Below are 144,179 nucleotides of genomic sequence, written 5' to 3'. Positions count from 1 at the left end.
AGGAACCTGAGATCATGACCTGAGCCGAAGGCAGAGGCTTTAACCCACTGAGCTACCCAGGTGCCCCCCAATCCTTTTTTTCTGCCTTTGGATATCATCACAGCAAAGCATGAACTGTGGTAGCAATTTTACCACGTGGAGAAGACGGCCAAGAGATTCACAGAAAAATTTGACCCAGATACCTGGACATTTTTGAGCTGCTGAATTAACCCTGAATGGCAGTGACATGAGAGGATAAAATCTTAAGAGACTTTTTACTGGATGTATTAGTGTCATAGGGCTGCTGTAACAAATGACCACAAGTTTGGTGGTTTAAAACAAAACAAAACATTTATTCTCTTACAATTCTAGAGGCCAGAATTATAAAATCAATGTTACCAGACCAAAATAAAGGTATAGGTAAGGTCATACTTCTTCCAGATGCTGTTGGGGAGAATCAGTTTCTTTTTCTATACATTTTTTTTTCATTCCTTGGCTTTTACCCCCTCCCTCCATCTTTAAAGCCAGCAGTGTAGCATCTCAAATTTCTCTGTTTCCTCACATTGCCTTCTGTCTTTGAGGCTGCATCTCCCTCTGTCTCCCACTTATAAGAACACTTGATAATTATAGTTAAAGTCCACTTGCAAAATCCAGAATAATCTTCTATGTCAAGATCCTAAACTCGATCATATCTGCAAGGTCCCTTTTCCCATGCCAGGTAACATTCACAGGTTCTAGGGATTAGGACCTGAATATCACTGGGTGCCATTATTCAGCCTACCGTATTAAGTATTCATTATCTCCGTTGCATCTGAAAGCTTTCTGATAGATATCCCCTTTAATATAGAACCATACATGTGGGGATACCAGCAATTTTCTGGGCTCCATGTTGATTACTTTGGACTCCTTCCATTATGGAAGGAAATAATTTATCTTTCCTGACTGACACTCACATCTTAGATTTGGATTTTCTATCTTGTCCGCCATGCTATAAGTACCTTCAGCCCTTAAATACTGATCTGAAAACTTCATCATAGCACCAAATATAACATTGCTTCTGACCAAAAAACTCAGAAGAAGGAAAAGAAGGAGAAGAAGAAAGGAGGAAGGAGGAAGGAGGGAGGAGGAAGAAAGCGGAAGAAGACAGAAGGAAGAGAAGGAAGAGTTGGGGGTAGATGGGGAGGAGAGAGAGGAGGAGGGAAGGGGATGGTCAAGACTCATTATATTCACTAGTCTTCTCAGGTCCTTTGACAGTTAGAAGCTTCCAGTCTTCCAGAACAAAGGAAAGGATTATTGTGACCTAGTTATAACCGAGCTGAGATACTATTTTTGTAAGATGCAGTATGAACTGGAAGCTAATATATATTGTTCATTCTCCCATTGCCAGAATATATCAATTCTGAGAATAGTGTGTAGAAGTAAAGGTGGCAATTCTCATATTTATATAAGCATACAAGAAGTTGTTTCTGTCCCCCGACTTGGGAATATATTAGTTTGGAGATTGTAAAGCCTAAGGAATAACTGCCCTCATCATGAGACACAATAGTTTCTTCATATTGAGACTGGCCACATCAGGCTTTTCAGCCACTGGAAAAAAAAAAAATATATATATATATACATATATATATGTATATATATATATATATATATTTAAAAGAAAGAAAGAAAGAAAGTAAAGAAAAAAAGAAAGGGTGGTACTTTCTGAGATGATTTATCCTATCAATGGGAAATGGGATATGCAGCTATATTTATTTACTTGTTATGTAATAAGTATTTGTATCTTGTTTTATGCACACCATCCCAACATTTGTGATTGTCATGCAGTTTAAGCCATACATTGAAGAGTATCAAAAGAAAATTGTTCCTAAACTAGGTAAAAATTGTAGTGTCTCAAGTATCCTGCAGATGATTAGGCTTGGGGAAATGATAACACTGACCCACAGATTCTATGGAAGTTACAGTTTTGGCTGATAAATTCAAGGGGCAAATTTGCAGCAAAGCATTAAGAGGGGCTATTAGGCCAGAGAATGCTCAGTGATCATGGCCCCCTTGGACCTACCCGGAGATGTGGTGAGGAAACAGGTCATCATTAAACATAAATATGACATTTAACCAGTAATAATTTCTGCATAATCACATTGTTTAGTGGATATATTTGAAAATGCTTTATAAATTAGAAGTTCCACAATCACTCAAATACATTTGTCAGAAGTCATATCCTATCCAAGTTATGTATTTACCCCAAAGATACAGATGTAGTGAAAAGAAGGGCCATCTGTGCCCCAGTGTTTATAGTAGCAATGACCACAGTCGCCAAACTGTGGAAAGAACCAGGATGCCCTTCAATGGACCAATGGATAAGGAAGATGTGGTCCATATACACTATGGAGCATTATGCCTCCATCAGAAAAGATGAATACCCAACTTTTGTATCAACATGGATGGGACTGGAAGAGATTATGCTGAGTGAAATCAGTCAAGCAGAGAGAGTCAATTATCATATGGTTTCACTTATTTGTGGAGCATAACAAATAACATGGAGGATAAGGGGAGATGGAGAGGAGAAGGGAGTTGAGGGAAATTGGAAGGGGTGGTGAACCATGAGAGACTATGGACTCTGAAAAACAATCTGAGGGGTTTGAAGGGGTTGGGGGTTGGGAGGTTGGGGAAACCAGGTGGTGGGTATTGGAGAGGGCATGGATTGCATGGAGCACTGGATGTGGTGCAAAAACAATGAATATTGTTACGCTGAAAATAAATAAAAAATATTTAAAAAGTCATATATTTATTTTACACATCTATTTCATCTTCAATGTTTATTATATAATAATGTTCATTATATAATACCTAGTATATACTCTCCCTTACACTTTGGAAATGACAACATGAAGGGAAAGAGGAAGTACACATGAATCCTAAAGAAATAGAGCAGAATAGTAATTACAGACACACCATAGATGGATATCTACTAGTAGATGTAAGAAAAAGTGGGTTGGTTGGGAAAAGTTTTTGAAAAGATATTAAGACTTGCATCACTTTTTTAAAGGAACAGAGGGATGCAAGTTGGCAGGCAGAATGGAAATACTGTTTCAGGTAGTCTGGGGTTTAGAGGAAGGCTAAGGTGGATACAGAGAAGAGTGTGTGTGCAGAACACCCACAACAGGTTAGGCTGGCGATGAAGGTGTTTTTGGGTTAGAAAAATGATAGACACCAGAACAGACAGATAAGGTGAGAAATATTGGCAGAGATAAATGCAATAATAAGTCTCTGATACAAAAGAAGTTCCTATTTGATTCAATGATTTATTTATTTATTTATTTACTTATTTTTAAAGATTTTATTTATTTGTCAGAGACAGAGGGAGAGAGAGCGAGCGAGCACAGGCAGGCAGAGAGGCAGGCAGAGGCAGAGAGAGAAGCAGGCTCCCGAGCAAGGAGCCTGATGTGGGACTCAATCCCAGGACCCTGGGATCATGACCTGAGCCGAAGGCAGCTGCTTAACCAACTGAGCCACCCAGGCGTCCCGTCTCAATGATTTAAACATTAAGAAATTGTCTAGAGGGTTTTAAATAGCAAATATTACTGTAAAAGAAAAATTTGAATTATTATGCTAACAGACTATTCTCGAACCATATATTGATAAAATTATACTGCAATGATATAAGCAATAGGCAGACTACATTTATTCAATGTATACATGGTAAGCCTGGTGGTGAGTATTAAGGAGGAGGACACGTACTGCATGGAGCACTGGGTGTGGTGCATAAACAATGAATGTTGGAACACTGAAAAAATAAAAGAAAATGAAAAAATAAAATAAAACCTCTTAAAAACATAAATAACATTTTATTTCTTTTGATCCTTTCATATAATAAGAAGTTTTGCCATGTGTAACTATTCTATATTCAAATGAAGATAACATCAAAGTGAGATGTTGATGTTTAACATATTTTTACAATCTTTAAACTGGTTTGTCTTAGAAGCTTGCTTGACTTTACTGGCTTTGTATCTATTTAGAATTTTTAGTTATTTGTCAATTTTTCTGTGCTTCTTTAGAGTTGGCAATTTTGGGGTACCTGAGTGGCACAGCTGGTTAAATGTCCAACTCCTGATTTTGGCTCAGGTTATGACCTTAGGATCATGAGAGTGAGCCCCACCTTGGGGTCTGCCCTGGGCATGGAGCATGCATAGGATTCTCTCTTCTTCTACCCCTCCCCCTGCTCTCTCACCCTCTTCCTGCCCCTCAAATAAAAGAGTTTGTGAATTCTTCACACTAACTTTTCCCTTTATTCCATTTTTCCATTATTCCAATATTCGTTGAGGAAAGGACATTTTACACTTCTCAGAAAATGCAAATCCTAATCTAAAAAGCTGTATTTTATGTCTTGAAACTCTATAACTGGCATTGTACATTTCAATAAAATGGACAAAAGTGACTTTTTATTGCTACTACATACTTCCTTTCTAATAGCATTAGTTCCATTATTTTCAAGCAAATAACAAAAGAAAAATGTATCAGTGGGTCTGTTAAGGTCTATACTATCTATATACTTGAGTATCATACTTTCTTCTGCACTTTTGTAATTTTAATTGATGCTACAAATCTTTTATATACAAAACAAGTGCTTTTTTAATCACATGAAATATTTTCATCAGCATCACTCTGGCTTGCCTGATGTATAGACAGATTGATTTAAAAACATCAGAAAACTCACCTAATTACATATTTAGTCAATGGACCATGAGAGCTCCAACTCATTCTAGTTTATTGAGTAAATAGGCGCTTATTCATGATGGAATTATTCTACTCTCTTGGGTAAAAGTCTATTTTAGAATTTGTCCAAAAAATGCACTTATATAATTGTAATACAATTATAATCTTAAAAGGAAGTTTAGCATTAAAACAGAAAAAAAAAAGATTAGAGATTCAATGCTTGAATACCAGGACAAGATCATTTTTTTTTTTTTTTTAAAGATTTTATTTATTTATTTGTCAGGCATAGAGGGAGAGCGAGCGAGTGAGCACAGGCAGACAGAGAGGCAGGCAGAGGCAGAGGGAGAAGCAGGCTCCCTGCCGAGCAAGGAGCCCGATGCGGGACTCGATCCCAGGACGCCAGGATCATGACCTGAGCCGAAGGCAGCCGCTCAACTAACTGAGCCACCCAGGCGTCCCTGATCATTTTAAATTAATATGGAATTTTACTTTTTCTAGGAATAATCTGTTGAATAACGTAGTTTGTAAAGAATTATTACCAGTTGTTCCCTACATTTCTTCTTCCGCCATTATCTTTCATGAAGAAAAAAGAACATATTTTAAAGGCAACAATACCTCAGGCCCCTGGGTGGCTCAGTCGGTTGGGCATCAGACTCTTGATTTCTGCTCAGGTCATGATCTCAGGGTGGTGAAATGGAGCCTCCAGATGGAGTCCTGTGTGAGGCTCCTTGCTGGTACAGGAAGCCTGCATGAGATTCTCTTTCTCCTTCTCCCTCTGTCTTCCCTCCTCCCACTTGCCCTCTGTCTCTCTCTCACTCTCTCTCTCTCTCTCTCTCTCTCTCTCAAAAAAGCAACCATACCTCAAGGGATAATATAAATGCATTTTTATTAATGAGGAATTATTAAAACTATAATCATCCTCCTTCTAAAATTAATCCTCAAAGAAAGTGAAAAAGCAAAAAGAGTCCAAATGTTTCCCTAAGCTCTTTGGTCACACGAGTTGGATTTTATTTGACTTTTAGAGGAACTCCTTTGTTGGATTTACCAGTCATGTTTAAATAATGAGCTCCCAAGTTTTCAGGGTGAGGGTCAAGTAATATGTTTCTAATTTCAGGAGTAGTTCCCCTCAGATTTATCCCAATCCACCAACACTATATATTTTTATAATAAACTTAGCTAAGAGTATTATTCCACTTAAATATGGAGCCATCTTTGATGTCCATAAAGCTCCTTTTGAATGCTATCAGACCTGTGTGAGGGTAGAGGATGAATGGGATATGGGGGGAAAAATGATAATTTGACCCTCGGGTTTTCTATTAAAAAATAAAATAAAATGCAGCATTTCTGTGCTTTGTGAAAATGATGTTGCTATGGAGACCACCTTTATGAATCCTAATGAAATTGATGTGAGCAACATTCATGTGATTTTGACTGCCCATGAATTAAGGCTGCTTCTCACTCTCTAAACCTTTTTATTCTTTGTTGAATATGTATCTCTAGGGCAGGAGAGCAAGGCATGTAAATCTATGGGACAGTTGTCTTTTTCTATAACAAAATAGGAAATATGGAGATAAGATACTGGTATTTTCAAGGAAAGGATGCATTTACACATCGTAATTGAAAATACACGTAAAAATAGCTTTTTGTACTTGCTCTGCACATGGGGTAAAAGGAGAAAAAGCTAAGAGTTAGAAAATTATTTTTCTGTGTTTTTTTTACAACTTTTTAATGTGGAAATACTGCATAAATAATAGCATGCTAATTTTATCTGTTGATTTACAAGAAATATAGCATACACGGAATTGAGCTTTCTTAATAACTTTTTTCTTTAAATTTTATAATAATAACAGATGTCCTGTTATTTGCTTCCATAAACAAACACCAATTTCTTTTTCTAAATGTTATTGCAACCCAGGTTGCAATATTTAGGAAGATGAGAACAAAACCCAACGTGGAATCTCCCCAAACCAAACCAAAATGAAAACCTGTTTCTTCAATGTCAAGACACTTATGACCAAGCTGAGGAAGAGAAAACCATGGTTTCCATGGTTAGGAGTTTAATATAGTTTTCTACTTTAATTTATGCAGTGTTCATTTTTAAATATATGGTCCCTTATAAAGGTGGCAATTTAATTAATATAAAAATAGCACTTTGAGCATTTTCTCCTCTAAGCTCAGAAAGCATCTTGTATCTGTCTTAGAAGGCTGGCCCATGACGGTAGTGATTTGCTCTTTTGCCTCTGTCGAGTCTGTGGACTGTAGGATGTCCGATGCGATGCTGGACCTGTGCCCCTCTTATCTTTCTTTCCCAGCATGTTGCATAGTGTTTGGAAGCTGGGAGGCACTCGATCTTGATTGAACAAACACAAATCCGATCCCTGCCAAATACTTGGCGAATTCTTCTCAAGTCCTATTTGAAAGGTCTCTTTAAAATGTTTGCTTCTGGTATTTGGTGGAATATAAATCTTGAACATGGAGGTTCTTTCCTTACTCAGAGAAAGGATTTACTGGTGAGACTGCATCCATTTCCTACAAAATTGGATAGGTATTAGGAGAACATCTCATTTAAGTTTTGCTTCAGTAGGAGATGTATAAGGAAGAAAAAAAAAATCAAAACAAGCAAAAACCCATGTTGGGGGTACAGAAAATTTCTCTGACTTTTATATAACTGCACATGCTCTGGGACATATGCGTTCAAGTATATGTACCGCTTATCCTCAGATACATTAAAATGACCAGAAAATCTTTCTGAAAAAGTGGGGAAGGATGTAAATTGTTTTCAAGTAGAGTTTCATTCAATATAAGATTGCTAATGTCTTCAAGTTCTTCTTGCTAGGGATTTATAAGAAGACTTACCCTCTCTTTCAGCATTTTCTTAGGGCATTTTTTAAAAGATTTTATTTATTTATTTATTTGAGAGAGAGAGAGAGAGAAAGAGTGGAAGAGGGAGGGCATGAAAGGGAAGAAGGTTAGAGGGAGAAGCAGACTCCCCATGGAGCTGGAAGCCCTATGTGGGATTTGATTCCGGGACTCCGGGTTCATGACCTGAGCGGAAGGTGGTTGCCTAACCAACGGAGCCATCCAGGTGCCCTCTTAATGCATTTCTATACTCTATTTCTTCCAGCACAGACTCCCTAGAGTTTGGCTCAAATCCATTACCCCATCACCCTGAATTCTCTGCCTCCATTTTTCTGTTTTTGCTTTTTTTTTTTCTTTTTACTCACACATGCTGATATCCTCAGGATCTGCCATCCTGATTGTTTCAAAGCTCCTCAAACTTAGTTCATCATCTTCTTTGCCCCAAATCTCTCCCTCTCTCCCTCTTTTCTCTGCACTCCAGATATGCAGCTCTCTATCCAACCAGCCACTTGAGTATGAAATCCAAGAATCATGTTAACCTTAGCATTTTCCCTTAACTCCTCCAAGTCCTCCCAACTTAACTTCCTAAATATTCCTACGGTCTTGCTCTAAATCACCATCTTGTTGAGACTCTCATTGTCTCTCTCACCTGAACTTTTATAATAATTCCTTAATTGGTCTCCCATTTTTCAGGCTTGACCTTTTTGAAATCCATCCACCAACCAGAAAACGCTATCCCAAATAAATCTGACCTTTTAAAAAATCCATCTAGAGATGCTCTTTCTCTGTCCCTATCATATGAAGTCCCCATGACCTGGCCCTCGCCCATCTCAGGAGCTTCATTGCCTTAATTTGTGCCTGACATTTAATTCCTTGAACTTGTTACCCAACTTGAGGATTTATATTTCTTAAGCATATATGCTTAGCCTGTTCCCTCCGCCTGAAACATCTTTCTCCGTTCAAAAAATTCTGGCTTATTATTTATCCTTCGATACTTAACTAAGGTGTTGCTTTCTTTATGAGACCTTCTATTTATCACTTTGTTGGATTGTTTCCCTGCCCTGGGGAATCCTTATATCTTATCTTTTATTTATTCATTCATAGGTCTTATTTATTAGATTATATTGCAATTATATTTTACTTGTGTCTTCCTTACTAGATATTTGGATTTCTTGCCCCAGACTATTCCTTATTTAATTATCACAATGCCTAACACAGAGCAGGAGTTAAACAAATGTTAAACTGAACAGGGTTTAAAGAAGGAAAAAAAAAAGTTTGGTTAATACTTATCATTGTCTAGGGTTTTGTGCAACACCTAACAAAAAAGTCCACTATTTTGAAATGTGTATATTACTGCTTGCAATTCTCCTAGATGTTACATTAAAAGTGTTAATTAAGCTTTTATCCCCACCACAAAGCTGGGAGGGATACTCATTGCTACCATTTTGGAGCTGAGGGGGAAAAAGTATAGTATCACACACTTAATAAGAGGCAACTTTGAAATGTATACAGAGATAAATTCTCATGAATATGATCTCAAGTGGGGAAATAGGATCTTGTGCTCAAACTTTAAGCTGAGGTAGGCATGCATTTTCCAGGAGGTGTGTGTGTGTGTGTGTGTGTGTGTGTACGTGGCTTGGGCTCACTGTGCTGGTTCCCTTATATTTTTACCTAACAGGGTTTGAAAATTAAAATTTCCCCTCCTCCAAAGGTAAGCTTTCTGAGTATTGCTATAATGTGTAGAAAAGTGGTCAACAGGGATCATGCAAAACACCAAACTGAATTGGCATGTGCTTCTGTGGTCATTTAAATAACTTCTACATGACTGATTATTCTCCCTTGGAAGTTTGCTATGATAACCTTGGATTAATGACCTTTTATGCTCGTTAAAGCCCTAGGCAAAAAATGTCTGGCAATTTTAGAACCTGGAAACCTCTAGAAAGAAGAGGATATTGTGCCAATTATCCTGCTCTTTCTATCTTTAATAGAATAAATATTTTAATTTTTCATGGCCTCTCTATAGCATAATGCATAATAGAAAAGGTTAATCATTATTTTATATGCTACACTTGCAAAATGTGTATTTTCATTCTGAAAAATAATCGTAGTCCTGTCTATTGGAAATAACGGACTTTTTCTATAGTGCATTTTTCTTATCAATTTTGTATTTATATTCTAAGCAATTGTACTACTGCATAGAAAATGATGCAGAAATCATTAGAGAAGCAAACAGAATGCTAATGACATGGAAGTAATTCAGATCATCTCCTGTTAAAATTTTATCAGTAAGCATTCAACTGCATACCAAATTTTGGTAATGCTCTATGTTTGAGGACTTTGATTTTTTTAAGACTTCAAAATAAATTTGAGAAGTGCAATGTCTATATGTGAAAATTTCCTTTCTGCCTCAGTCTTAGAGGGAATTCACCAGTCCAATAAATTTATTCAGTGGTTGCTCATGTGGTTATGCTGTCCTGAAGTGGTAAGATAAAATCAGAAGGTTTTATCTCATAAAATACTAATCTTGCAATGATAATTACAAAACTTTAGGACAGTCCAATTATAGTATGACAAATATCCGTATGGAAATGTATATAGCTCTAGTTCATGTTATTTATTTATTTACTTAATTAATTTTTTAAAAGATTTTATTTATTTGTCAGAGAGAGAGAGAGGAAGAGAAAGAGCACAAGCAGGGTGAGTGGCAGAGGAAAAAGGAGAAGCAGGCTCCCTGCTGAGCAAGGAACCCCATGGAGGGCTCCAACCCAAGACCCTGGGATCTTGACCTGAGTCTAAGGCAGAGGCTTAACGGACTGAGCCAACCAGGTTTTTCCCTTCTAGTTCATTTTTTTAAAAAGTAATTTGTTTATTTATTTGACAGAGAGAGAGAGAGATCACAAGAAGTCAGAGAGAGAAAACAGGCTCCCTGCTGAGCAGACAGCCTGATTTGGGTCTCGATCCTAGGACCCTGAGACCATGATCAGAGCCAAAGGCAGAGGCTGAACCCACTGAGCCACCCAGGCACCCCTAGTTCATGTTTTTAACTGTTGTTTTCCATTACTTCTTTTTTAAAAAAAATTTTACTTATTTTTAAAATTTCTTTTTAGTGTTCCAGAATTCATTGTTTATGAATATGGTCCATGTGCTCCATGCAATACGTGCCCTCCACAATACCCACCACCAGGCTCACCCAACCGCCCACCCGCCCCCACAACCCTTAGTTAGTTCCTCAGAGTCCACAGTCTCTCAACTTCTTTATCCCTTTATGTGCCAGTGAACTGTTCAGGTTATTAAATTTTGTTTTGTTTTCTCTGCTAGAAACAATGAGGCAATGAACAATCTCATCATAATTCTTGCACATAAATGTCATAGCTCCTCTAGGTCCCACACCTTAAAGTAGAATTGCTAGGTCAAAGGGTAGGGCATATGTACATTCACATATGACCAGATACTGCCAAATGGCTTCTCAAGTTGCCTGAGCCTATTTGTATTACCATCAATGGTGTAGGAGGGTTTCAGTTACTCCACAGTCTTGTCTACTTGTGATGGTTAGGTTTTTTGTTTTGTTTTGTTTTGTTTTTTAATTTTGGTTACCTGACTAGGTTAAATGTTACCTCAGAGTTGCTCAGTTTTGTCTTTCTCAACTTTATAAAATAGGGCATATTTTCACACACACACAAATTAGAATTTTTTTTCATATCCATGAGCTATGTTTCTGTTGGGTTCTTCTTTTTTTTTTTTTAATTTTTAAATTTATTTTCAGCATAACAGTATTCATTGTTTTTTCACAACACCCAGTGCTCCATGCAATCCGTGCCCTCTCCAATACCCACCACCTGGTTTCCCCAACCTCCCAACCCCCGCCGCTTCAAACCCCTCAGATTGTTTTTCAGAGTCCATAGTCTCTCATGGTTCACCTCCCCTTCCAATTTCCCTCAACTCCCTTCTCCTCTCTAACTCCCCTTGTCCTCCATGCTATTTGTTATGCTCCACAAATAAGTGAAACCATATGATAATTGACTTTCTCTGCTTCACTTATTTCACTCAGTATAATATCTTCCAGTCCTGTCCATGTTGCTACAAAAGTTGGGTATTCATCCTCTCTGATGGAGGCATCATACTCCATAGTTTATATGGACCACATCTTCCTTATTTATTCGTCTGTTGAAGGGCATCTTGGTTCTTTCCATGTTTGGCGACCATGGCCATTGCTGCTATAAACATTGGGGTACAGATGGCCCTTATTTTCACTACATCTGTATCTTTGGGGTAAATACCCAGTAGTGTAATTGCAGGGTCATAGGGAAGCTCTATTTTTAATTTCTTGAGGAATCTCCACACTGTTCTCCAAAGTGGCTGCACTAACTTGCATTCCCACCAACAGTGTAAGAGGGTTCCCCTTTCTCCACATCGCCTCCAACACATGTTGTTTCCTGTCTTAATTTTGGCCATTCTAACTGGTGTAAGGTGATATCTCAATGTGGGTTTAATTTGAATCTCCCTGATGGCTAGTGATGATGAACATTTTTTCATGTGTCTGATAGCCATTTTTATGTCTTGATTGGAGAAGTGTCTGTTCATATCTTCTGCCCCTTTTTAAAAAATATTTTATTTATTCATTTGACAGACAGAGATCACAAGTAGGCAGAGAGGCAGGCAGAGAGAGAGGGGGAAGCAGTCTCCCTGTTGAGCAGAAAGCCCGGTGCGGGACTCGATCCCAGGACCGTGAGATCATGACCTGAACTGAGCCACCCAGGCGCCCCACTTCTGCCCATTTTTTTTATATGAATGTCTGTTTTGTGTGTGTTGAGTTTGAGGAGTTCTTTATAGATCCTGGATATCAACCTTTTGTCTGTGCTGTCATTTGCAAATATCTTCTCCCATTCCGTGGGTTGCCTCTTTGTTTTGTTGACTGTTTCCTTTGCTGTGCAGCAGCTTTTGATTTTTATGAAGTCCCAAAAGTTCATTTTTGCTTTTGTTTCCTTTGCCTTTGGAGACATATCTTTGAAAGAAGTTGCTGTGGCTGATATTGAATAGGTTACTGCCTATTTTCTCCTCTAAGATTCTGATGGATCCTGTCTCACATTGAGGTCTTTTATCAATTTTGAGTTTATCTTTTATATGGTGTAAGAGAATGGTCAAGTTTCATTCTTCTACATATAGCTGCCCAGTTTTCCCAGCACCATTTATTGAAGAGACTGTCTTTTTTCCACTGTATATTTTTTCCTGTTTTGTCAAAGATTATTTGACCATAGAGTTGAGGGTCCATATCTGGGCTCTCTACTCTGTTCCACTGGTCTATGTGTTTGGGTTCTTCGTGATTTTCTAATTGATTTATCTGTCTTCAATTTTCTTTTTTTTTTTTTTATCTTCAAATGTTGAATCATGAACACTAAAGAGATGATTTTCATGCCAGGGGCTTGCAGTTTTTCTTTTTCTTTTTTTTCCTTTCTTCCTTTTTTTTTTTTTTTTTTTTTGAGAGAGGGAAAGAGTTGGGGGGAGGGGCAGGGGGAAAGAATTCCAAGCAGGCTCCAGGATCAGCATGGAGCCTGAAACAAGGCTTGATTCCACCATCCTGAGATAATGACCTGCGCCTAAAACAAGAGTAGGACATTTAACTGACTGAGCCACCCAGGTGCAACCTGTAGTTTTGCTTTTTACATGGTGTCTTCTTACAGATTTTAATGTAGTCTAATTTATTCATTTATTGTCCTTTTTTGTCATTATTTGTCTTTCCTTTTTTTAATAGAAAAATTTACCATAGCTTGGCTTCAAATACATATAGTCTTTCATATTTTCTTTTAGATTTTTCATAAATTATTGCTTTTTCACTTTAAGTCTTAACCATCTGGAAGTGTATGTGTGTGTATGTGTGTGCATGTGTGTGTATACAAAGGCATACATTTGTGTTACAGGGATTTATTGTGTTCCATCTGAGTGATCAGTTGTCCTACCACCATTTATTGAATCCCATTACTTCTTCCTCATTTGTAATTTTAATGCTATCTCTGCTTTGCACCAAATTATAATATTTATGCCAGCCTGTTTTTTTTCCCCCCTAGGATCTCTATTTTGTGCAATTGGTCTGTTTGTTTATTCCTACATCAAAACTGTATTGTCTTTATTAGTTTAGTTTTATAATGAGCGTTGATATTCATAGGGAAACATGCTCTGCACCAAACAAAATTAAAGTATTTCTTCAAAATTATCTTGGATATATTTGACTCTTTGTTCTTCTGAGTATATTTTTAAATAAGCTTCTTAAATTCATCTAAAATCATGTTCGAATTCTTATTGTAATTACATTCAATTTACCCATAATTTAATGATTTGGCATCTTTATGTTCTTACACCTTCTTATCCATGACTATATGTTCCCTTTGAATTTGCAAGGTTTTAAAAATGTTTTTTTAATGAAGTTTTATATTATTCTCATATAATTTTACTACAGACTTTGGTAGTTTTTAATAAAGTTTTATATTATTTTCCATATAGTTTTATTACAGATTTTGGTACACATTTATAGAAAATATTATTTGTTGCAATTGTGAAACAGCTTTACATATTTTATTGATTAGTAATTAATAAGGAGATGAGTAATTTTTATGTTAGATTCTTATGTTCAGCAAACTCACTGATTCTTATCACTTCTAATAGTGTTTTTATCTATGTGCGTAGTGATATCATTTGTGAGATTGATTTCTTCTCATTTAATTCATATTTCTTTATCTTGTCTTACTACTCAAGCTGACATTGGTAAAATATAACTTACAAGCAGTAGTATGTTATAAGTGCTCAGTCAGATTTGAAAAGTTTTATTTCTCCAAGAAAATTTTCAATTCATTTGAAATTGCAAATTTATTAGTGTATGATTTTGTCAGAGTGTATTTCTACTCCTGTTACTGTTTGTGACTTTGGTCTTATTCTCTTAATAAGTTTTTTTAGATGTTTATCTATGTAGGAGTCTTTTCAAATAAATAAGTTTTGGATTTGTATACTGAGTTCATTTTTATATTTTTCTCCTTTATTTAAAAAATTTATGCTATTATTCTTAGGTAGAGTTTCTTTGTTCTGTTTGTAATTTCTTCAGTTATACTTTTGTTGATGATGATCTGTGTTTCCTTTTTGTATGAAATAATTTATTGCTATGAATTTCTAAGAACTGAGTTACTAAAATTCTAAAAACTTTTATGTGACTATTGTCATCATTTTCAGTGTGAAGTGTGTTATAATGGCCACAATGATTATTCACTTCTAATATTAAATACGTATTGGGGCAACTGGGTGGCTCAGTTGGTTAAGCATCTGACTTTTGATTTCTGCTCAGGTCATGATCTCAGGATCCTGGAATAGAGCCCTATGTTGGCCTTCCCACTCAGCAAGAAGTCTGTTTGAAATTCTCTCCCTACCCCTCTCTCTCTTCCTTTTGCCCAGCCCTATCTCTCTTTCAAATAAATAAATCTTTAAAAAGATTTAAAGTTACATAGTTAAATTTATTTAAAGATAACATACATAAAGTTACATATGTATGTGTTTTGTAATTTCAAATGTTTGCATTTTCTCAGATTATCCTTTTATGTTATTAATTTTAATTTAATCTCATATTCTATGTGATGGCAATATTCTTCCTTTTTTAAAAACAAGTTTTGAGCTCTAAAATGTAGTCAGTTTCAGAATGCCACATGTATTCTGTAATTATAATATGGAACTATCTATATATGACCAATCGATAAAGTTTGTTAGTTATGTTGTTTAAATATTCTTTGTCTTTAATAGTATCTTGTCTGCTTGACTTATTGATTGCTGGAATATTGTGCAAAACTGTCATTATGTGAATTGTCATTTTCTTGCTGATTCTGTAAAAATTTGTTAGCTGCATTTTAAAGGCCACTTCAGTATGTGTATGTAAGTTTATAGTTGCTATTTGTTCTTGGATATGTTCTTTTTATTGTTGTGAAGTAACTTTTTTACTCTATTGATTTATAGTTGTTACATATTTTAGCTTGTCTGATGGTATAGGTGAACTATGATTCTTTTTAACTTTTCTGTGTAATTAAATTTTATTTATTTATTTATGTATATATTTATTTATTATGTTATGTTAGTCACCATACAGTAGTACATCATTAGCTTTTGATGTAGTGTTCCATGATTCATTGTATAGAATACCCAGTGCCCCATGCAATAGGTGCCCTCCTTAATACCCATCACTGGACTAACTCATCCCCTCTAACCCTCAGCTTGTTTCTTGGAGTCCATAGTCTCTCATGGTTCATCTCCCACTTGGATCCCCCCCTCATTTTTCCTTTCCTTCTCCTAATATGCTCCATGCTATTCATTACGTTCTACAAATAAGAGAAACTATATGATAATTAACTTTCTCTGTTTGGCTTATTTCACTCAGCTTAATCTCCAGTCCCCTCCATGTTGATGATAAAAGTTGGGTATTCTTCCTTTCTGATGGCTGAGTAATATTCCATTGTATATATGGATCACATCTTCTTTATTCATTTGTCCGTTCAAGGGCATCTCAGCTCTTTCCACAGTTTGGCTATTGTGCTGTGTTGTTAAATTTTAAATGTGGACTTCATAAATAGTACACAGTTGAGTTTTTGAATCATGTTTATAAATATTTACCTTTTTTTTTAAAATTTTTTATTTTTTATAGACATATAAATATTTACCTTTTAAAAGCTATTTAGCCCATTTATAGTCTATTTACATTATATTATAATTGTATAATACATAACTGTAATTTATATTACATTATATTATAATGTTTCATGTTTTTGGATTTCTTTCTACCATCTGATTGTTCTTTCTATATGCCTTGATTTTCTATTCTTTTGTTATTTTTTCTACCCTTCCATTGAATTAGTAAAATTTCTTTATCCCTTGCTTTTCTTAATTTATCATGTGAATCTTATATGTATTTCTCAATTTTAGGAGTAAATCTTAAATTTTTAACTTTTGTATCTGGCTTAAAATAACAAAGTTTGTTACAATCTGTACTTCTTTAATGAATAATTTAAGTACCTTAGATTGCTTTCATTTTGAGAAATCTCTCCTTTTGTGAGGCCATTTTCATTTCTGTAATATAGGTCTAATTTCATCTCTAACTTTGGGACTTTCTCTTATATGTGTGGAGAAATGATATAGTGGTACCATGTTCCCACTATGTTCAGATTAAACATGAGAAAAATAAAATTACATACACATAGACACACTTATAAAAGATAAAAAAATTAATTTACACAAGTCTTTGAAAATAAATTTAAAACTCATATGAAATACATGCTTTTAAAGAAAAATTCAAGTTACCAATATTGAGAACAGAATGGAGAAAAAAATAACTAAGGAAATAAAAGAAGATCAGATACTTATCAAGGAGCTAATACACACTTTAAGAAAAGAATAAGACCAGCTAGTTTCAAAAGACTATTGTTTCTTAGCATTAAAGAAAAGATCCTTCTAAATCTAGTAAAACTATTCAAGAGCATAAACAAAGAAGGAAAACTTCTCAACTCTTTCATTTAATCAACATGTTGGTTTCTTTTCCTGGAGTCTACATTTATGATAGTCATTTTATGTTTTTTTTTATGCACATTAATTTGAGAACCACTTCTATGAACTGTAGATTGATATGTTTGATCGTACAAAAATCATTTTTTATGGCAAAAATGGGCAAAAAAATCATTTAAGAGTGTAAATGTGAGCAATGAAATAGGGAAATTATTTGTATCTAACATGATAGAGAAACAGTGAAATTGATTAGCTCACAAGGAGCTCACAGAAATCAATATGAAAAAGACCAGCAACTCCATAAATTCCAGCACAGAATAAATAAACAGTTCAAAACAAAGACATATGAGACCTATTGACACTAGCAAAGATGTTCAAATTCACTAATGATTTTTTAAAATGGAAAGTTTAAAAGGACATACCATTCTTTACCTGTTAAAGTGGAGAGATTAAAGTGCTTTTTATTACCTACTCTTGTCAAGAAGGAAGGTGGGAAATGGCCATACAATACTGCAGGCTTTTTAGAAAAATATTAGGTAATATTTTTCCAAAATAAATATGAACATGGCTTTTGATTCAATTATTTCACTTTGAGAAAATTACAACTTTTGCACAAGTGCATCTAAGGTGTAGATACAAAGATATTCAATTAAATATTTTATAAAAGTGTTAAAAATGGAAGAAGCCCAAGTATCCATTAATAGGGATCAATTAAATAAATTATGGTATATCTCATTAATAGAATAAAGACAACCATAAGAAGAATAAATCATCCACAACTTTGAGGGTGTCTGGGTGGCTCAGTTGGTTAAGCGACTGCCTGCAGCTCAGGTCATGATCCTGGAGTCCCAGGATCAAGTCCTGCATCGGGCTTCCTGCTTGGCAGGGAGTCTGCTTCTCCCGCTGACCTCTCTCCTCTCATGCTCTCTCTCTTTCATTCTCTCTCTCTCTCAAATAAATAAATAAATAAATCTTAAAAATAATCTTTAAAAAAATTAAAAAATCATCCATGACTTTGAAAAAATATTCATATCTAAAAATTACATGGAACAAGGGTAAGTCCTCAAGTGTAATTCTGCTTTCACTTTTCTGTGTCTTTACAGTATGCAGGTATATTTGTTAATGGGAGGAAGAACACACTGAAATATTAAAAGCAGTTACTAGTTTATGTTTTTAATTTTTTATTATTTTTATTTTTATTATTTTTGAAGATTTTATTTATTTATTTGGGAGAGAGGAATAGAGAGTGAGAGAGAGCATGAGCAGGGGAGAGGGGCAGAGGAAGAAGTAGACTCCTCGCTGAGCAAGGAGCCCAACCCGGGGCTCAATCCTAGGACCCTGCCATCATTACCTGATCCGAAGATAGATGCTTAAGGGACTAAGTCACCCAGGTGCCCCAATAGCAATTACTAGGTTAGAAATGGGGTGAGAGAGTTGGTAAAAACAGTCACTTATCCACTTTTTTAAAGGCTTATTATTTTTTAAGACTTTTTTTTGGTAATCTCCACAGGGGTTTAAACTTACAGTCATAAGATCAAGAGTCACAGGCAGCTGAGCCATCTGAGCCAGCCAGGCACCCTACCATCTTTTGTTTTATATAGCTCTACAGTTTGATTTTTTTTTTTTAATGGCCAGATTATATTACTTTCTAATTACAAGTTTTAAAAGTATGGGTGTAAGGAGGATTAAGGCAGAGAAAAATTGGTTGGGTGGGTTTAGGCCAGTTGTTGTGCAGCTCCTTCACAAGACCAGGTGAAGACTGTTGAGCAGTAGGAGAACAGCTGAAGTTTTCTGAGTCAGAAAGTAGTGTGCTCAATGCTGTTGTGTTGGTGTGCTATAGACTGAATGTTTGTGTCCCTCCAAAATTCATGTGTTGAAATCTAATCCCTGCTGTGATGGGGCCTTCCAGAGGGAGCAGAGCCCTAATGAATGGGGTTAATGCCCTTATAAAAGAGTTCCTACAGAGATCCCTCACCCCTTTTGCTATATAAAATCGCAGCAAAAAGATGGTCATCTCTGAACCAGGACGTGGGCCCTCACCGGAGAAGGAATCTGCTAGAGCCTTGATCTTGGACTTCCGGCCTTCAGAACTGTAAGTAGACTTCTGTTGTTTTGAAGCCCCCCCCTCCCCAGTCTGTGTTATTTTGTCATCTCTGGCCCCCTTGACTAAGACATAGTGTTTAGCAAGATTAATACTGCAGCTCTAGGAGCATTAGAGGTGTGGAATACAGATAGAAGGTTTTTCAAAGTAATCCAAGGAAAATAAAAACTGTACTTGAAGTAGGGGACCACCTTGGGAAAGGACAGAAGGGAATGAAATCAAAAGCATGGAGCACTGGGTATGGTGCAAAAATAATGAATACTGTTATGCTGAAAATAAAAAATAAATTAAAAAAAAATAAATAAAATGAATTTCTTATTTAAAAAAAAAAGTGTGGTTATAGGAAATAACAGTTTACTGAATGTTGGGAGAGGAACAGAGAGGAATACCATATAGATACTTCAGAAATGGACCTATCAAGGCTGAAAGAAGGTCAGAATGGAATTTATTTTACTGTTTTGTTAGATTTTTTTTAATGTGATTTTCATTGACATATTTTTCTTTAAATGTAAAAACTCAATAAGCATGACTCATGGCCTTTCTTTTCATAATTTTTTCTTTTGATATCTACTTTCATAAGATGGGTCTCTTGCAAGTCTTGTTAACAGAGCAGTATCAGGCGTGGGCAAAGCTTTTAATATCCTAAATCAAGAGCAAGGAATGAGGAAAATTCACCTCCCTCATTTATTTTGAGCTTGATAGGGTTGAAATGATTACCTTACTCTTTTTTCTTTTTTACATAAAGTCACCATATAAATGGTTCTCTTAGAATACCAAAAAAAAAAAAAAAAAAGAATAACAAGATAAAATAGAAGCTTTTTTTTTTCCTTCCAAGTTTAATAAGCATTCAGTTCAAAGAAAGTCACTGAAGCAGTTAAATTAACAATTCTTATCTTGTGATTTTAATCTAGCCCAACGGAAGCAGCTTCATTTTGGATGGGTGCAGCCAACAGAAAAGCTAGTTTTGTTCATGTTTGGTAATGTCCCTGTAGTGTGTTTTAGCTGAGATCAAAGGATAAAAGAATTGCTTTTGGGAAAACAAAGGGAAAAAGAAAGTCCCTCATCATACAGTAGATCCAGAATCAACCCTTTGGTTCAAAATACTTATAGAATAAAATAAATAGCAGAAATCAGTCCCATAAAAATAAAGATATGGAAATAATTAATTAATTAATTAATTAATAATTAAGTCAATTTAATTAATTAAGCCAATTTTAAAGTAAGCACACAGGAAAATGTATATTATACACTACTCATTTTACAATATAAAAGGGTGCCACGGATTTGTAAAGTAATGAAAGGTATATAATTGAGTCATGGTAGGCAGATAATACATATTTTTCTAATTGGGACAACATTTACATATTGTGAAATGCACAGATATTAGGGATTAAATTCAGTCAATTGTCACAAATGAATATATCTATTTAACAACACAACTTCACATATTAACATCATCTCTGCAAAATTCTCTTATACCCTTTTTGGGTGATTCTTCACGCACATCAGTGTTCTGATTTCCATCACCATAGGTTCATCTTGCCTATTCTTATGCCTCATAAAAAAGGATATTTGCATAAAGGTTCATTCTTTGGTGTATCCTTTTTGTAAGAGTAAGTTTTTACTTTTATTTATGTTGCTGCATTTTGGTATTTATGCTTTTTTTTTTATCAACAAGCATGACTTTATTGGATGCATAGAGTATCATTTGAATTTTTTGTTTTGTTTTGTTTTTGCTTTTGCTGTCAATAAGAAATTTACTTGTTTTGGGGTGCTTGGGTGGCTCAGTCACTTAATCTACCAAATCTTGATTTTGGCTCAGGTCATGATCTCAGGGAGCTGGGATCCTGTCCTGCATCAAGCTATGTGTCTAACATGGAGTCTGCTTGTCCCTTTCCCTCTGCTCCTCCCCTCTCTCTCTCTCTTTTTCAGTTAAATAAATAAATCCTTAAAAGAACTTACTTGTTCTAAAAAAATCCAAGTGCTGGCATTGTCCAGAAAAATTTAACAGGTTAATTTATAATTGTTATAAAGTTGAACTGCTGAGCCCTGTTCACCGCAATATTTTGACTTGCATTAATTTTTATGTCTTTGCATTTATATTAAAAACTCATACACAAATGGAAATGGAAAAATTGTCAATACCTGACTTCTGTCCCCTATTTACCACTGACAATCATATACTGAGGTACCTTTTGACCCTACGGAAAAAATATCTAATATTCAGAACTACCAATAAAGAGAAAGAAAAAAATTTTAAAGAATGAAATACTTTGCATCACAGTGGATTCTATTTTTTTTTTAAGATTTTATTTATTTATTTGACAGATAGAGATCACAAGTAGGCAGAGAGAGAGAGAGAAGAGGAAGCAGGGTCCTTGCTGAGCAGAAAGCCCAATGCGGGTCTCGATTCCAGGATTCTGGGATCATGACCTGAGCCTAAGGCAGAGGCTTAACCAACTGAGCCACCCAGGTGCCCCAATCACAGTGGATTCTTAAGCATGTTCTCCATGTAGCCAGCGTGCAAGCTGGACATCTTTTGGCCTAACTGTAACAGGTGGGGCAAGTATAGTAGCACACAAGTTGGTGTCTACAACCCCCACCCCCCCAGAAAGTCCTCACTTGTCTCCTGCAAAGCACCAATAGCTGCACTCTGGAAGCGCAGATCTGTTTTGAAGTCGTGGGCCATTTCTCCCCCAGATGCTGGAAAGGAAGTTTGCAAATCAGAAGTTCCTCAGACTTCTGATCACCTCTAACTTCACAGAGCATGGAGAGGCCCGGCCTATAAGGATGAGTTTTCTTCCCCCTCCAACAGAGGGCGAAATCTTGCCCTTGGCTTCTAGAACCCATTCCTTGGATTCACAAGTAGTCTGCTCTGTAGGAGACCTGGTGCAGAGATCTCCTGACTTACCCCCTTCTCCTTTAGCTGGAGCTTGGGAGCTAGAGGTGTTGCTGGCGTTAGTGGGCAACAGTGGTTCCTACACAATTTGAACACCATTTGTTTATCCATTCTTTTTTCTTGAGCATTTTCGGTTGTTCCCTGTTTAGGAGTACTTTGAATATACTGCTTTGAAAATAGTGCTCTATTTGGTGTAAGTCCTTTGTGGACATGCATTAATGTAAGTTTATCTGACCAGTTCTGTGAGTCTAACCTGAAGGAAGTAGAGAGGAAGCTGGAAGCCTAGGCAGTGAGGGCATCTGGCCGGACACCAGGGAACCTTCCTCCTATACTCTGTCTTCTCCTTTTCTGGGGCAACCAGAGGGGACCCTTGCTCTGTCAGGTGAGGTCCTGCTGCAGGGGTGGCAGCCCCAGTGCCACTGACTCCATCACTCTCATGGCATCCTCTTCAACTGCTTTGACCCACACACAACATGGTGGAGCTCCTGGCAGTATTGTCTTCCACTAAATTGTCAGCCACCTTCTTCTCCGGCCCTTTCTCCATGTTTGGGACATGGCTACTGTTCTGCCAGAATTTCCTCTCGGCATTTTCTCCCTCCCTTGTTTTCTTGGGAAAGAGAGTTATGAGAAGACTCTTAGGCAAATCTTTTATTCTAGCCCCAACTTGCTTATTTAGGTCAGAAATAACACTAATTTTACAGCGTGTCATTGGGACACTTCTGCCATCTTGGATGCTGTTGTAGATTTTCTCTTGTTTTTACATTCTTTTACATTTTCACATTTTTTCTTCCAGGTTCTGGGAGGAAAGCATTGGATGGCAATCTTACCCACATGTGCCCCTTACTTAGAGTTGTTGTTGTTGTTTCCCTTAATATTTCCTTAGAATTTTAGAATTTAGGCATCAGTATTTCCAAGTTCACAAAAGAATGAAGGCAGAAGAGCCAAGACGTTCATTAGATTTTATGTGTTTTAAATCTTGGAATAATAGCCTTGTTCCAAAATACCACGATGTTAGATTTTTGCCAATGTGGTTTCTGACTCTGGTTGAATCTGAGCATACACTTGAGAAGGGATTACACAGTCCCTTCCTTTGCTATGTCATGCTTTGCCTGTGGCATTTGATACTGTTTTGTGTCATTAGGCTTTAAGAAGTTGACCAGAATTTTAATAAAGAAAGACCTAAAAAGCCTCAGCTTAAGAATTCCACTTTATTATGTGTAATATGTAAGGGAACGATGAGTCATAACCTTCATTAAGATAATTAGAAAATAGGTTAAATTTAGATAACAGGAAGAAATCTATCAAATCAAGTCAAGCATTTTCAGTAGTAATATAATCTATACTTTTTAATCTCAGCCTTAGAATTCAATGAGGTTGAATTTATGTGAATAATGTGGACTTCTTTCCAATTTTCCACAATTAAGGAATCCCCAAATTTTCTCTGACCCTCCAGCCTCCTCCACCTACTTCTGAGAGACTCTAGAGTTACCTTCCTCAGATATTTTCTTTCAACAATTTTTCTTATTCAAATATAACCATGTGGGCTTGATATACTCAAGTCTTCTCAGTCCCTATAAAATTGCATGTGCCTCTTACAGTCTGTCAAACAACACAAGAGCTTCACCCATGACTCAGGAGCCGATTGTTCAGTCACTTTCAGTGGCTGCTATTGTCTCCAGTAGCGGCTGAAGCTGTGGTCATCCTCCAAGGTCACCAGAGATATGAAACTATAGCAGTGTCCAGCATTGGCTGGGCGCTGTCCCCTTCAGCACTAATAATGGGCCATCAGCACTGTTCCCAGGGGCTGCTTCCTTCTGACTTCATCTAACAATGGAGCAGTGCATCCATGCCTCTGTTCCAAAGCCAGAGGAACTTTTTCCCATCAAATTATGGAGTCGGGCTACTCCTGAAAGAGGGCTCTGTTATACTTTGTGCTCATGCCTGAATGCTGGTTTAGTTTCTGCTTCTATTGCATTTCTCTTAGGACAAAACTAGGTGTTTGAGAGGTGGGAGACACTAGGCCAGAAGAAATGGATTTGAATTATCTGTGGTATTTTTGCTAATGGTCTTGTTAGTCAGATTGTTATTCCCAGAGGGGAGGGGCGGTTCTTTGGGCCCTTGGATGTCCCCCACCCCCAGTATACCAGGCTGACCAAGATAGAATTAAATTGCAGTAGTAACCATAATTTAGATGCAAGCTGTGAATTACACTATCCCATTACATACATATTGTTTTTAAAATTAAAATTCTGTCGCTTCTTCCAGAGATGCAGAGTGCAAAACTTATTTTCAAGCCATTGAAATTTAAATAGTTCAGTTTCTTGTGCCAATTTCAACTTTTATTTCAGATGCCAGAGATTGCTAGATCAAATCACACCTGCAATATTTTTTGCATAAAAGCACATAGATTTTATAACAGAGAACCTCATTGTATTGTTATATGTATTTAGAGCTAACCTAACAGAAATGTTTTTTAATATTGATTATCTAGCTGATAGACCTGTGCGTGAAAAAATTGGATGAAAAAGATATTATTGTTTTTAAACACTTTAAAAATGTGAAATATAACACACACACAATGAAAAATTCCAAAAATTTTTATCTAAAACTATTATTAATATTCTTTTTTACTGAAATAGATGGGGAAATTTCACAAATCATAAAAAAACACTAATGTAAACATGATTCAAGTTCTGAAACAGTGTTAACACTACCAGCATCCTGGATGCCTCCTTCAGACCTGTCCTTGAACACTGCACAACTCCTTGCCCAAAGGTAATTGTTATTCTGATTATAATACCTTGATTTGGGGTGTTTAAAAATGTTTTAAATGAACTTTCATTGACTTAAGACATGTGTTTGGAAAAGTGCACAAATCGAAAACTTTCATAAAGGGACTACCTCTATGGGAAAAGCATCCTAGATGCTACCTCATGCCTCCTTCCAGAAATTCTTCCCCCAGCCAGAGGATGCCTACTATCCTTACTTCTCATACCGCAATTTAATGTTGCTTGTTTTATAATTGTGTAAAAGTGAACTCATATTCTGTTTCATTTTGTGCTTGGCTTCTTTTATTCTACATTATGTTTGTGAGTTTCTCCTTTGTTGACGAATGTTGCAGTCATTCATTTATTTTTTCATTAGTGGATGGCATTCCTTTTCATGAATATACCAAAAATCATAGACATTTGGATTGATGAACATTTGCCTTGTTTTGAATTTGGCAAATTGTTTGCAGCAAATAGTGCTGCAAAAATCTGTGGGAATGAAAATGGGAGCTTTGTCAGTGCTATGATGAACGTTCTTGCACAGGTCTATCTGTAAGTGGTTGGTTGGTTATATACTGAGCTGTATAACTGCTGGTCATAAGGCCCATTTGTTTAACGTTAGTAGCTACTACCAGCTTTCCAAAGTGGTTATATAAATTTTCATTTTCCTTAGCAGGATATGATGACTGCCATCACTTTACATTCTAGCCAACTCTATATTGCTAGTCTTTTTAATTGTGGTGAGCAAGCATGTACTTAATATTCATTTCCTCATTATTTACAAGGCCAAGAAACTTTTTGTATGTCGCTAGATCATTTGAAAAGACTCTTTTCTAATCTTTTGCTCATTTATTTTCTATTGTATTCTCCATCTTTCTCTCATTGATTTTTAAAGTTTTAAAGAAATTATCCCAGACACAAGCCCTTTGTTAGTTATAGACATTAGAAATGACTTTTTGCCTTTCTGCCATTTGTACGTTCACTCTATTAATGATGTCTTTTGGTTACCATATGTCCCTCTTTTACTGTAGTCCATTTTAATTAAACTGTAATGGTTCATGCTAACTTGAAAAGAAATCTTTGCTAGCCCAAGGTCAAGAAAAAAATTCTTCTATGTTTTAATCTGAAACTTTATTTTTTCACCTTTTTTACTTGAATCTATAATCCACCTGGTATTAGTTTTTACATGCAGTGTGGTAGAAAGGATTATTTCTTTCCATGAAGATGCACTATTGATCTAACACAATTCATTGAAAAGAGAGTATTTTTCCCCAGAGCTCTTTAATGCTGTGTTTGTCATATCCAAGTGTCCATGTATGTGTGGGTCTGTTTCTAGATCTTTTATTCTGATTTACTAGTTAATTTATATCTCATTGTGGCAATATCTCATGTGTCATTACTAGAGATTTAAAAAAAAATTTTAACTGGGAGAATAAATGTCTCCAGATTTGGTGTTTTTTAGTTGTTGTTGTTCTTTCAAGATTTACTTGGATAGTTTTAGTCCTTTTCAGTTCCATACACCTTTTAAAATTACCTTGTCATTTTCCAAAAATTTATCTGTTATGATTTTGATTGGGATTTTTTTTAATGATAAGCCATTTGGTTATAACTGCATTTTAAAAATATTTAGTCTTTCATTCCATGAATGTGGTATGTCCCTCTGTTTGCTTAGATCCCCTTTGATTTTGTTATAATGCTTCATAGCTTTTGTAGAGTTCTTACACACTTTAAAAAGAATTATTCCTGCATAATTGTAGTTTTGATGCTATCATTAGTAATATATTTTAAGAGTTCCTTTTTCTAATTGCTTGTTGCTGATAGATAAGAGTATAGATACTTTTTTGTATACTGACATTATATACAATGATCTCACTATTCCTTTATTAATTCTGACATATTAGCTGCATATTATATTGGATTTTTTGTATATGCAATATTACTCCGTCATAAAAAGCAGGCAAAGTCCCTTACCTTCATTTTTTTTTTTTTAAAGATTTTATTTATTTGACAGAGAGAAATCACAAGTAGACAGAGAGGCAGCCAGAGAGAGAGAGAGAGGGAAGCAAGCTCCCTGCCGAGCAGAGAGCCCGATGCGGGACCTGATCCCAGGACCCTGAGATCATGACCTGAGCCGAAGGCAGCGGCTTAATCCACTGAGCCACCCAGGCGCCCCCCTTACCTTCATTTTTAAAGAATATTTCTCTTATGATTCTGATTCTGCTTTTTCTTTTCTGAAATATTTTGTCTCCTTGTAAACCTAGTTACTTTTGATTGATTCCAGATATAGTATGTATAGTATATATAAACAATGTAAACATAATTTGTGTCTCTGAATGATTGTCTTCCTCTAGAGTAGATTTAATTTTGCTATTGGTAGGCTCTTGAGCTATTGGCTGATTACTGTCATCAATTTAATTAGGGGTTGAATGGTTAGAATCTGGGCTTCCATCCTTGTAAGTGCTAGTCTGTTTCTGGTATCCATATTCTTGGGCTATAGTCCTTTGGTGTTTTAGCTGAAACCGTTGGAGGTTTACCAGGATTCTTCTTCATTAGGCTCATGGGGCAAAGGCACACTGAATATTAGGCTCACTCCTCCTGACCTACTCTGAACCCCACAAATCTTTAGTGGGTTAGTAGCTTTCTAATGTCTTCAAGTATATTTGTTTATATCTAAGTCTCCTTTAGTTTTTCTAATTGTTGTCAGTGGAAATATTGACTGGAAACAAGTTAGTCTTGTATTGTCTAAAGAGAACATGAATATTTTTGTCTTGTTACATTCAAGGACTTTGCTACCATCTAGATATCTGTTAAAAGCTAAACATAAGTTAAACTTGAAAAAAATATGTGACAATATACTATGTTTTAGATGAAAAAAATATCAGCCACTCACTAAATAACAATTCAGAAATATTAAAAATTAAGTGCCCTTCATATACCCTATCCAAAACTGCAGTACAATGAGAAAGCAAAGGAGATCAAATTAAGAAGCTACAGTATATTGTGTCAATGATAAATATTTTATAAATCATATTACAAATATCGTAATGCTACAAAGATTATTATTGGCACTAGCCGTGAAGATAATTTTCTATTTTTTTGTGTGTATATGCAGATTACTATCTGTGCTATGGAAATTATTTAAAAGAAAGGTAAAAATAATAAATAAGAACAATGAAATCATATTTTTTCCAATAAAGCAGGCATCTAGAAGAATAATGTATTCTATCCAGTGACCTCAATTTCTGCATCTACAGGTTACCACAAAGGTTGGGGTTACTGAGTAATAATGTTAACATTATATTTTGTATAATGGCTTAAAAAGCCAGAGAAATACATGATCATTTCTGTTTTTTATTTTTGTTTTTTATTTTGAGTCTTTATTTAAATTCTAGTTAGTTAACATATACGGTAGAGTTGGTTTCAGGTGTAGAATTCAGTGATTCATTTCTTCTATTAACACATAGTTCTCATCACAACAAGTGCCCTTTTTTAATACCCATCACCCAGTTAGCTCATCCCCTGCGCACCTCCTTCCATCAACCCTAAGTTTGCTCTCTATAGATAAGAGTCTGGTTTACATCCCTCCCCTCTCTTTTTTCTCTTTTCTCTATGCCCATCTGCTTTGTTTCTTAAATCCCATATATGAGTGAAATAGTATAGTATTTGTCTTTCTCTCACTGACTTATTTCACTTAGCACAACATACTCTAGCTCTAGCCACATCGTCACAAATGACAAGATTTCATTCTTTTTTTATGGTTGAGTAATATTCCATTTCTATACAAATCACCTCTTGTTTATCCATTCATTTGTCAGTGGACATTTGGGCTTTTTCCATAATTTGGCTATTGTTGACAATGCTGCTATAAACATCGGGGTGCATGTGCCCCTTCAAATTAGTGTTTTTGTATCCTTTGGATAAATATCTATTAATACAATTGCTGGGTGATAAGGTGGTTCCATTTTTAAAGTTTTGAGGAATCTCCACACTATTTTCCAGAGTGGCGGCACCAGTTTGCATCCCCACTGATAGTGTAAGAGTGTTTCCCTTTCTCCACATCCTCGCCAATACCTGCTGTTTGCTGTGTTGTTAATTTTAGCCATTCTGATAAGTGTGAGTTGGAATCTCACTGTGGTTTTGATTCATATTTCCCTGATGATGAATGATGTTGAATATCTTTTCATGTGTCTGTTAGCTCGCTGTATGTCTTCTTTGGGAAAATGTCTCTTCATGTCTTCAGCCCATTTCTTAACAGGATTATTTATTTTTTGGGCATTGAGTTTGAGAAATACATTATCACTTTTAAAAGGTATCAAAGAAAAATTCATTTCAAAAAGGGTGATATCCCAATCATTTGGATAATTAACTTGTCTAGAATAATGCATTCTTATAGAGAACTGGATATTTGTGGTTTAATCAATACTCTCAATAAATATTTTGCCATTTGGTGGCAAGTATTTGTATGTGGTATTGAAGTATTATGGAATATCTGGAAAGAAAATTTTTATGTTAATTAATTTTATTGTAAACAATAATGACTAACAATCAGGAGATGTATTGCCACAAAATTTAATATGTCACTTATGACCAAAAGACATACGCTGGGAATTGGAAACCGAACTAACCTTGCATATGGAAATGATATCTACTCTTTTTTTCTGGTTTGTCCATTATCTCTGAGACATTATATGCACTGAGACATTAGATGGTATTAAGAACCCATAGGGTACACACTGGATTTGAAACACTTCAGCAATAATTTTTCCAATCAGAATCCTGCCCAAATGAAAGAAGTTGGTGATATCCAGGACCCTGTACTCATTGCTGGCTTCTGTAAAAACTGTGGCCTGCAGATGGGCAGCTGGCTACTGTGATTTGGCGCCACATTCTTCAAACATATAGTGGGAATCAGATTGACTCACTCAAGCGCTTGCCTACTCATTAGTAACCTGCTTTCGCAACTGTCACCATCATTGATTAGATGACACTTAGGTTCACTGCATCTTATGCCTGTCCCTTTTGTACTGGCAAATTCTAATGCTTAATAGGGTAACAAAGTATTGTGGGGAAAATAGCCAGGGATTATAATTCCAAGATCTCCAGGAGAACTGGAAAAATTGCTTTTGGTGGATTACTTGACAGCTGAAGTGTACAAAGGATGCCAGAGGCTATGGTGAAATAGTGTGTTATACTTGTGGCAGACATACTCAGAATAAAAACACACTAATTCTGTATTCTTAAGAAGGCAGTTTTGGAAATAAGACAAAAGTTAAATGAGGTATCTCTTTTGTCCTTTTATTATACAATCAGTATAAAGAATTGCTTCACAGGGAAGGGAAAGTTCTTTTTAAAGGGGTTTTAGAGACTTTATTGAGGATTTTTAAAGATTATATGTGGGGAGGTTGTATTTGTGTCTAAATACAATGAAATACATTATTACAAGATTTATTTTTTCTTATTATAAAAGAAAACCCTAAAAAAGGAAGATATTAAAAATCAAAATGAGAAAATTTCTATCACATCAGAAATAATTTAACATAGCCCTTCTCCATCACTATATATGAGATACCTGTTTATTATTTGTACATATATTATTTTTAATGAGAATATACTGTAGCAGGACCTGCTTTTTTTATTATTCATTTAACAATGAATGTTTTAAAAAAATTTTAATTATGTTATATTAGTCACCATACAGTACATCATTAGTTTTTGATATACTGTTCCATGATTGATTATTTGTGTATAATACCCAGTGCTCCATGCAATATGTGCCCTCCTTAATACCCATCACTGGGCTAACCCATCCCCCAAAAAACCCCTCAGTTTGTTTCTCATAGTCCATAGTTTCTCATGGCTTGTTTCCCCCTCTGATTACTCTCACCCTTCACTTTTCCCTTCCTTCTCCTAATGCCCTCCATACTATTCCTTATGTTCCACAAATAAGTGAAACCATATGATAATTGACTTTCTCTGCTTGACTTAGTTCATTTAGCATAATCTCCTACAGTTCTATCCACGTTGATGCAAAATTTGGGTATTCATTATTTTTTTTAAGACTAATTACAAATTATTTATTTATTTATTGTATTCATTCTTTCTGATGGCTGAGTAATATTCCATTGTATATATGGACCACATCTTCTTTATCCATTCGTCTGTTGAAGGGCATCTCAGCTCTTTCACAGTTTGGTTATTCTGGACATCGCTGCTATAAACATTGGAGTGCATATAGCCCTTCTTTTCACTACATCTGTGTCTTTGGGTTAAATTTCTAGTGGTGTAGTTGCTAGGTCATAGGGTAGCTCTGTTTTTAATTTTCTGAGGAGCCTCCACACTGTTTTCCAAAGTGGCTGTATCAACTTGCATTCCCAAAAACAGTGTAAAAGGGGTCCCTGTTCTCTCTCTCCAAAATTTGTTGTTTCTTGCCTTTCAATTTTGGCCATGATAACTAAGTAGTATCTTAATGTGGTTTTGATTTGAATTTTCCTGAAGGCTAATGATGATGAACATTTTTTCATGTGTCTGTTAGCTATTTGTATGTCTTCTCTAGAGAAGTGTCTGTTCATGCCTTCTGGCCATTTTTTGACTTGATTATTTGTTTTTGGATGTTGAGTTTGAGAAATTCTTTATAGATCTTGGATATCAACCCTTTATCTGCAGTGTCATTGCAAATATCTTCTTGCATTCTGTGGGTTGCCTCTTTGTTTTGTTACTGTTTCAGTTGTTGTACAGAAGCTCTTTATCTTGAAGTACCAAAATTCATTTATGCTTTTGTTTCCCTTGCCTTTGGAGACCTGCCTTGAAAGAAGTTGTTGTGGCTGATGTTGAAGAGGTTACTGCCCAGAGCAATCTATACTTTCAATGTCATCCTGATCTAAATACCAATGGCAGAAGAATCAAGATCAAAAGCTTTTGCACAGCAAAGGCAGCAGTCAACAAAACAAAGAGGCAACTCATGGAATGGGAGAAGATATTCACAAATGACACTACAGACAAAGGGCTGATACCCAAGATCTATAAAGAACTCCTCAAACTCAACACACACAAACAGATAATCACATCAAAAATTGGGCAGAAAAAATGAACAGACACTTCTCCAAAGAAGACATACAAATGGCTAACAGACATGTGAAAAAATGTTCATCATCACTAGCCATCAGGGAGATTCAAATCAAAACCACATTGAGATACCACCTTATACCAGTTAAAATGACCAAAATTAACATGACAGTAAACAACATGTGTTGAAGAGGATATGGAAAAAGGGGAACTTTCTTACACTGTTGGTGGGAATGCAAGTTGGTGCAAAGCCACTTGCAGTGTGGAGATTCCTTAAGAAATGAAAAATAGAGCTTCCTTATGACCCTGCAATTGCACTACTGGCTATTTATCCCAAAGATACAGATGTAGTGAAAAGAAGGGCCACCTGTACCCCAGTGTTCTAGCAGCAATGACCACAGTTGCCAAACTGTGAAAAGAACCAAGATGCCCTTCAACAGATGAATGGATAAAGAAGATATGGTCCTTATATACAATGGAGTATGATGCCTCCATCAGAAAGGATGAATACCCAACTTTTGTATCAACATGGATGGGACTGGAAGAGATTATGCTGAGTAAAAGTAAGTCAAGCAGAGAGAGTCAATCATCACATGGTTTCATTTACTTGTGGAGCATAAGGACTAATATGGAGGACATTGGGGGATGGAGAGGGGAAGCAATTTGAAGGAAATCAGAGGGTGAGGGAAACTATGAGAGACTGTGGACTCTGAGAAACAAACTGAGGGTTTTGGAGGGGAGGGGGGTGGGGAGTTGGGTAAGCCTGGTGGTCGGTATTATGGAAGGCACGTATTGTATGGAGCACTGGATGTGGTGCATAAACAATGAATTCTGGAACACTGAAAAGACATTTTTAAAAAATTTAAATAAAAAAATAAATACCAATGGCATTTTTCAAAGTGCTGGAACAAACAATCTTAAAACATGTATGGAATTACAAAAGAAAACCCTGAATCCCAAGGACACGTTGAAAAAGAAAAACAAAGCTGGGGGCATCACAGTGCTTGATTTTAAGCTATGTTACAAAACTGTGATCATCAAGACAGAATGGTACTGGCACAAAATGACACATAGATCAATGTAACAGAATAGAGAGCCCAGGTATGACCATCAACTCTATGGTCAACTAATCTTCAACAAAGCAGGAAAGCATATTTAATGGAAAAAAGACAGTCTCTTCAAAAAATGGTACTGGGAAAATTAGACATCTATACACAGAAGAATGACACTCAACCATTCTCTTACACTGTAAACAAAGATAGACTCAAAATGGATGAAAGACCTCAATGTGAGACAGTAATCCATCAAAATCCTAGAGAAGAACTTAGGCAGTAACAAAGTATGGTTAATATCAGTGTTACTTAAAATATTTTATAATAGTCATTTGAATGGTTTCTGAGAATTATTTTGTTCTACCAATGGATCCTAATTATGTAATTATTTCTTTGGTGATAAGCATTGGAGTATTTTTTTTTCCCATAACAACCTTTCTTACTTATTTTTTGTGTGAACCATGTTATGATGAAAATCTTAACAGCTATATATGTGATTCGTACATGATTATCCCTTATGTGAAGTAACTAAAAATATGAATAATGAATCAGTGGTGAATGCCACGGTTTGGAGATCAGCTGGACTCAATAGGACACCAACAAACAGCATCTTTTTTTTTTTTTTTTTTTTTTAAATTTCCCCAGGGGTACAGGTCTGTGAATCACCAGGTTTACACACTTCACAGCACTCACCAAAGCACATACCCTCCCCAATGTCCATAATCCCACCCCCTTCTCCCAAACTCTCTCCCCCCAGCAACCCTCAGTTTGTTTTGTGAGATTAAGAGTCACTTATGCAAACAGCATCTTTATTCTTCCCACCACTATCCTTTAAACTTGCATTGTGAACTGATTCTCTTGTTCTACAACTAGATGAAATCTTAAGCAGTGTCATAGTTTGTCATAACCCTCTTAGTTGAACAGATCCTTTGCTTACATTAAAAAGAGCTGTCCAAAACCTACAGGACTTTTATTGTCTAATGTGATTAGGTGTTCCTTCGGAAACAATTCTAGCAATTCTGTGATAGACGTTGATAAACCTAAGAAGCCCTCCTAAAATTCTAACACTGTACAACCTTAGGTAGACCTACTGCCATTAAACCAGTCTCAGAGAGTCTACAATGTTTAACTAGATATTAAACTGTTGAACCCTATCTAAGACTATTTTACACTATCTAAGACTATTATACCTCCATTTTCCTCCATAAGATGTCTCTCTGGGAGGAATTATCTCAACTGTCATGTTCATAGCTCCTTCCTTTGTGGGCAAATTTCAGGAAAAACTCCAACATGTATTCATAATCAATTTGCCTGAGAAGACACTTTAAGAGATATTAGATAGTTCTATCTACCAGGCTGAGTGAGGTTTATTCCAGGGAGATAAATATAGATTTTAAAAAATCAACACAATTTGCTACACTATTGAATAAAAAGTAAAGGTCATATGATTATATTAGTAGATAGAGAAAAAAAATTTGGTTAAATTCAATACTTCTTTATGATTATAAAACAAACAAAAAAAACAAATTTTTTTTTTTTTTTTTACAAATTAGAAGTAGGAATTTTCTTTATGCAATAAAGAATATCAGTAAATAACCTCTAGGAAAAATTATACACTAAGATGAAAATATCCCCTCAAGATTAAGAACAAGATGCCCCTCTTTTAGTCAATATTTTAATTAGGCCCCTAGTCAATAAAATAAAACAAGGAAAAAAAAAGTGTAAGGACAGTTAAGGGGGAAATAAAGATGTCATTACTTGTAAAATCAGATGATCATGTGCATAGATGTTCTAAAATAATTTAAAAACTATTAAATTAATAGTGAATTGAGCAATGTCACTATATTGATGATTAAAACAAAAAAATTGTATGTTTATGTACCAGCAACAAATTAATAATAACAGTTGCAAGAAAGATATTACTTATAATAATAACAAAACCAATTGGATATATGGAAATAAATCTAAATAGTGATGAGCAGAATCTCTTTACTGAATTCTAAGAACTAATTGACAGAAATTGAATGAGACTTATATAAATGGAAAGGTGTTTCATAAGGTTTCAGAAGACTCACTATGGTAAAATTTTAAATTATTCTCATACTAACCTTGGATCCAATATGATTGAATGAAAAATGACATCAAAATTTGTGTATCTATGCATGTATGTATTAATTTACTTAAGAAATGACCAAGTTAAATTTATTAATTTTTATTTATTTTAAAGAGAGAGAGGAGATGCAGAGAGAGAGGGAAAGAGAATCCCAAGCAGTCTCCACACCCAGCACTGAGCCGACCTCATGACTCTGAGATTATGACTTGAGCCAAAATCCAGAGTCAGACACATTTAACCAAATGAACCATCCAGGTGCTCCTCACCAAGGGGCATTAGGAAATTCAAAGAGCCAAGGATGGCCAAGGCAATCTTGTAAAAACAAAGCTTAACGACTTAATCTAAGATGGATAGACTTAATCTATCCATCTAGATTATATATCTATCTATATCTATCCATCTAGCTATAGCAGTCAAGAGTGTGGTGGTGATGCAAAAATAGACAACCGGGGCACCTGGGTGGCTCAATGGGTTAAGCTACTGCCTTCTGCTTGGGTCATGATCTCAGGGTCCTGGGATCGAGCCCCACATCGGGCTCTCCACTTGGCAGGGAGCCTGCTTCCCCCTCTCTCTTTGCCTGATTCTCTGCCTACTTGTGATATCTATCTCTGCCCAAAAAAAAAATCTTAAAAAAAAAAAAATAGACAAATAGATCAGTGGAACTGAATCAAGTACCAAAATAGGCCCACATATATATTGTTACACTATTTGTAAAAGCAAACATAGCAGTTCATTAATAAAACTTGAATGCTTTTTAATAAATAGGCTAGGCTATTTGGATATTGAAATGTGGGGAAAAAAAAAAAACAATTTTGACCCTAACTCACCGTATAGAAAAAAACATTTTTTCAGATGAATTGCAGATCCAATTGCTACAAGTTAAGCAATAAAGATATTAGAGGAAAACTTAAGGGGCTATCTTCATGATTTTGATTAAATAGTACAAAAAGCCCCACTAATTTATTAAAGAATAAATTCTATTAAAGAAATTATTTATCAAATTGCATACTAAGGGGGCGCCTGGGTGGCTCAGTGGGTTAAGCCGCTGCCTTCGGCTCAGGTCATGATCTCAGGGTCCTGGGATCAAGTCCCACATCGGGCTCTCTGCTCAGCAGGGAGCCTGCTTCCCTCTCTCTCTCTCTCTCTCTCTGCCAGCCTCTCTACCTACCTGTGATCTCTCTCTGTCAAATAAATAAATAAAATCTTTAAAAAAAAATTGCATACTAAGTCTTCTGCTATGCTCATGGAAGAGTAACTGGATTCTGCCATAAACAACTGGACTACTGGATGACATTTGTGGTGGTTTTTAGGTATTAGAAAAACACAACACAGAACCGTGATCCATGAGACAAGGGAACCAGAGGAAGGGAGTGGAGGAACACTCTGGTAATCTGTGTGGAAGCTCTTTCTGGATCATGAAGCAGGGAGTGGAATCATAAGGAGAGCTTGGTGGTCTCCTGGATTTGAGGGGATGGAGTCCAGTTTCAAAAAAATGAGGTATCTGCAAGTTCCAAGGAAGAGTACCAGGGAAGAGAGGACTGTGTGGAAAAAGCTCTAGAAATCTATGTAGGGATGCCATTGATTGAGTTGATGATTATTAATCCTGTGTATAGGGTGAAATGTCATGAGACTGGGAAAAGAACAATCAGGCAGACATACTCAGAATAGTACTCAGAACTCACCAAGAGCTGGAAGACACTGTGTTTCAACTAGAAAGAGAGGGTGTCACCATTCAATACCTGGGGGGCCCAAGGTTGACCGTACTGCCATTCCTTTGTAGTATGGCTAAGCCCTAGAATAATGGCTACTCTGGACTCATGGTAACAAAGTTGAAAACCAAGCTCTGAACGAACCAAGCTGCTATGCAATTAACTTAAATACTTGATAGAACAAATTTTAACACTTTTGGAAAGAAGATTACAAAATTTAGTTGTCATTAACATAAACTCACCATATTTTAAGTTATTGGACATGCAAAGATATGTAAAGAAGGAGGAAAATGTAACCGACTAACAGGAGGAAATATTAGGCAATAAAAAAAGATGTAGATGGGACACGTGATGGAATCAGTAGACAGGACACTAAATGAGCTCATGTAATTGTGCTCAATGTGTTCAAGCATTTAAAGGAAAATGAACATAATGAGAATAGAAACAGAAGATAACACAAAGAATATATAGAACAAAGAACATGCAGAACAAAGAACAAGAGATAACTCATTAAATGAGCTTTAAAGCAGAATAGACAGTGAAGTCTAGAAGTTCATTAGAAAACTTGAAAGGGAAGTAATTGAAACTCTAGGAACTTAAGCACATACAGAGAAAGACTGAAATTAATGACCCTACATGATGTCATATGATGAATTGTGTGCTGTCGCTCCCTCCCGCCCCACCCTCAGAGTACTAACCTCCAGGATCTAAGAATGTGACATTCTTTGGAAATAGGGTCTTTGTAGATGTAATTAGTTAAGATTAGGTCATACTAGAGTTAGAGAGCCCCCTCTACTGATGTCTTTCTAAAAAATGACAAGTTTGGACACAGACACACATGGACGACACCACGTGTGGATGAAGGCAAAGATGATGATGATGGCTCTACAAACCAAGGGACGGCAGGCTGGCAGCAGACCACCAGACGTCCAGAGAGAGGAAGGATGCAGATTTTTCCTCACAGCCTTCAGAAGGATCATTCTGCAGACACCTCAATCGATCGAGGACTGCCAGCCTCCAGAATTTATTGTGAGACAATAAATTTCTATTGTTTAAGTTGTCCAGTTTGGGGTACTTTGTTATGCCAGCCCCAGGAGATTAATACACATGCAAAAAGCAATGAAAACGAGAAAGAAAAAAAAAAGGATACACGAAAAAGTGGTCAAACACAAATAGATTCACTCACAGAGTATACCAACATTATTATGTCATAACCCAGGTAGAACAAAAGTGTACACTACAGGAGATGTTGCCCAAAAGGCTGAAGTGGATGCACAGGGAAAACACCTTAGTTTTAAAACCTGGTGTCATAATTATATCATAAGACCAGTTTAAATCACCTTTGCTTGGTATGTTTCTTTAAATGAAGAAAGCTTTTAAAATACAATGCTAAGCTCGGAATGACACTCACTAGGAGCAGAGCGGGAAGTACAGCAATATAGTTTATCGTTAATTGGGTTTTACTATTAGGATCTTGCATTTTGCTAGCCACAAAACAGCAAGATACCACATCCAAAGGTTTAAATTTAGCTGGAAATATCTTTAAATTATAGCAAGTGGAGCTATGTAATTCAAATTTTCTCTTTGTGCTTCTCTAGTCTTTAAGACTAATGGAATTGGCTGGTGAATTATTATTAAAATGTCTTTCAAGTTTGAGGCATTTCCTAGCGAGTTATTCAGAATGCATGTTGTTATCCTTTTACCAGCTTTCATTTGTATTTTATGGGTCAGTGACTAAAATGCAGGATGCTCTGTAAGTCAGAGTGACTTCAATATAAGAGATGTTAAGGAAGCGAAATTGCATGCCAAGCAAATCTTTATCTTAATTAGCTCCTAGAACATAAAGAGTTTGCTTCTGTGCCTAAAACCTAACACAGCTGCATACTTATGTGTAGCCTTCATTGTACTACCTAATACAGATTTTTCCCCCATAGTTCACCCAATTTTAGAGAAGACAAAAGTAAGACAACTCTTTTCTTGGATGCAATATATTCTGCAGTCGAGTGAACCTCAAGCATTTTGATCAGAACAGGACTTACCTGCTTTTTAAAATACCACATTGATGCTTAAAATTTGATGCCACAATTTTCAAATGGCCGTCATTACAGGCAATTCATCTTTGTGGGTAGAAAAAGATGTTCTTGAATCCATTTCGCCTTCGGCTGGCACTACATTTTTTTTTTTTCCCGTAATGAAATTGAGGAGAGGGGGAGTTTCTGAATATTTCCTGAACATTTCCATCCCTATCATTTTAACTCTGTGAGGCAGCCTCACAGTAAGACTGTGAACTAGTCCGTGAGGCTTTTCTAAATGAATTCATTTGACAGAGGTGCTTTGCTGCTGACCTCACTTCTCTTGGACAGTGCAGCGATAAACTATGCCTTGATCACAATGGTTAAAAATACAGTATCCTATATTATTTGTCCAAATCTGGCATATCATTGCATGTGGAGATAGTGACTGTACTTGGAACTTTGAAACATTGCTTCTCATCCATGATAAAACTCATCCATGATAAAAAGCTACCAGCAGTGGTAAGGGACAAAAGAGGAGAGTTATTTAATGACTTTATAATAGTTTACTGAGAGTTTACTATTCATGAAACTCTATATGGCCATATAGGAGTTACCAAGACAAATTATTTCAGCAATTGATTTAAGGATATGATGATACATTGTGCAAGTTGAATCCTAAAGAGCTACTTGTAGCATCCCACTTCTGGAATGTCATTCTAGAGCTCAAATTTTCTGCTTTGGATTAGAAGATGTGTCTTGCTGTGCCTGGTAGTGGCTTCTCATCATATCATGTTCACTCTCCTATCTGTTGACTATTTTCCATTTGCTCTCTCTAGTTCCACTTTCCACCCTACTCATGCCCCAGGGTGTTGATCTAGACCATAGGTCTCCTGTCCTCTGGCTTCAGGTTGGGTTCAACCAATGGGAAGCACAGATGGGAGAGTGAGATTAGGCTGTATATTCCTCAAGACCCTTCCCTGAGTGTTTGTTATCTCCCTTTATTGGAGGCCAAAGATTCTCTCCGGAATCCTTTTCTATAGTGTTGCGTTTTCAAATTCAAATCATTACTTCTTCCCCTTCCACTTCTACTAATCTAGGGATAACACCCCTCTCAGTGGCCTCAAATTCAATACTATCCCTTATTAAGTTTCCCTAAACCTTGACAGCACCTTTTAAATGAGCCTTTTATTAAACTCTCTTCAATGACTCAGTTTGAGTGTGGATTCTTTCTTACCAAGACACTTGCTGATATAAGAACTACATTTACAGTTTGGGTATGTGTCTGCAAAGCCCATATTTACAAGTTAGTAGACTTGTATTATATTATTATAAAAGCAAGGATTCCACAATGAAGAAGATGCAGAAAGGATCTAGGTTGACATTGTTTACAGTTTTCATAATTACCAGAGATCCACTGGAAAAGAGATTGGGATAAAAGGCTAACTTCATGGCTTGATTTCTGGAAATGCTTCCTATTTATGCAATCACAGTAAAATAAGTGTTAAAAACAGATGGCTTGCCAGATAAACTTGCAATATTTTCTGGGTTTTATAAATAGATGAGAAGTGTATGTGTGTGTGGGGGGGGTGTGTGTACATATACACGGTAGGCAAAGAGGACTATAGTTTACCTGAGTCCTGGTTGTTGGTATGGAAACATAAAGAACTATTTTAGTAGCATGCAGTTATATGCTGTGTTTTTGACATCTGGACCCAAAATATTTCCTAATCACTGGTGCTCTGAGAACAGACTGGACCATTTGAGTGCAAGGTGAGAGGTATAAGTATCATCTCCTTTCCTTCTAACCCACTAGTAAAGATGACAAGTTGCTATAGATAGAAAGAAAAAAAAATAATTCAAGAAGAATATAAAAAAGGCATTTTTAAAAAGCAAAGCAGTATCACAAGCATTATAAAGAACACAATAAGAAAAATATGATGCTTTAAAGGAATTACTATAAGTTCTGTATCAGTGTAAGTAAGGCAATAGGTAAAACCTTTTTTTTTTTTTTTTTTTTTTCAAGGAAGATGATTCCAGAGCAGCTTAAGCAGTAGTACCCAATGCCACAGGGAAGAAAGGGCTCATTTGATAGTTGGAGAAAGAATGACCTGGTCTCTCAAGAAAGAGAAGACTATGCTTACTGATGATTTTCTGAGAAATGGCGCAAAAATGGCAAAGCATATTTAACAGATGACCCATTTTCTCACTTTAAGTATGTGATATGCAGCAAAGAAACTTCTGAGGATGAACAAACCCAATGAAACTCCCATGTCTACTGATTTATGCAGAAACAAGTTCTATTATGAGAATGAACTAAAAATATTAAGGCAATTGAAGTCTTGGGAAGACAATTGATGACTGAGGCCACATGGAAATTTTTTATTTTCATCTGTTGTGTAAAATGAAAAATTCTCCTCAAAGTTGATACAAAAATGCAATTCGATTTTCTGGCTTATGATTTATAATTCCAACATGTCTTGAATGGAATAATCCATCTCATGAGTTCTTGAAAGAATTTATTTGACAGGAAATTTGCTTACCTGACCAAAAGGGCCATTGAAATAAAATATGAGACATAATAAACAATATTAAAAAAAACATGAATCTGGATCCTATGGAAAACCACAGCTAATACAAAACAAAAATAACAATATGGCTGATTTGGATCAATCTCTTGGTGGAAGATAATGTTGAGTTTCTGAGAGATCAAAGATAAAGGAGGATATTTTCATAATAAATAACTAGGTGAACTTCTTTCCATCCTACATAACATGAGTAAGCTTGACCTAGTAACGGTATGGATGTAATTGTACAAATTTCTTATTCTTGGAGGTGTAATAAAGTGTATTCAAAGAATGTTTAAAGAAACCAGGTAGAGGTTAAATGAATAAATTGAGCTAATTTCTAATGTGTATAATCTTTAGATGACTGTTCGATGACCACAGATTTAGTCACTCATCTTGAGGACTTTTGATGTCATTTACACCCTCAGGACATTCCATGTACCATGGATTTTTCACCTTTTAATGAGAGGCTTTCAAGCATCAGTAGGAAAATGATCTTGTGGACAAGCAATCTTACTACCTGCTGTGAATTTACATAAAACGATCCTTAAATATACTGGTATAATTATAGTAAGCCAGGAGTTTAATTACATCTGTTTTTTTTTTTTTTAAATTTAGATTTATTTATTTATTTATTTGACAGAGAGAAATCACAAGTAGACAGAGAGGCAGCCAGAGAGAGAGAGAGAGGGAAGCAGGCTCCCTGCTGAGCAGAGAGCCTGATGCGGGACTCGATCCCAGGACCCTGAGATCATGACCTGAGCCGAAGGCAGCGGCTTAATCCACTGAGCCACCCAGGCGCCCCTTACATCTGTTTTTTAACTAATAATGTTATAAGAGATTTATTTATGATTTTTGCAAAGCTGTAATGAAAAAAAAAGTTGTACTTTTTTTTTTTATGTGCTAACAGAACACATGGTAGGAAAAGAGCAACAGCATCAAGCTGATTTTATTTGCAATTTATTTATTTGGAGACGTGCCATTTTCTTCAAGACAACGGTTTGTCGATATTGTCAGAAAGTATTGGCTGCTCGCTTAAATGATTGGCGTATTAGTATTTTGTGGTCTGTGATCCTTTGTAACCAATGATCCAGTTATCTGATAGGATCATGGGATCCCTGTGTCTTTGTTTGCAGAGTAGAAATCTCAGACCCTAATTAATGTCTCATCTTTAGCCAGTGAAAAATTCCTGCTGTAGACATTCGTCCATTATCCTCACTCAGGGTTTCAGCTTATGTTTCCCAAATTTAGGTTCCTTTCACTTCATATATTAAATATTTAAAATCTCATTGTTTTGTGTCTGTTTTTTTGTAAGCCAACTTATATCATTTCTGAATCAAGCTGATGTATAAATAGACAGATGATCGATAAGTGACCAGATAGACAATAGATTTGTTAGAATTCAGTCTGTATTAAATAGCACAAATGTATATATATATGGTGCAGAGAGAGACTACCACACTACATCATTGGTCAACTTATGTTTGGTTCCTGTTCCACCCTTGACTAGCCCTGATATTTTGGAAAAGTCATTACATTTCAACAATCCTCAATGTTCTTATATGTCACTACAGAGAGTGACTGCATGCTGTGTAACATGCATTCCAACTTTCATAATACAGTACATTAGAGTGAAAAACATCACCAACAAAAGCTTGTAGAAAGTTCTAATGCAGAATCATGCCCATGGTAGTCACTATCACGTAAAACGTATTGTATCCTGTTATGTGATGAAGTTTTCTTAAGAAGGTAGAGTTATCAGAATAGCTTCAAGAGTGCCTCCTTTTGAACATCAGAACACTAGTCTTGAATGGTCATGAAAGTCATGGTCATCAAAGTCATGAGACTAAATGCTGAAGTTGAGTCTGATGTTAAGCTTCTTTGGGTATGAAGAGGTTGGTGACAGATCAATGGTAAAATCTAACAGAAATGATAGGAAAAACTTTAAAGCAGCTAATTATCTGTAAAGACTATTTTAATGAAAGTTTTGTCTGTTTTTTTACAAGCAACCCATTTTTAATATACAGATGTTTATTTTAATGTAGGTATGTCCATATTTAAAGTTTTCTTAAAATTTGGTGGGGCTCCCCATTCCCCACACACCTTTTTTAGAGATTTTGAAACTTCAAGACTGAGGGGCTCATAGATGTAAGCAGGCACCCTTACCTAATACATGTTTGTTTCCCCTTGTAAATTCTTGGCCAAATCTTCCAAAGCCACTTTAGCACAGGGCACTCACTAATAGATGGGTTTTACTTGAAGGATCTGGTACGCCCACATCCTATTTGTGAATCTCAGCCCACAGTTGCACCTGTCTGAGAATTGTCTTAAGTTGATAGAGGCCCACCCAATCTACCGGGGAAATATTTGAGAGTTTAGACTGTTCCCTAGGGGGTAACAACCAAGAAAGATGGAAATATAATAGATTCAAAAAATGCCAGCTTTTTTGCTTCAGAAAGGGACAAGTCTGTGCCATTCATGCCCCAGAGCTCCTCATAGGATTGGGTTCAGGCTGGACTTGAACCAAATCATCTTCTAGGCTGTGGGGCTGGGTGCCGGCAATCTACATTTCTCTATCTGGTTAGTCGTGCTCCTGTTAAGATATTTAAGCTTGCCAGTGGGAGGCGCTGCTGGAAATTTAGAAGAAAAGAAGAGAGAAGCATTTCAAAGTAGGACAGATCAAGATTCCAGCAGCCCCAGCAATGGAGAAACCCTGAACAATTTCCTGATTTCTGGCTGTCTTTTTTTTTTTTTAAATCTCTAACAATTCCCATTCTTTTTGCTCCTCCACCCCTTTAAGCATCATTGTGAACATGTTCTTATATTAAATCTCCATTGTTTAAACTATATAGAGCAGTATTCTTTTCTCCCAGCTGGATTCTGACTAATAAGATAAATACAAATATCAGCTGATATTTATATACCACTGACTATAAAACAGAAATTTTGCACAAGTGAACTCATTTAACCTTTAAAACCAACATGTGAGTCATTGTTATTTATTTATTTTTTTTGAGTCATTGTTATTTCATAGATGATGACAGTGAGGCACAAGGAAGTTTAGTGATGTGCTTAAGATAAGACGGCTCGTGAGCAGTGCAGCTGGAATGTGAACCTAAGCAGTTGGGTAGCAGAATTCATGCTCTATCCTATGTGTTAGGGCACATCATGTCCTTCTTGGTGTTAGTTTTGGATGGAACTAGAGAGTATTATGCTGAGTGAAATTAGTCAATCAGAGAAAGACAATTATCATATGATCTCCCTGATATGAGGAAGTTGAGAGGCAAAGTGGGGGGTTTGGGGGTAGGGAAGGAAAAATGTAACAAGATGCGATCGGGAGGGAGACAAACCATCAGAGACTCTTAATGTCACAAAACGAACTGATGGTTGCCAGGGGGAGTTGGGTAGGGAAAGGGTGGCTGGTTTATGGACATTGGGGAAGGTATGTGCTGTGAAGTGTGTAAACCTGGCGATTCATAGACCTGTACCCCTGGGGCTAATAATATATTATATGTTAATAAAAAATAAATTTTTTTTTAAAAAGAGGGCTCTCACCAGAACCCAGGCATGAGGTCACCCTGATCTTTGATTTTCAGCTTCCAGAAATGCAAGTAATAAATCTCTGCTGTTTATAGGTCACCCAGTTTAAGTACTTTGTTATAGCAGCCTGAACAATAACAAAAAAACTTGTGCACTCTTGGGTTGCTCAGTTGGTTAAGTGTCTGCCTTTGGTTCAGGACGTGATCTCAGGACCCTGGGATCACGTCCCACATCGGGCTCCCTGTTCATCAGGGAGCCTGCTTCTCTCTCTGCTTCTCCCCACACCCCCACTTGTCCTCTCTTTCTCTCTCAAAAATAAATAAATAAAAATACTTAAAAAAAAAAAAGACAACACCTAACATTCCTCCAACATTTTTTTTTTAAAGATTTCATTTGTTTATTTGACAGAGAGATCACCAGTAGGCAGAGAGGTAGGCAGAGAGAGAGAGAGAGGGAAGCAGTTTCCCTGCTGAGCAGAGAGCCCTGAGATCATGACCTGAGTCAAAGGCAAAAGCTTAACCCACTGAGCCACCCAGGTGCCCCAATCCTCCAACATTTGTAAGTATGTATTAATCATAGGATATTTAACTCTTCTGTGTAGATTTACTGTATTTGCTTTCATGTACTCATCTTTATTTGAAATCTCAAAAAATATAGGTGGCTTAACAATTAAAGAGTTCTTCATGCTCAGGATTTTGCTAGTTGAAGTCAGTTAACTTCTTTACTGTTGATGCAATGAAGTGAAATAATATTGAAAATATTAAGGGAGTATGTATAAAATTATTTCTTTTGGTGTCAATTTCTTTTTTTTTTTTTTTTTTTTTTTTTTAAAGACTTTTTTTTTTTTTTTAAAGATTTTATTTATTTATTTGACAGAGAGAGATCACAAGTAGGCAGAGAGGCAGGCAGAGAGAGAGAGGAGGAAGCAGGCTCCCTGCTGAGCAGAGAGCCCGATGTGGGACTCGATCCCAGGACCCTGAGATCATGACCTGAGCCGAAGGCAGTGGCTTAACCCACTGAGCCACCCAGGCGCCCCTGGTGTCAATTTCTTTAGAGATTGACATTCTGCACAAATGAAGGAATAAATGTTAAACTACAGCAACATTGATAGTTTGTGTAATCAATTTGTCTGTCACCTTTATCAGTCAATTTTTTGATCCATTTCTCCTCAGCCCTATTTTTCTTTCTGACATGCAATAACTTTTTAGGTCACCAAGGACTTTATACTCTTTTAAACAGTAATGAGGAGAGCATAAGGGGTTAAGTTTATCAAACTTCTAATACCCCATTTAGTAAATATTTAGTAAATCGTATTCCCCTGTGCCTGTGATGAACAAGGTTAGCATTACACATTTTTTTTTTTAACTAAGTACAATGGTTCTATTACTAGCTCCACTTACTAGCTAGAAAAATTATTTAAACTTTCTGTTCCTCATTTTCCCACCTGAAAAATAAAGATAATAGGGCCATCTCATAGAGTTGATACATGGGTAATTCTGGTAAAATATATAAAACACTTAGCGGGCAGAAGGAAGTGATATACGTCTTAGTTATTATACCCTCCTTGTATTATTATACCTTCCTCTCCCCGTTCTTCCTCTTCCCTCCCCTCCTTCTCTTCTTTCCTCCTTCCTTCCTTCCTTCTTTCCAGCAGACTCCATCTAGAAAACACTTTCAGTAATTACTGACCTCATGACGACTGCACATTTGCTTTGGACTTGAACTTATTAGACCCCACAGCCCAGGAAGCTTGCCTACTCCATCTAGAAAACACTTTCAGTAATTACTGACCTCATGACGACTGCACATTTGCTTTGGACTTGAACTTATTAGACCCCACAGCCCAGGAAGCTTGCCTACTATACGCTTATTGCTGATTTCATTGTTTTGCTGTTTCAGTACTCCTGTTTGCCAGCAAATGTCATAAGCACATTCACACTGTCACAGCTGGGTGATCGGAAGATGACGGAATATCATTCTCCCTAGTCACAGGATGGTCAAGGTAAGAACTATTTGGGGCACACAGGCGCTGAACAGCATTTTGTTGGAGAATTACCTGGGTGAGTATACAGCTATGCAGATATTCTATTTTTTGCTTAAGGAATATAGTTTTTCTGCTTCTGCTTAAAGAAGGCACTGACAACTCTATTACCCTTACATATTAAAAGTGGCATAAACAAAAGCAGTTTCAAGCACTTTGAAAACCACCAAATGAGAGCATGGCAGTGTAGAGGACCATTCAATCCTAAATTGCAAGACCTTCATATTTTACAACATTGAAGATAAAGCTGAGTTTATCCTCCCTTAGGGGAGAAAAGCCCAGTGAAGCCCATGTCAGGATGAAAATTATATTTCTTTACTTAGTTCTCATAAACATATTTGACTGATAATTTAAATTAATGAGGCAGTGGGAAAACTTCACTTTGCATTGCAAATGGAGCAGAGAAATACATGATTCAGTAGGAAATGAGATTTAATAACTGTGAACATAAACCATATCACTATAAAGGTCAGAATAGTGTTTTCTCTTCCCATAGCAAATAGAATTAAAAAATCAGTAAAAGTATCATTTTGATATCCCTAGATCATGCCATAAATAGGAAGAAATCTTGGCCATAAATACTGTGTGTTTTTTTAAAAAAAAAATTATTTGAGAGAAAGAGCATGAGTAGGGGGAGGGGCAGAGAGAGGGAGAAGAAGACCTCCCACTGAGCAGGAAGCCAGATGAGGAGGTGGGGCTCCATCCCAGGACCTTGGGATCATGACCTGAGCCTAAGGCCGATGCTCAACTGACTGAGCCACCCGGGTGCCCCAGATATCATGTTTTTAAAAATCATCTTCTTTCTGACCCTGGAACTAAAAAAGGATTAATATTATTTACACAGATATCTAATTTACATGAAGGAGAACTTTTTCTTTAAAACCGTCACATATATTATATTAAAAGAATGTGAAACTCTTAAAGAAAACACTCAAATTTGTTTTGCTTCATTTATATTAACCATTTTAAATGTTTTCGAACTTTCTCTGTTGCATAGGCTGAAGAGAAGTATTCAGAGCCTAGAAGTTGATTTGACACAAAATAAAACTACAATCTTCAGAACTATAATAATTAGTCCATTTTGTGTTTAGGAAGAATCTGAAGTAATTGGAAACATTGTTTAAAGATTGTCTTGATAACCTGAAAGGTGAAGCAGAAAGGTTTCCCCAAATTAAGCCGAAAAATAACCTGTTTCAAAACTTGTTTCCTTGTGTAATATAAAATTACACATCCAATTAAATTAAATAAAAAGAAAAAAATATGAGCCAGGGTTCTGCTTCACTAATTTTAGAAGTCAGCCACTTGAGCGTAACCAGCTTTAGAAGTTTAATCAGCACATGAGCTTGATTGGCTACTTCTGACCTGAAGACCAACATAATTAAGAGAATATGAAACTCATTTCAGTATCTCTTCCCCTGTGTCACGAGCTTGAATTGAAAGAGCAAAACCTGAGAAAGGTGAGACAAGCCTCCTATCTCATTTTGAGAAATAAGCCATCCACCCTTCAGAATGTAGGCATTATTTCTGTTTTAAGCACCTAAAGATATTTCAGTAAATCATTAACCAAACATCAGCAGAATGGAATTTATCCATTAATGTAAGGCAGCCAGTCGTGTCCTGCTTGATACTGACTAGTCAAGAGAGGCAGAAATTCATCAACATATAAGCTGGATGAATTACTCTGGACTGTGTCTTAGTTTAACTAATGGAAATCAACTACCTTCTGTGTGTTTTTATCTTTAGCGATTTATAACCCTCATCTTCAGAATCATAGAGTTTAAGGAAACTAGTCTAAACTTGTTACTTCCTTTCCCACATTTTCCTGACTCATGGGATAAATTGTACTGTGTATCCTAGTGCTAAGACTTTAGGAGGAAGAGTCCTTGGATCCTTGTTGATTGACATCCTCCTTCCTTAGCTCAGAGCGTCTCCATATTCTCACTGCGGTTCAGATCTTTAGCAATTTTTTTCCCCAGTAGTTCACTTGTATTTTCTAATTTCTATCCCAGGTCATTTGATTTATTTATTTATTTTTGGCATATTTCATTTATTTATTTGGATAGCAAGAGTGAGAAAGAGACCATGGTGGGAGGGGCAGAGGAAGAGGGAGAAGCAGGCTCTCCACCGAAGAGAGAGCCCAACCATTCAGGGTTTGATTCCAGGACGCTGAGCTCATAACCAGAGCTGAAGGCACATGCTTAACCAACTGAGCCACCCAGGTACCCCTATCCCAGATCATTTTAGATTTGGTTCAAATATAAAGAAGATTTTGTAATTTTTACTTTGAGCTATGGATTTTTCTTTTCCCTTTAACTTTTTTTTTTTTTGAGATTTTATTTATTTATTTGACAGAAAGAGATCACAAGTAGGCAGAGAGGCAGGCAGAGAGAGAGGAAGAAGCAGGCTCCCCGATGAACAGAGAGCCCAATTCTGGGCTCAATCCCAAGACCCCAGAATCATGACCTGAGCCAAAGGCAGAGACTTTAACTCACTGAGCCACCCAGGCGCCCCTTGCTTTAACTTCTAGTCACATCTGGGAAGAGAACTCCAAAGTGTCTGGGCTTACAATTTAGAAATGGAAAACATCATCCTCTCTAAACCATTTGGTGTGACTTTATTTCTTGGAGAATCACCTCCATGGTGTAGGAAGATTTTATCTTCCGTACAATATCTCATATTCTTTCAAGGGAATGTAGTCCTTGCTTGTTCTTCCTTTTCAATTTCCCAATTTCCTTCTGCTTTCCTTAGATTCTGTTCATAATAGGTCTTTCTGTTTCTCTCTGTCCCTTTCCCCAGAGAAGGCTCAACTCAGCTCCATCAATAGTCAGAAAACTATGCAAATAGTACAAGAAAGTCTTTTATTGTTCTTCTCAATGGGACTGCAATCCAATATTTCCACCTATAGAATAATGTACAATCAACTATCAAAAAATCACATTAACTTGGCACATGGAAAAAACATTAGTGTAGGAATCAGAAAGCATAAACATAGTTCCAGCTGTTACTCCCTTGACCTGTGACCCAGAGTAACTTACAGCTACTATACATTTCAGCTAGCCTGTACATAGCATTGGAATAATAATGTCATATTACTCATCCTTTAAGGTAGTTTGGTGCATTGACTGAAATAAGGCATAGAAAACAATTTGTTAATCCTAAAAGCTATACAAATGCATGTTATTATGCTTATTTTATTATTTGCTTTATTTCCTTAAATTGTAAGTGCAGACACAGCAGGGACCTCTCTTCTGTTGGTTCTTTAATAGCCCCTAGCAAATTCATAGAATTCAACAAATTTCCAGTCATGGAAGTTAGCAGATGTTAAAGGAAATCGTTTAAATCATTCCTCTCGTTATGAAAACACACATTCCAGTATGCTTAGCTTTCTGTAAAATTACAGTAGCAGTGGTTATGAAATAACAATGAGAGGCTTTCTATATCTGTGTTTAGAAAGGAAGACTGAGAAGGCTTATCTGCAGATAGCAGAGTGGTATTAAATGTAAGTACAAAGCAAGAAAGAGAAGTGATGATGTTGTCATACTCTTCTGGCCTCATTACTCTGGAAGAACTTTCTTTTCCTTAATGCATGTATGCAATTCCCTGAATGTTAATGAAAGTGTGTGTGCCCAATGAGGGGAGAAAAGGGCCAAGATTGAAAAGCAACACCAGTGATGCACATTTAATGAACTGGTCTTGCAGTTTTATGCACTACTTCTTTAAAATTCTGACTTCTTTTTTTAAAGGTACATTAGCAATGTCTATTTGGGGCCTAAAGAATTTCAAATGGAAAGAAATCACTTGTCTGAAAATTAAAGGATGAATATTTTCCCCTGAAAACAAAAGCTTCTGGTCTTGGAGTCATTTTTGAAAAGTCGAAATTCTGCTGATAGAGCAAGGTGGGACTGTGACCAGCAGTGGTTCTTCCGAAACACTCACATGCACCAAACAATTCTTGCCCAAGTCCAGCCCATGTTTTTGTGCTTTTTCACTGCATTCTTGTGTTTGGAGAATGGTTTGAGCATTATAGCTGGCTGAGGTGTTAGTTGATTGTAAGACCATTTGTTTTTCCCTTCACTGTCATATTAAATCTCTTTACTTTTCAGATAATTCCAGTGTGTCACCATTCAACATTGGCATAATGGGACCCACAGTTCTATTCCAAGATTTTATGATATTATAGTGATCTACCATACTTCAACTTGTAGTGAAGAACCATCAGTTTGATCTCTTCTCTATGATTCAGCTTATCACTGGGCCATCTTCTCATAACTTACCTGGAATGTGGCTAGGAACATTGCTTCACTTTTAAATTATATTAGGTAAAGTTAGAAAAGTCAATTATATATTGGAAAGTCAGTGATCAATGCTTATGTTTTCTACTCTTTTGGATAAGCTATGTCATGTCTCTTCCTTCACGTACCATGGATACTTGAGACATGAATGCCATCATGTTTACACCAAAGGATCTATATTAGCATTCACGAGGTGGTGATTCTTAATTTATTTTTTAAAGATTTATTTATTTATTTGACAGTGAGGGGGAGATAGAGCGAGCACAAGCAGGGGGTGCATCAGGCGGATGGAGAGGGAGAAGCCGGCTCCCTGCTCATCAGGGAGCTTGGGGCTTGATCCCAGAACTCTGAGATTATGACCTGTGAAGAACTGCCCCAAGGTGGTGATTCTTGAAAGCACTTTTTCCTAAAAGATAATCTTAGACCACCCACATCAGAATTATCTGGGTGCTTTTAAGATGTTTCCTGGTCACAAATTCTGCAATTCTATTCAGTAGATAAGAGAGACAATTAAAGACTAGATTTCTTTTGGTCAAGCATGTAACTGGTAAGAAGTCATACAAAGAACTAAACATTCATGGAATATATGAACATTATCAGTGAGCACCAAAGTTGCTAATTTGTATTTTATGTATGCATTAGAAAGGACATTGATTGTGGTAGCATAGAGACCCATGCTTTTGCTTTATGGGCTGCAACATATATAGCGAATATTAAATTTTAACAGTTACAAAAGACATTTTTCCCATTGAAATGGTGTCAGGAAACAAACAGTTTAACATAAACTCCAAAATGATTGCTCCTCCTTATGTGGAATGAATTCCATAATAATAGCTTCCCTTTTGGGTCCCGAATACAATTATTCATCAAGTCTGTTAAAATCATATTCATTACTTTTCTAGCTTGACATGTTTTTCCAAGCCCATGCTGTTATTTTCATTCTGATTTTTGGTATTTAGAAAAAATGGGTAGCCTTTTAATTTTTCTTCTTAGTGCTGAATCTTCTAATGCTTTGTTTACCTGGGTCAGTCAGTCATAAAATCTTTGGTTTCAGGGATTGTTTTTAGCAGCTGTAATTTCACTTTAATTTCAAGAACTTACTCCATTAAAAAAAAAAAAAAGAACTTACTCCATGTATTGGTCTTTCATTTTCATAGGAAGAGTTAAAGTGTTGCTAGTGTGAATTTCTAGAATTTCACAATAAAAATGGTAGAAAATGAAACAACTGTAGTTTCCATTACTTCAAATTGCATTGTTTGCTGACTGAACTTATTTTCAGTTCTCACCATGAGGACAAGGAGGGGAACAGGAAAAGAGTTCAGAAAGGAAGCAAGATAATTAAAAAAAATTCATTTTGTGTATATGTTCTATGTTTGCCTTTGTGACTCAGCCTTTACTGTGTTTAGTCAACGAGTTTAGGTGACTAAGGACAGATGGAAATGAAGCTCTTCCTTACCCTCATGGAGTCATTAGGTAATTATCTCATCCATTCAGTCCTAAGTGTAAATTTATTGTCATTTTATTACAAATCATCTACGTTTAACAGATGAGGCAAGCAATTTGACTCTACCTAAACTTAGTATTGTGCTTCTACTGGAGAGTAATGGGATGCATAAGCCTCATAGGAAACTTTCACAATAGAGCACAAGATTTTAAATTAAAAAAATAGCTTCCTTATGGAAGCTTGCACTGTGTTCATTTTCAAGAGTCATTAACAAGATGATACAACTATCAAAATTAAAGTGCAATGGTAGATGCTCATTTAACTTTGCATTCAGATCCTAGCTTTTATTTCCATTGAAAATATTTGAACCATTGAGGATATGGTTTATGAGGCATTTTTTGGTGACTGTTACAAGTAGAGACCCATAATAATATAACCAAGGCCTTGAAATTGCTTTATGCTAATATTTTAACTCTGTGGAACTATATTTTCCTCTTACTTTCATTTTAAAATGTACAGCCTCACAGAGGTGTGTAACTTTTACCTACTCATTCTTTAATTTAAATTCAATTAATTGATATATAATGTATTATTAATTTCAGAGGTAGAGGTCATCATCAGGTAGAGGTCATCAGTCTTAGATAACACCCAGTGCTTATTAATCATGTGCCCTCCTTAATGTCCATCACCCAGTTACCCATCATTTTTAACAAAAGAGAGTAAAATTGCCCCTGTGGTAGAAAGCTCTTAATAAATTAAGGAATTAGGAGAATAACAGTCTCGTATTAAAACACTTAGATTGTAACCAGCCCTACCTACCTCTTCCTCCAGAAAGTTTCTTCGTTGATGTTTTGTAAGTGATTAGCTTCACAGTACAGATGTTTTTTTATAGATCAGCACCTGCATATTTATGCTCATTTTAATCTATATTTACATGGCAGCTATCACTCTGAAATCAAAGCTTCTTGAATCACAAATTGGGATAAACTCAATTAGCTACATCAAAAAAGTTTTATAGCAAAAGAGACTGGAAAAAAAATCATTTGAGTCCTTATACATAATCCTTGCATCTGAAGGAACAGTTCAGTTTTAAACCAAAAAGCAGGAGATGTCGTAGAAGTCCTTCAAAATAAAAGCCTAAAGCCGAATCCCTGTCCTAAATGTTTTTGTAAACCAATCAAGAATTCAGAGCCTACATGACACATTCCACCTGTGGCAGAGTGAGTTATTGTGTGGCTTAGTATTGGTGGGTGCAGTTGGAGAAGGCTTCTTGGGGGAAGAGAGGAATTCTCTGAATATAGGAGGATGAAGTGTGGTTATGTTCTTAGAGAAAAGAGACAAGCATTTTAGACTGTAAATCTCCATGATGGTAGAAAACACATCCCCTTCCTGTTGTACACTGAGCACCTACCACACAGGTTGGCTGAATTACTTCGAAGCAAGTTTGAGTTAGTGGAGACAGAAACTTACAGAGTAGGCATGTAATGGCAAAAATTGACCTGGATTGAGTGGAGGGTGTATTCTGGGATGACTAATTTAGATGCAGGCGGAGAGACATGACATAAACTGTACTTTAAAAGCTGAAAGAGAAATAAACAGGAACTATAAGTAACCCAATACAGAAGTGATTACTGGGCACTTTTTTTCAGTGAAATGGTAGGATTATCTGGTTTATAGGAATACACATCTTTGATTGTACATATTGACTATCAACTAACCTGTATTGCAACTCAGTAGGGGAAGAACTTAGGTTGTAGAAATATGATGGTGAAGCAAATGAATTTTGATAAAATTGATTTCAGCTCTCTAGCAAAGATGAACCTACATTTTATTGTCTTGTAAGATATTAATCAGTTTTGCATCTACTAGCAACTTTAGTTTAGCATCTCTGATTTTACATACATATATATGCACTTATATATATATATGTAGGCATATACTTATACATATATGTACATATATACATGCATGTCTATTCTCTTCTCCTTTGAACTATTTTTACCATTGATTCCCTGAGTCATTTATTCTCTCACTTTGATGCTGGTTCATCTTATATTTGAATGATAGTCATAATTTTGCTCTTTTGAAAATTTTACATTAGTAACAGGATGAATTGGTTTGGGGTAGAAATTCAAAGTCCAGTGATCAATCAAGATTGTTATAAATAATTGTTCTCCTCAATACTCCAAGTCTGAGGTTGAGGTTCTAGATTTGGGTAACCACGCTATTTCGGAAAAGAGCAACAGAATTAGAGATATTTTGAGAAGAAAACCAGAACAGGGTTTGATGATATGTTTGTAGAGGAGCTAAATGATACTTCCCCTACAAAATGGAAGTAACTCATTTTGCTCATTTCTCTGTTTTTTTTTTTAATTTTATTTATTTATTTATTTGAGAGAGAGAGAGAGAGAAAGAGCACAAGCAGGGGGAACAGCAGAGACAGAGGTAGAAGCAGGCTCCCTCAATGAGGGGCTTGATCCCAGGACTCTGGGATCATGACCTGAGCCAAAGGCAGATGCTTAACGGACTGAGCCACCCAGGCAGCCCTCACTCACCTCTTTACTCTGGTAACATCCTTCCCATTGTATTGTGCTGGAGGAAATGTGGTCCAGATCTTGACGATTGCTTGGATCATTTACAATAAGAAGATGGATTTTTATAAACAAGCTTGGAAAAAACCTCAGGCAATGCAAACCAGAGAAAACTCTAGGAAAAAATATACTTTAAAAAACTTTGTCAACAAATACACCTTCTTCAATTGTACCCACTTGTTTTTCCTTTAACTTTTATTCTTTTTAAAGATTGTATTTATTTATTTGACAGATAGAGATCACAAGTAGGCAGAGAGGCAGGCAGAGAGAGAGGAGGAAGCAGGCTCCCTGCTGAGCAGAGAGCCCAGTGTGGGGCTCGATCCCAGGATCCTGGGATCATACCTGAGCTGAAAGCAGAGGTTTTAATCCATTGAGCCACCCAGGTGCCCCTCTAATTAAATTTTAAATATGTTATTGCGATAGAAAGAATACAAGAAACCTTAGTGTTCAGGGAACATAAAATGTAACGTAAATTATGGCATATTCATTCATCAGAGTATTATTCATTCATGAAGAAGTCTACACAACTGAATTGTAACAATTTCTTATTATTTAATTTGTACAGTAGCTTATTAACTTGCAGATAAAATTTGACTTTAACTAAGGAAAACAAACAAAAACATAGATCAACTGACTGAGATTCCCCTGTGTTGTGCCCAGGTATCTGTATTTATAAATTTCCAGATAATTCTGTTTCAGCAGCCAGGTTTTAGACCCATTAGTCAAACTTAACAGTTTCTGACTCATAATAATTTATTTAGGAATATGCTTTCTTCTTGCCTACTTGTATCCTTGTTATTCCAAAGCCAGAGAGCAACTTGGATGCTTTTAATAGGGAAACTTTCTGGTAAATTTTGATGTCTTAGACATTTACTTAATAAATATTGTTGAGTACCCATTGTATGACAGACATGTTAATGGGTACTGGGGATGTGTCACCAAACTAGATAAACATAAGAAACCCTGATCCCTTTATTTAAACAGAGTCACTAGAGTGTAAATTATTATAACATAAGCACAATCTAGAGGCTTAAATCCTAATGACTTGGTGTAACTAAATAGAGCAGTAACTCTATATTTTAATAAACTTTATTGAAAGGAACAACTCGTATGGATGGCAGGGTAGCGTTTCTACATCCTTACCCAAGTGCAGCAGTTTTAACAAACATTTGAATTATGCTGACTCTATACCCAGCACCATTCTAAGCATTTTATATGCATCAGTAATGACATCAGATTATAGCAGAGTCCAAAATCACAGAGCAGGATAATCTATCTTCACCAGCCCTGTCACACACAGCTCAGTTTCCTACTTTCTCACAGGCAAAGATGCCAGCCAAAGCCCTGTTATTTGCTCCACATTTGTTCTGCCCTGGCGGCGCTGGGAAGACTTGACCCCTCCTCTACCACCTTACTTCCTGTTTCCTGCAGTTCTTTTCTTTTCCAGTCAGGTGCAGCTTGCCCACTACGTGTGAGGCTCTGAGCAGTGGGCTTTCCCCTTCTTGATCTCATATAAACTTTGAAGCAGCTCTGTGAGGGCAGAATTCATATAGTGTTTTACAGAACAAGGCTGAGAATGTTTGAAGGTTTAGAACTAGCCCCAGACACTGAATCATGGTTAATGTCTATGTGTGATTATTTTTTTTTAAGATTTTACTTATTTATTTGGCAGACAGAGATCACAAGAGGGCAGAGAGCTAGGCAGAGAGAGAGGAGAATGCAGGCCCACCGCTGAGCAGAGAGCCAGATGCGGGGGCTCGATCCCAGGACTCTGGGATCAAGACCTGAGCTGAAGGCAGAGGCTTTAATCCACTGAGCCACCCAGGCGCCCTGTCTATGTGTGATTTACAAGTGATCTAATGTACTTTTTAAAAGATCTTATTTATTTATTTATTTATTTGAGAGAGAGACAGGACAGGCATAGGGAAGGGGTAGAGCCACTCAGGCGCTCCTCTACCATACTTTTGATTTATTTTCTTAAACAGTAGGATTCTGAGTACCTCTGGCCTGGTGATGGAGGTATTAGGAAATCAGGAATACTTAAGTATATGGAAGTTATTAGAATGGATCTAGTAATTAGCATGGATGAAATACTCATGAGTGTTCATTATCTTGTTATGCTTTATAATCAACATTAATATCATTTTCTATATAAATTACATATTTGTGTGTGTGTATGTGTGTGTGTGTGTGTTTATCAATTAAAATAAAATAGATGAGGGAAAACAAAACAATATAAAAATTTCTGTTTAGGTCTGGATAAACAATCAAATAGGTTGGGGTGCCTAGGTGATTCAGTCGGTTGAGCATCTGCCTTCACCTCAGGTCATGATCCCAGGATCTTGGGATCAACCCTGCCTCGGCCTCCCTGCTTATCGGGGAGCCTGCTTCTCCCTATGCATGCCACCCTTTCCCCTGGCCCTGCTTGTGTTTCCTTGCTCTATCTCAAATAAATAAATAAAATCTTTTTTAGAAAACCCAATAAAATTGGTTGATAACTTAGCATGTATTTGAAAATATACAAATTCTAAGATACAATTGAGTTACTTTCTCCATGTCCTTAAATCACCATGTTGTTGGAGCACTAGTTTTTCACTAGAACTTTTAGCTTGATCATCATAAATTTTGGTTGCACTAGGTTATTAATAGTTAAACAGTTTTCTTCACAGCTTGATATATTATTTAAAATGCAGGCTAACCTGCAGAAAACTACAGTGATTTAAACAAGATATGAATGTATGTTTTTCTCATGTTTGGTCCAGAGATGGGCAGAAGACACAGAGCAGGTAGAGTTTCCGAATTTTATCACTGAATCTAGATTAGCTGCTTAACTGCTACCTTCACCCTGACTTCACAATTGGGGTAAGTGAAGGGCAAGAGAAACAGCCTCCTTTCTAAAGAAGTAATCCAGAAGGTGCACACAACACCTCCAATCAGGCTGCTTCAGTCACATGACCACAACCAGGTGCAGGGGTGCTGGGTGCAGGGGAGGCTTGGAATAGTAGTTGATGGACAGGGCAGTGAGGGTAAGAGGCACTCACAAAAGCTAGGTGGGAATAGGGGATTCTATATTTTGGCGAGAAAGGGGAACAATGGAACCTGGAAGATGATTAGCAATCTTTGCCCAAATGTCCAAAAGCCTTAATATGCTAGTGTGTATGGCAAATATCCTGGCATGATGGGTGGGATTGAGGTGGCCATGAAGTGGGATTTGACACAGGATTTCTCAAATGGATTTAAATTGCTTTCTTTGTAGTCCTTAGATGTGATGAACCAGTGGCATGTCCTGGGGCTCCAACCTGACCTTGGAAGTGAATTCAGCCTGATTGGAATGTGGAGCCAGCCATGTGCAAGTACCCATACAGATAAAATGGCCTCCTAAGTGTCTAAAATGGCACAAAATTATTACCTGTAGCGACAAGAGATCATATGGCTTGAGTCTTCTAGGTCAGATCTGAACCAGCTGTGAGGTGGCTTTTATATTTGTGAAAATAATAAGGACAAGAGGGGGAGGGTATATCTCCATCTTTTTAAACTCACACACAGGGGCAGAGAAAATGGAATCCTCAGACTCAAACCCTTAAAAATGGAAATAGAGCTGATTTGCCATGTGCAGTGAATAAAATAAAAGTCAATGGTGCCAGGTGCCCATTCTCCCCAAAATCACATTACCCAATCTTGGTTCCAGGACATTTTCAAGGTTTGTAGGTTCTCCATCAAAGAAAACATGACCGGAGAAAAATAATGATAATAGCTCATCTGAAACTGTGTCAGGGTTGAACTGGGTTTCTCCCAAATACCCTATCCAAAAGAATAGAATTGGGTCTCAGGGTGTCACCTTGATAGAAGAGTGTGGTTTGCAATCCAATGGAGCCTTGTGTTGTGGCCATATCCCACGCCTTTTTTTGAAGCAGCCTTCAAGCTATTTAATAAGTGGGATTGTGCTCTTAACTAATTAAAGCAAGGTCTTTTCTTTCTCCCCCTCCATTGTCCTTTTTATTCATAAGGTAGACTCCGTGTGTGTGTATGTGAGTGTGTGTATGCATGTATTCTCAATGGCTTTATCTTGCTTGAATATAAAAGTAAAATAACACTACAATTTGGAATACTAGAAATTAGAATACTTTCGAGATGAACAACGACTGTATGAGCTCACCACTTTGGCTATCTTATCAAATTCATTGAGTTCACTTTATTCTCAGTAAATTGCTCTAGACTATCATATCTGCAATTTTCCTATCTACATTGTCTCATTGTTCAATGATAGGAATCTAATCTTCCTAGCTCATGAACAAAATTTAGCCAATACAAAATCTTCAAAGCATTATTTGCATATGAAAGCAGAGTGGGAAATGTCTGTATCCAAAATTAATTAGTTAACAGTGTTCTACAATGTAGAGTATCAGGAAAAAGGTATGTTTTTCTAGTTTATGAGCACATAGAAGTAGTTTTGCCAATGGATGGGGAGGGTGTAGAAAAATATTTGAGAGGAGATTGAAGAACTTTTGACCAGGACTCCTTTATAACATGGTCAAAACGTTTTGTTTGTTTAAAGTCAGGCTTGAACAGAGTAGATCATGGTACCAGAGGCTCTTCTGGACATCCTGAATTCAAGAATACCTACTAAGGTCTTTTGAATCATATTAGACGTTTTCTTATAGGCTCCGCTAATTCCAGGAACTAGGACCACCATGAGCAGTGATGAAGTAAGAAGACTGGTCAGGAACATTAAAAGCTTCTGAAAACTTCTGGATGATTCTAAGTTACCTCTAGGATAGGGCTGCTTTTGTTTTTTTACTTATTTTTTTGTGAGTGAGCAGAGGGAGAGGGACAAGCAAACTCTACACTGAATGCTGAGCAGGACACAGGATCATGACTCTGAGATCATGACCTGAGCTGAAACTAAGGGTCGGACGCTTAACCAAAGGAGCCATCCAGGTGTCCCACTTTTTTCTTTTAGAAAGATTCAATTCCCTGTTTATTTGTTCTCACATCAATGCTGTATTCAATAAAAACCACTTTCTTGCGACCTTCCTAATAATGAGCCACTTTCATAACCTGCAGTTGATATGAATGACTTAATGAACCAGTAAAATTTCATTTTAGGTATCAAAGAAACAGTTTTTAGAAAGATTTAAGGTAGTAGTATAACTCTTCATACTACATGTCTTTTCAATAGTGGTAATCTTATTTTTGAGAAGAATTAATGGGATTTCTCAACAGAGACACAGTCGGAGTTGAATAATTTTGTGATAAAGCATAGTGGGATATTTTTCAGATTCAGAAGTTTTTGCTCTACTATTGGGATTAAAAAATATCATTTATTCAAGAACACTATGACTTGTTCCATTATACAGTGGTGACAATTTGCAAAAGAAACTATAAAAGATCCACTTGGTGGAGCGTTATGTTCTTTGGCATGCTTTGCTAAAATGGTTTTGCTAATGAGCTAATTTTTTAATATTGCATGAATTTGTTGATATAAGAATGAGAAAGCTTACTGAAGACATTATATTTCTGGCATACTTAATATTATAATCTTGCTTCTTAAACATGATAAGCTACCATAGCATGCACAGTAAATTAATATGTTTGGGGCAAAAAAAAAAAAAAAACCCACAAAAAACAACAACAACTTAAAAGCTTAGTTATGCTTCTGTGGAAACTAAACTTGCTTTCCTCAAAGATGATTGGACTTTTAAAAATTCTATCCAACACCATTTTATCTCGCATAAGATACCCAAATTTAGAAAGCTAGTTCAAAATCTGTTTGGGTTAATCCAAATTACATTTTAGAAATTGGAGTAGTATACTAATTTTTAAAATGTAATTTTATATAACCTTAACTTTGTGATTAAAATTCTTTTATATTTTTCTCCCTTTTATTTATGATCCTTGGAAGTCATTTGAGTTCTTGCTAAAAGCTTTCCTTTTCATTGTTATAGTTTAATCGCCTATAATTTAATGATTCATAATATTTCACATTTTCACTCACATAGTTTGGCATATATTCCTATCATAGTCATGCTTATAAAATTAAGGGCAAATTAAAAGCCTTCTGATATGGGCAAATTTGTTCCTCCTCATGCAACCACTGTTTATGATATTTAGAGTTATATTAGATCAACTCTAAATTGCCATTCTAAGCAGAAATTGCATGTATTCTGCCCAGTAACCCATGCTTTTAACCTATGAAATAGGGACTTATAAATTATTCTTTTTAAGGCAAGCATATTAATCTAAAATCTTCTCCTTTGCTAAGCAAATCAGGAAAGAACAGTCCTGTGAAAAGTTTCATAGAAATGAATCATCTTATTGTTTATTCCAGAATCCCTTATATCTGTGAGTGTATATCACTGAGGCAAGTCATTGAATGGCATCACTCGATTTTTTTCAATGCGGCTCACCACATTTTAGACCACACTCATAAAATACACTTAACCGAAGGGTCTCAGAGCTTTCTCAAGTATTTTGCTGAGCCAGGAGAGCAATTGAATTATAGGATAAAAGAACCAACATGCTTCACTTGGCAAAAGACTGTCTTCGTGTTCCTTGGCCTTGCCAATCTCTCTTCTTCCAATGAAGTCTTTTACTAAGAGAGCTGTAGTAAAGCATTCATTTGTTGTTACAAACATATTAAAATGAGCTTCTAAAATTGCTCTTGAAAATGAATTTTTTTTTCTATACACACACCCATCCACCCACCCACCACCCACCAAGTAAGCTATATTCCAATTTATTTGCTCAGTAGAGTAAAGAAATACTTTATCTGTGTGGTACAATTCTTCTTTTCTTTTTCAGATCTGGGGCTAAGGGATGAAAAGTAACAGATGTAGGAATAACTAAACTTGACTTAATTGGGCTGTGAGCTAGAAACTTGCTGGTAAGACTTTGGTTGCAGAAGGCTACCCATTGCATAATCTTTATGGTTGACATTGGCTACCAGAAACTGGGGATTTATAGAGGCAAATCCTGCAACCAGAGAAAGGAGTCAGAAATGTTTCCAGTCAATGTACTGTTGCTCAGAGAACAAGGTAGAACAATAGTTCAGAATTGGGCATTTGGCATGACACTGCCTTTGTTGAATTCCTGGGTCTGTTGTTTCTCTCTCATTATTTTTTTCATCTGTAGAATGGGAATAAGACTAGTGTCTAGCATAAAATTGTGTGGTGGGTTGTAAATGAGATAAATCCATATAAAATGCTGAGCACAGTGTCAGGCACGTCGTAAATATTAGCTCTGACCATCCTCATAAGAATTTTATCTTCAGCTCTGAAATTTTTGAATTATAAAATGAAAAAGTATTCATTCATTATTAATTCAATAGAGATGTATGCTGTCTTCAAAAATTAGATGGTGGGATGGTGAATTAAAAATGAAATACAGGAAAGGAATGCTTTATTTTCCCCCCTAATATTATATGCCGTATTGGGCTGTACCAAAAAATCGATTCCACCTCTCGAAATCCATTGGCTGTTTTATAAGGACATGTCATCTTTCACAAGAGAATCTGGATTAATATCAGTTCATTAACTCCATTCATTTATTTATCCACAAAACAGTCCTTCATTTAATTTCTACCACATTTCAGACCAGTGTTAAGAGCTGAGAACACAAGAACTCAACCACATTCCATCTCTGACTTCAAGAAACTAGAGATCTCATGGTGTGAAAAGGTATGTGAGATAAATTATAATTAATGGGCATAACACATGCTGAATTGGGGGAGTAAACCAAAATGCCGGGTTTTATTTTATTTTTCTAGAATTTTATTTTATTCATTTTTTTGTTATTGCTGTAAAAATTTTTAAATTTGAGGAGGAAAAAATACAATATAAAGTAAAAGTGCTCCCTTCCCTTCCACTGTTAGTCCATTCCTTGGAGGTTGCCACAGTTCAGTGATGCGAAGCTCTTTTTCATTCATTATTTTTGTTATTGTGGCTGTTGTTGGGTGGACGCTGGTCTTTCTGCTCCAGCCCAGGCTGAAAAAGAGTGGAGTGAGAATAGATGTCTGAGATACAATTATTCACCATTCAGGACTCCTGAATACTGGATTTTATTTATTTATTTATTTTTAAAAATTTCTTTTCAATGTTCCAGGATTCATTGTTTATGCTCCATGCAATCCGTGCCCTCCATAATACCCACCACCAGGCTCACTCAACTCCTCCCCTCCAAAACCCTCAGTTTGTTTCTCAGAGTCCACAATCTCTCATGGTTTCTCTCCCCCTCCGATTTCTCCCAACTCACTTCTCCTCTCCATTCTTCCAGTGTTTTCTGTGTTAGTCCTAATGCTTCACAAGTAAGTGAAACTATATGATAATTGACTCTTTTTGCTTGACTTACTTCACTCAGCATAATCTCCTCCAGTTCCATCCATCGTCCATGTTGATACAAAAGTTGGGTATTCATTCTTTCTGATGGAGGCATAATACTGCATTGTATATATGGACCATATCTTCTTTATTCATTCGTCATTGAAGGGCATCTTGGTTCTTTCCACAATTTGGCGACTGTGACCATTGCTGCTAAACATTGGGCTACAGATGGCCCTTCTTTTCACTACATCTGTACCTTTGGGGTAAATAGCCAGTAGTCCAATTGCAGGATCATAGGGAAGCTCTATTTTTGATTTCTTAAGGAATCTCCACACTGTTCTCCAAAGTGGCTGCACCAACTTGCATTCCCACCAACAGCGTAAGAGGGTTCCCCTTTCTCCACATCCTCTCCAACACATGTTGTTTACTGTCTTGTTAGTTTTGGCCACCAAATACTGGATTTCAATTCAAAAGTTGGATTTAGAGAAGCAGATAAACAAGGAAAGGCATCCTTAGAGTGTGATCATGTGGCCCAAGGAAGGAAGAAAGCAAGCAAGGAGATGCTGAGCTCGGAAATGGAAAGAAGCTTAGCACAGCCAAGCTGGGACCATATCAGGAAGGGACTTCAGTATCAAGCTAAGAAATGTGTACTTCTGAAAACTGATAGTAACCAATGAAATTTTAAGCAGGGATTGACTCTGTAGCATTGAGAAGATTGAACTAGAAGGAAGGAAGCTGGAGATACTCAGGATACACCTCTGATAAAGGAGATCAACCAGACGCTAATTGCAGTACACCCGATGAGAGATAATGGGGCTGGATGTGCCAAAGGAGCATAAAACTACAAAACAAACAAACACTTTGAATGTGAGTCAAGAGCAGAATCTTTAGGAGTAAAAGCCGATAAATATTTCCTTGGAAGAAGGAGTGCCCTTTGATTTAGTGATTAATATTCTATAAACTTGAGGTTACTGTATTCTGACATAATACCATAAGTGCAGAAGTTTGATAAAGATATTTAGAATTTGACTTTTTGGTAAACTAGCCTGTAACTTAATGGATTTGTCTTAGAAAAAAAAATTGGCTTTTTCCTTTAGTCATATGGTTTTCCGAACCCATATATGAAAGATGCTTTGATATAAAATTTGATATGCTTTGATATAAAAAGTTTTCACTTTATGCTCAGCTTTGCAGGAATGTATCTAAGATGGGAAAACAGGTGGTCATATTGCAATACGTCTTCACCTACATTTTTATAGAAAATGACCCATGATCTATTTGGGTTTATAAGATCCTTACTCATAAATATATATGAGGATAATGCCTTGAAGCTTCTATTTAATACATTTATGAAAAATGTTCACATTCTGGGAAGCCTTTCATTCAGGGCTGCTGTCTGGAAACACTTAAGATCTCTGCGGAGAAGCTTTGAACATGCCTAGGCATTTTGTGTAATGGCGCATTATTAGGAAGCTAAAAATCAAAATCAACACAATGACATTGTCTCCCATATGTAGGCTTTCAGAACTTAGGAAAATTCTTTTATCTTTCTGAACACCTATTTCCTTGTCTGGAAAATGGGGGTGCCATTATTGAGTAAATAGTCAATTATAAAGACATTTCTTTTCTGTTATCCTCTTCTCAACTCAGATCATATATGACCTAGCAAGATAACTCTTGGTAGAACACCAGTTTAGTAGGATCCTGGTTTCTGGTTATTTCAAGACTGTAATAAAGTTCTGGCAATGCTTAACTCGAACTTGCATTTGAATTGGCTTTTAAAATTAAGAATGTTCTTTTCTTTCTATGTTTATAAAGATAAGTTGATGAAAGAACCCCAAATCATAATTCAGAGTTCTTGGCATTGTTTGTCTATAGTCACTGGGGTTCACCTGGCTACGGCTGACTGCTCATATCAAGGCAGAGTGTGGGATAAACAACAGTGAGATGAGATGGCCTAGGGAGTGCAGGATCCCTGGCTGAGGTCAATCTGGAACCAAAGGACTTTAAGAATCTCCATCCATAATACAGTTGTGAGGAAGCAGGATGACAAGATAAAGGTACAGATGTTTGGAGGAAGGAACGTTCCAGAAGAGATGATTTCTGAGAGTTTAGTTAGCCAGCTTTCAGTGTCTGCGAACTCTGCCTCCACATAGCTGGGTCCAGACCCTGGACTAGTGCCCGGGAGAACTTTCCACTGCCTCTTGGGCAGCACTTGAATATTTTGTGCTGAGCAAACCTGAAGCTCCTTGATGCCCGTGGGCACCACCAGCCAGATGCTCTGAGTTTGAAGTGTCCAAGTGTCCTCATAGTTTTTGTAGTTGCCAGTGACTGGAAGCCATACTCTGTTCCCTGCATAGACTCTCCCACTCCTGTGTTCATCTCATCAAACTTGACCTCATCAAGATTCAATCTCAATTTTTTTCTCCATGGGGCCTTTTCAGAACACTATTGCATTCAGAAAGCTTCCTATTATAAACTAAATGTGTGCCATGATTGAATTATCTTTTGTTGTTCTTCAATTTCTCCTTAGTGTTGGACTTCTTTTTCCCCAAGGAGATTATAAGTGCCTTGGAGGCAGCATCATGCTTTATATTTCTGGGGACTTACACAGTTCAAACATACAACCAGACTGGTACTAAAGAGATTTTTAGTGGTTCATTTATTGAACTTGAAATCTGAAACTGCTTATTCCAAAATTGTTACCATGAATTTGTCTATTCTCAGGCTATTTGAATGAAAATACTGTAGGTAGTATTCCTTTATATTCTTGTCATCTGCTTCTATGAACTATCAGAGTTTATGTCTCAAACATTTTGTTCTGTCTGATACTGAATTTACCACTTATTTTAGGAAGAAAAATTTTATAGGGAGAAAGTTGACTTCTTTACTCCATTTTCCTATTTTATATATTTGGAATTTGTCCATGAGGTATTGCCAAAGTAGGTAGAAGGAAGGGAAAGACCTAACATTTTCATTATTTACTAGAGCTGAGCAAGTTCATGGCATAGATTAACCCACTGGATAGAGGTAGATCTGCCTGACAAATTAAAACTAATCTCCAACGTTGCAGCTCTGACCACTGTTTTATTTGGTCAGTGTTTAATACAAGGTCAAGTAGAAGATCATATAGACAGTTAGTTATATCTGGAGGGTTACTCTGAGGGTTGAGGACCTCATATTTTTGGAAGCAGAGCCATGGATTTAGGGAAACTCTGGAAAGAAAAATGATGAGTTCCAGGCTTCTTGAGGAAATGGTGGGATTAAACATTATTGGAAAAATGATTTGGAATCAAGATTAAGCCAGAAGCTTAGTTCTCTACAATGGAGAGGCCAAGAGTATGCATGCAGTGACCGGGGGATATAATGCATTTTTGCATAATGTCTTGCCATCAGAATGACATTGGCGAAGGAGCTTGGGCTCAGGACACAATTCTAGAGGCACAGCATTCAGAGCTGGAGCAGCCTACCAAGGATAATGATACCTGATGTAAATATATTTCACTTTAAATATATTTCACTTAAAATAGGATCACCTAAAACAAGATGACTTAAAATATTTCAGGCTTTTATTCTGTTTTGGTTTATAAGAGTAGGGTGGGTAGGTGTAGTGGTGAGCTTACAGATAGGATTTTCAGACAAACACTTTCAGGCAAACAGGGGCACAGACTATTCAACTTGAAATGGGAAACAACTTAATCCTAGTTGGTTTTCTGGTCTAACTAAAATATGTGGGTGATCATGGCCAGCATCTTGAGTAACAGTATTATGATACAGGGTATATAGGTTGGGGTCTTCCTAGAAGCAGACACCAAGAAAGGATTACAGACGCCAGGAACGTACTAGAGGAAATGGCCACTGGGGGAAGACAGGGACTCCACAAGGAGAGGCTGGGAGAACTAGCCAGTCAAATGCAGGTCTGCCCCCTAGTGAAGGAGAGAAGAGAGGAAAAGGAAAGTGGTATGGAAGCCTCTTAGACTACATAGAATTCTAGAGTCCTTGAACCAAAATCATCAGAAGAATCTCTTGTTTACTAGAAACGGGCCTTCCTCAGCAAAGCTGTTGTGCTCAGTCATTGGCTGGGAGCCGCTGGTGGGAAGTGTTAAGTGCAAACATGTGATGGATTCACAATAGCTGGGACCCTTGGTCAACTAGACTCCCTGCACCAAAGAACTGGGAGAACAACCTCAGGAGAGCCACACGAGCAATACAAGTGCGTTGTCACAAAAGAAGTGCTGTATGGACAGTTGCGAGAAATGTCATGGCTTTCAATTTCAGTGGATGAATGCAGCATTGGGGTTGCTGCATATATAGCTGATATGGAAAAAGGGATTATTTAGTAAAAATAAGAAGATTTAATTGATTGATTGATTGATTTTTAAAAGATTTTATTTATATATTTGCCAGAGAGAGTGAGAGAGAGCACACAAACAGGGAGAGTGGAAGGCAGAGGGAGAAGCAGTCTCCCCACCAAGCAAGGAGCCTGATGTGGGACTTGATTCCAGAACCCTGGGATCATGACCTGAGCCGAAGGTAGATGCTATTTAGAGTCAACTGCAGATCCAGGGAGCTGTTTTGTTGTTCTTCATGAAGGGAATAACCTGAAGACTTCCTGATGGAGAAAGGGCCACAGTGAATTAGGCAGCTTGATGAATACACGCCATATTCATCATTCAAGACTATATCTATCTATCTATCTATCTATCTATCTATCTATCTATATATCATTGCTATGGACTGAATTGTGCCCCCCCCCACAATTCATATGTTGAAGCTTCATCTCTAATGTGATGCTGTTTGGGGATATGAAGCCTTTAGGAGCTGATCAGGATTAGATAAAGTTATGAGCGCGGGGCTCTCCATATGGGATTAGTGGCTTTATTAGAATAGAAAGAGAGAAATACCTCCTGCCATTTGATGACACAATGAGAAGGCAGCTGGTCTATAAGCCACAAAGCCAGGAATCTAGTCTGCCAGCACCTTGATCTTGGACTTCCCAGCCTCCAGAACTGTGAGAAATAAATGTCTACTGTATACGCCACCCAATCTATGGCATTTTATTATTGCAGCCTGAGCAGACAGATACAAATAATTAATAGAGTGAGCTTCAAGCCAAAATGAACCATCTTCCTTAGTGTTTTAGTTTTATAGTGACATGCTTTTGAGAAATCACATGCTGAAAGCTGCTGAGTCCTTTAGGTCTTGTGACATTCTTTGCTTTTATTGTTGCTCTTCCTGATGGTTGGTTGGCTCTGAAGTTGATCTGTCCAAAGCTGGTTCTTTGTTGGAAGCAACAGAAACCCACTGGGTCAGAAAAAAAGCAAATAAAAAACAAAACTAAACGCATTTATTACAAAGATTTGGAGTCACTCACCAAATTCAATCATTGAGTTGGAAAGCCAGGCTCAAGACCCCTTAAACTTTGCTACTTTTCTGAGAAATGACACCATTTGCCACTGGGCACTGGATGCCACTGTTAACAGTGCAGCCACTGAGCAGTCTTTATTTCTGCATGAAGTCCAATTGTATATCCACTGCTGCTGCCGTCATTCCCAGGGAGAAAGGTCACCTGCCTCTTCTTTCTTTTATGTTATTAGCTTTAGTTGGCAGAGCTTAACTTAGAGGCCTGTAGCTAACTGCAAGGGAGGCTGGAACACACTGAACATTCTCAGCACTTCTAGGGGGAGAATGTGTGCCATAGAAAGACTCAAAAAATTGGAGAATTCTTCAAAGAAAGAAAGAAAGACATTCAGTTGTTTAGTAGTCAAAATACCCGACAAATATCCACTAGAGTTGGGTGTCATCTCTCCTCCTCGGCATTGTATTCATGACCAAAAGTGTGGCCTCAATAAGAATTTCTCGAACGAACTCATGTTTCTAGCAAAAGTACCTCTTTCTAAGCAATAGGAGGTCATAATTCAAATAATGGAATGTTTTACGTATCTGTCTCTATAATATGAGATTTCTGGCTAGAAATTAAAACTGAAAATTTTATGGGAATATTTTTTAGCCAAAACTCTCATTGGATGAAATTTTTCTTCTTACGTCTTCTTCTAAAGGGATGTGGGTTTCCCAAACGTCTTTGTCATTAAGTACAGTTGACTTGCTTAGCTAATTTCTGTTCACTTTTTCAGCCTATGGTTCGCTTGCTTTCATCAAGTGAGGCACCATGCCTAGTTGATGTTGTGTTCTTGACCATGTTTATGTCCCATTGGACTATAATCTCTTTGTGGTCAGGATTGTGTATCTGGCTTGCTGTTGTATACAGTACCCACACAATTCCTGGTGTGCGTTGTGCATTCAGTATGTGTTTGTTTGAACAAATGCTCAGTTATAGCAGATTGAAGAAATGATGAAATACATAGTTTTGACAGACATTCATAAGGTATAGAGCAGAACTAATTTTCCATTATGTCTTTTAATTTCTGAAAATGTAATTATTCCATCTGTTCTGGAGTCAGATTCACATGCACACCTATTCTATGAATATATTCATACATCTCAGAGAGCCATAGGGTGACAAAGAACATATACTGATTAATAATTTTCCTTCAAAAATATTATAAGCAACTCTTTCACATTCTTCATTTTTATAAGCAACACAGGAACTTTGCATTTGAATAGGAAAATTGAGTGAATTCTAAGTCAGAACCTAGCTTATTTGGGATCATAATTCACTCAAAAAGAGTCCTAAGGACACTTGCATATTCCTGTATGCTATTTGCAGCTTCCAAGTCAAGGATGTCAGGGTGTTGTTCCCTGGGCAGTATAAACTCGGCTTGGATTTGTTGGGAAGATTTAGAGGTATTGGGTGGAAAAGGTAGAACAAGAACAATTCAGATTAACCACATCATTAAATGTTTTAAACGTTTTCTTCCAGCATAGTCATTGTCTCATACCTGTGACACAGTGACTTTTTCCTCTTTACTCATTTCTCAGCCTGTGGCACTCAGCTTTCCTGTTTCTAGCACTAGCACAAGGACTAACTGTGAAGTATGGGGTGTCTGCCAATGGGGTGCGTTCACACCGACCTCCACCCTCAGCACTTTCTATGATCATCTTCCTCATTTTTTTCTTACTGTGTCAAGTATTTACCCATATGCTGCTGGCTGCTGGCTATAGATATCCACATCTATTGGCTATTCCGAGCCCTCAATGTTGATGGTCCTCTACTATTTGACACCCGTGGATGGGGCTCTTGTGCTATGTGCTTCTTGCTGCTCTCCAGACTAGAGGCCCTAGTCTGCAGGGAGCTGCTCTCAGCAAGCTGTCAAGTTAGAAAAGGAAATAATGAATCATTAGCTGAAGAGTAAATATCTGACAAGGCCTTATTGGCAACTTTCACAGTAGTGCTTGCGTTTTCTCCTGGGAACAATTATTTGAAAAATAAAAATTACAAAAAAAATGATAATATTTAAGGCCTAAGGTGCAGGGTAGTAAGGATTTGGAGGAACAAAGGGAGTTTCCAGAGGTCAAGAAAGGTGTATCTAAATTGCTTTTCAGTTTAGGACTATCAGTGATTTTTATTTTTATGATGATTTTATTTATGATTTATGATTATTTACTTATTTATTTATGATTTATGATTTTATTTTTATGATGATCCAGTCAAAAAGGAAAACTGAGGAAACATTTTATTTTATTTTATTTTTTAAAAATATTTTATGAATTTATTTGAGAGGGAGGATAAACAGAGGGAGAAGCAGAGGGAGAGGGAGAAGCAGGCTCCCCACTGAGCAGGAAGCTGACGAGGGACTGGATCCCAGGACCCTGGGACCATGACCTGAGCTGTAGGCAGATGCTTAATCAACTGAGCCACCCAGGCACCCAATGAGGAAACATTTTAAAAGAATTATTTGACTCAATTTCTTTTTGAATAACTGGACAACCATGGGTACTTGAGTTGTGCATGTAGATATGCCTTTAGTTGTTTTTTGGGAATTTTGAATTGAATTAAACATGATCACAAAAAGCCAAAAAGACCTTTATTTGTGTAAGGGCCTCTTTTCCCCTTCTATCATGAAAATAAAGACATAATCTTCTAGCAAAAAATAACTATAAAAAACTTATAATTAAAGGACACATATACAATTTCCAAATTCCTAAATTAGCATTAAAATATTTCTGTTTCTTTTCCCCTCCATTCCCTGCTGCAAGGAGTTATTTAAAACTGAACACAAAGTATCCACCCCCACAGCTCACATACCCAGCATATAAATAGAGAGTATATATCAACTTTCGACTTATGGATTTGCCAAGTAAAAAAATGATAAACTTTTAATGATTTCAATACTAGGAAGGAAATGTTTTAACCACCATAAAATTGATGTCATTGGAAAAATAATCTATTTTACATCTCCATATCAATAATATTCTTTGCACTGTTACACTTTTTCATAAACTGCAAAAAGTGGCTTAAGCTTATTATTATATGCAAGGCAACATTTTTTTAAACATAGAATATATCCATGTAACGTGCATCCAGGATGAAGCCTAGAGAAGAAAATCGCTCATTAAAAGTGTCACTTGTTACTGCAGCCATAATCAATAGAGCATTAAACGTCACAGTTTATTGCAATGAATGGGGAATAAACACGAAGACCACAGTGCATTCTTGTAAATGGTATGACTTGTAAATGTCAGTGAGGACTTATTTAACACTAACAGGCTATAAGAATTTGCAAAGGGAGTTTTAAAATTCATCCAAGACAGCTGAAGGTTACATGAAGAAAGGGCAGCTATATATAGCATGCACACACTCAGGTAATGTAAAATATGAATGGATAAAAAAGAACCACACTCCGTTCTAATCGGAGTCTTCATTATATTTGGTATTCTAGAAAGTGCACATATTGAAGCCTGCAAGTTTGGCATTATGAATATTTTATTGCATGCCTTGTTTTATATTCACAGAAAGCAGGTTTTCTTTTCTCAATATAAGCAGTATACACATATAGGTAGAGAGCAAAAAGGAGTCTGATAGATAAGTGCAGCTGAGACTGTATTCTTCAGAGAGTTGCAGTCTCTTCTTGGGAATCTATCTGAAAGATTATAATGTGCAACGTTTAGCTACACAAAGTTTTCATCTCTGCACCACTGGGGTTAAATTTGTTTTGATTGTTCTAGATGTTGCTCTACAAATTTGATTATTGGTAGAAAAGGTTCTTAGGGATTTTCCAAGCCCCATGTTTTTATTTCTAGAGGTTCATGTAGGACAGTCAGGAATTTCTGATGTGGGTGGAGAATCAATGTGACATGATAGCAGAAGAACTCGTGGCTTAAATTAACCAGGAAACGGACAGTATGGGTTGTAAAAACCATATCTGAGAGATGACCTGGCTATTTTCAAAGCGAAATTCTCTTTGAAGGGACTGGTTTCAGTTTTTCTCCATGCATTTACATCAAGTTGAAAATGTTAGAGAGATACCATGGAAAAGATAGGTATTCTGTTCTGAATAGGCTGTTGCAATTAAAAAGGCAATATTACAATTTTTACAATAGGGATATCAGTTAGCATTCTTCAGAAAAAAAATTATGAAAGGAACCCCGGGATAGTTTCTACTTAAACAGAAATTCATTATAGCATCAAGGGTCAAATAGGGGTCCAGAGAAAAGGAAGGAGGAATTCATATGCATATCACCAGCTCAGCCCCTGAGAAGTACAATACCCTCTATGCTTCCAAATGCAGCACAAAATTAGCAATCCAACTTTCTATATCAATGGATACAATACTTCAGCATTTTTTTTAGTTGGTTGGTAAAAACCAATTTCCAACATAATGGCAATCCTCAAAATAGTACAGTTTTTCTGTTTCTAATAATTTCTAAAACAGGGTAAAGTTTCCTGGGATTTTTGTTTTTGTTTTTTAGATTTCATAACTGAAGATGATAACAATAGAATAGAAAGTTTATTTACACACAATATCTAGAATTTAACAAATGGCAAGTTAACAAAATACATCAAACAAGCCCAAGGTAAAATAAGAAAAATAGTAAATGGTAATAATAATGAAAATGATGTTATGTGACCGGCATTGTGTTAAGAACTTAGTCTATGTTCTATTAGTTTCCCACTGCTGCTATAACAAATGACTTAAATGTGGTGCTTCAAACAATACAAATATATTATCTTACAGTTCTGAAGGTTAGAAGTCTGAAATGGGTCATTGGGCTGTATTCCTATATAGGAGGGGAAACTTTTTCCTTACCTTCTCTAGCCCCAAGAATCTGCCCCTATTCTTTCGACCATGGCCCTGCATATCACTGGTGTTAACAACTCCTCTGAATTTGATTCTCTTGTCTCACTATTGTCCCAACTGACCCCTGCCATTACAATGGGCTCCAGACAATTCCTGCTACTCTTCCCATCTCAAGATCCTTACTCACATCTGCAAATTTCCTCTTGGAGGATCATTGTTTTGCCTACCACACATGGATATTATAGAAATGTTGTTTTCTTGACTGTTTCCTTTGCTGTGCAGAAGCTTTTGATTTTGATGAAGTCCCAAAAGTTTATTTTCACTTTTGTTTCCTTTGCCTTTGGAGACATATCTTGAAAGAAGTTGCTGTGGCTGATATTGAAGATTACCACCTATGTTCTCCACTAGGATTCTGATGGATTCCTGTCTCATGTTGAGGTCTTTTAACCATGTTGAGTTTATCATTGTGTACAGTGTAAGAGAATGGTTGAGTTTCATTCTTCTACATATAGCTGTCCAGTTTTCCCAGCACCATTTATTGAAGAGACTGTCTTTTTTCCCACGGGATGGGAGAAGATATCTGCAAATGACAGTACAGACAAAAGGTTGATATCCAGGATCTATAAAGAACTCTTCAAACTCAACACACACAAAACAGATAATCATATCAAAAAATGAGCAGAAGATATGAACAGACACTTCTCCAATGAAGACATACAAATGGCTATCAGACACATGAAAAAATGTTCATCATCACTAGCCATCAGGGAGATTCAAATGAAAACCACATTGAGATATCACCTTACACCAGTTAGAATGGCCAAAATTAGCAAGACAGGAAACAACATGTGTTGGAGGCAATGTGGAGAAAGGGGAACCCTCTTCCACTGTTGGTGGGAATGCAAGTAGGTGCAGCCTCTTTGGAGAACAGTGTGGAGATTCCTCAAGAAATTAAAAATAGAGCTTCTCTATGACCCTGCAATTGCACTACTGGGTATTTACCCCAAAGATACAGATGTTGTTAAAATAAGGGCCATCTGTACCCCAATGTTTATAGCAGCAATGGCTACGGTCGCCAAACTGTGGAAAGAACCAAGATGCCCTTCAATGGACGAATGGATAAGGAAGATGTGGCCCATACACAGTATGGAGTATTATGCCTCCATCAGAAAGGATGAATACCCAACTTTTGTAGCAACATGGACAGGACTGGAAGAGATTATGTTGAGTGAAATAAGTCAAGCAGGGAGAGTCATTATCATATGGTTTCACTTATTATTTGTGGAGCATAACAAATAGCATGGAGGACAAGGGGAGTTAGAGAGGAGAAGGAAATTGGGGGAAATTGGAAGGGGAGGTGAACCATGAATGACTATGGACTCTGAAAAACAATCTGAGGGGTTTGAAGCGGCGGTGGGTAGGAGGTTGGGGGAACCAGGTGGTAGGTATTGGAGAGGGCACGTATTGCATGGAGCATTGGGTGTGGGCAAAAATAATGAATACTGTTATGCTGAAAAAAAAAAAGAAAGAAATGTTGTATAATTTCTGGGCCTACTCTCCGTCTGCTAGTTGACCTTTATCATCTGTTGCTTTGAAATGCCCCTTTAATACTGGGAGAGAGGGGAGCAGGCCTTGTCCATTACTGGATGCGCAGTATCCAGTGAACATGGAGAGTAAGCCATCCAGTAATGGGTATCCATTACTGGGTATCTTTCTAAGATCTTCAAACTCCATCCACACAAACCTTTCTCAACCTATTTAACCTGTAGCAAAACTGATTCCAATATAAAAAGATTCAATTTTAGTTACCTTTTCTGTTCAATTTCAACATGGTTGTTTCTTGCAAAGGTGCAAATGAGCTGTGAAATGAGGGGATTTTCGACAACAAGAGAGCAAAGGAAGTTAGAGAATTGGTTCACTTGCAAGATAATAAAATTATGATTACTGAGGGAGAATATAATTTTACCTAATAAACAGTGGTATGACAATTACTGAAGGATCTCCAGGGAGAAAAGTCATCCAGTGGGTTTTGCAGAGAATCATGGCAGGATGATCCTATCCTGCTGACCACCTTACACGTCAGACTGTGCTTTAACATTGTTAGACACATGGATTTTACTCCTCTTCTGAGGGAAAGAAACAAAGCAGAAAATTACTTAAGATCTTCTTTGGGGTCTCGTTTTCTATTATCCTGTGTACGTTGACATTTCACAGTAATGAAATTCTAAGTACTCCTGTCTGTGGCTTCAGGGTAACCAAACCAACAATATAATGAAGTTATCTACTTAAGACCGGTTTTATTAAAGAAAGAAATCAGGACATAAACACACTCCCTCAATTCTATGTTCTAGTGAAAACCACTTAAAATAAGATCTACTTTTAGAATAAGAAAATTGTGCTTATCTTCTTATTATGTATTAAAACCACTGATTTTGAATCTTTTATTTTCAACCCGAGTTGCAAAGATATCTGTACAGATGTAAGAAATTATTATGGAGCTTACTCAGGTTAATTAATTTAGTTTCTCTCCTATAAAGTTCACTCCTCCATGTGTGCTCTGGGTCCCAACCCTTCTTACATACTCAAGGACCACAGCCCTTGCTTTATCATGTCTTGGCCAGGCATTCTTAAATCCCTCTCTCTGGAAGATAGTTTCCTTCAGCAGAGAAATACCCTGCAGTATCATTGATATTAAAAAACCAAAAGTCAGCTAAAAGCAAACAAATCTATCTTCATGATGCAAATTCTCCACTATTTTATAGCCAAACATGGTCTAAGGGTTGTTGGTGCCCACAGTCTCTACCCCTTTGTCCCTTTTAGTCTTTCTTCATTGCTAGTCCTATATATGTTAGGCAATAAGAAATATATAGAGGATAATATAATGGATTTCCCACCTAATGTTGTAAAGTCTCAATATTTTGAAAAATTTGTTTCCTTTTTAAAAATTATTTCTTCACCGAAGTACAGTTGGTACACAATGTTGCATTAGTTTTCGTTGTACAACATGGTGATTTGACAGCTGTATACCTTAAGCTATGCTCTCCACAAGTGTGGCTACCATCTTGCTTTATGACATTCTCTGATTATTATTATTATTATTATTATTATTAACCTGTAATGTATTATTTTTTTCTGGGGTACATGTCTGTGACTCATCAGCCTTACACAATACACAATGCTTACTATAACACATACTCTCTCCAAGCAAAATAATTCAATAGAGACAAATCTTTATACTTTCCAAATCCCAATTTACTCCTCCTACAAAGGCATCAATGTTCTGAACTCATGTCTATCACTATCTTCTCTCTAACCAGTTTTCTCTTTTCAATCCTATTTGACTTCTCCATTTAGATGTTCCATCAGTTTGTCAAATTTGACATATCAAAAGTTGGACCCTTTAGCCATTTAACTTAGTTCTCGTTCTGTCATTTGTAAGTCAGTGTTATCACCATCTGTCTTATTGTTTAAGCCAGAGACAAGAGGGTCTTTCTTAACTCAATTTCTACTTCTCTGTACACTTAATCTTACAGTTGTTCTAGATTCTATCTTCAAAGCAAATGTGCTGGTTCTTGGTCTGTTTGTCCTTCCATTGCTCTATTCTCCATTGAAAGTGGTTGCTTCCTGTGGTCTGAATTTCCCAGGCTCCAGTGTAAGCTGGCTTCCAGCTGAGCATTATCAATGGGACACACTTTGGGGTGAGTAACAGTAGGAGACCATGCCTCTTGTCTTGGGCACCATCCCTGGAAATTGCCTCAGCTCCTTCCAATTGCTTCAGCTCCTTCCAAACTGGTCCACTGTGGTTCCTACTTCCACCTGATGATGCAGCCCTGGATTCTGCTAATATCACCTCCTCCTACTGACCAGCCTTGGGATGGTAGTCGTTTCTTGATATTGTTTGTCCATGGAGTGTCTCACTGTCATCTCCTGTTTTGCTTCTCATCAATTCTATTATAAGCAAAACAAATTCCTTGTGTTAAATTCCTTTATTTTAAGGTAACTTGAGTGAATTCTGCTTTTCTCATTAGACCTTGAATGACACAGAGTATTTCCTCCTGGATTGTTGCCATGGAGTCTTCCAACTTGTATCCCTGCTTTAATTCTTAACTCCCCAGTCCCTTCTTTTCACAGTGAAATAGGCCATATCGTTGGCTTATGGAAACCCTATGTTGGCTTTTCACTGTACTTGGAATGAGATATGAACTGCTTAACAAGAGTTGCATGCCCAGTCAACAACATTTCAATTTCAGTTTATACCACATACACTCCCCACTTCTCCTTACCCCTCAATCAATACTCTGTAAACCTGGTGGTCTTTTTTCTTCTACTGGAGATGACAAGACTTTCTTTGCTTCAGAGCCTTGGTACATGCTATTGCCTCTGCATAAAATGCTGTTCTCCTCCCTGACTTCTGGCTGAAGTTGTTTCATCTTTCAGGCTTCAGTTTAAATCTCCTTCTCACAGAACTTCTCTGATCACACAGACCAAAGCACACTCTCCTGTTACTGGCTTTGAGAGAAACTGCATTTTTTTTTTTTCTTCCTCGGATGTGACCACAATTTGTATTTAGTTAATCACTTATGGGTTCGTTGGTTTAGAATCTTTCTTCACTTTCTTCCACGGGTTAGAAGTTCTGTGAATGTAGACTCATGACATGTCTGGTCTGTCCACCATCAGTTCCTCAGAGCCCCAAATAGCATCTGACACAGACAAGATGCTTTGTAAGTATTTGTGAATGTGTGTCAAATGCGAAAAGAGAGGGATTCTTAAAGTTTATTTTTCAAAATCCTTAAATTTATTTTTCAAGTTGATCAATAATTAGCTTGGTTTTGAAATTGAACATGTTCAAGAATAGCTCACCGTTTTGTCCCTTTTTTGGTTGGCATTTCTCTCACAGACTTGAGACAAACTCTGATTTGTCTACACATTGGCTAAACTGTGTGCTCTGCTTTCACTTTGGGTCCTTCTCCTGAACTGTGCAAACCGATACATATAAAAGGCAAAAGAACACCAGACAAAATCTGGAGCTATCTTGGACCATAAAGGGCTTTTCTGGATTGGAAACAAAAACAAAAACAAAAACAAAAACAAAAACAAAAAACCTCACTTCAATGAATTGCCAGGAAATTGTATTTTCCTTAAGCATTTCCTCGAATCCTCTTCTCAACAGGGTCTCCTAAAAATATTTGGCAACTGTGGCTAAGGCACAGCCCTGCAGGGCAGAGGACACTGATGCAGAGCAGAGGGGCATAGCGAGGGAGGGGCTGGGCAGCACGTCTGGCTAGGGGAAGAAGCCATCAGTAGACACCTCACACCTTATATGAAAGGTCCTGTGATTCAGTCAAGAGATTTCACTTAAAATTAGGCGCATGAAATGACTCTTTAGGATTCATGTATCCTTTATTTCTTGCAGATACCTTTCCTTAAGCATGGAAGACCAAATATACCATAGTCTATAATTATCTACCTTTCTTTCTGTTTGAACAAGACCCCGTTGCCTAGGAACTGGAGTGATAGGTGTGCCATAAATACATCTTCAAATCATCTTTTTCTTGCTGGGTCAATTTTTTTTTTTTTTTCCTACACTGCTTCTATGGCTATGTAGTTTCATTAGACTACATGCTCTATTTTGCATTTGTTTGTTTGGAGTATGTACAAACTGTGTATGGCCAATTAAACATGAATAAAATATTCTAGTTGCCATTTTTCTTTCAATTTATTATTTGACATCACTTGGCTTCTGTGGTGAGCAACTATTTATGTATTAAGAAAAAATGACACAGTTAAAAGGTGATTTATCTAGAATGCTATCAGCTGGAGCTCTTTTAACTGATTGTTTCTCCCACATGTATAACACAATGAAAACCAATATTTATAATGATGATATTGAACAAATAATGACCATGAATCATTGCAAAATCAGCCAATTAATCTAATCCTATGATTTGATGCAACAGAGAATGGAGCCTTGGAGAGATTATCTACGCCCAAGTCCACGACCTGTGGCAGGTCTGGGACTGGAGCTCTGGTTCTCTTGTCAGCATATTCAATACAGCATCCCTTGCCTGCAATTCGTCCTTCTCACATGTTTTCTATTTTTAGTTATTAACAGCTGTCAATCCCTCAATTACAGCTGAAAGCTACCTCTGTGGTTTTTGAGCATCAGAAGCACTTTCATATCTAGGTCTTTCATCTGGATACTTAGTCATTACGATGGTTCATTTTAATAAATTCTGATGACAAATCCTTTTGAATCTTCTGTATAATCAGAATCATCTATATTGAATATTATTTTTGTTTTACTAAGCCATTCATTATGTTATGTTTTTCTGAAAACAGAATATAAGGAAGCATAGGTAAGTTAGGTAGGTAATAATCACGCAAACCCTCATGCATTCACCATATCATGTAAGAACTAACACATGATCCATCTAATTGAATGGATTGAATACCTTTGTTTCCTTCTTCCTCTTAGTGTTAAGCATCTTTGTCATTCTTGAGTCTTCAAAAATCTCTGTAGGGTATGTAGTATCTGTCCAGTACAACTAAAAAAGTGAAGTTTCCTTGATTATGTTAAATTAATTTATTCATTAAAACTATCATTTATTCAACCCTTAATGAATATTGATGCTCTATCAACTACTATGTCAAGAGATAAAGAGTGATACCCTACAAAATTAAGTAATATAATTTTAAGCATTTTAGGATAGACTGTATATATAACCACTATCTATATTTTCCCCAGGACATTTTAACCATTTACATGGCCCTAATGTTTCACAGGACATATACATTTCTTTGACCTTTAAATAGTAGTAATATCCATCAATTATTGAAAATGTACTAGATGCTCAGCACCATGGTCACCATCTCATTATTCAATCTTTTGATCTTTCTAAAAAAATTATTTATTTAAATTCAATTAGCACCTTTCAATCTTATGACACCTTTAGGAGGTGGGGTATTACTTGGATATGTGAATTGCCTTAACCAAGCACTTCAAAATCTCAGTGATTTAAAAAAAAAGAGTTTTATTTCTTGCCTATTTTACAATCCCTGTTCCTCAAATGGTGATTCCAGAATCTAATGATTCTGGGTTTCTTCAAACTAACATCTCCACCACCCCTGCCCTGAGCTTCCAATTCCTCTATGGGGTCATCTGCATGCAGCTGGTCAGCCAGTAAAGAATTCAGGTGCTCAGACTGGAAATGACTGCATCTACCTCTTCTGCTCACATGCCGTTGGCCAAAATTAGTTAAGAGCACCATTTGATCTGAAGGGAGCTGGGAAGCCTATCTGTGAGGTCACAGAAAATGAAATTGTTTGGAAAACCCATAATATTTTCTCTGTCACAATTAGATGCTATTATTATTATTATTATCATTCCCAATTTATAGTTGAGGAAGGAAAGGATTAGAAAGATAAAATGACTTGCTCATAATAGTAAATTGTTGAGCTGAACTTCTAACTCCGAGGCCACACCCTTAGTCACTGTGGCAATACTGCCCCCTACCTAGACTTTGGACAAGTCAGTGTTAATGGTGGACTTGGCTTGTACTGCAGTCCAGCCAGTAGGCAAGACACAAATGGATTTCTTTTAGAAATTGAGTGACTGCTTGTGTATTTTTCTAAAAATAAAACAGCATACCTATCTCTTGCCTTTTTAATTTTCTCTGTCATTGACTTCCAAGCTAGTGATTTTGACTGTTCATAAATCAGATGGAAACTAATTATTTGTTTTAACTACATCAGTTATAATTAATTATTGGGCAATTTGAGCTTTTTTCTGATGTTGTTTTGTGGAATTTAGAGTCAGAGTTAAATATAACCTCCCTTAGTGATGATTAAATTAAAAAGAAATTATGGCTGTCTTGTCTCCATGGATAATTGGGCCATCTACATGAGGTGCTTCCAATTTTGAATTGATTAATTTAATGTGTTTTAGTGAACTATGTTGATGCTTTGCAACATCTTAGTACTAACTAAAATGGTAGATCAAAAAAATGTATTTCCTTTTGATGAAGGCACCATATATTTCATTTCAATTTTTTGTACAAATCTTGATTTCTTACACTAAGCTCAATGTATTTTCAAAATAATCTGTTATCTATAAGTGTTAAATGAGACCATCCTTCTTTGCCTAGGACCTATATGAAATGTCATAACTATATAAATGTCATACTAGAATTTTAGCATTGAGGAAAGTATATACTGAAACTGAAGTCAAATGTTAAGGTAGAGTTTAAGTGAGCCGTGCATATCTGTTCCCTCTTTCAGCAAAACTGCCCAAGCTATCACTCCGATAAGTCCAGATTCATAATATGACTTCACTGTTATTTGACACATAGAGCTGTTCTGAAGTTTTTTGTTTGGTTTGTTTGTTTTTTGGAGGGGAGTGTGGTAAAGAGAGTTAATTTGTTCTTAACTTGATAGTCCGAAAAATAGTTCAATGTCTTGTAGGCTCCTTGGTCGTCAAAGGTGGGATGACTGTATTGACTCATGTATCCCAGAGGACTCTAGAGAGAACAAAATTAGTTAATTGGAATGAAAATTCTTTGAAAAACAATACAAATGCTCCTGAGCATTGTTAAAAAATAAATCTCATTTTGCCCTGGACATGCCTCAGTCAAAACACGGGGATGGTTTTGTATGTTGAATTGTGACCTCTAAAATTGTGTTGAATCCTAATCCTGTACCTGTGAATGTGACCTTATATGGAAATAAGAGCTTTGCAGGTATAAGCAAATTAATGTAGGGTGGGCCCAAGCCGGTATGACTGATATCTTCTAAGAAGAGGGAAGATCAAATCAAAGACAGATGCAGAGACAGAGCACGCCATGTGACAATGGAGGCGGAGATTAGAAGACGTAGCTACGAATCACAGTGGCCCCACCAGAAGTCAGGAAGAGGCTAGGAAGGATTCTGCCCTGAGTCTCAGAGGGAACATGGTCTGGCGACTCCTTCAAAAATGTGAAAGAGCAAATGTTTACTGTTTTAATCCAAGTATTTGTGGTTCTTTGTTAAGTAGCCCTAGAAAATTAATAAAGCTAGCTATATGTCAAATATGAAAATGGGAAAAATTTCACTTAGTTGCTTCTTGTTTGTTTTTCTTAGGGTTGAGAGAAGACTCCTTCCCGTGGATCCAGTGACCAAAGCCAGAAGCACTACCCATGGCCTGCCCAGGGTGGGCTTAGGCCCTTGGAGCGTTTCCAAGGTGGTGGTGCAATCAGCAGCTGATTTAGAAGTCTCAAAAATACAGTGGATTAAAAACCCAAGTGTCCTCTCTGCCCATGTTGTTATGATAATGGTGGCAGAGGGGTGGAGAATCGGTAATAAAGACATATATATATATATGGTTGTTTTACAAAGCCTTTGTAAGACTAAGCTTAAAAAACTAAACCGTGCCTCTGCTTCCTTCCACCACAAACCCTGTCTCATTTTCCTGTTAGATGCCTGTGGTCCTCTCAACTTCCCACAAAACTGGGTCATTCTTCTGTCTCAGACCCAAGACAGGGGAGAGCTGGTGGAAGCCCCAGGGTCTAGCACCAAGGCGCTCATCGTGGGAACCAGTACCGTCCAGAAACTGCAATAACATTTGCCAACACTAGATGGCACCAGGGCAGAGCCTGCAACATCCCAGTCTCCTTTCAGGGGAGTGCCGCCCCACCTTGTGCTGAAGAGTTGGCCCAGCACCCCTTTATTTGGATGCATCTCTTGCTATCAGTAGTCTGCACCTCTGTCCTCAAGCAGGACTGATACTCATTTGTGCCGTGAAGCAGTGCTCAGCCCTAGACAGGGCTTGTCATTCTGAGAATTCATAATCTTGGTGAAGCAGAAGAGGAAGGTAAAGCCTGGATAATATGTTGATGCAGCCCAGAAAAGAAAGCCCCCAACACTGGTGTTTTGAGTCCTTCGTGATGTCCCAACACCATCTCCCAGCTAAATCAGCGATGTTACTCCCTTATCCTCTCCTCGCCATTTATTCCATAGAAGGCTTTCCCCAAAGTCCCTTTAGGATGCTGGGACCCCTTCCAAGGATGGCTTTGACATTTAATTTGGTTAGATTTCCTCAGGAGGCACCCAGAGTGATTTGCCCCAGCTCACAAAATGTGGCTTCTGAAACACCCGTCTTGCCTTAGTTACTGGGAATATGTGGACTATACGTTGGCGTGGACGTGACAGGTTTTGTGACTTAAAGCTGGCTCAGATTATCAAAGCCTAGTGCTGGATTTCATGGAAGAAGCCAGCATCTCTCACTTAAATTGATTATTTCCTTTTAGAGGCAAGGGTATAGGTCAGCTACGACCCGTGCTTGAGGCACACTTCAAATGTCTTATCATTTCTTCTCACATCATCAGCGTAGCTCAGGTGAAATCAGTCCTCTTTAAAGACCTTTGTTTGGAAGCAGTTTTATCATTTGTGTTAAATGCAGTGTCTTGTCTTTCAGTGGCAGTCCTTGAACAAATGAATGAAAACCAGTTTGGATTAATGTCACTGTGAAAACAGGTTTAAGAGGACACACGAATTAAATTCCTTACGAGTCAAGTGCAACAGAAAATCCAGGTTTGTTATTTTATTTACAACTGCTACACCTTACAAATCTATTCATTTCAAAATGTAGGTTTACATAAATCTGTCACTTGGCGCTTTAAGTAGCCTAGGATTATTTATAATTTGGTCATTAAAATTTTTTTAATGCAGCTCATGTTTTAAGAAATTATACTCTACTATGGCTTATGGGATTTTATTTAAAATTAAGATTTTTAAGACGTGGCATTCTCTTTTATTTCAGCTTTAGACTCCTTCCCCAAACAGTAAAAATGCCTGCATAAAAGTAAAATATGGCTAACAGATTTAGTGGTAGCTGATTCTGAGTTAAAGATGCCACCTTGTGGTTACATAAGGAAGTTCATTTTTAAAACTTATAATTTAAAGATAAGAAATTTGCCTTCTCCTTTTGTCCTTCCGTATTTAAAGAGATGGCTGCTGGTGGAGAAATCATCCTTAAGGTGTCTGCAGAGCCACAAGGGTGCCATGATATGACACTGCACATTTTAGGATCTGTATGCAGGAGACTCAGCAGGTGATAGTGGGTGTCAGCTGGTCAAACAGGACTAAAATGAACACAGCTTAAACTCGTTCAGAGGGGCCCCTGGGTGGCTCAGTGGGTTAAGCCTCTGCCTTCGGCTCAGGTCATGATCCCAGAGTCCTGGGATCGAGCCCCATATTGGGCTTTCTGCTCAGCAGGGAGCCTGCTTCCTCCACTCTCTTTCTCTCTCTCTGTCTGCGTGCCTCTCTGCCTAATTGTGATCTCTCAAATAAATACATAAAATCTTAAAAAAAAAAAACAAAAAAACAAACAAACAAACAAAAACCCTTGTTCAGAGACCTTTCCTCAGTCAGTCTACAGAGTAAATGATGCTCTTCAACTAATGTCAGAGCATACTGTTTAGAAATAAATAGAGTGGAGGTGTGGGACCTGATTGGCTCAGTTGAGCATTCGACCCTTGATTTCGACTCAGCTCATGATCTCAGGGTGGTGACACTGAGCCGCACGCCAAGTTTGGTGAGCGGTGTGGAGTCTGCGCAAGGTTGTCTCTCCCTCTGACCCTGCCCCTCCCCCTGCTCGCAGGAGCTCTGTCTCTTGAAAATAAATCACTGTTTAAAAAAAAAAAAAAATGGAAATGTGTGTGTGTGTGGGTGGGTGTGTGGGTGTGTGTGTACAAGGAGAAGAAATTACAATCCTAAAGGTAAAACTAATTTAGCCAAAAAGGAATGATCCAGGGCCTTACTTCCAGAAGAGCTCACCACCTGCCCACAGATGCCCTTCTCTTGGGAGAAGGCAGGGAGGAGGAGGGGTCCCATTAATACCCAGTGAAAGCTCACTAGTATTTGCATTCAAGCCTCACCAGCTTCCTCAGGCACGTGGGACATCTTGGCCCGGCAGGATTCTTTCAACAGAGTCATCCGTGACCATGCTGCCCTCTTTCTGGAGAAGGGCCCTGTCCCCATGCCGCACCCAACTTCCCAGGAGCTTAGTTCTCAACTTGGCCACAAAAGTTTCAGACGTCCATTTTCTCGGGCATGTTAAATTTCAACTGGTATTTATTGCCTTCCAAGGTATCTGTTTTCATTGCCTACTTTGGTTTTTTCTGCCTTTAGTAAAATAGCTTCTGACAACAAAGTGAGTCACCATAGACTCCCTTCATTTAAGGAGGGAGTTGTTCCAGATTCACGTACCTTGTTGTCTTTTCTTTCATAATGTAAGACTGAGAAGGAAGACTCTGGCCTTCCAGACTCTTCCCCACTCTTCTATGCAAGGAAAACTGGTGATTGTCGATGCCCGATTCCCTTGCATAGGGGAAGATTTTTTTTTTAAGCTTTTATTTATGTGTCAGAGACAGAGAGCACCCAAGCAGAGGGGGTGGCAGGCAGAGGGAGAAGCAGGCCCCCCATTGGGCAAGGAGCCTGTATGGGACTCAATTCCGGGATCCTGGGATCATGACCTGATCTGAACCAAAGACAGACGCTTAACGGACTGAACCACCCAGGTGCCCTGGGGAAAGAAAGACGTTCAGACAACCCAGCCTAACTGAAAAAAAGAAAAAGAACAGAAGGAAAGAAATACTTTTACTAAATTCGTTCACCTGTAATATTTAAAATGTAGTGTTTAACATACTATCATGTATATCAGATTAAGAAAATTATGACCGCTGGCAGTCTGGGCGGGAGATTACAGATGAAAAGGGTAATAAAAATACATTATTGTTGGAGCTTCAACTGTGGTGCCCGGCGATTTGTTGAGAATTTCCCAAGTGTGAGCTCCTTTGGTAATTACAAGCGAATAAGATGGGACTACTACTGTCCCCATTGAACCGGTGAGGATAATGAGGTCCAGGATTGTGGTCAAACTTGTCTAATGTCAGAGAGGTGGAAAGTGGTGGATTCAGAAATCGAACACAGCATCCTTCTGCCACCAGTGTACAGGTTCACCGTCCCAACACTACCCTAGATTTTGTACTAACAGCAGAAAATCAATATTGCTTCCATTTGCTTTAATTGGCAAACATTTGTGAATGCCGACCAAGCGTCCGGCCCGGTGACCAGCACTGAGGATACAGAGACGGATGACCTAGCCCTGGCTGTTGAGCCTCTAATGAGTTTCTTTGAACACAGCTGTGAGAAACTTCTAGCCACTCCGCTTTCGCCCACCGAGCAAGTCCAACAAATGGTGTCTAGACACCACATACCATCGAGCTGCTGCCTTGCCAGCAGTGAGGTCACACGACGCAGCCGGTCACCAGCGCAGGGGCTGAGCTGGCAGCGTCTCAGGCTTGCTGATTGGGACAGGTGCAGAGGGTGATGACAGCAGGCCACCCACGGAGCTCTGGCACAGCGAGCAGGAGGAAGAAGTACGATGAAGCCTGCGGGGCAGCATAGGCGGCATGGTTGGCAAACAAACACAGGTAGGCAACGGGTCATCCTGGGAACCTCATGTGCGGAGAAGACGCTGGCCAGTTTTAGAAGGGGAGTTCCTTCATCTCTAAAGCAAACTGTAGAGCCTCCAAAATGGGACTCAGGAAATATATGCAAACATACAGCCACAAACCTGCCAAAAGAAGAAAACAATTCACACACACACACACACACACACACACACACTCATGCGTGCATACTCCGTAATCATGGTAGAAGCTCTGGCTCTTTCTGGCAAGTAAAGGGACATGCTTTGGGGGGAGACTCTTCTGATAGTGTCATCTCACATTGATAGACATAAATTGGGGACAAAAATATAAGAAATGGAGCCCCTGGGTGGCTCAAGTCAGTTAAGCATCTGCCTTTGGCTGGGGTCATGATCTCGGGATCATGATCTCAAGGTCCTGGGATTGCGTCCCATGTCAGGCTCCCTGCTCAGTGGGATGTCTGCTTCTCCCTCTCCCTCTGCCCCTTTCCCTGACTCGTGTGTGCGTTTTCTCTCCTGTCTCTCTCTCTCCCTCTCAGATGAATGAATAAAATCATACAAAAAATATAAAAAACCCCATCTCAATTAACATTTAAGAGTTGGTTAAAAGAAGGGCACCTGAGTGGCTCAGTGGGTTAAAGCCTCTGCCTTTGGCTCAGGTCATGATTCCCAGGGTCCTGGGATTGAGCCCCACATCGGGCTCTCTGCTCTGCGGGGAGCCTGCTTCCCTTCCTCTCTCTCTGCCTGCCTCTCCGCCTACTTGTGATCTCTGTCTGTCAAATAAATAAATAAAATCTTAAAAAAAAAGAGAGTTGGTTAAAAGAGACTCTGGAAATGTTAAAGGGAAAGTAGTACAGCATCAGCAGAGTTCATACAACATTGTATGCATTGGCAGGAATGTTCTAGAACACCAAGAGGAATGTGAGAAAGTCACTTGATTCTAGGACTTTACAGTATATTGGAACAGGCAAATAATTGAGAAGTTGGGAAATGTCCAAAGATTTAACGTAAAAATATCCATTTTTACATAAACTGAGTCGTTAATTTTCTTTGAAATTATAATAACTGATATGGAATTTTAATCATATAATTGCATGAAACATGCATTTATGGTGTGATCTGTTATGATTTGAGTGGGACTTTAAAAATAATAGACATACAAACAAGAAAAGAATGAGATGTAGATGCAGAAGTATTATGTATATTTAATACTATGCAATTTTCTTAGTTGGGAACCAATAACAATTGCTTATTTAGTCTCTATATTTATGATTAAACCATAAGGTAGCACCCAATACCTATTCATTTTCTTCCATGTCAAAAGTTATCAACAAATCAGAGATACTTGGAACATTTTAATAAACCACTTTCTTTTATTTCAATAGTTTATGATTTTCAATGTATTTATTATCACAAAATACCTGACAGCTGTTCTGTCTCATTTAGATTTTGCAAAAATAAAATTAAGATAATATTTATGAAGTCTTTTAAGAGCCTTGTTATAGAGATTTTAGGTAAATGCTTCACCGTAGTTAGAAGAAGCTAAAGCTATCTACTAAAATGCTACAATATTTATTTTTTAATTGTGGAAACTTGAAAGCTATTTTGTTTCTATTATAATTACAAAGGTCAAAGACAAATTAAACTTATTTGCTAATGTTTGGGTGTGTGTGTGTGTGTGTTAAGATGAATATGTTATCTTATATGGCAAAAGGAATTTTGCAGTTGTGATTAAGTTAAAGATCTTAAGATGATGAATTTGGCTGAATTATCTGGGTGATCACAAGGGTCCTTGTATTAGTCAGGAGATTATATATATATACATATATATGTATATATATATAATTATTAATTAAATAATTTAAAATGATGTATAAAATATATCACATTATTATTATTGATATATAATTAATATTTATAATTAATTTTAATTATAAATTAAGCATCTTATATATAATATATTATATAAAAGATACTTTAAATATCTATATCTATAAAATAAAAAAATTGGCTTATGTGATAATGGCAATTGAGCTGTCTAGACCTGGGAGAGCCAATGGTATAGTTCTAGGCTGAGTTCAAAGGTCTGAGAACCAGAAGAGCTGATGCTGTGATGTCCATTTCAATTAAAAACAAAGTTCGAAGTCAGGAGAAAACTGCTGCCCTAGTTTGAAGAGAGACAAAGAGAATTCTTTTTTAGATGTTATTCTATTCAGACCTTCAACTGATTAGACGAGGCCCACTCACTTTGGGGGGGGGGTAGTCTCTTTACTCAATCTATGGATTCAAATGCTAATCTCATCCAGAGACACACCCAGAAATTATATTTAACCATTTATCTGGGCATGCTGTGACTCAGTCAAGCTGACACATAAAAGTAGCCCTCATAGTTCTTACAAAAGGGAGGCAGGAGGGTTAATCAGTAGTACATGTGATTGTGGAAGCGAGAGATTGAGTGAAGGAAGGAAGGAAGGAAGGAAGGAAGGACATGAGCCAGCACCAGAAGCTGAAAAAGACAGGGAAATGGATTCTTCCCTAGAGCCCCCAGGAGGAGCCAGAACTGTGGGCTTCTTATGAGATTGATTTCGGACTTCTGACCTCCAGAAGTGAGATATCAGATTTGTGTTGTTTTAAGGCAGTAAATACTGATACTTTTTTACAGAAACCATAGAAAACCAATATTATGTGTGTTTATGTATGTGTGTGTGTATATGTATGTGTGTATGTGTGTGTGTAATATAATTAGATATTAATTATATGTATAATTCTGTGTGTGGCATATATAGTTTAATAGTAATCATATATTAATATATAATATGATTTTATAATTTAATGTAAATTTATATATGTACATATAAAATTATAAAGATATGTGTACATACATGTAGACATGTATATATATGTGTATAGATGTGTATATAGTATATAGATGTGTGTGTGTGCATGTGTGTGTGTGTATCTCCCCACATTTCTTGTTCTTAAGACCCTTTTTCTATAAAAACAAGGGTCAGCTTTCCTCCTCCAGGGCATTATTATCTGTTGAAACTTCTATTATTAATATTCTTTATGCCGATTTGGATGCCTTTAATTACCATAAGTGACTCTTAATCTCACAAAACAAACTGAGGGTTGCTGGGGGGAGGGGGTTTGGGAGAAGGGGGTGGGATTATAGACATTGGGGAGGGTATGTGCTTTGGTGAGTGCTGTGAAGTGTGTAAACCTGGTGATTCACAGACCTGTACCCCTGGGGATAAAAATATATGTTTATAAAAAATAAAAAATTAAAAAAAAATATTCTTTATGGACCATTGGAAGTGCTTTTCACTGAGAGAAGGGGGGTTTATTTATTTGGGATAATGTATGAGTATGAAAGAGCACAGACACAAATAGTTATTCCAAGAAGACTCCTACTATTCAACGTCGAGTTTCATTGGCCTTGGTTTCTCTAGGCTAAGGCAGGAAACAAAGATCAGCAGCTCTCGTGGCAAATTACAGGTTGAGACAGTCTGACTTGCAGGCCATCCCAGACATTTTTTCCTCTGTATGCTTTCAAAGAACAAGGCCAAGGTATTTCTGGATTCTAATATCAAACTCCTATTAAAATGAAAAGAATATGATGTTCAGGTTTCATTTCCGGCAGGAACAAACTCTGATAATATCTACAGAATAGGTTAAGCTTTCATTTGTCTTTCTAGGTGTCCTTGATTTTGGAGAATTTTTAGGCGATGATTCGTAGTGAATTGGTGGTGGGGTAGCTGAAGGCTTACTTGTGATCAAGGCATGTAGGAGACTAGGTTTGAAGCCTGCTTACTTGATCTTTGGGTGCCTTGGAGGGTTTACTCAGAAAGCTAAAGTGTTCTAAACCCTCACAACAGTCCTCCGTTACAGTGTGCTCACATAGGCTAGCCAAGTTGACAGATGAATATCCAGGAATTCTCAAAACTGTTCGTTAAATCAGTCATCGCTTAAAATTAGCCATTGGAGAGTACACTACAAAAATTGGCAAAAGCTACAAATCAGAGTTTGTGTTAACCTGCCCTTAGAGAATAGGTTTTACCTACTCATCACTGTTTATTTTCCTTCATTTCTTAAAAATAATCTTTCTCCTGGTGCTCCTGGGTGGTTTGGTTGGTTGAGTATCTGACTCTTGATTCCGGCTCAGGTCATGATTGCAGGGCTGGGGGGATGGAGCCCTTAGACCAGCTCTGGTCTCTATGCTGGGCATGGAGCCGGTTTGGGACTTTCTCTTTCCCTCTGCCTCTCCCCAGCTCCCCTTCCCCCATCACTGGCTTTCTCAAAACAAAATGCAGAAAACAAACAAACAGAAAAATATTTTTTCTGTTTTCCCCAAGCAATAACACCATTCAGTCGGGGACTTTGGGTTTCTCTGTGGTTTCGTCTCCAACCACTGCTACTTCCTCCTCTCAAGCCCGACTCATCCAATATGCTGAAGAGACGTGGTGCCTAGGGCCCAGGATACTTTCAGAGGCCCAGGAAATGCTTAGTTTCTTTTTAGTCAGGTAAGTGATATGAACATAGTAATTATCAAACGTAAGAATGCATTCAGCCTGGATTATATTCATCTACCTATAGATGTAGTTATAAAAGATGTTTTACATTTCTTTTTTTTTTTAATATTTTATTTATTTATTTGACAGATCACAAGTAGGCAGAGAGGCAGGCAGAGAGAGAGGAGGAAGCAGGCTCTCCGCAGAGCAAAGAGCCCGATGCGGGGCTCGATCCCACTGGGATCGACCCGAGCTGAAGGCAGAGGCTCGACCCACTGAGCCACCCAGGTGCCCCAGATGTTTTACATTTCTTATGGAGAAAGGAGACCATGAGGGCAAAACCTTTTACGGTTCTTCACAAAAGTCAAAATAGAGTCCTGTCCATGGGCCCTCTCCAGCCTCATGGCCCAGAGCTGATGGGGAAAGAAGTGTGTTCAGCTACCCTCTCTTACAAATGATCGCCAACATGGTGTAATGTCTACTAGCAGAACCACTGGAGGTGTCTTTGGCAGGGGCAACAGCATTGCCCCTGGAAGCCGGATTTAGCCCCACATTTCATGTATCTCTCCCTGAGTATATTTGTTTTTGACTAATACAGTCCCACCATCTTGGATTGTGATTCTTTTCAAAAACATGGTAAAGACTACCAAACCAGTATTTGGGTTCCAATGAATAAAACATCTGCTGCCTCTGTCTTATAGTTCATATTCCTGCTCAGTTTTTTGCTAAACTTGTAATCATTTAAGTCAATAGTAAGAATGTCAATGAAATCTCCTTCTTCCTTTTATATTTTATGGTTTTTTTCATATAGAAGTTTCCACAGGATTTAGGGTTCTTTTTTGTTTGTTTTGTTTTGCTTTGTTTTTGTTTTAAAGTGGTATCCTATCTTTACTAAAGTCTTAATTGTTGGACTTCATTTTAGGGTTCATTTATTAGGACTATCAACTACAGCTGGTAACTCTGTGGTGGGCTTTGAGAGATATTGAGGACTTCTTTCTCAGTAATATCTGGCCCACAGGCCTACTAATAAAGCACTTGAAATAGTCCTATTAAAATGATTCTTTCTGGTCACAGTCTTTTTATCTGTAATCAAATCCTTCCTTCAGTCTCCTACCTGCCACTCCTTCATTTCCCCATCCCTTCATCCATACAAAGATTATATCTCAAATTTAATGGTCAAAGAATCACCAGAGGAACTTATTAAAGTGGAACCATCTGGGGCCCACCTCTTAGAATTCCCACTAGTAGGCTTAGGGTGGAGATTCAGGAGCTATATTTTTGCTAGGTCCTACATGATGCAGAGGCAGACTGAGGGGAGCTGCTTTAAAATCTTATTGGCTTACACAAAAATGAAGCTTTATTTTCCTGGTACTTCACAAATTGCAACAAGCCCAGAACCAACTGTTAAAAATGAATAAAGAAGACAATTTAGGTGATGCAAACAAACTTTATTTTAATACTTCATGAAGTGGGCAGTTTCTGTTCTCAAGAGTCCAGAAGGCTGCAAAATGGGGCAGAAGGCAGGATTTTTTTTTATTATTAGATAAAGAATAAGGAACAAGGAAGAGAAAAATAGAAACCAAGTAAGAAAGCAAGTATAGAGCCCTGAGTTGACTTGGCATTTGGGGATTAGCTGATGTTTCTGGTCGAGCAGAACATTTGTGGAGACGTGAAACGTTATCTAAATTTTGATTTGCTGACAAGGCACCATGGTCAAAATTGGCCCAATCCTGGGCCTAGAAATTTATTTTACACAAGTTAAAAGAAATTTAGAAGACTGGGGAGGAAGACAATGGAACAAAATAATAATAGGTGCCATTAAAGCATAGCATACAATATACCTGGTATTTAACACCTGTTACTTTTTAATCATCCTAACAATTCCAGAGGAGAAGTGATTATGGTCATCATTTTACAGTTAGAAATGGAAACTGAGAAAGATGGGTAAATTGCTTATCTTTTCACACTGTCAGCAGTTGAGACAGAATACAAATCCAAATGTAATCCCAAAGTCCTTGCTTTGAAGAAGGGAACAAATCCATCTACTGATCTGATCCCAACTAATGGCTCAGGTCATTTCTCAACCAACAATTCTCAGCTCCACATTGAACCTACAAGACATAAACCAAGTCTCCAAAAAAGGATAGTGTATGCTTGCCTGTTTAATTGTTCTCTAATGCTTTTGATTAAGAAGTTTTGAGCTCCTTATTTTGATTGGAACCCAAAGGAGAATGTGTCCATCCTTGGGCTTTTTGAAAAGGCAAGTTCCTCTATTTCCTGGGCAGGGAGTTGATTACATGGACCCATCACTGGCCACTGTTCTCTGCTCGACCAACTCCAACAGGTCAAGCCACCACCAAGTCTTGCTTAAAGCTCTTGACTTGGCTCCTACACTAAACTGCTATAATTTATTCTCTGCCATTCCTAATGCAGCCAGTGAGAGGTTTTCAGAGTATAAGTGTGCTCATCACTGTTGCTGCCCCTGACTCTCTCCCCTTTTTACAATATTATTTGTTTTAAAGTACTCTTGCTATTAAAAAAAAAAAAATGTAGTTCAGAGCACAGTGCATAAGCCTGCCTGTTCCTCTGTATCCATTCTATCTCCCGTTGCTGTATGGCTTCATGCTTGTCTTACCTTCACTTCAGGCCATACTGCTGCTTCCACCAAATTTCCTTTCCAACCTCTGTCCCTCTTCAGCAGTGTTGCAGCAGGGTTTTTGCATTTGCTTTTTCTACATAGGAAAAGCAGGTGTGCTTCGCTTTTTTCATTGCTTGGTTGCCCCCACTTCCTCTTATAGATCTGATAGAGCCTAACCCATGCATCACTTCTCTGATTTTCAAATTTTAAAACTATATCCAAATATATTCAATTAAATGGGAGGATCATAGCAGAGATCATTTGGAAAGGTTTAGTTGAAAGCAAAAATGAACTTTCGGGGCTTCATCAAGAACAAAAACTTCTGCACAGCAAAGGAAACAGTCAACAAAACAGAGAGGCAACTCATGGAATGGGAGAAGATATTTGCAAATGACACTATAGGCAAAGGGCTGATATCCAAGATCTATAAAGAACTCCTCAAATTCAACACACAGAAAACAGATAATCACATCAAAAAATGAGCAGAAGACATGAACAAGCACTTCTCCAAAGAAGACATACAAATGGCTAAAGGACACATAAAAAAATGTTCATCATCATTAGCCATTAGGGAGATTCAAATCAAAACCACATTGAGACACCACTTTACACCAGTTAGAATGGCCAAAATTAACAAGACAGCAAACAACAAGTGTTGGAGAGGATGTGGAGAAAGGCGAACCCTCTTCCACTGTTGGTGGGAGTGCAAGTCGGTGCAGTCACTTTGGAAAACAGTGTGGATATTCCTTAAGAAATTAACAATAGAGGGGCACCTGGGTGGCTCAGTTGTTAAGCATCTGCCTTCAGCTCAGGTTGTGATCCTAGGGTCCTGGAATCAAGCCCTGCATTGGGCTCCCTGCTCAGCGGGGAAAGCCTGCTTTCCCTCTACCACTCCCCCTGCTTGTGTTTTGTCTCTCTCTGTCAAATAAGTAAATAAATAAAATCTTGGAAAAAAAAAGAAAAGAAATTAAAAATAGAGCTTCCCTATGACCCTGCAATTGCACTACTGGGTGTTTATCCCCAAAGATACAGATTTAGTGAAAAGAAGGGTCATCTGTAGCCCAGTATGCATAGCAGCAATGTCCACAGTTGCCAAGCTCTGGAAAGAACCAAGATGTCTTTCAACAGATGGATGGATAAAGAAGATATGGTCCTTGTATACTATGGAGTATTATGCCTCCATCATAAAGGATGAATACCCAACTTTTTATCAACAAGAACTGGACTGTAAGAGATTATGCTGAGTGAAATAAGTCAAGCAGAAAGAGTCAATTATCATATAGTTTCACTTACTTGTGGAGCATAAGGAATAACATGGAGGACATTGGGAGATGGAGAGGAGAATTGAGTTGAGGGGAATCGGAGGGTGAGAGAAATCATGAGAGACTGTGGTATCTGAGAAATAAACTGAGGGTTTTGGAGGGGAAGGGGATGGGGGTTGGGTGAGCCTGGTGGTGGATATTACGGAGGGCATGTGTTGCATGGAGCACTGGGTGTAGTGCATAAACAATGAATTTTGGAAAACTGGGAAAAAAAATGTTTAGTTGAAAAGAATTCTTAAAATGCCCCAAATCCTAAGAACCTAATGTGCTAGCTAAAACTGCAGTTGCTAGATCCTTAACTAGCTTTAAGACTTACACTCTATAATATGGTAGCTAGAAGTTACTTAATTGAACACTTGCAATGTTGTTAGATCATATAGATATACTATAAGTGTAAAATATACACCAGATTTTGAAGACTTAGTATAGAAAAATGAAAAGAATGTAAACTATTTGATTAATGAATTTTTATATTGACTGTATGCTCAAGTGATAATATTTTGGATATATTGGGTTGATATATATTTCTATTGGACAGATTGCCTTCAAAAAATGCTTAGGTTAATTAAGAAACAACCTTTGGATGACTGAAGAATTTCTAAGTAATGAACAAATACAAAACACTGGTTAGAATTATGATTTACCTTAATTTTTCTAAGGTCTATAAATTAACAAAATATGAAAATTCCTTTGAAATGTATTTTATACATGTGTATATTTATATGTCATACTTCAAATTATTTAAGTGGCATGAGATGACTGTTCACAGAGAAAAAGGACAAAGCAGTTCTTGTTCTTTTTTCTCTAATCTCCAGTTTTCTCTTTTTTCTGGAGAAAAAATATTGGTCACTTGTGTCAAAGATAATAATATAAATGGCACTCCAGAAAAATAGAAATATATGTACATGCTAATGAATACAATTTTCTCTTTTTTATTAAAAAAGTTATAATTTATCAAGATGGTAAATTGAATATAATGTATATTTCATTTTGTTCAACATATTGATGGGTTAATTACAATTTAAAGATACAGTTAATTGTTTTAAATTTATCACTTGTGTGTATATTTATATATTTGTGAGTACTTAATACATACAGAGTTACATATACAAAAATTTTACCACAAGTTGTTAAACAGTGTACACAAGGAGTAAAATTAAAATTTGCGTCTTTTTTTCTTTCTTCGGTTAAGTGACTAACCTCTCCAGACTGGGAGGGGTTCCTTGTGTTCCTTGTGTTCCTCAAAGATTCTGCTAACACATGTTTAAGTGAAAGAGTGGTACAATAAATGATTATGGAAATGCTTTGTTTTTAGGATTCTTTACTTATAGGAACTTTTAATTTTTACTTATGAGCAGTCTAGGCAGGTTGTTGGCTACTGTATTAGTCAGGTTGGGCTGCTATAATAAATACCACAGACTGGATGGCTGAAACTATAGAAATTTATTTCCTCACAGTTCGAGAGGCTGGAAATTGGAGATCAAGAGGCCATCATGGTCTGTTTATGTTAAGAATCTCCTTCCTAGTTTATAGACAGCCATCTTATCACGATGTGTTCCCATGACCTTTTGTTGGTTCATGGGCACAAAAAGAGAGAAAAGAGAGAAGTTGAACTTTCTAGTGTCTCTTTTCTATAAAGACACTAAACCAATTGGATCAGGACACCACCCTATGAGCTCATTTAATCATAATTACTTCCTTATTCTTAATACAGCCACACTGTGGTTTAGATTTTAACATATGAACTTTGGAGAGGGGGCACAGACAGTTAGTCCATTACAGGGTACCGGGTTAATATGTAGAAGCCACCAAGGCCAATTGCTTATTTCGGTCTTTCATTAGATGCAGTAACCCAAGCATATCCACTTCATTTTAGAGTGGTTACAAATCTTGTAAGAGTTTCAGTGATTTAATTCTAGGGTTTCCATTAAAACAGGATGATTTCCATTAAAACGAATGACTACCTATGCAGACAGAACACACACAGAATTTCTCAGCTAGTTACCTTCTTCCCCATGCTGCAACAGTCTAAGCCCAGCCACTCCCTTTCTCTTACCAGAAGAAGGAGAATGCCATGATTGCTCACCTTTTAGGAAAGTCTCCAAGCCCTGCAGAGACCTGGTAGAGACTCCCTTGAATACCCGTCATTTAATTTTGTTTGGTGATGGGTTAACTTCAAAAGAAAAACTAAAAATTGCCACAGAGGTTATGTTATAACAGATCTGAATTTACTCCTGAAATATAAGGCACTCCTCAAAATTAACTCTGTTCAAATGGTGAAATTAATTGTCCATGTTCATATCTGCCAGCTAGCAAAAGATAAAAGAACAAATATTTACACTAAAAGTAAGAATTTGGCCTAGACTAAGACTTCAAATGCTGTAGTGTTTCTTATGTTCTGCAGAAAACCTTATGAAAACAAGTTTAAAAAAACTATATGCTTTTCTATTACCTGAAGAGATAGACATAATAATAGAGTGTAGCAAAAAATGCTTCAGGGTATTATCCATAAAGTACAGTTCAACTGGCAGTGATATTGACTCAAGATTGGTGAGGTAATTTTAAGAGCATTTCCAAGGATTTTGCAGTGCATGTACTGCCCACCCACATCATAATTCTGATAAGACTGTAAAAATAAGAAATGGATAGAGACCAAATGAACTATAAGGTATTCTGATAATTGTTTATCCTAAGAATGGATTGAGCGTCTTCTTGGAGTCTCTGATATAATAGATATACTCTGTCCTAAAGAATGGCATCCCGTTATTCAGTGTGATTTCTCGGAACTGGAGAGTTTCAGTTGTCATTTTTGTAAATAGGACCATTGTACATGCAATTAATTAAATGAGGTCATACCTGGGCAGGGTCAACTCTTTTCTGATATGACCCATGTCTTTATAAAATGGAGAAATGTGGACACAGATATACAAAAGGCAAAAAACATTATTTGAAGATGAAGGCAGAAAGAAATGAATGCTTCTCTAAGCCAAGAAACACCAAAGAGTACTCACTGAACTGTCAGAAGCTAGGAGAGAGCCTTGGAACAGTTTTTTGTCACAGTCCTCAGAAGGAACCAACCCTGCTGACATCCTGATCACAGCCCTTTAGCCTCCAGAGCTGTGAGAGAATACATTTCTGTTGGTCAAACCACTCAGTCTGTGGTACTTTGTTATGGTAGCTCCAGCAAGCTCCTCTATCAGGGTCTTAGTGTTTGTTTCTTTTGCTGACCAGTTGGGCATTCAGGGGCAGGAGTAGCTTGACCTACTTTGGTAAGGGAGAGACCATTCTGTTGGGCTCTATCTCTGCCACCAGGAGAGCTCTGCCATCATGCAGTACTGGAATGGTCCCTGACAAGGACTGACTGTCATCATGCAGCAAGCCACGTCATTTTGTCTACTCGGTTCTTTAGTGCCCTTCTAGGGGTGGCCATTAACACTTAATTCACATTTAGTACCTGCTCTCAAAGGTCATCCACAGGCCTTTACGGTAGACTAGCTTGTCTCTACTTTCCCAGTCCTTTTCTTCCCAGGTCCTTCACCAGACATCTACACTATTGGCCACTGAATGGAAATCTATGCCTATTCTTACCTTGGGCTACTTCTCCTTGCACACAAATTGAATCACTAAATATACTGCTCATAGCTCTATTGGGAAGCATTTCCTTTTCTACTGTTTTTCAAGGTTACCCCTATATGTATCTGTAATGCAGCCACCTCCATTTTCGGCTTGCACACATGAACTGAGACAACCCATGTATAAACCAGCTTAGATGTTCTCCTGATCTTTCAGTTGATTATAGGGTCTCTTCATATAGCCATGAGAGCAGGTCAGGGAAAGGCACCAGTGCAACTATGGGTGACATGAGGGGGTCTGAGCTACCTGTAGCCTATTCTGTCCTGCTTGAACTTGATCCAGGTGTACTATTTTCATCTCATGACAGATTGTTGCTGGGCTCATTCGAATCTATGATGTGATGAGTCTGACAGAATCCAGCTCATTATGAGCATTTTTGAATACACAGTCATTTGGCATCTTACGGTTGAGCATTCCATCTCTACAAGGGCTCAGAAATATGTCAAAGGCTGTTTCTCAAACACTATAATTCCTAGCGTGGATTTCATGGCCTTGTTTCAGAATCCTAGGAACCTATATTGTGACTCTCCCGCTGGGGCTTGTCATGAGTTCTATACTGCGTCTTCTCCTACCATCTATACCTCCAACACCATAGGATTGCTGCAGTGTCCTTTCCTGGTCTGGGCCCAATTCAATGCTGGCAGCCTTCTTTGTTATACAGGACATTACGTACAGAACTCAAAGAGGCCTGCCAGCCCTATCCCTCCTTCTTTTTGATAGGGGATGTAAGAGACAGCAATTTGTCTTTTAGTTTTAGTCCTGATCCCTGACTATGGGATCTCCTTAGTGGCTGATCTCTGAATCTTATCAAAGGTTATCTCTTATTCTCTGGGATATGTGTGTCTGATTAAGACCTCCAACACACCAGCCACTTCTTGTGTTTCCCGTCCAGTCAACATGATGCCATCAATATAACAGATAAGTGTGGTGTTCAGAGGGATGTGGACAGTCCAGATATCTTTGTACTGTATTATGACATAGAACAGGAAAGTTAACATAGCCCTATGGAAAGACTATAAGTAAATATTTTCTATCTGTCTCCAAATACTTGTGATCATGTTTTAAAATCAGAAAAGAAAACAATGTGTTTGCCAAGTCAATGGCTGCATACCATGTTCCCCAGACCTTATTAAGATGCTTTAGCAATATAATTACATCTAGAAGAGCGACTGGATCATTGCAACTACTCATTTAAGTCTATACTAGTCTACAGTCATTCTCCAGAATTCATCCACTTTCTGTAGGGTCTGGTCTGGAGAGTTAAATAGATTTCTGATACGGACAACCAACTCCACAGTCTCTAGGTCTTTATTAGTACCAGTACCCTCCACCATTTCCCTGGGAATTTGATATGGTTTTTAGTTTACTATGTTGGCCAATGTTGTAGGCGAGAGCAATTTCAAATTTATATTTGGCTTTCCCCACGTGGTGGTTTTGATCTCACAGATCTGGTACAGGCATTACTCTAATTGCTGTGTGTATACACACACACACTCACACACACACACACACACACACACAGCAATTCCAGTGATGCACTTAGGGACTGGGGAAATTATTGTTTAGTGGCTCCTGGATGCAGTGAATACACTAAAAGGTATAACTCCATATATTAAATGGACATATAGGCTTCCCCTTCAAAGTGGGAATGTGATGATGTGATGCTGTGATGATGCTTTAGGTCTCCCAAATATCAATGTCAACTTAGAACCTGTGTCTAATAGTCCTCTACATGGCTGGATATTTTCCTTTCCACAGAATACTGTCACCCAAGTAAATGGCTATAGGTTTCTTTAGGCGAAGACTTAAGGGAATAGATACAGTACCTATTTGCCTTGACATTATAAGATTCTTCCTTTTAGAACTGTGATCACCTCTTCAGTTAATGACACAGAAACTTAAGAAGAAGTCTTTTTTTGCTCATTTGTTTTGTTTTCAATGAGAAACTAGTTTTAGTCTCCCGTTCTTCAGTTCCCATTCCTTTGGTTATAGATGATAAGAACTCTCTATCTGACTGCCTGTCTACTTTGTCTCTAAGACCACCACTGAGTTGAATAGCTCAACTACTTTCAGTGGATCATGGCCCCTTATCCCTCCCTTCCACATTCTGCTCATTTTGGTAATTGTGGCTTCCTGGTTTGTGGCCATCAGGTGCTGTCATCTGGTCTTTGTTTCTTCAGTCCCCTATTATCCCTGTGGCTATTAATGTTCCTCGTTCTGGGACTGTATCCTCCACCAACATTTATGGCTGACAGAGGAGGCCACAACTAAATTCTTGGGGATTCTGGTGCCCATTTTACCAGCACATTCCTGATGGTCTTGGGGAATGGTGCATCCTCTGGGTCCTTTCCTGCAACAGATCTTGCAAGTTTCTGGCATTGTGTCAGAGAGCCATTCCATCATGCCCTCTTGTCAGCTTCTTTACTCCCTCTTCCAACACCTGCCAGGGCAAGTCAGGATTTCCACTTTGTTGAGATTTGGCTGACATTTTATTCCAGTAACCCTAGAAGCAAGTTTACACTTTATCTGAGAGGTAGTCAGTTGTGTATCAAATCCTGAGTCCTAAGAGCAAGGGCCCCCGGGTGAAGAAGTTCTTTCTTCTTGAGTCTTATATCCTGGCTCCCTTGATCAAATACCTCAAAATCCAATCCCAGGGTACTCCCCTAATCTCTGGCAAGTACATGTCAGCTAATTCCAGAAACTATTTCATCCTCTGGTCTCTTTCCCCTCTTATTAGGACCACCATGCCCTCAGCTTTTTCAGACTGGGATTTGACAGTAGTGATTTACCTAATGGCCAGAAGAGGAGGTAGAGGCGTTTCCTGACAGGACATCTGTTGTGCTGTAGTGGAGATACTTCTGCAGCATATTCTAGCACAGTGGGAGTGGTAGACCTCATGAAGGAAGGATGGGCCAACTCTGCAAAGAGGGTATAAGGGTAGACATACCATAAACATTGACAAAGGCATCAATCCAGTTGTTCCTACCTCCTCTTTCAGGATCCCAGAACTTTTCCACCAGAGCCTTGACTTTCATGTACTAACCTGCCTTGGCTGAGGGTTCTGACATCTCTAGAGCTCTTAGAAACTTTGATCATTTGGTCTTCTGCTGGCAGCTCTATTGTATTTGTCCTTCCACTGAAGGACAAGGGCCTTTTTGTGAGCATCCCCCCCCTGTCTCTCCTACCACCATTAACTGTCTGTTAGCTACCCTCAACTACTCATTATCTTTCTGTAGGATATCAATGTACTTTTATAATAATCAGCTAACCCCAAATTTGCTGTCTTGCTGTCTTTCGTAAGACATTGTTTCTTCCATGTTTTTCAAATGTCTGCAGCATCACACCTGACACATTATTATCCCATTTCATGACATTGATTCAGGTCACTGTCAGTGCAATCTTTAGCAATTGAGACCCCACATGACACCACATGTCAGGGACTATTCATGTCCTATCTACCAAGCAGGAGACATCCTCTCATCTGCTGAGCAATGAGTGAGTCATTCTCAAGTCTTGTTCTTACCACCTATTTTCTCAGATTATAACTGTTATCATTTGTGTTAGTCCAAGCAGCAGCAGATTCAAATAACTTTTTGGAAGAAATGCCTGTGAGATAAAATAGGGAGGAAGCAGGGAGTTAGAAGAGCCATGAGAGCTCAAGTAATTCTAAACCTAAGTGAAGGAGAAGAAAAGAGTATTGGGTGAAATCATCTTGGACCACTGTGCAATCTGATGAACTCAGCAAAGCCACTGGGGAGTCCACAATGCTCATTAGAGAAGTTTTTTGCATCCCAGGGTTGGCACTGTCTTTGTATCACTGAGGTGCTTACTCACTTGCTGGCAACAATCCATGGGAAGTACGGTGTCCATTCAAACATGGTGATGGATTTTGGAGAGCCACAGCTGGGACCTTGGTCAGTTACACTCCTTCTAGTTGGAGTTCTGCAACATGTGCACTCATGGCCATCAAAATACCTTTTTTTTTTTTTTTTTTTTTTTAAATCAGGGTCCATACCCAACATAGAGCCTATCATGGGTCTTGAATTCATGACCCCGAGATCAAGACATGAGATCAAGAGTTGGACCCTTGACCAACTGAGCCACCCAGGCACCCCCCAAAATACACTTATATAGGTTCCTCCTGTGACTATGCTATGAAATTAACCTAGATTTCAGTCTTGTAAAAACTGAACCTTGACCCAATATCAATAAAGCATTTCTATGAAGTTATTATAAATATTCATGAGCATGTGATTTTTGCAGTCTCACATAGCCCTGCCCTAAGAATTTCAGGATGGTTTAATGTTTTGCTGTTGCCATCTTGGAATTCTTAATAATATTTCAACAAATGGGTTGCTATTTCATTTTTCATTAGATCCTGCAAATTATATAGCCAGAACTGTCAGCCCTACCAGAGAAATGTAGTCCATCAGGAGTGAAAAATAATGGGACCTTTTGGCTAAAATATTGTTTGTTCTCTTCAGAGATATTCCAGAAAGCTTTTTTGCAGCTGTTTAACTCCACTCTGAAAAAGTTTCCCATTTTCAGAGACCAATCATCAGCTCATTTCTGTTGAGATATTTGATACTTATATTTCCATTGGATTCTATACCCCTTTAAATCACTACTATTTATGAGAACACAACTTCTGTTCTGTAGATCCAACAAAACAGCTTGAATGCAGTAGCCAGCATTATCACACTCAATTACATAGCATTCGAATTCCTTTTAGTAAGCCAAAGGGCAGTTTACGGTTAGAATAAATACATCTGTCTACACTTACATAAATATTATAGGTCAAATAAAAAAATCCATGATGGGGGGAGGGAAAGCTAACCATATCTGTAGAAAAGACTTAGATGAATATAGGGGAATGTTTTCATTGCCTGGGTTTGATCATTTAGACTCTTGTTTCAGATTTTCTTACAAGGCCTAATCAGCACTTTCCCACTGGTGAGTAAGTGAGTTACAGTTGGCCAGTGGATCCTTTCCAGAATCTTAAAAGTTATTGGACAGTCATTGTCACATCAGACAGTTCAACTCCAGCTCCTCTAGCAAAAGGAGCAGGAAGTACTAACCCAAGTCTAACTATAGACAGTATTCTTCAGAAAATCTCTTAATAGGAAAATTCATGATAATCATAACAATAATATTGTACACTCATGTCCTGAAGCTAACTTTGTCTGCCTTTGGCCAAAAGAGGGTACTTAGAAGACAAAAAGTAGCCCTCATGACCATCAGTTAAGCTGGCTTAACTCTAACAGCTGGGCCATGGTGTTCTGCTGGACATAATGAGTGTCACAGAGCATAGCAGACAAGGCCACTCTGTGACAGTGATGGGGCAAAACAAAAACAAATCCACTTGTTTTTATGGAATTTTATGGAGTCAGGTCTGACTGAGCACAGCCAAATTGAAGAACTAACTGTCCAAGTCACAAAATGACCAGACATTCCCATCCTTTAGCAACATGAATGATGGGTGTTTCTTGACCAATTGTAACTTTATCTTCATTCTCCTGACTTGAGATAAAAAATTACTGAGATACCATAGAATTGTCCTTATTTCCTGACAGCACTTAATTCAGAGAAAAAATATGGTTCTTGAACTTTCTCCAAAATCATGAAACATAAGCCCCCAACTCTACAATGCTCCTCACCATGGTCTATATTCTCTCTTATAGCAATGTGTCAGTAAACCCAACTTAGTCTGACTACAGGTATGTTTCTGGTGGGCTACAGCTAGAGGGGACTGAAAGTTCTGATCAGCTTTTAAATTTTGACTAAATCTTTATTTGTATGATAAAGATAGAAATGTAAAGGCAGGGATTGTGTCGATTTTGTATACGTTGTATTCACAAGGCCCGTACAAAGCCTGGTATTTTGTAATCTATTAATAAATACTTGTAGAATGAATGGAGAAGAAAGGAAATCTGAGAATAGAAAAAACAATATATTTAACTTGAAAATGGTGAAAAAATGATCCTTTTTACTTTATAAAACTCCATAAGCAAATTTCACTAAATATGACAAGCCTAGAATCAATATGCTTATCTTATACTTACCTTAAAAACATAGCCTTTACAATGGAATATTATTTGGCCACAAAAAGGAAGAAGTACTGATATACACTACAGCATGAATGAAGCTAAAGATATAATTTATATACCTACTTATATTCATATAATTCACTCAACTATTTAAATGGGTGAATTATTTGGATCTAAGTATGTAAGTATATATAACATATATAAGTATATATATAGATATAGATATTAGTATATAAAGTATGCAAATTATATCTCAAGAAGGCTATTATCAAAAAAAAATCAAAATGACTACTAATAGAGCATTTTCCACCTATTAGAAATGATACTCTTGAGGTTTTTAATGATGTGGAAACACTATTAATATAATGCTATGCAAAATGGCAAGGCATGGAAATAAATATACTTTGTTTTGTAAAATATATTTATACACACAGAGAATAAAAGGAAGTACCCTTAAGGTTAATGCTATTTATATCTGTGCTTCAAGTAGTTTTTATTTTTCATAGCATAGTTTTCATATTTTCTAAATATTCCATAATGAGATGATATTACTTATAATCAGAACAATATTACAGAAATATTTGGCTAAAATACTATGATTTTTGTCTTGACACAGCTTTACTGTAAAATAGGAAAAAAAAAAAAAGCTTTGGCTTCTTTCAAGGTAACCATGCCTCACAGAGGACACAGGAAATATATATACATGAAAATGTCTTTTTTTTTTTTTTAACACATAATGATCACTTTCTCAAGAGATGGCTTGCCAGGAATTAACACTTTCAGATGGCATTTATTGATGGCAATTGGGTCAAATTTACTCACAGAGTCAAAGAAAAAATTCTAATTTTTCATAACTCATCCTAAGAATAATATGTCCTAAAGAAGGCAGGATTCAAATGTTTGTCATTCCACTTACAAATTCCCAGAAGCAAAAAAACAAAACAAAACAAAACAAAACAAAAACCCTGCTTTTACAAAAATGCAAACTCTTCTTTAAAACATAGTTTAAGAAAATCTCAAGTGGTATATAAAAATGTCAAATGTAAACTACATGACTTTTGTAGAGAAAATTTTGAAAGATAAAATGACATGTATTGAAGAAAGGGAAGTTGAAATTATTAACGAAGGTGAAGCTGGAGAAAATGTGAGGTCTAGGGTAAGAAGGAATAGGAAAGGAGCAAGAGTTTTGGTAAATAATTTAAAAAGTAACATTATGTTACAGGATGCAATTGGCTACTAACGTAGTCATTCAGAAGTGTATAGAGAAGGTGAGCAGCACGATCTACCCTCAAGAAACTTCATAGTTGTTGGGGATACTAAACAAAGACAGATTCAAAAATACATAGGATGTGTCAATAGCGAATTTACACAATGATTAAGAATAGACACTAAGAATACAGAGCAAAAGAGTGGGAAGTAGCCCAGCCATTCAGCTCCTAAAGGACATTTAAGTCCCCTTGGAACCCAGAAATAGATTTTATTCTCTTTGGATATTCTTGAATAATCTTAACTGACCTAGCTGCCTTAATTCAACAGTTCTCTTTTCAGAAGTGTTCGTAAGGACTTCTTCCTGCCTAGTCACCTCTGCTTCTGGTTCCCTGCTTCCCATAACTTGGTTTCCACCCTGATTTTAATTCTGCCTAGAAACTGGTAGATGTTAAGGACTGAATGCTTGTGCCCCCTAAAGTTCATATGTTGAAGCCTCAACTAGTGTGATGACATTTGGACACAGGGCTTTAGGGAGGTAATTGGGGTAAGAATACGTATGTCAGGAGGGTGGGGGCTTCGTGATGGGATTAGTGCCCTAATAAGAAGAGACAAGAGAGCTTGCTTGATCCCTCTTTCTCTCTGCAATGTGAGGACACAGCCAGAAGGTGTCAGTCTACAAGGCAGAATGAGAACCTTCCCCAGAACCCAACCCAGCTGTTACCCTCAGACTTTCTGCTTCCAGAATGGTGAGAAGTAAATTTCTGTTAAGATACCTAGTTTATGGTATCTTGCTAGGGCAGCCCAAACTGACTTTCCCCATTGCCCCTTAAAGAATTGCCCCAACCCAGCTGGTACCCTCAGACTTTCTGCTTCCAGAATGGTGAGAAGTAAATTTCTGTTAAGATACCTAGTTTATGGTATCTTGCTAGGGCAGCCCAAACTGACTTTCCCCATTGTTTTAGGACATTTTAAGTATTGGAACTTTGGTAGAAAAATATTGAGAAAATGAAACAGTAAAATGTGATACTTTTATAAAATAACCAGTATAATTAGTGTGTCTGTACCTAGTGTGATTAGTGTGTCTGTCAATTTTGTAAAATGCCACAACCAAAAGCAAGAGTGAGCCCTGGTCCCTCCTTGATAACGTATCTTATATAAATTTTCTATCCTGATTGCTTGAAACCAGTTTTAGGTTAATTGAATATTTCATTCTCTTAAAACAGAGATGAGGAAAAGCATTTTCCTGTATGCTATCTGCTTGTTATCATCACAATAAAATAAGAAAAACCTGAAGAAATAACCACCTTGATATTTTTTCATTTCTAAAACATTAATTAACATTACTTTTGAAAATCCGTCTTAGAAAGACATTTTTTTTGCATATTGAACTGCACTCATTTAAGTAGTCAGCATAAATCACTCTTCCTATATGATTTATATGATTGAACTTCATAAAACTGCCTTTTGTAGTAAATTAGCTTGGCAGGCACATGGGGCGATCACGTTCTTAAAACTTGATTCTTGTTCTGTTGTATTACTGAAGTTTTTCAGCTGCACTGATGTGTTTCTGGAAATGGATGCTGTGAAACTTTTCAGAATCAAACCATGTGTGTCAGGCTCCATGGTGAGGAACTTGAGGTCCTTACCCAAGCATGCCTGCAGGAGCTGGTGGAGAAGATGTAATTTACTTCCTAAGAAGCTGGCTGTACCCATCAGAATGCTGGCAGTCCACCTGTCCTGGCATTTAACACAGTGCTTGTTTTCCAAACCCAAGAAATATAAAGTTCTGTCTCTAATTAATAGTAGAGACTACCTATTATCCAAGTCCTGGAAGGAATTATCCAGCTGCTTGGTCTGGCATAAAGTGTCTATCAAAGTCTTGGTGGAAAGAAAAGACACTTCCCAAAGGCAATTTAGGAGACAAACTGTATGACCACTTTTCTAAGTAATTTAAGTGAATCCTTTGGATCAAAATATCGTATTATGGCTGCATATTTCATGACAGTGCCTGAGCGTATAACAGATCTACCTTCACCGGACTATACTTTAATGGGCAGCTTTGGACTTCTGAGCAAAGCCATAGAGATCTGGGAACTGAAGTCACTGTTAAGAGCTGAGAGAGTTAGGAGATGTCACATTTTCCTGTTCACTTTGAATTCTAAGCTATGTAGTTAGGACTTGTCTTGATACTGAGCTAAGGTGTGGTATAATTTTTCTCCTTTTAATTCTGTTTTGTTCCTTTCTGTGTTGTTATTTTTATTGTGTTCCTCTTCCTCTGTAACTCTCGTCAAATCCTTTTTTTTCCTTTATAATGGGAAAGTAGAAATATATGATAATTTGGTTTTTAAAATTAATGTTGATTTTGCACCACCCCCAGTGCTCTATGCAATATGTACCCTCCCTAATATCCACCACTAGGCTCTCCCATGCATGGAGTACTGGGTGTGGTGAATAAACAATGAATCTTGGAACACTGAAAAAATAAAATAAAATAAAATAAAATAAAATAAAATAAAATAAAATAAATGTTGAAAATAAGAACCATATAAAGTTAAATTGATTCATTATATTTTAAAGATTTAATCCCATAGATCCCTCTCAGGAAAGAGAGAAATCAGCACTCATCTCAGCCAATGATGTAAGGTGTCCTACCCCAATCTTCCTCACACTGACAGTAAAACAGGCATTACCAAACACTGAGAATCCTGCTGGTAAGAGACAAAAAATGATTATGGCTCCTTTTTCTTCTCAAAAATATGTAACACATCATGAAATCTAAAGGGAGTCATAACTTTTCCAAAAGGAGCAACATGAAGGTTCAGGACATTGTACTTCAGTGTGCACAAAGCTTTAACATAGACCTTGATACTATTTCTGTGGACTTACCAGTATGGAATGGAAGACTCTGGCCTATTATTTCATCTAAGCTTTACATACAAAGATAGATGAAAAATTGCTAGGTTCACACACTCTTTTCAGTATTATTGAATTTTAATATGTTGATTTTATTTAATTTATAATAAAAGAGGAAAGAAAACAGCTTCATGAGACAAAAGGGAGTTGGGCTTATGCTAATATATAATGTAGATTTTTACAACTTGTCATTTTTTTCTACTCATTTGACATTTTCCCAAAATGTCCAAAATGCTGAAGGAAAAAGTACATGAGTGATAGGTCAAAATTGTTGCTTTTCTTGAATTCAGGGCATTGCAAGGTAGGACTTCCCCTATACTGACATTTTCATTAGGATTGAGATTTGTAGAACACTCAAGATAAAGGAAAAGTTAGGAGATTGCTCAGAAGACCACAGACCATGTAACCAAGAGCCACTCTCTGCACTTTTCCTTGGCTAGACATCTCTATTCTGCCTTTCTCTTATTTATCTCTGAATGCTTCCTTTCTGCCATGAATCCTATGGATGAATGTTGAGCCCTTTCAAAAGAGGAGCTAGTTGCCAGGTGGTGAATTTTTTTTTTTTTAATAGAAAGGAAGAGATTTTCCTTATAAAATTTCTTACAGTTGTCCCAGGTGTTTGTATTTCATGATGCTATATCTTTGGATTTCTCTTAAAATATAGTCAGTAGGGCATAAAAGCTGTATTTAATCTTTGTTAGAAAAATTAATGTGCCATTTCTAGTTCTCAATTGTTGTGTTTTAAATTGAAATACACAGCACACTTGATTTGGAGCCACACTTGAATTTAGTTCATTTTACTTGTTTTTTTTTTTTTTTTTTTTTTTTTGGTGCCAACTTGGGCATATTCCATAATAATACCATAGACATGAAAAGAGCAAGTGGACCAGAATAAAGGTAGGAGCTGTGCGTTCCCGTTCCTCTTGAGTTTGTACAAGCCTGAGAGCTTATAGAAAGTTCTTGCTTAGAAGTGTGCCTTCTTATGCCCTCCCTGACAGAGCTATTCTATCTTATCCAGAAAGTTTACCTTCTTCCACTGAGCCATCAATTTCAGGAGTGTATAAAATATTAAAAGCGGAAAAGTGGACAACCTCCTAGCCTTCCCACTCAGAGGTTGTAAACCATAATGAGAAGACATCAAACAATCAGACAACACATGGTGAGAGTTTTTACACAGAATGATTGTTTCTAGAAATTTATATAAAAATTATTCACAAAAGACAGTCTTGTAGAATTCTTGATATTTCACAAAAATTGCAAACAATGTCCATGTGAAAAATTTTGACAATAGAAAATAAGTACATGCATCAGATGGGGTACTTTTCTAGTAAGTTCTTCCCCACTTTTCTAATAAGATTACCTTCCCCACTTTCCTAGTAACATTACCTATATCCTGAATCTCATGTTCTCTTTGTATTGGTTTTATTCTCTCTTTTCTGATTCAGATCTTCCAATAGCTTCTTTCTTTTCTTTTCTTTTTTTTTTAAGATTTTATTTATTTATTTATTTCACAGTCAGAAATCACAAGTAGGCAGAGAGGCAGACACAGAGAGAGGGGGAGGCCGGCTCCTTGCAGAGCAGAGAGCCCAATGCGAAGGCAGAGACTTTAACCCACTGAGCCACCCAAACAGCGCCCTTCCAATAGCTTCTTGAGAAAAGATGCAGAGAAAGGACACAAAGAAAGTTACTTCAAAAAAATATTTTGTGCTTCTGAAAATGGCTTTAATCTATACATTCACTTAGTATTTTGATTGGATATTGAATTCAGTTTGAAAGACATTTTCTGTTAGAGTAGGTACCATTTTGTTCTTCATTCAGCATGTCCTAATGTTGCCTTGAAAAGTCCTATGCCATTATCATTTCTCATCCTTTGCATATCTTATGTTAGTGTTTTGAAATTTCAGTCATATGCCTTCATGGGATTACTCCTTAATTTTGTTACACTTGGTTTTTAGAGGACCCCTTTAAAAATCTAGAGTTCCAAGTCTCTCAGTTCTGAAGAGTTTTGTCGTATTTTTTTCTAATATCTCCCCTCCCCACCTCTCTCCTTGTCTTGAATGGGGCATTTGACTTCCTGGACTGATCATCTAATTTTCTTAATTTTTCCTTACAAGTTTGCATCTCTTTCTACTTATGTTTAATCTCATGAGAAATTTCCTCAATATTATTATTCAATTATTATTATTTTTATTTTTGCTATCACATTCTTTGAATTTCAGGAGCCCTTTCTTTCTTTAGATTGTGTTTTTATAATGTTCCATATACTCAGTATTAAAGTACTTCGATTCTTCTATCTCTAAATGTCTTTCCTATTTTCATTTGTCTTTTACAGATGCATTCTGTGCAAAGTTTTAGTATATATGGGATAATAGAAAAGAACAACACCCGAAACACCTGGTGGAATGCAAATAGTAAAGAAACCTCAAATTGACTTCAAATATATATGATCACTTTAATAAATAAATTGGAGGAAGTGTTTGATGAATTCAGTATTGATTCATGGATCTAAAATAAAACAAAACAAAACAAAAAATTATAAACATCCTTGACCTCAAATATGATATCTATGAGGTATCGTTTTGGAGACATCATAGTTAATGGTGAAATGTTGAAAGTATTTCCTTTAGGGTATCTGGATGTCTTAGTCATTTAAGAGGCCTACGTTTGATTGGCTCAGGTCGGATCTCAGGATTATGGGATCAAGCCCTTTGTTGGGCTCCGTGTTCAGTGTGGAGTCTGCTTGAGGATCTCTCTCTCTCTCTTCTCCTCCCCCTGCTGTGTCCTCTCTCTCTCTCTTTCTCTCTCTCAAATAAATAAATAAAATATTTAAAAAACATTATTCTTTTCAGATCAACAAGAAAACAAGAGTGATAGTATTTTTATTCAACATTATTCTAGACAAGCCAGTACAACAACAAATGCCAATGATAATAAGATTAAAAAAAAATGAAGTCATTCATTTTATTCCTTATATCTAAATAAACTGCAAATGAATCAAATACTTAAAAAATACAAACATCTGGGGGCGCGTGGGTGGCTCAGTAGGTTAAAGCTTCTGCCTTCAACTCAGGTCATGGGATCGAGCCCCACATCGGGCTCTCTGCTCAGCAGGGAGCCTGCTTCCTCCTCTCTCTCTGCCTGCCTCTCTACCTCCTTGTGATTTCTGTCTGTCTAATAAATAAATAAATCTTTAAAAAAATACAAACGAGTAAATCTTAAAAAAAATACAAACGTTTGTAAAGTCATGAGATCACTTTTTAAAAAAAGATTTTATTTATTTGACATAAAGAGATACAGCAAGAGAGGTAACATAAGTAGGGGAAGTGGGAGAGGGGAAAGCAGGCTTCCCCGTGAGCAGGGAGCCAGATATGGGGCTTGATCCTAGGACCCTGAGATCATGACCTGAGCTGAAGTTAGATGCTTAAGGACTGAGCCACCCTGGCAACCCTTCTTTATGAGCCTAGAGTAAAGAAGTTTTCTTAAAACTAAGTCAGTGGCAACAAATAATAACTTCAACCACATTAAAATGATAATCTTCTGGATGGCACGTGCACACACACACATACACACAGATAATTTAATTAAAATTGACCCAGCTTTTGCCTCTGGGAGTCAATGCTGTGGATATATGTATACTCTCCAAATGACATTATGAGATTATCTGTAATAATAACATCTTGAAAGTGTGTATTAAAATGGAATTATTATTATTATTGAAAAAAATGTTATTCTCTGATAACATTATATTCAGGGTATACTGGTAAGTTAATAAACCAAGACGCAGAACAGTGTATATGTGTGTGTGTGTGTGTGTGTGTGTATACATAACAAGCCAATTTTGTGCAAGAAAAGGACAAATTAATAACATGTATGCTATGCATCTTTATAATTGCACAAAGAAACATTGAAAGAACACCCAAGAAAATAATGAAAGTAGTTACCTATAGAAGGTGGAAGTGAACAAGATGGGTGAAATACTTCTTTAATTTGAACAATTAACAAATTGGAAAGAAATATTTTGTCAAACATAAAGAATTATTTTAAAGCTATAGTAATAAATGCAGTATAATCATAGCACAGAGATAGACACATAAACCAATAGAACAAATAAGGAATTCAGAAGCACAGTTGTGTACAGATAGATATTTGATGGTGGTGGTATGGTAGGAAATGTTCAGATTCACCATGTTTCTACGTGCTTCCCCACATTTCTCTCACTCTGTCACTTAGACTGAAGCTATATGACTAGTTCTGAAAAATAAGCCATAAGTAAAAGTGATATGTGTCACTTGTAGGCCCAGGCAGTTATATAGAGAGACAAATGAGAGGCCACTAAGGTATGGTAACATTCAGTGTCTTGTTCTGGGTAGATGGTATAAAGATTTCATGGTATTATTTTTCCTTAAAATATACATATACTGTTGGGGCACCTGGGTGGCTCAGTGGGTTAGAGCCTCTGCCTTTGGCTCAGGTCATGATCCCAGGGTCTTGGGATCGAGCCCCATGTTGGGCTCTCAGAGAGCCTGCTTCCCTTCCTCTCTCTCTACCTGCCTTTCTACCTACTTGTGATCTCTCTCTATTGAATAAATAAATAAAATCTTAAAAAATATATATACATATACTGTTTTGTATATGCTTTCGTATTAGAGTTCTCGAAATAGACCAATGGGAGACATATGTGTATGTCTTCATGATACATATTTCTTATAAGGAATGGCTTACAAGATCATGGGGTCTGAGCAGTCCAAGATTGGCAGTCAGCAAGCCGGGGACCCAGGAGGGTTGATGGTGTAAGTTCCAGTCTGTGTCTGGGTCAGAAAGCAGAGCAAGACCAATGTTCCTGCTTGAAGACCATCAGGCAGAGACAAAAAATTCTTCCTTACTCAGTCTGTTTGGTTCTATTCAGGACTTCAAAGATTGGATGAGACCCATTCACAATCCCCATTGGATTTGGCAATTTGCTTTACTCAATCTACTTATTCAAATGTTAATCTCATCTAGAAAGGTCATCACTGATACCCAGAATGGTGTTTGATCAAATATCTGGACACCCTGTGGCCTGAAAAAGTTGACACCTAAAATTCACTACCACAAATACACCTTTGTCAATGGGAACTCATAAACGTCTCCTTAACCAATACTTGGTCTCTAAATGAAGGTAATAACAAAGTCATACCTCTGCCTAAAATGATACAAAGCTCTTCTGTACAATCAACAACACAGGGTCTTTCCCAGAAGAGAAGGTAATATTCTTGAGTAATGCTACCCTGCATCTTGATATGCTTCAACTTAAATGCTGTGATGTAAATTCAACAATACATAAATACCATGATGAAAGTCCACACATTTTATATTACGTTATAAGGGAATAAAAGAGGGAAGAAAGTAAAAATATTGGTTAGTATATGTGTTAGCTCAGGCTACTATAACAAAGCACCACAGACCTAATGACTTAGAAACAATAGATATTTATTACCCATAGTTCTAGAAGTCTAAGATCAGGGAGCCTGCGTCATCATGTTTTGTGAGAGCTCTCTTCTGGGTTGCATGAAGATTGCTGATTTCCTGTATTTTTCAAGTGATAGAAGTAGAAGTAGCTGGATCTCTGGCTTCTTCTAAAGAGACAAATCACATTCATGAGGGCTCTGCCCTCATGACCTAATAACCTCCCATAGGACACATCTCCAAATATACAAGGAAATCTTTTTTTTTTTTTAATTTTTATTTATTTGTTAGAGAGAAGGAAGGAGAGAGAGAGAGTGAGCATGAGTGTGGGGGAGGGGCGGGAGCCCAAAATCTGTCTTGATCCCAGAACTCTGAGATCATGACCTAAGCTGAAGGCAGATGCTTAACTGACTGAGCCACCCAGGCATCCCTACACTGGGAATTCAAGTTTCAACATATGAATCTTTTTCTTGTTGGGGGAGACAAGCATTCAGTCCATTGTGCTACACACACACACACACACACACGCACAGAGGCACATACACACAAACATAACAAAATAAGAAGGAAAAACTCATGACAATTGTGGTATTCATTTCTACATGATGGTAGCTGGTATTTATACCCATCTTCTTCCACTGCCCATTCTGTATTCCCTTTGCCTTCAGCAAACAACTCAGCTGGTCATGGGGTTTTTACATGGTGGAGTGATTTTAAACCTTCATTCCTGAAGGGTCTTGATCATTAGTGGTTCTGCCTGTATTGGTTGTTGTAGTTTTCCATTGACTTTAGTCACAAGTCATGGTAATGCTAAATGAAACCCTAAAGGATCTCCTGTATTCCTGACCTTGCTTCCATTTTGAAGTAACAGTTCAGTTTTCCCCAGGTAGTCAGGATCAATCACCCCAGACAACACTGTAACTCTCTTCTCTGCCTGTTAATTCAGAGGCATGAGGAGCCAAAAATTACCAGATGCCAGCCCTAACTTCAGTTCAGTGGAATCATTGCTGGGTCTCCTGGTAGAAGCATTCCTGACTCTGGAGCTAAACACTAGGCCTAACGACTAGGTCAGAGTCAAGAGAACAAGAAGCAGAAGTTTTGCTGTTGGGTCACTAGGGGTGAAACTGAGTAGTGCCACTCTCATTTCTACCCCTAGATTCCTGGACCTATGAATCCTGGCTATGGGAGAACAGGTATCTTTTTGGTTGTAGGAGGGATCAGAAGGGATATGTCCACGTGCCCACACTCTTTACTACTGGAAATAAGGTCATTCTAATCTTTGGATTTAATTAGATTAGCGACCCATTCCAGTAACCCCCAAATGAATTCAGAAAACTCATCTTTAATATTCTGTTCCTCTAGAACAACTCTCAGTACTATATCTGTATTAGTCAGAGTTCTCCAGAGAAACAGAATCAGTAGCAGATATCTATGTAGATACCTGCCTCTATCTCTAGCTCTCCCTAAACAAAGATATTTATTATAAGAAATTGGCTCACACAATTGTGAATACTGAAAAGTCTCAAGATCTAAAGTTGGCAAGCTGGAAATCCAGGAAAGCCAGTGGTGGTGTAGTTCCAGTCTGAGTCCAAAGTCATGAGAATCAAGAGAGCCAATGGTGCATATTCCAGATGGAATTTGAATCCAAGGGTAGAAGACTAATTTCCCAGTTTGAAGAAAATCAAACAGAGAGTTGAATTCCTTACTCAGTTTCCCCCCCCCTTTTTTTTTCTTCCTATTCAGTCCTTCAGAGGATTGAATATATGCTTCCATATTGGGGTGTGCAATCTTTCATATTCCATATTGAATACATGCTTCCAGTTGGGTGTGCCATCTAAGTTTTACTTAGTCTAATAATTCAAATGTCAATCTCATCAAGAAACAATCTCACAGACACACTCAGAAAAACGTTTACCCAAATACTTGGCATCCCATGGCCCAGTTAAATTGACATATAAAATGAACCATCATAGCTTTCTTATATCTTTGTTGTTTTTTCACAATTCTTTGTGAATTATACACATTAGAATGGGTGATGGATAATTTCTCACAAATGTTCCAGGCAAAGAAACTATTATCACTTAGTGTTGTTTTCATATCATATTATGTTTCATTAGTTGGTACACAAAAGATTTCTTTTCTACAATGTTTTCATTATAGAGTTAACATTTTTGACAACATGAAATTATTTACTTTATTCCTTTAATGATTTTTAGCTTAAAATATTTTATATGATATTATAATTTCCACTTGTTTTCCTTTGTTAGTGTTTTCCTGATAAAGATTTTGCTTTTTATTTTATTTCCAAATTACATGTGTAATTTATAATAAACACTACTTTTAAAAGCATTTAATTTAATTATCAAATTTTACTTTTTTTAATGGGCAATATATTTCATAGTCAAAATTTACTATCAAAGTAGTACGAATGACTTTACTTCTGCCATTTTGTCTTATACTTCTTGTTTTATTTACTTTGTTTTATACTTTATTTTGTTTTATTTGTTCTTGTTGTCTTGGCCCATTTGCTTTTATTATGTAAACTCTCTTTTTTATTGTTATTTTGTTGAGCAATTTAGAAGCTAGAGATCCTGCCTTGAATTCTATATAGTTTTTCAAAGCTGTTTTTGGTGGTGGTGTTAGAGATGGAGGTAGAAGTAGGTACTGGAGGTGGTGTTGGAGGGGGTGGAGATAGGTAACAGGAAGTGGCAGAGGAAGGAGGTAGTGAAAGTGGGTGGAGGTGGTGGAGGTGGAAGTGGTGGAAGTGGGGGTGGTGGTGGAGATGGTGGAGGTGGTGATGGAGGTGGTGACAGTGGTGCTGGTGATGTGGTATGTATATGTATGCATGCACATAAAGAAAAAATTGAAGTGACTGTTTCTATAAAGGTTAAGATTTCTACAAAGATCAGGTCTCAGCAAGGAAACACATGGTCTGATGAGCAAATGGAGGCCCGAGAGAGGCTTCAGTGCACTCCCTCACTCAGGGTCTAGAAGAAGTAAGGGGAGCCTTTAGCAGGTAGGATTTGCTTCAAAGTACAGCTGCTGGTTGCTTGATTCAGTTCACAGGAGAGCTTCAGCATGAATGCAATTGTAGGTAAAAAAGACTCTATAAGCTTTTTAGATGTTATTGAGTGGAATAATATTTGAATCTTTAAAAGTGCAAGGCTTATGATTTCAATGTGTTAGAATGCTCAGGCAATGTGATAGTTTTAAATTGTTAGGCCAGGCCTGGGTAGGCATTTGTTGTCCCAAATCCTGGATTTGTGTCAATGACTGAGGAGACTCTCCTGGGATTCATGTGGTTTGTCCACAACTCTAGTTACATGGTCCAGGATGGACTTGGGAATGACCAATTCACCTGCAGAAGAAGACATCCTTAGGAGTCAGGTTTCTCAGGCCTAAATTTCTTGTAAAGACCCAGTGGAATCAGACAAAGGTTTCAGGACTGAAAATGTATGCTGGAGAGAAAAGGTGGAACTGGTGACAAAGGTGGTCGCCATGACATATTTCTATTCTTGGCCAAAAGAGTGCAATGGATCAAACGTGGCTCTAAAAGAGGTATAAGATGCACCAAGAGACTCCCCACCCCAACGTCTGGCAAATATGTACAAAATTACAAAAAACTGGCAAAGGTCCCATGAATTAATTTCAAGGTAGGAGAATGTTTTCCCTCTTGAATGTAAGTTCTCAGGTTTTGTCTTCTTGATCAAATAGCATCCCATTGTGGCAAAAGTCAATATGGTTTTCTTCTTCCCTTTGACATTTGTGTGCCTGCTATGGTTTTTGACAACATTAAGCATTGAATCCCATGAAGATAATTTGGCTAGGGTGATAACTTAGAAGCTAGGGATGACTTGTTCTCTAAACATTGTTGGTGTGGGGTTAGTGTTGAGATAGACAATAGTGCATTTCTTATTTGATCATTAAATGCTTTATAAACAAGACCCATGGGGTATATGGCATGAAATTAATCTAAACTGTGAGGCTCTGGAAATAATTAAACATATTCCACTGAGAAAGAGCTCAGGGTGCTGGGAGTACTTCACCACCACTCAGGTTAAAAGAACTGTCCTTCCTGACACTGAAGAAAATAAGAAAATTGAAGGATAATTATTAGACTTTAAATTGAAAATTTTGAACTCTGAAACCTCACTTGCGAAACTAAAAATGTTTGACTTTGGATTTTACCATTCTTGTGTTTTAACTGGGAAGAGTAAGATTTAAACTTTTAAATGTCTTTTTCAGAGTTTGATAGTGGGGGTAGATTCTCTTGGCATCTGTATAAAGTTAGAAATTTTTATTATTAGGTGATTTTTGTGTGTCTTATATTGAGTTTTGAAATGTCAGTCAGTTGCTTCTGGGTTAGAGGTACATAAATCCCACAGGTACAAGTCCATTGACTTGGTCCTTTGCTATAAAAAGAACGTCGACCAGGATCATAGTTAGGTGAGCTGAGCCAATATGTTGATAAATGAGGTATTGACTAAACCACAGATGGTGACAATGAAAGAAGTATAGTGAGTGGGGGAAGTAAATCCACATCTGGAGTGAGTCTCTGTTTATGTGAAAGCAAACTGAAGCTCTTTCCATAATGGAAAAGATCCAATATAATCAAACTTCCACTGGTTGGGTGGCTGCCCCCAATTTGTTATTTGTTGGTGCCAGTTTTAAAAATTACCACTGGCCTTTGCTATTAGCCATTTGGGCAGTCAGAACTGGTGAGAGTTAGATAAACTTTGTGATAGTTAGATAAAACTTGTGAAGAAAAAAGTCATGTTGTCCCCATAACCTCTGGCTCTGGCATCATCGCCATTTTGTTCATAAGCCCACTGAGATGGTACTGGCTGACTTGGAAAGGAACTAAATTTAGATCATCTTATACAACACTTCACTGAGAAGATCTTATGCAGTCATCCCTATGGGGAGTGTTTACATGAGACACGATATTCTTCCTCAGGAATATTCTTAAAAGTCTACATCTACCTATGTGTCAGTGTCTTCATAACCAATACAGTTATTCTTTCTTCCCATACCCCCAGCAATCCAGTCAAAATGTTAGTCACCGCCCATGAATCAGTATAGATACATAATTCTGATCATCTTTCCCTTCATTTAAAGTATTCAGACAGATAAAAGTTTTGTTCCATTCACCTTCCCTCTTCAAGAATATCTGTGACCCTATGGGACTCCTTGACTTCCTCGGTTTTGAACTCTTTATAAATCAGATTCAGTTTTTTTCTTCCTCTATCAATTGGTCATGGAGAACTCATCATTAAGCCATATATGAAATAATGGAGACATGGGATAACAGTAGACGTAGGAGCTCTGGAAGTATGAGTCAGATGCTCATAAAAATTACTTGTGCTTAAGCGTTGGACCCTTGATTTCTGCTCAGGCTCAGGTCATGATCTCAGGGTCCTGATATTGAAGTCCAAGTCAGGCTGGGAATAGAGCCTGCTTAAGATTCTCTCTCTCCCTCTCCCTCTGACAGACCCCTCCACCCCCTGATCTCACACATGCATGTTCTCTCTCTCTAAAATTAAATACACACACACACACACACACACACACACACACACACACACACATTACTTGTGCCTTTAGAACTGGATTTATCCTGATCTTGTTTATAACTTTTCTTCTTGATGATGTAGTACTACTATATTCACGCTCAAATTTATGACTCAGAGGATCAGAGAAAAGCTAATTCATGACAGGCATCACAGGTCACATGATCATGTGCTATCGCATGATCAGGAATTCAGACTGCTCCAGGATTTAGTAGTGAGCCAAGAACTGTTTCAAGTCTCTCTCTCTCTCTCTCTTTCTCTCTCTCTCTCTCTCTCTCTGTGTGTGTGTGTGTGTATGAGAGAAATATCTATATCTGTATCTCTCTCTCTATATATATATCTATATATATATAGATATATATAGAGTCCCCTGGACTTCTAAAACTTCCCCAAAGTGACAGACATCTATATATATAGATATAGATATATATAGATATATATAGAGTCCCCTGGACTTCTAAAACTTCCCCAAAGTGACAGACATCTATATATATAGATATATATATATATAGAGAGAGAGAGAGAGAGAGAGAATTTGTTTGCTGAGAAGAGCATCGGGGTGTCTGGGTGGCTCAGTTGGTTAAACATCTGCCTTTGGCTCAGGTCATGATCCTTGGGTCCTGGGATTGAGTCCCACATTGAAGCTCATTAGAAAGTCTGCTTCTCCCTCTCCCACTGACTCTCCCTCTGTTTGTGCTTTCTCTCTCTCTCTAATAAGTAAATAAAATCTTTTCTAAAAATCATCAATTCCTGTAAATCCCCAGGGTTCCACACAGTTCGTCTCCTTTCCAGATTTGTCACATGCTCTATAAAGACTTCTTAGCTCCCATGGATACTTTGAGTACAATTTATTTGCTTGGTTTTGAAGCCCAAATAGAAGAACACCTTGCACTCTAGCTTGGACCAGCTGGAAAGTTTTTTCTTTGAACCCCCATTCAAAGCTGCTGTTCTCATAGGATGTTTGGTAAATGGGTAAAAACAGATCACACAAAAATATTTGCCTAGAAAATCTAAAGAAGCATAAAAAGTTTTATGTCTCTTTCTTAGAGAAAAGAGGTAAAGATGGAATAAATTCTATTTCACATTATGTTGAAATACCTTTATCATCCAAAATCCCCTGGACTTCTAAAACTTCCCCAAAGTGACAGACATCTTTATTTTATTTTATTTTGTGAAATTCTATGCTGACTCACGTTTGTCTTACCGAGGAACCAACAGTGCCCACTATTTCTTGCTCACCAGGTATTATAGCTCTCTTTTGTCAGTAGTATGAACCAGCCTGTATCCTGTGGGATGCTGAAACAATGGGTCCTTGAAAAGTAAACAGTAACAGAGAGTCAGAAAATGGATGTAGTTCTAACCAGAATAGTGAAATGCATTAACTCAGGTCTAGCAATCACCACAGTGAAGGGTATTTCCCTTCACTGTTGTATGTTCACCTTGATACATAATTGCTGGGCTCTTGGGAGAGGCCAAGAGGAAGATCAATAGTATGCACATATGGCAGTGTCATAGGATCTCTGAGGGTAGCCAGACTCCTTTCCATTCAAGAACTTCTAGGTTTGTTTCTTTGTTTGGAAATGGGGTAATGGGTTGAGCCTCTCTGTCATTACAATTCAAATCTTATCATCACTCAGTAGATCAAGAGTTTTTATATTTTCAGTTACTTAGATAAAGTGGGACCTTAGGATACTTCCAATCCAGTTTGGTTTTAAGAATGTATAATTATATAACGATCACCACAGATCCCTCTGGTTAAAGCATTGTGGCTATCACTGTGGTTTTGCTGTCGACCACAGTTAACAGAAGCCACCCTATCTATCATTGTTGCATATTGTCCGTGACCTTTCTCACTTCTAGACCGATTTTCACTGGGAACCTCGACCCCAATTCAATAACAACATCCCCCATGGAGGTAGATGTTTACAGTGCTCCCACCGTATACTTACTAACCTTTAATCTTGAAGGACAAAAGTGTACAAGGTTAGGTTGAAGTGAACAGTCCATCAGTGATGACTTTCAAAGCATTGGAGTACCCATAGCCCATTTTTATTTGCTTCATGGTGCATGACTGGGTCCTCATAGTTAAAGGCACGACATGAGGAGATCAGAACACTCCTATTACTTGAATTTTGGCATAACTTAAGGAAGAAAGACAGACTCACAGACAAGTTCTATTTCAAAAGCAATAGAACTAGTCCATGCGTTGAATGTATAAACAAGCTGCTAGATTGGACTTATCTAAGATAACGAAAGTCGACAAGTTACTGTGAAGATATGGGCCCAGAGTTTTAGGATCATAGCAAGCCAATATGATCTACATGTCTGATCAGCAGGATAATCTGATGTTCTTAGTTAGTAAGTTTGGCATAGAGTTCAATGACATAAGGTTTCAAAATACCTCAAGTAACTCTGTTGAGCCAAGGATCAGAGAATAGTATTTCCCAAGGGTGGTGGTGTTCTTCTCCATAGAAGTGTTACAAGTTTCTACAGCACTTGGTCTTACCCCACCCTTTTAACACAGAGGGGATATACAATATTATATATTGTACTTGCTTGGTATTGACATTCAGAATGAGTTGATTTTCTGTGGTACAGAATGATAATATAAATAAATGTTTGTTCAAAGAGTCATAAAATTCTAGAGAATAGATATGCAGGGCTTATCTGGTTCAGCCCTCTGGTTACCAGCACAGAGATGAGAAAGATTTCCCAATCATCGGATTGAGTTCTACTATTGTATGTGAATTTTCCTCATCTTTTGCTCTATATCATGGCTGGGAAAAGTAGAAAATACACAATCAAACACTGTTGTATGGGTTCTATTAATGTTACCTTGAAAATCAGAACATTATGGTTATATTTTCAGATCAGCAAAACTGACAAAAGAAATACACTGACTGTACTAATAGTAATGTGCCACAGGTCATTTGAGACCAATGGATATATGATTTTGATAAGCAAGAATATTAAGATCATTTCTGTTAGAGATGGTGGATTCTTTGACTACTAAATTGTATTCTGTGTATTTTCTGTGCTGTGTAGCAATTTACCACAGATTTATTTGCTTTAAATACACACACACACACACACACACACACACACACAGCTATTATCTTTTTCTGTGGGTCAGGAGTGCAGGGATGGCTTAACCAGATCTCTTGCAAGGTGCAGTCAAGGTGTTGGTCAGGTTTGGGTTCTTATCTGGAGGCTCAAGTAGGAAAGGATCCCCTTGAAAGTTCCTGAGGTTGTGGGCAGAACTAATTTTCTTGTCGCTGTAGGACTCATAGCAGCTTACTTCTTTAAAGTGATCATAGAAGAGGGTGATGGTTAATTTCATGTTTCAACTTGGATAGTGTTTTGGGATGGCATTAACATTTAAATCCCTGATCTTTGGATAAAGCAGATGGTTCTCCATAGTGTGAGTGGGCTTCACCCAATCAGAGGAAGGCCTGAATAGAACAAGACTGGCCTCCTGGAACAAGAGGAGATTTTCCAGCAGACTGTCTTCTAACTTTACATGTATCAGAGGCTCTGTTGGGTCTCCAGCCTGTTGACTCACACTGTAGATTTGGCCTCACCAGCCTCCATAATTGTACAAGCTAATTATTTATAATTTAATAAGGATATTAAATATTCAAATCTAAATTAAGATATTTAATAAGGATAATTCAATAAAAATATAAATATATTTTTATATATTTATATATATCCTTTTTTTCTTTCTGAAAAGTCCTGATTAATAGAAGGATTAGAATCAGTCAACTACCAGGATGAACTCTTAAAAAATGTAAAATGTTTGGTAATCAAGAGTGTGACTTCCCATCATCTTCATCATATTTTATTGACTAGAAGGAGGTCCCAGGCCCTACCTATACTCTGGAAGAGGGGATTATACAAGGTGTCAACATTGGGCCATAGGTATCCCTGAGGCCACCTTAAAGTCTGTCTGTCACATATTTTATACCCTTAACTGAAAAGAAGTATGGAGAAATTAAACATTGGACATAACCACAGATATATTCTGTGCCCTCACTTTAAGATCACATCACCTTGAGCATTCATAAGCATGGCAAACAGATCTCCAAAAGAGAAGCACCAAATCTGCTGTCCCAATGCAGTAATCTGGCCATGAGCTATGGCAATACAGGGATTTGTAGTTGAGACTATGGACAACATAGTGGGGAAATGGACTTCAGTGAGGAGGAAAGAAGGAAGGGTGACCTACTCTTTTCTGATGGAAAGAACAGTGTCTTTAGCACCCTCATTCTCAAAATACAGAGATTCTAAGAGGCCAAAAGAGATTCAGCTGTAGGCTAGGGAGAAGAGTGAATCCTACAGATGTTCCCAGGTTTAAGGATCACAGAATTTGATTCCTACACAGCCTCAGGAGTAATAAAGTCTACCCCTGGCAGTGTGGTTCCAGAGCAGACTCAGACTAAGCTATAAAGTGGCCCATCTCAAGGTGCCTCACCTGGGGCATGGAGGTCAAGATAGCAAGAACAGAAGTAGCTGACACGACCAAAGGGACAGCAAACCTGGTGTCACTGAGAGTGGTGGCAAAATTCTCATCACTGAGGAGAGAATGGGGTTTAGAAGGAGAGCCAAACCACTCATCTACCACTTTCCAATAGGGGCTTCCTCAGAAATAATTTTTTTTTCCCAACAGTGGAATGATCCATAAGTTCTGTATTATATTACTCTGGACTGATGGAAAATATGAATATTTCCTCACAGGACTTTACAAGGCCTCGACAACATAGATTATAAAGGTTTCCAATGTATATTAAGTACTCAGCATATTCCATTTTCATTTTCAATTAATAAAAAGAAATATCCAAACTGGTATCTACTTGATAGCCTTTTCAAGGTTGAGATCATTGTGTGACTAAAATATTTTTACTTAAAGTAGGATTGGGTAAATTCAGCTAAAGCAACCTGTATGGTTTTGTGGGGGCTTTTCAGACTCTAAGATCTTCTACTTCCTTCATAATTGGCATGTTGCTAGAACTCGATTGACACATATGACAAAACATATATAAAAAAGGTGTATGTTTTGTCTTGTTCCTGTTGGGAATGGGTAAGGGAAAGAGTGCTGGTGGGCTGGCCTATCAGAACCTGAATCAGGGTAGGATCTTGGGAAACCAAATAGACTTGGTGTCGACATTGATCTAAAGCTACCCACAAAAAGTGAAACAGAATTGTATTCAAGGGATACTAACAAGTATGAGGTATGAGTTGTCACCAATGACCAAGAAAGAAGTTAAGAAGTAAAATAGAACACAATCCTGTGGAAAAACAGCAAAACCTTCCAGGCAAGGTGGGTTTCATGGACATATGACCGGTATAGTCATACGTGCCCACACTAAAGAGGATTCTATGCTGGGTTTAATGTTCTGCCACTGTCATCATGAACTTCATAATAATTTTTCAATAAATTTCAATAAATGTATCTCTTTTTCACTTTGCACTGGATTCTCCAAATTTTGTAGCCAATCCTGCATCTAGGCCCAGACCTTTGATAAAGATGCAGGGTAAGAGATAGAGTCTTCTAGCAGGATGGCCACAGCGACAGCTGGAGCAGAGGACAGAGTCACATAGCCATTGAAAATAGGTAAATGTGACAATTCATCTTGAGCAAACTGTTATTTACTGTTCAGGGTCCAGAGCTTGCCAATTGGAAAACTTTCATAGGCAAAGATTTCTACCCATATTTTATGTTGTTTTTTTTTAAATTGCTGTTACTATTTAGTTAAATAATTCTTTATAAGGTTTTTAATGATTTCCCCTTCTCTGACCTTCCAAAAATTATTTGTGACTCTGTTTATTAGTCTCCTTGTCAGCATGCCAGACTGACTAAGTTAAAGGGAAGCACTGTGAGCATTTTAAGGGGAAATCAGTGTTACACGCAGACACACACACACACACACACACACACACCCTGTGTTAATACCCCAAAACAGAATTCTGTTAGTTTCCATATAATATACAAATGAATGCTTAATAATATGTAAAACATCATTCTGTATATATTCGTGCAATGTTTTATGAAACCAAAACTTGCTGTTTAGGTATATTTTTAGACATGGTTTCCAAAGGCATTGACACGGCCTATTAGAAACAGTGTAAAACAGTATCTAGGCAGAAAGAATAAAAACAAATGAAATACACAGGCTTATTTATTTATTCTTTCACTTATTAGACAGGCTCAGATGGCAATTTGCAGTTATATACAATCTATTCTGAAAAGTTGTAAATAATGTCAATATTAGTTTCCTGACAAGGGTGTTTTCTAGCCTGTTCTCTGTCTTTGTCAAACACACACAACACACACACAGGCACACACACACTCTCATAGCTTCACACACGTAAATGCATAGCTCATCTCTCTTCCCTCATCATCCCTCTCTTACTAGTTAAAACCAGCAATGAAAAATAATATAAAAAAAGAGGGCCTGCAGCAAGAGTCCATAAAGATAAATTTACTTTTTCCATTTAGGGTCAGGAAGTAGCATGAGACCTGTTATATATTATAGGACATCCCCTAGGCCATGCTCTCCTACCATCTCAGTGGGTGGAGGTGGGTTGTTTGGAATGCAGCATGTCACAATACACACTCCTTACCTCTGATGATCCCACCCAGTGAGGTGACCTGAATTAGCCTCGTGGGACAGAACGAGGGTGGATTATCTACGTGGTCTTATTTCATGCCTTGATAAGCACAAACTTCATGAATCTCATGACCTCATCTAATTATTTTTCTAAATCAACAAATAAATATCTTACCTAGTACACTGTCTAGCAGAAAAGAGACAAAGGGTTCATTCAGACTAGATTAAAAGTCTATCACAACCACCAACACAAAACGAAGGCAACGTGTCTCAACCAGATATACAACAGAAAACACAACAACTATTTCAGCCAGAAAGCTACAAAGGGAGCGCCCTGGTTTCTCCAGAGAATATGTGGATGCTCTCCACCATCCCCCACACTATGGGGAATGAGCTCTCCGCAGCCAGGAAGGAACAGCAGCCCTCACAGTGCAGGTGTTTCTGAGTCATTGGAGAAGCAGGCAGAAAACCCACAAAGCTATTGTTGGTGAAAAATGAGGATTTTAATCTGTGTCTTGCCTTAAAGTGACTATTATAAGTGTTTCCTATGAAATGAAATCTATGCTGAGTCATCAACTAAAAGAACACAGATACCGCCCCCCCCAAACGGCCACGAAAGAACTTTCCATGAGGGTTCAAATGTTATCTCACCATAGCTGTCAACATTTATGTTCTTTCCTCTCTGTTTACAAGTTCTTTTATATTTCCTTCTCTGATCCGTAACCAGTTTGGTCTAAGACTCAGAGACTGAGCCGCTGACCAAATCTATCATTCCAGAATCACGAAAGGCGTGGTATTAAAAAAATGGAAGGAACAGCCATTTCATAGGATAAAAAATGCCATTTCATAAACCAAAAAAGAACATTCATTCCATTTCAGCATGTAAGATAGCACTTGGAAACATTCTGTTGAATTACAAGCATTCTTTGATGTAGGACCAAATCAGATGAAGATTTTCATAATAGCAGTGAGCAATATGTCTTCATAGCAATCTTCCTTTTTTGTAAATCTTGCTAGCATTCGCTAGGATACTAAGATGCCAAAAGTTGTTGATATTTGGACTCTAGATGTTTCCTAATTCAGGAAGGCTGAAATAGCTAAATATTTTTAGTATTTAGTTGTATTTAAACATTAAACATTTTGCAATTTTCTCCTTATTGGAACTTTTCCTTAGAAAAACTTGAGAGTTTAAATTTATTCTTTTTTAAAGATCTTATTTATTTGAAAGAGAGAATAAGTGAGAGAGAGCAGAGCACAAGCAGATGAAAAGGCAGTAGAGGAGAGGGAGGAGCAGACTCCCTGCTGAGCAGAAGGCCAATATGGGACTTGATCCCAGGACCGTGGGATCATAACCTGAGCTGAAGGCAAATGCTTCACCAACTGAGCCGCCCAGCAGTTTAAATTTAAATAAGTGGCAACTCACAGAGGTTAGGTATACATGCATGCCTGTGCTGACACACACCTATGCACATGTATATTGTATCATATATATATATATATATAGAACAATATACATATATACATATCACATATATATACACAAGATGTATATACATCTTGTGTATATATATGTGATATGTATATTACATATAATGTCTAGAGTTTTCAAGGTTAGTTACTATTTCAAGTATTCTGTTCTATAGATGAAGACCATGTGTCAGGTCAAACGCCACAAAAATAGATTCAGAAAATATTCATCATCAAACCTCATAAGTCAAGCTCAGCCTTTAGGGTATAAAAGTCTGGCACCTGGTTCAGTTCCAACTTCTCTCAGACTTGCTGTAAGTTTCTTAATAATTGCTGAAGATCAGGGCAATCCAAAGACAGTGGTGTACACTTCATAACTTACATACTTCACAAGATTATTTTTGAGAAGCAAGGGAAATTTTTATGTGAAATCACTTTTAAATCTATAAAATATTTCACAAGCACAATTTTTTTTTGTCTACAGCTATATCCATTATTTTGAGAAAAAGAAAGTGGTTGAATTCCAACATAAATTGTTCAGTGGAGTATTTTTCATAATGTTAATGTGAAATCAAAGAGAGAAAAAAGTAAAAGAGTCATTCTAATCACAGTAAAATGATTTCTTAGAAGATATAAATTGTATTTTAATACACAATAATATCTTAGAGACAACTAATAAATGTTAACTAATTTTTCTACTTTCATAAAATAAGAGCATATCTAAAACTGGGTTAAGAATTGGAGACTATTTTTTTACCATGGAAAATCAAACACAAGAGGGCATCCCTACATTTGTCTAAAAAGATTCCCCCAAATGGATTTCATATACTTAGTATGCATTCTTCATTTGATCTAATAGCTCTTTATATGCCTGAAGCAGAGCACACTTTCTAAAATTTATTAGTCCCAAATATCACAGTCTTTTCACATTATGAACTTCACACACTACCCATAAAATACTCTCCCTCATGAGGCTGTAATTCCTTTTTTGGCTAAAAAAATAGTTTCAACATACTTAGTGACTTAAAGTTAGAAAAATCTAACAAAGACTAATGTGTATTGCACAGGACATAAATACTCTGAATTTTAAAGCTTTAAAAGATAAACCAACCAAGAGCTCTCAAATATCTTTTTTGCGCCTTTCCCTTTCTCCCATTTTGCCCAGCTATTACACAAACCCCAATTCTGTCAAAAGGTCCAGAGGCAGCACAGTTTGATGTAAGGTCCCTGAGGAGGGGATCTGTAATCAAAATCTTCCCAGGCCTGAGGTAGGTGAGGAACAAGTTAATAGAAATCACACATATGTTGAGTTAGAATAAAAAACACAGAAGGCTTACCCTCCACCCTCCATCTGGAACAGAACTTTGGAAGGTACAGGAGTATACAGACATGCCTTATTTTATCGTGTTTTGCTTTCCTGCACTTCACGGATATTGTCTTTTTTACAAATCTGAAGTTTGTGGCAGCCATGTGTTGGCTGAGTCTATCAGCAAGTCTACCGTTTTTCCCACAGTGTTTGCGCACTTCATGTCTCTGTATCAGTTTGGCAATTCTCACATTATTTCAAATGTTTTCAGATGTTTTTGTTATTACTATATTTATTATGGTGATCTGGGATCATTGTTCTCTGGAGTTACTATTGTAAATGCTTTGGCAAGACACATCTACATGTGCACTTAACGAACTTAATCAATAAATGCACATGTATTCATCTATTCCCTGTCTCTTTCTCTTTCCTTGGGATTCCCTAAGACAAAGTGAAATTGAAATGTAGCCAATTAAGAACCCTATCATGGTCTCTAAAATTTCAAGTGAAAGGAAGAGTCACACATTTCTCACTTTAAATCAAAAGCTAGAAATGATTAAGCTTAGAGAGAAAGGCTTGTGAAAAGCCAGGAGAGGACAAAATCTAGGACTTTTGCATCCAACAGTTAACACTAACTGTGTATACAAAGGAAAAGTTCTGGAAATTAGAAGTGTTACTGCAGTGTACATTCAAATGATTAAAAAAAAAAAAGAGGTGAAACAGCCTTATTGCTGGTATGGAGAAAGTTTTAGTGGTTTGGAAAGAAGATCAAACTAGCCACAACATTCCCTGAAATCAAAGCCTAATTCAGACAGAGCAAGGCCCTCACTCTCTTCAATACCAAGAAAGATGAAAGAGGTGAGGAGACTGTAGAAGAAGAGTTTAAAGCTAGCAGAGGTTGGTTCATGAGATTTAAGGAAAGAAACCTTCTCCATAACATAAAAGTACAAGGTTAAGCCTGAAGTGCTGATGTAGAAGCTGTAGCAAGGTGTCCAGAGGATTTCGCTAAGATAATTAATGAACGTGGCTATACTAAACAGTAACAGATTTCCAATCTAGATGAAACAGTTTCCTATGGGAAGAAGACGCCATCTAGGGCTTTCATAGCTAGAAAGGAGAAATCAATGCCTGGCTCCAAAGCTCTAAGGGACAGGCTGACTCTTACTAGGAGCTAATGCAGCTGGTGGCTCTGTTGACTCCGGCGTTCATGGACCATTCCAGAAATGCTAAGAGCCTTAAGAATTATGCTAAATCTACTTTGCCTGTGTCCTGTAAATGGAACAACAAAGGCTGGTTGAAAGCTATCTGTTTATAACCTGGTCTACTGAATATTTTAAGACCACTGTTGAGGAAAAAAAAAAAAAAAAAGATTACTTTTGGGGTGCCTGGGTGGTCCAGTCAGTTAAGTATTGTACTCTTGATTCTGGCTCAAGTTATAATCTCAGGGTCATTGGCTTGGGCCCCATGTTGGACTCCATGTTCAGTACAAAGTCTGCAGGAGATTCTCTCCCTCCCTCTCCCTCTGCCCTTCCCCCACTCATGCTCTCTAAATAAATAAATAAATACAATCTTTTTAAAAAACAAGAAAAGATTACTTTTAATACTGCTCATTAACAAGGCTTCTGTTCACCCAAGAGCTCTGATGGAGATGTACAATGAGATAAATGTTGTTTTCATGCCTATTAACATGACGTCCATCCTGCAGCCCATGGAATAAGGAGTAATTTTGACCTTCAAATCTCATTATTTAGGAAATACCTTTCATAAGGTTATCACTGCCATAAATATTGATTCTTTTGTTGGAGCTGGGCAAAGTAAATTGAAAACCCTTCTTGGGGGTGTCTGGGAGGCTCAGTGGGTTAAAGCCTCTGTGTTCGGCTCAGGTCAGGATGCCAGGGTCCTGGGATCGAGCCCCGCATCGGGCTTTCTGCTTAGCAGGGAGCCTGCTTCCTCCTCTCTCTCTATGTGTCTGCCTTTCTGCCTACTTGTGATTTCTCTCTGTCAAATAAATAAATAAAATCTTAAAAAAAAAAAGAAAGAAAGAAAAGAAAACCCTTCTTGAAAAGATTTACTGGGAAAGAATATTTGTGATTCATGAGAAGAGGTCAAAATATCAACATTAACAAGTTTCAAAGAAGTTGATTCCACCCCTCTTGGGTGACTTTGAGGGTTTCAAGATCAGTGGAGGAAGCACAGATGTGGTGGAAATGGCAAGAGAACTGTAATTAGAAGTGGATCCTGAAGATGGGACTGAATTGCTACCATCATATGATAAAACTTGAACAGATGCAGTTGCTTCTAATGGATGAGCAAATAAAGTGTTCTTTTTTTTAAAAGATTTTATTTATTTATTTGATAGAGATCACAAGTAGGCAGAGAGGCAGGCAGAGAGAGAGGAGGAAGCAGGGTCCCTGCTAAGCAGAGAGCCCAACACGGGGCTCCATCCCAGGACCCTGAGATTATGACCTGAGCCGAAGGCAGAGGCTTTAACTCACTGAGTCACCCAGGTGCCCAAGAAAGTGTTCTCTTGAGATGGAATCTACTCCCACATCCTGAAGATGATCTGAGGATTGTTGAAATGAGAACAAATGATTTAGAATACTACATGAACTTAGTTGATAAAACATCAACAATTTCCTAGAGAATTTACTCCAAGTTTGAAAGAAGTTTTTTGGGTAAAATGCTATCAAATGGCAATGCATGATATAGAGAAATTGTGCATGAAAAGAAGAGTCAATTGATGTGGCAAACTTTACTGTATTTTTTTAAAAATTATTTATTATATATATATATATATATATATAGAGAGAGAGAGAGAGAGAGAGAGAGAGAAAGAGAGAATGAGCAGGAGGGACAGAGGGAAAGAGGGAGAGAAAATCCAAAGCAGACCCCATGCTGAATGCTGAACCTGTCACAGGACTTGATCCCAGGACCCCCAGATCATGACCCAAGCTGAAACCAAAAATTAGATGCTTTACTGACTGTGCCACCCAGGTGCCACCTTGCTAAGGGTTGCTAAGGGTTGGTATGTTTGTGGCAACTTCTTATCAGGCAAAGAGAGAGGAGGAAGAGAGAGAGAGAGGAGGAGAGAGTCAGCAGCCATCAATATCAGTCAGCAGCCATCAATATCAGTCAGCAGCCATCAATATCAAGGCAAGACCTTCCACTAGCAAAAAGATTATGGCTTGCTGAAAGAAGAAGATCAAACTAGCCATGTGTCGTGTGCCCTGTCAGTGCTAAGATATAAGACAGTGGGATAGGGAGGCACTATTTTGGGAAGATTGTTGGGAAGATTGTTGAAGAAGACCTTTCTGATAGCGTGTTGTTCAAATAACTGTGATAGTGTTTAAGATAACAGAAATAGAAAGGGCCAGAATACTGAAGTTGCAGCATGTTTGATATCTCTGAAGAACAAAAAGATGACAATGTAGCTAAAGCAGAATGAATAAGCAGAACCCTGGCAGGATATGAAATTAGAGAAGTATCAGAGAGCAAATTAGACAGGGCTGATGGTTCCTTATAAGGAGTTGGCCCTTATTCTGTAAGAAAGAAAAGAAAGAAAGAAAGAAAAAGGATGAAAGAGAAAGAAGGAAAAAAAAAGAAAGAAAGATAGAGTGAGTTGATCTGACATTTGATTTTTAAATATTACTTTAGATCATATGCAGTAGATTGATGTCAGGCAATGAAAAAGATCTGTTAGGTGACCATCACAGTGTTGCAGGTGAGAACTGATGGTAGGTTCGACCAGCTTAGTAGCAGGGCAGATAATGAGAAATGGTTAGAGTCTGGATACTGTCCAAGGATTTGCTGAGGGATTAGATGTAGAAAGTGAAAGAAATGAAGGGGTCAAAAGTGACTATAATGCATTTGGCTCAAGAAATTGGACAAATGAGACTACCATATATAGAGAAATGGAGTACTGGAAGAAACAGCTTTCAAGTAGAAGATAAGGAGTTTGGGTTTTCTGAGCTGCTTATTAGGTATCCAGGTGGATATATTAAGTAGACAAATAAATATATTAGTTGGGAGTTTGAGGATGAGTCAATTGTGGAAAGATTAAACTAAAGGGCATTTGGATTAGATAAATCCTTCTGGGATTTTGAGGCAAAATAGGGTCGCTAGTGTTTGGGAAAAACAGAGAATCTTGCAAAGAAAATTAAGAATGAATGATCACTGAATTAGCTGTAGAAGAAAAGAAGCATTTATTCTTCTCGTACCCCTGGGGATAAAAATATATGTTTATAAAAAATAAAAAATTAAAAAAAAAAACTGAAAAAAAAAAAAGAAGAAAAGAAGCAAGAAAAATTCTAGATTTCAAGTGACAGAAGGTTCAGGAAGACAGAGTGATCAGTGGCATAAACGTGTCATATTGGTCCAATTTTTAAAGTTATTCATTATATTCTTTTGTAATTATTTTAGTCTCTGCTGAGTCTATACTTATGTAGACTACTTTGACTTCATATACTGCTTTCTTTGCATATTCCCTACTATTTTCTTGACCAAACTTGCCACTTATTTTATTAGTATTTTCAAAATCACAAGTTTTCAAAAAATCTTTTGAATTTTATCACTTGTTTGTATTACATTTTGCTCTCATCTCATTCCTATTTTTGCTGTTATGTCATATTTTTACTTTCTTTTGGTCTAATCTTCTGCTCTTTATCTAACTCAATGGTTCTCAACTGGAGGTAGTATCTCAAAGAGGACAGAACAGTCATGAAATCTCTTCAACTTATTTTATGGAGCTGGCATAACCTCAGTAGGAAAACCAAAAAAGGATTGTGTAAGATAATTAAATTATAGGCCAGTTTATTCATGACGATCAAAGCAAAAATCCTAAGCAGAATATTGGTAAACCAAACTGGCAAAATAAACAAGAAAAAACGCAACAATGTTGGATTTAATCCAGCAACACAGCATTAGTTTATCGTTAGAAAATTAAATTGTGTATTTAACTCTACTAACAGACTGAAGAGGTTAAAGTATGTGATGTCTGCACAGATAAAGAAAAAATATTTAATAGATTTAACATTCATTTATGACAAAAGTATAATAATAATAAACTTGAGTAGAAGAGAGTTTATATAGTTTTTGAAAGTGCATCTAAAATATTGCAAACATAGGGCGCCTGGGTGGCTCAGTGTTAAGCCTCTTCCTTCAGCTCAGGTGGTCCTAGGCTAGAGACCCACATGGACTCCCTGCTCAGCGAAGCCTGTTTCTCCCTTTCCCACTGCCCTGGCTTGTGTTCCCTCTCTCATTGTGTCTCTTTCTGTCAAATAAATAAATAAATAAAATTTTTAGATAAGATAAGGTAAAATAAAATCATAAAATAAAACAAAATATTGCAAACACTAATCATGAAACATTAAAAGCATTCCTTTTAAATTTGAAGAAAACTCACTACAGTTTCAACTATTTAAAACTATAATGAAAGCAATAACAAACCTGGAAAAATGTATAAAAAAGTTTAAATACTGGTAAGGAAAACATAAAATTGCTCGTATTAGCACTTCTCATGGCTATTGCTATAGGGTACCCCAGTGGATTGTCAAAATATTATTAAATTACTGAGAGAATTTAATAAATACATTGGAGATAAAATAAAATTAATGCTGTTAATAGTTAGGAAATAAAAACACCAAGATAAAAGCTATTATTTCCATCATATCTACATTTATAACTATGTATATATACACAGTTATATGGTTTGGTTCTTCAGAAGCTAATGTTATCCATATTTCAATCTTTGTCTAATGTTCAGTATTTATCATTTTCTTTCAAATCCTCTTTACCTTTTGATTTATTTTTTATTTTTTTAATTTTTTATTTTTTATAAACATATATTTTTATCCCCAGGGGTACAGGTCTGTGAATCACCAGGTTTACACACTTCACAGCACTCACCAAAGCACATACCCTCCCCAATGACCATAACCCCACCCCCTTCTCCCAACACCCCTCCCCCCAGCAACCCTCAGTTTGTTTTGTGAGATTAAGATACCTTTTGATTTTTTAAATTTTTCTTTTCTTCAGTCTCTTAAAGTCATTAACAGTTATGTTTGTTCGTTCTTATATTTCTTCAAAGTTCTTCAAACTTTGCCTTAAATTCTGAAATAATTTTTTCTTTTATTTCTAACATTTTTTGAGTTCTGACCAATTTATATTGTTCTTCAAACCTGTATCATTTTCTTTAAGTTTTCTAGCTTATTTTGACTGAATAAGTTATAGTTTTGATCAGTTTGGGGCATACATCTGTCACATGTATTTCACAGTGTAAAAAAGAATGTTGCTCTTCTCGGTGCCATTGATTCTCATTTTCTCAAAACACCTTTGTATGGGATTTGACTTTGAAATCACTTTCTGTTCCTTGTTTTTACATGAAATTTAATTTTTCTGAACTTTTGAAGGAGGCAGCGTTTCAGATAGCTTTTCTAACTTCCCAAGCTCCTTCATTTAGTTATACAGCCATTGTTTTTTGGAGACTCTCCGTTTTGTCTCCTTCCTGCTTGTATCTGGGCATTGTAACTCCTCTTTTCTCATTGTGCTGCTCAATTTTTATTCCACTTCTACCAGTTTGCCTTTGGTGCAGGACCCTGGCCTGGAAGGGAGCTGTAGGATGGTGAGTTTCAACAGTTCTGGGGGCCGCACGGCTGCAGAGCCTTCTTTGTATGCTGGACCCCTTGCACTCATCATTACCACCACTGACAAAAATCCTTCCTGATTTCAGCTTTTGTTTGCACATTGGCTCTGTCTGCTTTTCCGTAAATACTATTTTCACATTTTTCTCTTCTCAGGTAAGGGAGACATTATCTCTTCCCTCTTCTCTTTTCTACACAAATGCTGAAACCCTGAAGTCTTGTTCCTGTGAAACATTTTGCTTTCACTTGCTTAAATTTTGGGGTTACCTTGGTACTTTTATTGAGAGGGTTGTACATGGGATTTTAAATTTGCAATCTCATTGCTCTGTTTAGTTTTACATGGAGATCCATGGAGAGTCACAAACGGTACCTCTACCAATGCTGCCAGCTGTCCAGCATCAGGTGTCTCTAACTTTTTCAAGGGAAAATGAGCATGTATTAATGGGACTTTTTAATTTTTTGCATGAATGAAATCATAGAAAGTGGTTCCAATTTACATTGTGAGCATTTTGACTTTGACTTTATTTGGATTATGTGACTTTTCCTGGTGCACAAGAATGGATGGAAGGACTGGGGTAATTTAATCTTCTTTCTTTCTTTTCTTTCTTTCTTTCTTTCTTTCTTTCTTTCTTTCTTTCTTTCTCTCTTTCTTTCTTCTTTTCTTTCTTTCAAAAGCACACCAGCAAGCACAAGGGCAGGGATGGTCAGAGGGAGGGAAGAAGAGTCCCAAGCAGGTTCCTGCTCAGCGTGGAGCCTATTTCAGAGCTTGATCTCATAACCCAGAGATCATAAGCTGAGCTGAAATCAAGAATTGGACACTTAACTGACTGAACCACGAGGCACCAGGACTGGGGTAACTTAAGATGAGACATAAAATAGGAATTATATATAGGTTTCCAAAGTCATTTTAAAAGGGTTTGGTGAAAGTGACTGAACATCCACTCTGTGCCTGGCTCATTTCTGTTGTTTTAGAAAGATATACAGAAGCAGCAAAGGGTAGAGTGGCCTCATGCTTCACTAAGGGGATGGTAAGTGGTCTTTGCTGGCGAGGGCTTATAAAAAAGACTCAGTATTCCAGGCCTTCTAACAATGGACTTCCCATTATGTGGAGTAGCATCAGCTTAATTGTTCCTATTTAGGTCTTCAGCTTAAGCCCAGGACCTACTTTACAACATCCCTGGAGTCCATTATAGACCTCCCACATTTTGAAGGTCATTTTTTAGTTAATTGCACACAGGTCTGGCTCAAGCTTTCAAAATTCCATCTATTTAACAATGTATTTGTCAGGTTTCTCCATTCTTAATGTTCTGTCCTTCTAGAACCCCTCAATACCAAAGTTTGTATTTGTTAGGGTTCTTCAGAGAAACGGAGCCAATCAGATATATGTAAGTAAAAGGAGATTCATTACAAGAGACTGGATCCCACAATTATGCAGGCTAGCAAATCCATTCTGCAGTGTGGGCCAGCAGGCTGAAGACTCAGGAAAGCCAATGGTGCAGAAAAAGTCCAAAGGCAGGTCTGCTAGAGAATTTCCCTCTTGCTCACGGAGACTGGTCTTTTTTGTTCTATTTAGGCCTCCAGTTAAGTGGATGAACCCACTCACCTTATGGGAAGCAATCTGCTTTCTCAAAATTTACCAATTAAAATATTAATCTCATCCAAAATGCCATCTAGATTGACACATAAATTAACCATCACATTTACCTTGGACTGGATTAAATTTTTAGACTGGGAATTCTCCCCAGTACCTAACAGGGGAATTAATTAACAAAACAAAACAAAAACTTCATGTCTGTTCAAGAGTGATTTTTCTTTCATTTACAATTCAGTCACTTCCACAGAGCATCAAGAGACATTGGGCAAGAGTACCTCTCAAACCCCTCCACCCTCTCTGTAATTTTTAAAAAATATATTACTTACTTATTCCAAAGTAGGTGGGAACAGAGGGGGAGGGACAAGTAGATTCCATGCCTAGCACAGAGCCTGATGTAGGGCTTGATCCCAAGACCCTGAGATCATGACTTAAGCCAGAACCAAGAGTCAGAAACTTAACTGACTGAGCTATCTAGGCACCCTGTAATTCTACTTTAATCCATATAAATTATGTATTTAACCTGGACTAATGAACAAAAAGTGATATAACACTTTATGGTTATAAGTTCATATAATGATAATTATGGACTTTTTCTTGAAGAATAAGCTCAAATTAATATGAAATAATATTTTTGTATCTTAAACACATGCCAGATTTTTCACATTTAATAGAAGAGCTATATAGTCATGTACTTCTTTCCCTACATTTTAATAATTTTAAAACATTTTGTCTATATGTATTGATTTCTGTGAAACATTTAGATGTCTTCCTTTTCAGATCATCCAAAAAGACATAAAATTATATATATGACTTTCTTCCCTAAATCTTATACATTATCATCCTGTAATGAAGAATAGTAGAATTCTGAGATCAAGAAGGAAATATTGAGGGGCACCTGGGAGGCTCAGTCAGTTAAGCATCGGCCTTCAGCTCAGGTCCTGATACCAGGTCCTGGGACCCAGTTCTGCATCAGGCTCCCTGCTCAGTGTGGAGTCTGCTTCTCTCCCTCCCTCTGCCTGCTGCTCTTTCTGCTTGTTCTCTCTCTCTCACTACTGCTTTCCTTGTCAAAAAAATAAATCAAATCTATAAATTTTTTTGAAAGAAGGAAATATTGATTCAAATGACAGGAACATCATATACTAATGTACACATTTATTTAATTTTAACCATCCTCATCTCTATCATTTTGATTCATTTTCTGTAATTTCTATTCTCATATGTGTGGGAGCCTAAGTTTCATTAGGTGATGGAACAGAGGTCTTGGGGTAGTAGTAGCTTGAGGCTCATTCTGAACTTTATCTTAATTAAGTGCTGTCTACTCACCAGTGTGCCTGTACTCACCAGTGTGATGGCACTGGATTGATTCTGCCCTGGACAAAGGAAGACTACATGCTTATCTCTAGTTTTGCTGTGATGGTTCCTCAAGCTATTTCTGTGAAGAAATTCTTCCTGGTTATTTGATTTTAAAGGAAGAAATTCTCGGGCGCCTGGGTGGCTCAGTGGGTTAAGCTGCTGCCTTCAGCTCAGGTCATGATCTCAGGGTCCTGGGATCGAGTCCCGCATTGGGCTCTCTGCTCAGCAGGGAGCCTGCTTCCCTCTCTCTCTGTCTGCCTCTCCATCTCCTTGTGATTTCTCTCTCTCAAATAAATAAATAAAATCTTTAAAAAAAAATAAAGGAAGAAATTCTCATCACAGCACTGATGTTAGCACACATTACTAAGTATATAAGCCAACCAGCTACATATTTGATCCCCAACTAGTACCCATTGTGTGCCAGGGGAAGAGGTGATAAGATATTCCATTAAAAAACAACCTAAAATGAGCAACAAGAACCAAAAATGCAGATGAATTTTATCTAGTTCATGTGATATAGATCCAGGAAAAAATCATCTATTAAAATATAGAAAATCTTACATATTTGATGGCCATCATAACTTATTTCTGTTCCATTAATTTGAAAAGTACTCCCTAAAAAACTCACCAATGTGTTTTTCAGTGTTGTTGATTCATCTCTTATACATTTGCTGAGAAAAATATGTTTAATGTCCTGGGTCAAAATGAACTGTTGAAATTACTGAAGGTAAAGTATAATTAATCTATGTGAAATAATTAAATTATTAAAAAAACACATTTGGGTGAATCCAGGAAGTTTACTATTTATTTGTCTTAATTAATTTAGTGTCAAGAGTGCTTTTTATAAAATTTATGAGACACTGCGCACTTAATAGCTTTTCCCAGATTTCAATATACAGCAAATGTATCTTCTGTGAAAAATTGAAATTGTTTTCCTCATTTTGATTTGCAGCAGTATTTATCAGGTTCTGGTTTGCAGTTCATAGTATGTATTTTATTTCATGAATGCTCTTTATTGATAGTGATTAGCTATTTTGTTTCCATTTCAGAATAATTTAAAAATGATATATTTATATCATACACATTTTTGATCCAGTTCAAAATAACAAATCAGAGAATATTACTATTCTTTTTGTTTATTTTAAATTTTGGAAGAAAAATTTCATAAGAACGCAAACATTCCATCTTCAATGGAATGTTAGAGATCACCTGAAGGATCAGCATAAATTAATTCCCATTATACAAATCTATTGGTATAAAGTGAAGAAACTGTAGTTTGGATTTGTTTTGATCTGATAATGCTTCAACAAAACAGAGCCCAAGATAAGTTTAAAGTATTAGTGCCTATTAAAGTCACCCAAGAAACACTACCTGATTTATCCTTTTTTTTTTTTTTTTCTAAGATTTTGTTTATTTGACAGATAGGGAGACCGTAAGAGAGGGAACACAGGCAGGAGGAGTGGGAGAGGGAGAAGCAGGCTTCCTGCTAAGCAGGGAGCGGATATGGGTCTGAATCCCAGGACCCTGGGATCATGACCTGAGCTGAAGGCAGACACTTAAAAACTGAGTCACCCAGGTGTCCCAACCACCTGACCTATCCTTAAAGTCAGGTTTCATGGTCAAAGCTGAAGACTGAAATGTAAAAGTTGACCAAAGGAAGGTCTTATTTACATCTATGCCCTGACTGAAAGTGATTCCACATATACCGGCTCAAGCTGTGGAGCACATTTTTGTGATATTGAAAAACAATTCTATTTCTTTGGCTTTAAATGTCTCAGTTCACTCAACCTACTGACTTACGTGTGAAGGATTTGAGTTTCTGTAAATGCAAGAACCCCTCTACCTCTCCCTTTTCAGTAACATTTTAATTTCTCTTCTGAAGACTTTCGATCATCTTTTACTTAATTCATAAACTTCCTTTGGCTATTAGTTTTTACTGAATAATGAATTACTTCCAAATATACTGTCCCCCAAACAATAATCATTTATTATTTCTCACAAGTTTGCAGGTTGGCTGGTGACATCTATTGACCTTGCCCAGGGTTGTCTGGCCAACACTAAAGTCTTGCCTTAAATCAGAAAATAATCCAAAATTGCTCCCATCTCTGGATGTTCATCTGGGACTCACTCACATATCTGGCAGTCAGCTGACTGTTCATTGATTTAAGATAACCTCAAGTGGGAAAATTTTCTCTGATTCATGTGGTCTTTCATTCCTCAGTAGGCCATTTGTGCCAGTGGTTCACAAAACCACTTCTAAGATTCAATGATTCACTAGGAGAACTCCTAGGATTCAGTATGTAGTCAAACTCATGGCTATGATTTATTATGCAAAAGGATACAAAGCAAAATCAGCAGAAACAAAGGCATGTGGGGAAAGTCCAAAGAAGACAGGGTACAAGTTTCTAAGAGTCCTCTCCTAGTCGAGTCACCTAGGGCTATACTTAATTCCTCCAGCAATGAACTGTGACAACACATCTGAAATGTTGTCTACCAGGGAATTTCATTAGGTTCAATGTCCACAATTTGTTAGGGGCTGATCATATAAGCACCTTCTATCTGGCATATACCAGAATCCTATACTCTCAGAACAAAAGCAGGAATTCAACAAAAACCATACTGTTTAAACAAATATTTTAAGCATGGTGAGCCATCTTAATAGTTTCAGTGGTAAGAATATTTGAGAAATCCAAGTTTGCAGATGACAGCTTAGGGCCCATCTAGCAAGCAGGTCCTTCCAAGGATAGTAACCCCAGACCTGCCATGTTAACTTTTTACTGGAAACTCTCCCAGGCTTGTTTCTTAGCTAAGGCTGAAGTTCCAAGAAGGCAAGAAGAAATTCCAAAGGCCTCTTGAACACTAGGCTAAGAATTGACATACACTCACTTCTGACAGTGTCCTGACCAAAGTGAGTTCAAAGAATCAAGACAAGAAGATGTAGACTCCATCACTTTATGGAGTGAATGCAAGATCTCATTGACAAGGGCATAAATAGTCATTAATTGTGATCACAAAAAGAATCAATTTTCCATATTTCCCAAACTTCTATCCTTCATCTTAGAAAGTTGTGTTAAGCTAATGACTTGCCTGCTCCTGCCCAAGCAGACATCTTCCATTAGGAGCTTCTATCACATTTCCTTTTGCGTCACATCTGAATAAGATTCTTGTCGTTTTCCAAAAGCTAATTCTCAACTTCAGTTCACTTTAGTGTCTCTCACAGAACTGAAAATACTGGATCGACTGTTGGGGTTCTCTAATTTCTTCTTTTTTACCCTCAGTGTGTGGGTTTGCAATGAAACAGCTGTAACTTCTCAAGGATTTGGGAGATGACTTCTTAGGCAATCCAAGAATGGACCTCCATCAACTTCAGCTCCAGAGATTCAAAGTGTCTATATCCACTGACAAACTGCAGTCACTGTCACACCCAAGAGGTTGAAATTCCCTGGACTCAGTCCATGGAAGAGCAGCCAAATCCCAGACTGATCCATCTCAGGGAGTCCAAATCCATAACTTTCCAAGAGCTCATCCAGCGCTTCTTGGGCAGCTGGTGGAGAATATTTCAGGGAAATTTCCAGGACAGACCAACTGAGATCCCAAATTCTAAGTTTGGGGGAGACTAATTACATGGCAATTAGAAATAATTGATGCCTAACCCTCATTCCCTTTGACATTTTCAGGCTTGCTATGATCAAACCAGAGCATGTCACTCATGGGAGAGTGTTATGGCTTCTATTGGTAAAATGTCACAGCTGTAACAGTTTTTTTTTTTTTTTTTTAGTGGAGTACAGTCTTAATACCCAAAATAGCAGATTTTAGCATGGACTTTAAAGGAACATTCCTCTTAGGACTCTTTCCCGGACAATATAATTCCTCCCCACGACATTTCCTTGGCAGGACAATCTGACCAACTTTGTCTCGGCCCAGACATGACAACACTAACTGCTCTTTCTCAAGAGCTAATAACTGCTCAATCTGATCACCTTCTTCCCACATTCATCTGGCCTGACTTTTACAGCTAATTCAACAATTTCATGCCTAATAGAATGATTTTGAATACAGCAACATTCTTTTAAGTGAAAATGCACTTATAATATTTTTAAAGATTGACGTTTTTGTGGTGAATTTTTGATAGAAAGCCTTTCATGCTGCACACAAACACCATAAATGTATATAGTTTAATATCCAAAGTAAAGACACGCCATTGAAAAGATATTTGTATTTAATCAAAACTGGTCTGTTCTCAGTTAAGGCATCAATAAATTTAAAGGATTAAACAAAAGTTTTTCTCATCTAAATGTCATTTTTTATACAACATTCTTTGCTAAAATCTTTCAAAAGAATATTCTGATTCTGTTAGAAGTGAATTATTTAGTAAGAAAAAATAACTAACTCACATTTGTACTTATTATAGGAAAGGCATGACAGAGAAGACTTCATATATTTTGATCATAATCATAATGATAAATATAACAACTTTGCTCAGGGGTACCATTTTGCAGATGAAAAAGCAAAGAGTTTCAGAGCTTTAGTGGTTTAATCAAGAACATACTGATGAGTAGCAAGACCAGATTGGAATTCAGTTGTGCCTGACTCAAGAGACCAAACATTATTTAAAATAGTAAGTATAATTAGATATATACCAGATACCAACACATGAACACACACTCACATACACACAAACA

The sequence above is a fragment of the Mustela nivalis genome, assembly GCF_964662115.1.
Source record: "Mustela nivalis genome assembly, chromosome: 1".
Classification (NCBI taxonomy): domain Eukaryota; kingdom Metazoa; phylum Chordata; class Mammalia; order Carnivora; family Mustelidae; genus Mustela; species Mustela nivalis.
Note: the sequence above shows the minus strand (reverse complement) of the source record.